This window comes from Lepus europaeus, chromosome 2 (assembly GCF_033115175.1).
Source record: "Lepus europaeus isolate LE1 chromosome 2, mLepTim1.pri, whole genome shotgun sequence".
NCBI lineage: Eukaryota > Metazoa > Chordata > Mammalia > Lagomorpha > Leporidae > Lepus > Lepus europaeus.
Window position 1 is genome coordinate 78,303,526 of NC_084828.1, and position 144,179 is coordinate 78,447,704.

The 144,179-nt window shown below is 45.9% G+C and overlaps 1 protein-coding gene and 1 non-coding gene across 3 annotated transcripts; one reads left to right on the forward strand and one right to left on the reverse strand.

Moving 5' to 3' along the window:
• The first annotated feature begins 370 nt into the window (after nucleotides 1–370).
• Nucleotides 371–72,051, forward strand: CD86 (CD86 molecule). 2 transcript variants are annotated; one of them, XM_062177049.1, is made up of 7 exons: nucleotides 371–461; nucleotides 40,632–40,681; nucleotides 54,884–55,219; nucleotides 57,954–58,256; nucleotides 61,280–61,426; nucleotides 69,094–69,139; nucleotides 70,441–72,051. In XM_062177049.1, exons 1-7 carry the CDS (start codon nucleotides 430–432, stop codon nucleotides 70,535–70,537), a joined length of 1,011 nt encoding a protein of 336 aa, XP_062033033.1. In that variant the 5' UTR covers nucleotides 371–429; the 3' UTR covers nucleotides 70,538–72,051. The 2 variants fall into 2 exon arrangements, with proteins under 2 accessions (XP_062033033.1, XP_062033041.1); XM_062177057.1 differs by having other exon boundaries at nucleotides 61,280–61,417; nucleotides 70,441–70,480.
• Nucleotides 72,052–108,026: 35,975 nt separating this feature from the next.
• LOC133752723 (U6 spliceosomal RNA) lies at nucleotides 108,027–108,135 on the reverse strand. Its single transcript, XR_009864970.1, has one exon. It is a non-coding gene; the product is annotated as a U6 spliceosomal RNA (small nuclear RNA).
• Between the last annotated feature and the right edge of the window lie 36,044 nt (nucleotides 108,136–144,179).

Below are 144,179 nucleotides of genomic sequence, written 5' to 3' on the forward strand. Positions count from 1 at the left end.
CAAAAATCCATAGATTGCCCTATTATTCTATGCTGCAGATGCAGAGTTGTTTTTGGTTTTTTTTTAAGTTAATTTATTTCCCAGGGTTTTTTCTTTTTTCTTTTCTTTTTGTTTTGAGAGAATTTCAGGAGTTGTGGTTTTAGTCAGTCTCATCTTACTATCATGTCTGGAACCCAAGTCCCTGAATGATCTAAGAAAAAAAAAAAAAACATATTTGGCCCTAGGTTAATGATTTCAACATGCAAGGCAAGGGTTAAATTTCTTCCTCAAGCGTGGGCAAAATCTGAAGAGAAAAGAGGAACAGCGTCTATTAAAGAAAGTTAACAGGGGACGCAGTCACTGCCCAGGGAGGCTCGCACAGGCGTGGGAGGCTCGCTCCTCTTTCTAGCTCAGACTGCCACCACTGGGGTCATTTCCAGACGCCAGGCCATGGCAGAAGCAGCCAAGATGGACGCCGGCTGGTGAGTGATCAGTGAGGGGCTGGCTGTGGCCTCAGCGGGAAGCTGAGCGGGAGGACGGGGGTCGGATGCCGTCCTTCTGCTTGACAGGGTTCATGTGCGGGGAGGGCTTGTCTCACCAGAGACCCAGAGCGCAAACACTTGGAAAGGGCGAAACCCTGCGGGAGGCTGGCGCCCTTCCGTGGAGTATCTGCTCTAGGCTCGCTGCGTGGCTCCTGGGCGAGGAAACTTTCTTTTTCTCCAGAAGAGCTTTGCCACAGGAAGGTGAGAACTATTCTGGGCGCCCAGAACAGTGTCTTAGTAGTGGTGGTGGTGGTTGTGTTAAGTGATTCATTTTGGCTTTGTAGATTTGTTTTTCAAATACTGAATGTTATAGTCCTTGATTTTCAATGAAGGGTCAGAGGATTTAAAATGTCTGTGTAAGTAGAACAAATGATAGGGAGTGATGTTTTGCCGGAGGGTAGGGGAGTGAGCTAGAGAAGGCAGAAGGAGAGTGCTAAGGAAAAGAGAGAGGAAGACGGAGATCAGCTCTCCCTAGCCCTGGGGTCCTGGCATTCGGAGCAATCGGGAGATGATTAATGTATACAGGAGGATGTGCTTGGGTTCTAGGTAAATATCACACTATGATATAAGGGACTGGAGTATCTGGGGAAACTTGGTGTCTTTTTTTAAAAATATTTATTTATGTGAGAGGCAGATTTACATAGAGAGAGCGGGAGAGACAGAAAGATCTTCCATCTGCTGGTTCACTCCCCAGATGGCTGTAATGGCCGGAGCTGGGCTGATCCAAAGCCAAGAGTCTGGAGCTTCTTCCAGGTCTCCCACGTGGGTGCAGGGGTCTAAGCACTTGGGCCATCCTCTACTGCTTCCCCAGGCCATAGCAGAGAAGTGGATCGGAAGTGAAGTAGCTGGGACCTGAACCCGTGTCCACTTGGGATGCTGGCAGTGCAGGCAGAGGCTTAGCCCACCACGCCACAGTGTCTCCCTGAAACTTGGTGTCTTTCGGTTGAGGGGGAACCAATCCCCCATGGATGTGGAGAAGCAACTGTTTGAGAAAGAAATGAGTCACGCTCCAGCCGTGAGAGCTTTTGGGCAGCGTGAGGTAATGGAAAGCGGCAGCGTGAAGTCACTGAACAGTTGTGTACCGAGCATGCGTGAACATACTGAGTATTTGCACTATTTCAACGAATTGTAATCTTCACAAGGCTGCCCACGATCACACTGCTCACAAGGGGTAGAGCTAACATCTTTCTTGCCCGCTTCGCTGTGCACCATAAGGAATCTTCATACTGTGGCAGGTCCCCATGACAGGGACTTCCTGGAAGGAGTCACATCCGTCGTCCTTATCTTGCGTGGTGGCTGCTAGGGTCTGTCACGATTTATTACTATTGTCCTCTGAAAATCTAAATAATCCTCATCTACTCAGTACTTAGTGATGTGGGAAACAGCTTTGCTGCTTTTATTTAAGAAGATTAGAATTTAATTTCCCTCTATCTCTCTTTTTTAAAAGATTTATTTGTTTATTTGAAAGTCAGAATTACAGAGAGGGAGGGACAGAGAGAGAGAGAGAGACCTACCATCCACTGGTTCACTGTCCCCTAAATGGGCACAACGCTGGAGGTGGGCCAATCAGAAGCCAGGAGCCAGGAGCTTTTTCCAGATCTTCCACATGGTTGCAGGAGCCCAAGAGCTTGGGCCATCTTCTGCTGCTTTCCCAGGTGCTCTAACAGGGAGCTGGATTGGAAGTGGAGCACCCAGAACTTGGACCAGCATCTACACGGGATGCCGGCACCACAGACAGTGGCCCAACCTGCCACACCATAACATTGGCCCCTAGAATTTCATTTCAAGATTCTTTTTCCCTCCAGTGGAATTTTGAAATGTCAAACATATAAAAATAATTTCAGAGTTTAAGAAATGCATGGCACTGCAGAGACAACTCCTCTTACTTCTGCTACACTGCCTGTGAGGTCTATGGAAACACAGGCCATTATCTATGATGCTCTTGATAAGACTCTCTTTGTTTCAGAGCTGCAAATTGGTCATAAACCAATAAATGGCCAATAAACAGTGCTTAGTCTCATTTTTTCCTCTATGCGAGTTACAAATATTAAATAAAAGAATGGCTGGTGTCGAGGCACCAGGGGTTAAGATAGAGCTTGCAACATTCATATCTCTTACTGAAGGGCTGGTTCAAGGCCTGGCTGCTCCATTTCCCATCCAGCTTTTAGCTAATGCTCCTGGAAAAGCAGCAGAAGATGGCCCAAGTGCTTGGGCCCCTGTAACCATGAGGGAGACCCAGACGGAGTTCCTGACTGTTGCTGGCATTTAGGGAGTTTCTCTCTCTCTCTCTCTCTCTCTCTCTTCCCCTCCTCTCTCTCCCCTCTCTCCCTGTCAAATAAATAAATGCATCTTTAAAAAATAAATAAGTAAGTAAAGGCAGCAAGACTCCACCATGTGTCAAAGGAAGGAAGACTATGCTTACTACCCACTGATGGAGAGGCAGTCTTTCTGAACAATCAGCTGAAGATCTATTTCAAAAGCCCTTACATTGTAAATGCCCTTTAACCAAGAGTTCACCTTTGAGGGATGTACTCTAAGGATATCATCATATATTTTTTAGGGTCTCAATAAAACAGATATTTTTCTTGCCACCGGTTTAAATGCAAATATCTTTGTAAGAACTTCAAAGTCTCACATTAGGCAACTGGTTAATTACAGAGCATCCATAATGAAATGCCATGCCATCATTAAAAACTGTGTTGTCGAACAACCTATGTTGTGTTTAGCTTAGGTGGCAAAAAGCAGAATGCACAGTGCTCCCACTTTTAGACACGACACGTGCGTACACACGTTAATTAGAAATATAGGTGATTTTTATTTTCAGCTGTGTGCTGTTGAACATCACATCTATGTGGCAGAAAATAAAAAAGAAGCCGGGAGTTGGCTTTCTTCAGAGAAGCACACACGTCACCTCCTGGTTTGTGAACACTCGGAATCTGCAGGCTTTCACCCTGGTGCTTCACTTCTCTGTCTGCTGACTCTCCTTTAACACACACTCAGTCCACCGCCGCTCATTAGATCCCAACTGTCGCTGCGGTAGCATGTTACGCTGTGTTTGGAGAGCCCAGGCACCCATTTCCTTATTTTATAGATGTTATTGCATAGCGAGGGGAATGACAGTGCAGTGAGTTAGTGGTCACACTTTGGAATCAGAATGCTGGGGGCAAACACCAGCTCCCCCAGTTCCCCACTTTCTGGCTTCCGGGTACAAGTTGCTTAACCCTTACAATCCTCAATCTCTTGACTGCAGAACGGGGATTATAATGATAGGTCATAGATGATTGTGAGATTTTAATGAGCTAAGCCATAGAAGATACTTAGAACTTTGTTTAGGTAGGTACTAAGTAATTATTATTCATAGCTGTTGTTTTTGTTACTATCACTGATGACTGTGAGGATGAAGAAAGGGAGGGGAAGTGGTTTGTCCTAATGACGTTACTAGGACTAGAAGGCAGGAAGAGATCTTTTCCCAGCGGAAGCGTTCCCTGCCCTCTGAGCCTGGCAAGACAGGCCCAGGCTGGGCTTCTGGTGGGCTTAACCCGAAGTGGGCAGTGCTCAAGGACAGACCAGTCTGCAGGGACTGACTCTGATTGCAGTGGGAAGCCAAATGCGGGAGAGGAGGGGATTCTAAGAGCAAAGTTAGGTGTGGGGATGAGGCCTGGAACAGAGATAGCTTAAGAGACAGGGGGTGACTCAGAGCCCTGTGGGGGCTTTTATAGGCCACCAGCTGTGGGCTTCATGGGAGGTTAGTGTGGTTTAAAGAGCCAAGGTCTGGCTGATTAACTAGACAAACGGGGTCGAAGGGCCTGGGGGAGTTCAGGTGTATCTGGGAAGGCGCCTAATAAAAGATGAAGTGGAATCGTACATTACACAGAGTAATAAAGAGTGAAAGTGGGAAGAGTACCCAAAAGGCACAGCCTAGTCTTTAAGATGCATAAAGAAGCTGGGATGTGATAAAATTTGCTTTAAAAATCTCATCTAGCAGCAGAGGCAAGGAGGAGGGGCAAGATTTGGGGCAAGGAGGAGGCATTCAAGAAGCTGTTGGAATCATAGCAGACGTGATGTGGGCATGAGAGCAGGCCAGCTAGATGGGACCAGAGAGGAGAGAATGCGTTTAAGGGACGTTACATACTGGAATGGATGGGATTTGGCTTTTAACTGATGTGGAGAGTGCGGAGAGGCTAAGATTGGAGTGCGTGGTGACAGCTTTCCCAAAATGGGGCATGAAGGAAGAAGGGGGAGTTTGGGCCAGGAGTAGAGAGAAGACAGATGTCAGTTCATTTTCCAACATGTTGAATGGGAGACTCCATGGAGCAGCTAGATGCTCCCACGGGCTGGGCTGGGGTGTACTTCCAGCGAAGGTCCAGTTGATAGTTGACGGTCTTTCATGTGGGAGAAATCACTAGGGAGAGGGGATGGTGGTTTGAGAGGAAGTCAAGGGTGGGCCTTAGAAGACTTAATATTTTTAAAAAGTTATTTATGTATTGGGAGAGGAGGAGGAGGTGGAGGAGGGGAGAGAGAGAGAGAGAGAGAGAGAGAAACTTGTAACCACTGGTTCACTCCCGAAGAGTCCACAATGGCCAGGGGCTGGGAACTCAATCCAGCTGTCCCACGTAGGTGGCAGGAACCCAACTACTTGAGCTATCACCACTGCCTCCCAAGGTAGGAAGCTGGAGTCAGGAGCCAGAGTTGGGCATTAAACCCAGATACTCAAATATGGGATACAGGTATCACAGCTGGTATCTTAATGACTGGGCTAAACACCCGCCCAACCTATCATTTAAGGAGGGAAATGAGGAAAAGAGCCTGCGATCCACACCAAGACAGAGAGACTGGAGTAAACCAGGAGAAAAGGGATGTCATAGAACCCAAGAGAGGACAGAGATGAGAGATGAGTCCACAGAAAGACACGGCATATTTACTGAAGTTCTGCACTGAGCATTTGAGAGACAGCATACAAACCCCCCAGGTGAATCCCACCAGCTCATAAGCCATACCTCAGCATGTAACTACAGCAAGAGATGGGGTCTTTTTTTTAAAGATTTTATTTGTTTACTTGAAAGAGTTACAGAGAGGCAGAGAGAGAGAGAGAGAGAGAGAGAGAGAGAGAGAGAGAAGTCTTCCATTTGCTGTTTCACTCCCCAGATGGCCACAATGGCTGAAGCTGCGCCAGTCCAAAACCAGGAGCCAGGAGCCAGAAGCCTCTTCCATGCCTTCCACACGGGTGCAGGGGCCCAAGGACTTGGGCCATCTTCTACTGCTTTCCCAGGCCATAGCAGAGAGCTGGATCAGAAGTGGAGCAGCTGGGACTCGATCCGGCACCCATATGGGATGCCAGTACTGCAGGCGGCGGCTTTACCCGCTATGCCACAGCGCTGGCCCCGAGAGATAGAGTCTCTACAGAAATCATCAAGTTAGACTGAGGTCATTAGAGTGGACCCTAATCCAATATGACCAGTGGCGTTATAAGAAGAGGGGATTTGGACACAGACACACACACACAGAGCCATGTATAAGACAGCGAGAGAGGCCTGCAGTGGATGCCTCCCCACAGTGCTCAGAAAGAACCAACACCTGCTAAAAGCCCTGCTTTTAGACTTCTAACCTCCAGAAAAAAAAAAAATCTGTTCTTTGAACTACTTTGCTGTCACAGGGCTCCGAGTCAGAGAGGCTTGAGGGGAAGGCGGACAGCCAGAGACGCTGGGAAGCAGAGCTTTGGAGAGGTGGGAGGGACGGGCTGAGAGCTGTCACCGTGTCACATTCTGCAGAAACACGAAGTAGGAGACTGAAAATGTCAGTCCGGGGGCCCTCGGTGACCTTTCCCGAGCATCCAGCTGAGCAGAGGCAGTGGGCTGGAGGGAGCTGAGAATGGGCGCAGGGCAGGGGTGGGCACGTGGGTGGCAGCCCCGATGGACCCCAGCTACAAAAAGACTGCTGAGGAAACCAGACCTGCTCACTGGAGCAAACTTGCCTCTGCTGTCCATCCAGAGCCACAGGCACCTAAGACAGAGTCAAGTCAGCCAGACCTGGAGTGTTCTCTGTGGCGTAGCTAAACGAACGAAGCAGAGAAAAGCCAGCACTTCTTTTTCCACTCAAAACTGGGTTGGGAAGGATTTCAGGAGGGAAAGAGTGTTTGCCGCTGTCATTTCAAGTGTTGGACTTTTTGGGTACTGTCAAGGGTTCTGTGCGTGTCGCTAAGTCGCGAGAAAGTTGCTGTCTGGGGCTTCTCAGTGAGGAGTGCTCTGGGCAGTGTGGTGATAAAAAGAAGAAAGCAAGCCCACGTGGAATTTCAAGGGTCACTTACTTACATCACTAAGCAGAAAAAAAAAAAAAGACACACACAGTTGAATTGGAATAGAGAAGTATGAAGGCATTTTCTTAGAAAGCTTTGAAACAAAATGAGTCTAAAATTTGCTTCCTCTAGTGTTAGAGTCAGGATAGATCAGAAAAGCCAGATGTCACAGCTCTAGGTTATTGGAGAGCAAATTAATCCTATCTAAAGCTGTACTAAAAGATCAAATGAAAATACAATGAAGAAACATTTACTTGAGTAAACTGTTGGCCAGTTCCAGCCAGAAACTGATAAAACTAGGTAAACCTGAAATAGAAAACTACCCAAAAGGCAAGCATAGATTATCACCCCCAACAACCATGTTCAAGCAACTTAATAATTCTATCAAGAACCTGACAGTTTTAAGGCACAGTGGAGAACAATGAAATAGCTGATAAGTGATGTTATTTTTACAGTCTAACTGAGAAGAGAAACCATCATGAAATCACAAAGGCAATTCAGTACAGTTAATCATCCAGTGACTTAAAAAAAGAAATAAAAGTGACAAAAAAAGTTATTCTCACTGATTCACTGAAATACTGATTCAAACACCCATGAGTTAGGAAAACAAGGGAAAGATATATAAAAAGACATTTTCCCAGAGAGGATATACAGATGGAAAATACACACATGAAAAGATAGTTGGCATTATTCGCCATCGTGGAAGTGAAAATTAAAACCACAGCAAAATTAAAATCATCACACACCTACTATTTTGGTTAAAATAACGATGAAAAATAGGGAGAACATCAAATGCTGGCAGAATGCGGAAAAACTAGATCACACACATAGTGTTTTGGGGAATGTAACATGGTACCAGCACCAAGGCAGATGGCTTCTTAGAAAATCAAACGCACCCCAAACATATGACCTGTAATTGCCTTCTCAGGCACATCTCCCAGAGAAAGGAAAGTCTGTTCACACACACACACACACACACACACACTGGATATGAACGTTCATACTGGCTTTATCCATAATAGAAAAAACTGGAAAAAATGTCCTTCAGTGAATGGACAGTTAAACAAATTGTAGCACATACATATCATGGAATAATATTCAGCTGGTAAAAAGGAAAGAGCTATTAATACGCAGAAAACCCTGGATGGGTCATCAGGGAATTGGGGCTGGCATTCTGGCATCCCCTAAGGGCACCTGTCCATATCCCGGTTGCTCTACTTCAGATCCAGCTCCCTGCTAATGGCCTAGGAAAAGCAGCAGAGACCTGTGGTGATGGAATAGTTCTATATCTTGATCAAAACAGTGATTACATGCATCTCTGTGTGATAAAACTACATAGAACTACATACACACGCATGTACACACTGAGTGGATGTGAATTATATCCGAGTCCATTTCCTGGAGCTGATACAATACAACAGTTATACAAGATGGCATCACCACGGGGGAAGCCTGGTGAAGGGTACACAAGACTTTCCTACACAGTTTTGTTTTTTTCAAGTGTCTTGCATCTGTGATTATTTCAAAGTAAAAATTTTTAGTTAGTACAAAAAAGCCAAAATTTTCATCCACTCAATATTAAAAAAAATGCCAGTTTGAACACCAGCAAGATATTTTCATTTATCAAATGAACATGTCATGCATTTCGTGGGGGTTGGTAGAGGTTACAATGGTACTGAGAGTACAGTGAGAGATACTTCTATCTACTGCTGATTGTGGGAGTGGGAGTGGGTATAACCTTCCTAGACACAATTCACGAATGTGTATCAAGAGTCTTAAAACTATTGAGCCTGTGCAAGCAGGCTCCCTTTCTGGACACCACCTGTTTCTCTATGTTCTTAGTTTTTTCAGTTTCATTTTGTTCTAGGCGCTGTGCTACATATTAGAAGCATACCCAAAATGAGTAAACATGATTTCTGTCTTCAGGAAGCTCAGTGTAGTGGTAACTGTCTCAAACATGGTGATTTTTGTATTATAAGGAAGTGTGTAAGTTTCCCCATGAGCACAGAGCACAGAGCACAGAGGTAGCTGGTTTCCATTTGTCTGTGTCTTAGACACATGCTGGGGTTTTGAGGCAGTTGGGCTGCTGCCAAATTATAAGTAGTTAATAAGTAGTTCTCTACTTATTCCAGTATTATTTATAATACTGGAATATTATTATAATAGTATATTATAATCTTATAATTATATAATATATAATATTATAATAATATAATCTTATAAATATATAATTATAATATAATATTATAATGTTGTATATAATATTATAATAATATTCCATATTATTATTCCAGTATCACTTTACAAAGAGATCCAACTCCCCACGCCTCAGCACCTTCCTCTGCAAACATGAGGCCATCAGCACCTCCCAGTGCTGCGAGCATGGCAAGAATTGAACAATGGATGCAAAGCCCCACCGAAACCAAACACTTCAGGACTCACATTCCTTCCTTTAAATCGTTTATTTCCTCTATTTTTAATTGTCCTAGATTTCTTTAGCTCTGCCTTTTCTGACTGAGTTCTAGCAAATGTATCTTACCTGTCACCTGGAAGTTGCCATGCTAGATCTCCTAACTACAGATAAGAGGAGGGCAGGCCAGATACAGAGAATAAGAGGGAAGACAAACAGCAAAGCCACCTAAAATCATTTTATGTAAAGTAGGATGTCAAAAGCGTTAAAATGGAATCCTATCCTATAGTTGGCAGATTAAGGGAGTTAGTGGAGAAAACCTTGCTTTTTAGCCTTTTGGACTTTAATTCTCTTATGTTTGCTTTTAACTTAAAAGACTTTTTTTTTTTTTTTTTTGCTTATCAGTCATCATGGGCAGCTAACAAATTTGCACATTTTAGAAGTTACACAAATTGCTGTTTTGCTTATCATAAAAGCACTTACATATTTTGCTCTAATAATTTCACCTCTAGGGATCTGGTCAATTAAACAATAAAAATTATAGAAACATGTTACTGAACAAAAATGTTTATTGCACAATTATTTTATTTTTTAAAGATTTATTTATTTATTTTAAAGACCAAGTTACACAGAAAGAGACAGAGAGGGAGAGGGAGAGGGAGAGAGACAGAGAGAGAGAGAGAGGAGAGAAAGGTCTTCCCTCCACTGATTCACTCCCCAGGTGGCCCCAACGGCTGGAGCTGCACTGATCCCAAGCAAGGAACCAGGAGCTTCTTCCTGGTCTCCCACACTGGTGCAGGGGCCCAAGGACTTGCTCCATCTTCTACTGTTTTCCCAGGCCATAGCAGAGAGCTGGATTGGAAGAGGAGCAGCTGGGACTCGAACCAGCACTCATGTGGGATGCTGGCCCTGCAGGTGGCAGCTTTACCTGCTACGCCACAGCACCGGCCCCACACAATTATTTTATATAATAAGAATCAAGCTAAACTTTAATTTGGATGGTTAAGTAAATTTAAACACGAAATTGATAATAATTCTTTAATGACAAGAGATAATAAAAAGCTGAGGAATTATAAAAAAAATAATGCATAGGAACAAGACAGCAAGTAAATGTGGCAAAGATAAGCCTAGTGGTTACCCCTAGATTTGCAAGACAGTGGGATTGGGGTTCTTTGACAGCAATTGCTCAGTGGACAGAGAATTTAGAGCACTCTAAGCAGAATGAAGTGCAGTTGAAAAGGAATCTAGTGGCGAGGCACAGCCTCAGAGGACCAAGTGATACAGGCCTGTGGTTTGTGCCTGGCCCAAGAACACACGAGCGGTGGAAGTTGCATGACCTTCAGACGTGACACTCTGGTCCTGGTCCAGGGCGTGCTCCTGTCACCACCTTGCCGTCCTGTGTTGGGCATGTGATCCAGGATCAGCAGCATCTTGGCTTTCAAGAGACCTGAGAAAGGTGACCTTGCCTGTGAAATCTCCTGACTTCTCCATCACGGCTCTGTGTCTGGAGGGGTCTGGCTGACCCAGGCCACCAGTTTTGCCTCTGACCTCTGTTGGCAAGCAGAGGCTCAGGGGAGAGTGAGATCATGATGAATGACGTGGTTTAGGAATATATTTAATCGGTGCCCAGGCTGTAGTGACTCAGAGCTAGAATGGAGAGGGTGGGGTGGGACTATCTGCTTATTAATTTGTGCAATAAAGTTTTGTTTAGTATTGGGAACATGAAGATGAGTCAGATAGAGATGCTGCTTAGAAACCAGCAGAGGGAAGAGGCCCACCGGAGCTAACGTTTCTCAGCACCCAGCAGAAATTGCGGCATACTACATTCTATACAAGGGCTCATCAAAAAGTTCATGGAAAATGTGTATTCTGAAAAAAATGTTGCATGAATTTCAAAACTTTTGCCCCCAAATGAACACTGTTTAATTTCGTTGTCTCCAAACTTTTTGAAGCCCCCTTCTACAACCCATTTAATCCTCAGAACTGCAGGGGACAGGGGCTGTTACTACTACCCCTGCTTTTCCGCATGTGAAAACCAAGTCTTGCCCTGCCGCACTGCTGGGAACAGGACCAGGATTCCAAACTCCGATGCGACTGCAGGCTCAAGCCCTGCACACACACACTCCCTACGGTGGGAGATCAGGGAGGGAAAGATCATTTCTAGCAGCAAGAAAGATAACGTGGATGGAAAGATTTGCGTTTGCAGAGAGCTGTACTGGGTCAGGCTCTAAAACAAATTCAGGCAACCAACTAAACAATACAGGCGAGAGCCAGGGAGCCCATCGGGGACAGAGGTTGAAAACTAAACTCTGCTGGACTAAACATTGCTCCTGGACAGAGCATAGTCAAAAATGGCACACTCATAATTAGTTGGGTTTCCAGCTCTTCTGGGTGTTTGCTAACAGGGAGCCAACTTTCCTACATGGGAACACCTGGCAAATTTGGCAGAGGCCACCCAGCTTAAAGCGGGGTAGCAGCTCTCCTCTCCCCATGGGGCCTGCTACACTGATTTATAGGACCTACTCGAACCCTGCAGCTGTTGGAGCCTGAGAGCCTTGATCCACAAAGCAAGGCAGCCGTAGCCGGGAAGGAGCAATCAACAGAGCAGGCAGGCAGAGCTGTGCATCAGAAGCAAATGTGGCCTGGAAGTCTGGACCCTGCCCATCCACCTCTGCCCAGGGGTTCAAAGGAAGGGGCCAGGGAGACAGGCAGGAGCTCGGGAACAAAGGAGAAGGTGAAAACTGGATGGAAATGGAGAGTTTAGAGAGCAAGAAGGAGAAACCGTCATGTGTCCTTCCGGGAGCTTACCCAAGATTCTGCTTCCAGAAGAATTCTTTGGCTTGTTACGAGTTAGTAGTTGCTGGGAGTTGGGGTGGGGTGGTGGGGTGGCATCTATTGGAAGGTTGAATAGTTGAATAGTCCCAAACTTTCAGAAAGTTAAAGGTCAAGTGGGCGAGTGATGGTCTATCAAGTCATGGCTCAGAGCAGGATGGAACAAGTGGTTACGGTGATGCCCAGGGACAGGGCTGTCTACTTTCTCTGGGTGTCGTCCATGGATCCTCATAGCAACCACACGGGTTAGGTATTGTTCTCTCTGTTGAAAAAATCAAGACACTGAGGTTCAGAAAGGGTTAGTAACTCACTCAAGTTTGCACGGTCAGAGTGGACAGACTCAGAAAATGCCAAACTATTCAACATTCAGCCCTAAAAGAGCACTCTGACTTCCGTCTGACAATCTAATCACAGCATTGTCGTCTACAATTTAAAACAGATTCAGCTCCATATCTGCTAACAACCCGATATCACTAGCTGTGTGAGCCTGGGCAAGTGGCCTAACCTCTCTGAAGCTCAATTTCCTCCAGCTGTAAAAGTTTTTACATTATTGTGAAGATTAAATAAACGAAGGGCTTCGAAGTCCTGAGAATGCCTTAGAGTGTTAGTAGACTGCCTAGCTGATAGCAATCAGTTAGCAGTTATTAGCTGTCATAAAGGGGGGTTTATTGAACCCCTATTCTGCATCTGTCACTACACTAAGGACCAGAAATGCGATGGGAGACTATGGAACAGAAGAATAAGCTATGTGATTTAGGAGTGGGGAAGACAGAGACCTGGTGAACAGGAGAGGGAAGAGCGGTGGGAGTGGTCTGCATCGCACAGGAAGGGGGCAGGGCAGGCCTTCCGGGCAGAGGGAACAGCTTGGGAAGACATAAGGGCTCTGGAGGCAGGGGAGCAGGGAAGCACAGACAGTTCAAGTATGACCATGGTATAAGCTGTGTGAGCTGTGAGACTGAAAAAGAAGAAGAAAATTGGATTCAGGTTGAAGAGGGCCTTGAGAGCCTTGCTAAGTGTGATCACTAGTTCATGAGGAAAGAGCAGTGGATCTTTAAATTATCAGGCTATTCGCAGTGGAAGACAGAGGCAGCACGTAGGATGCTTTCATAACAGTGCAGACACAAGGTGAGCACGCCACCCCAACCCCGGCTGCCCATGCCTGGGAAGTGCCTGGTAAGGGAGAAAGGGCAGTGACAGCGACATCAACACAAGTGGGTGACATCCCAGGTATGAAAATGGCCTGGGCCTTTCGTCCTGACCACAGTCATCCCAAGGGACCAAAACAACAACACAGAAAACCTCTTGTAAAAATAATCTCTTTTGTTTGTATGCAAATAGGCCATGCACAGTGAATATGCAACTCAAATACCAGCCTCTTATAGTGTCCAGATGCAATACTTTGTCTCCAGCCCATGATACAGAGAGAACAACCTGGTTTATAAATGGCTGTTCTTCAGAACGCCAGCTCGCAGGAAAACTATAGCCCACCAGTGCAGTGTCAGCAAAACTCAAATTAAGGCACTTTTGACAAGAAGCCATCTCTAACAGACCTCATTGAAGGGCAGCAGGAGAGAAACCTTGTTGTTCCAGAAAATTTGCTTCAAGTTGCAATGCCTCGGTGTGCTGGTGGAAATGTAGAATCTTTCAGACAAAGATGTGTGAAGGAAATAGTAGGAAGTTGCAAAAATGACACCTCCGGTTCTGCACCAGCAACTGGAGCCCTCAATCCAGCTGGCTAAATGACCATTTCAAGGGTTCACAGAAGTCTTAGGAGCAATGCTCTTGGTTGCAAAGATGTCACAGGGAGTCTTTGAGAGTACAATGACTTTTCTCACACCGTGTTGGGGAATGGAAGCTTTAAAAAAGTTCAGCATTTATTAGTTAACAAGCTTAGTTAGATGGGCTGTGTGCTATATGCCACAATCTATTTTATTTTGCTTTGCAGTGCACATCTTATGTATACTCTTATATAAATATTTTGCATAAAAAGGTGCTTTCACAGATCGACGAGCTTCCCTAAATCTGAACTATGCTGCCATTTGTTAAAATGTGTTAGTTTTGTTATGTATGACCTCCCTTCCTCTGCACGAATAGGGAAAAAGAAACATAAAACTCTTCAAGCAACTTGTAAATATAGAATGGTGCCTCATTTTATTTCTTCTAACCGCGGTTATAAAGGAAATGGCAAATGGCAGACACTTGGTGGAAGAAATGACAGTTTCTCAGAATATGTGTGCCCTCATGCAAATGGTCCGCTTGGGATTCAGTCTCGGTCTTCGGAATTTATGTTTCACATTCCCAGGTACCACTAAAGATTGAAAGGATAACACGCTTGGAATCAGATACTTCTTTGAGTTCTGAAAAGGGACATCATGGGTGCTGGTAATTGATTAGCATCCCTTTTAAAACATGTAGCTCTATGTACTTCATGTGTCTTGGAAAGAGTTTTATTCTTTGTTAAATAGTAGGTCTTCTTGTGTTCAAACCATCGGAAGAAGTCCTGGTATGGTAAGACTGCATTGTAAACCCCACCGAATGGCTAGCATATAGAATTATTAAATTGGAGGGAGAGCTAAAGACCGTTTAACCTACCCATCACCCAGTAGGTTCTCTGTTGTGCTGTTCACGAATAATGATTACACAGATGCTGTGACCATTTAAAATATGAAGTGAAGTCAGTATCTCCTGGAGAGGCTTAACCCTGAGACACAGGGCCTGGGGAGGTTTTTCTTTTCTTTTTTATTTTCCTTTCTTTTTTTTTAAAAAAAATTATTTATTTATCTAAAAGGCAGAGTTACAGAGAGACAGAGAGAGATAGAAAGGCCTTCCATCCACTGGTTCACCACCAGCCCCTGCAGCCTGTCCATTAGTGACGGCCCTCATGCCACGCACCTCCAAGAGACTCCTGACTTTGATGTCTACCCTTTTGACAACGTTTCCCCTCCATCTACTTGTTAATATGAGTGACTACAGTCTTTAATCCAAATAAGTGGATTTGCTGCTGCAGTTCAGGTATGTTTTACTAAGACAACATTTTGATTTTGAAAGCACAGGCAGAGTATTTTGCTATGTGCTTGACAGAATCCTGTAAATCCTGCCTTGAGGACATCAAGGCAGACATGTCTCTGGGTCTGGTTTCCACTTACAGATTTGATCGAACACAAGAAACAATATATGGGCCAGCGCTGTGGCGCAATGGGTTAAAGCCCTGGCCTGAAGCGCTGGCATCGCATATGGGCACCGGTTCTAGTCCCGGCTGCTCCTCTTTCAATCCAGCTCTCTGCTATGGCCTGGGAAAGCAGTAGAAGATGGCCCAAGTCCTAGGGCCCCTGCACCCATGTGGGAGACCCGGAAGAAGCTCCTGGCTCCTGGCTTCGGATCAGTGTAGCTCTGGCTGTTGCAGCCATCTGGGAAGTGAACCAGCGGATGGAAGACTTCTTTCTCTGTCTCTACGTCTCTCTGTAACTCCGTCTTTCAAATAAATAAAATAAATCTAAATATATATATATATATATATATATCACCCCTTTCTAATCACGCCTGAGTGATGAGGGTGAATTTGCATCATGAGAAAGTAAATAAAAGAAGATACCACAAGGTAGCTGGGAGACAGAAAGAGCCAGCCCGGGGAGAGAGTAGGGTATGTAGGTTGTGAGAATGAGGGTCCCTCTGACCTCAGTGACGTGGCAGCATGCAACATGAATACTGCGGCTAGAACATGTGGATTGCATCAAGAAAAGGCTCCATCTTATGTTTAATTTCATAAAATTTGCTTTTAAGATTATAGCCCCCAGCAAAGAGCGAGAAACCCAATACATTTCTAAGAATGTTCCCCCAGCAACTCGGAACTGAAAAAGTTTTTTTACAACTTGAGTTAGGCCTTAGAACGCAACTGGGGGGAAGGGTCCCATCATGTACCTAAGGAATTGCTGTAAAAATCTATGGTTCTGCACCAGAAAGATGCAGAAAATGTCAAAACAGAGAGCAGAAATACGAAACTGGAGATTGTTCTCAGTACCACCGTAGGTGTGGCGTTGGATTACAAGTGCGCACCAGGGGGAAGTGAACCTTGGGACTGTGAAATTCAGCCTGATTTACTTTCCCACAGTCTAGAAGCCCTCTAAAATGTCACATCATTAATTTAGTCACTTTGCCAGGAATCAGGGCATGTGGTTAGTATCTGTGTATTTGTTTTTTTGTTAATGAACTTTATTTTTAGAATAGTCTTAGATTTCCAAAAAACTTGAGCCGATGCTATGGAGAAGCCCCATCTACTCTCTACTCAGCAGTTCCCCCTGTTATAACCATCTTGCATCGGTGGGTTATATGTGTTACAATTAATGAATTACTATTGATATATTTTTATGAAATCCTACACTTTATATTGAGATCTCTTCTCTGTGTTGTAAAGTTTTGTGAGTTTTGTCAAATGTCTGATGTCACCTCCCCCAGTACTGGGGCAACCACTGATCGTTTTACTGTGTGCACCGTTCTGCCTTTTCCAGAAGGCCATATCATTGGAATCATACCGTATGTAGTCTTTCCACATTGGCTTCTTGGCACAACATGCATCTTGGTTTCCTCCATGTCTTTTCACGTTTTGATAACTCATTTCCTTTCCTCACTGAATGTCATTCTTTTATGTGGATGCACCACGACATGCTTGCCTGTTCACTTCTTGAAGAGCATCTTTGTTGCTTCAAGTTTTTGGTGATTATAAATACTGCTGCCGGGGCTGGTGTTCTGCCTGTGATGCCAGCGTCCCTTATCAGAGTGCAGATTTCAGTCCCAGCTACTTCCCATCCAGCTCCCCGCTATAGTGCTTGTGAAAGCAGCGGAAGATGGCCACATACTTGGACCCCTTGTCACACTTGGCAGACATGGATAGAGTTCCTGGCTCCTGGATGTAGCCTGGCCCAGACCTGGCTATTGTGGCCATTTGGGGAATGAACCAGAAGATAGAACATCTCTCTCTATCGCTTGCTCTCTCTGTCTTTCAAATAACAAACCTTTTTTTTTTTTTTAATGTACAACTATTATAAATACATGGGTTTTTTTTGAGTTTTCAACCAAATTGGATAAATATACACAGAAGGATGGTTGCCAGATTCTATAGTAAGAGTATGTTTAGTTTTGCAAGGAACTGCTAACCTCTCCTCCCAACTGGTTTTATCATTTTGCATTCTTACCAGCAAAGAATGAGAACTGCTGGTGCCCCACATGTGGTATAGGTTTTTGGGTTTTAACCATTCCAAGGGATGTATAGTGGTATCTCGTTGTTTTAGTTTACCATTCTCTGATGACAAATGAGGCTGGTCATTTTTTATTGTCATTTGCCACCTGTTCTCCTATGGTGATCTATATGTTTGGATCTTTTACCCCCTTTTAAAATCAGGTGTGTGTTTTCTTTGAGTTTTGAGTTCTTTGTATATTTTGGATACCAGTCCTTGGGTTTTTTTTTTTTAATTAATTTTTAAAAGATGTGTTTATTCATTTGAAAGGCAGAGTTACAGAGAGGGAGACATAGAGGCAGAGAAAGAAGTCTCCCATCCACTGGTTCACTTCCCAAATGGACGCAATGGCCAGGGCTGGGCCAGGCTGAGGCCAGGAGCCGTAACTTCATCCAGGTCTCTCATGTGGGTGCAGGGGCCCAAGGACTTGCTCCATCTTCCGCTGCTTTCCCAGGAGCATTAGCAGGGAGCTGGATTAGAAGTGAAGCAGCTGGGACTCAGACCAGCTTCTATAAGGGATGCTGGTACTGCACATGGTGGCTTAACCCGTTATATGACAATGCAGGCCCCGCTTCGTATGTTTTACAAATGTCTTCTTCTGGCCGGCGCCGCGGCTCAATAGGCTAATCCTCTGCCTGTGGCATCGGCACACTGGGTTCTAGCCCTGGTCAGGGCACCAGATTCTGTCCTGGTTGCCTTTCTTCCAGGCCAGCTCTCTGCTGTGGCCCGGGAGTACAGTGGAGGATGGCCCAAGTGCTTGGGCCCTGCACCCCATGGGAGACCAGGAGAAGCACCTGGCTCCTGCCATCGGATCGGCGTCCGCGGCGGCCATTGGAGGGTGAACCAACGGCAAAGGAAGACCTTTCTCTCTGTCTCTCTCTCTCTCTGTCCACTCTGCCTGTCAAAAAAAAAAAAAAAAAAAGTCTTCTTCCCAGCCTGCACTTTGTCTTTTCATTCTTTTCAACAGTGAGCGTGTGCTTATGCTTTAAGGAGGAAGCTACGGCTACCACAACAGTAGTGGGAGAAATTCATTGCAACTGTAGGACGCTCTTTCTCAGGTGGCATCAGGAACTGTGCACCTCGCAGGGCTCTGCTCAAAGGGGAGAGTCAGGCCCTGGGGACTGTGGCTTCAGACCCTGCTTCATTAGAAGTTGTGCAATGGGCCTTAGAATAAGAGGATGGCCCTGCCCTGAGCTGTGTCCTCCTGAACTCAGAAGAATCCTGCAGCTCGGTTTACAATCACATCGCGGTTCCCCTTGCATGGATTCTACTGTCTCGGGCCTGCATTTCTGGCCATGCAGCCCAGCATGTAAGAGAGCCCGCTTTCCTCATTTCCTTTGCGTTCATCCTAACCCTTACATGGAGCCTCTGTTCCATCTTGGTCATGCAGGGATCCCCTCCCTCTCCTGCAGCCCAGCCAGAAGTCAAGATGTCCACGTGGTGCCTGGTCAGTGAGGAAAGGGCCCCAAGTGCCTAGTCTGTCCTGGTTACCTGTGGCCCCCTCACTCTCTGACGCCAGGTCGTCTGGGAAGTGTGGCAGCTCCCTGTCCCCAGCCACAGTGAGGAATGAGAATGTCCACGGGTCCAGGCCCCAGAGCTGCAGGCACTGGCTCTCTAGGCCTGAGCCATCATTCCTGAGATTGTCTTCTCGCTGGGAGCAGGGAGGGAGGGGCGCCTGAATGCTCCCTGCTCAGAGGAGCCAGATACCTCTCTCCTGCCTCCCTTCTTACCTCACAAGTACTCTATGGCTCGCTTGCTCACTGCTCGCTCGCTCTCTTTCCCTTCACCTTCTAGGCCACCTGCACCCTTTCCTCCATGGGCTCACACAGAAGTCTAGAAAACTCTGACTTTGGATGCCGTCTGTGTTCTCCCTCTCTGTATCAAGAAAGTTCATTTAAAAAAAAAAAGAACACTAAATAGCATCTCAATAAAAAATGCTGCTGTACTTATCTGTGGAAGCTATAAGCCTCTATTAGAACCACCCACCACTACTGCCTAGAATTCTTTCAGACTGCGTCTCGGCCATTGGTCACGGAGACCATTTGTAGAGAGCAATGAACACATAGCTGAAAGTGGAGCATCCAGCCAAGTATTTGGATGTTTGCCTGTGCTTGCAGGTCTCTGGCTTTGCCATCCAGAATGGATCCCGACCACGCAGTCCTCAGGGGCACAATCTCTCAGGCAAAGGCGGGCGAGGGCATCCAGAAAGTACCTGCACCTCACCCCCACCCCTGACCCCCGCAACAGCCATCTATAGCCGCCGCTCTCTCTCCTGCGGCTTTTCCTTGTAGCCTTGGCCTGCTCAGATGAGAGAACATCCGGGAATGAGGCCCTGGAGGAAGCAGCCCCCCGCCAAAATCAGCTTTCTGAGGTTACCAGCAACTTCCTCCTCGCCAGGCACGAGGAACTGCTCGTCTTCGTGGTGCGCAGCCTCCTGTCAGCATTTCACCCCGCGCTCGCCATCACAGCGCGGCGTCTCCACCCTTGGCTTGATGAAAGGCTGAGGACTCTGGACTGGCTGGGCGCCGGCCCCAAATCCTGACACAGGAGCCAGCAGGGGGAAGGGGGCAGCGATCTGACGTGACATGCCAAAACAAAGTGGTGGTCAGTCAGCCTCTTGCAACTCTTTAAAGGCTAGTCTGAGCGCTGACTCATGAGCGGAAGTGATGTCACCGCCGCCGGTTCCGCTCTGATTGCGCCGCGAGCCCTCTCTGCTCTGTTCTGTTGACCGGCTCAGGGAGCAGGTGCTGGCGGGAGAGCTGACTGGGAGGCCTGGAGGGACAGCTGATGGCACTGATAATATTTAGCTGAGAGGAGAGACCGTAGGGGAATTTATAATATCTGCTTTCAGCTACTTGGAGGGTCTTACAGAAAGGGGTAAAAGAATATATTCCTGCAATTCAAGAAAGCAGGACCAGAACAGCTAGCTAGTACTTACGGAGCTGGGGAGTCAGGGATCAGTAGATTTGAGATGATTATTTTCAAAGACATTTTTTATAACTCTGAACAGGCAGTGAGTTTCCTAATAGGACAACTGAGAAAGCAGAGTTAAGACGTGAGTCTCAGAGAGATGACATCAAGGGGGTCCTTACTAGAGTGAGAGACCAGTATGGTGATGTGCGAGGCTCCTTATGCCTCACAACTCGAAGTCATGGACTAAGAGAACTCCATGACACTGAGTCACTCCTGGTCTCTGCTGCCGCCCCCCCCCCCCCCCACCATACTTTTGTGGTACAGCGCCGAACCAAGATGCTCTAGGCAGAGCTGAAATGAGGAGATAAGAGAAGGGGATATGGGAAAAGGAACACAATAACTCAATCTTTTTCAATAAAATTATCCTATTCCATGCCTGCCAGGATCTGTACCAGGAACATATATATATCTCACCCTATTTAATCTTCACGACAAGCCTATGCGCTATTCAGTGTAGTGTTAGTTTTGTAAGGAAACCGAAGTTCAAATAGATGAAGCAACTTCCCCAAGAACGCACATGTAGTAGTGGAGCCGTGGTTTGAATACAGGTCTCTGATTCCACAGCCCTGTGTGATGCGTTATTTTTACTCATCTTTTATTTATGGCAAATGATACTGCTTTCTCGAGTTTTTAGTATTGACACAAAGATTCCTTTTTAAAGAAATTTACTTAAACAAAGGGAAAAATCTTATATGAATAATAGCAAGAGAAAACTCCTATATAAATAATAGTACAGCCCTTACATGGATATGAAGGGGTCTTAATGGCTAGAATGAAGTTTGGGAAATATTACTCTGAATATTTTAATAGCAGGACTTTCAATTTAGCCTATCTTATATTTTGACTGCTGAGTACAAGGAAAAGAAGGAATCTTGAAAATTCAGTGAAATATAAATTCATTCCCTGTACTCTACTGGGTAGGTAGTTTCATATGCACAAATACAAAAATGTAGTAGACCTCTCAGATAAATATGTTGTTACAACTCATCATGTCTACTTTTTCCTTTAAAAATAAAAAGGATTTATTTATTTATTTGAAAAGCAGAGTTACAGAGAGGCAGAGAGAGAGGTCTTCCATCCGCTGGTTCATTCCCCAAATGGCTGCAACAGCCAGAGCTGGACTGATCCAAAGCCAGGGCCAGGAGCTTCTTCCAAGTCCCCCACATGGGTGCAAACACCCCAAGCGCTTGCGCCATCTTCTACTGCTTTCCCAGGCCGTAGCAGAGAGCTGGCTCAGAAGAGGAGCAGGGGCCGGCACCGTGGCACAGCAGATGAGGCCGCCGCCTGCAGTGCCGGCATCCCATGTGGGCGTTGGTTCAAGTCCTGGCTGCTCTACTTTGTTATATCCTAATGTTAACCGTCGCAAAGCACACCGGACACCGGAGTAAGGGAAAGGGTTTATTGGGGAACACCCTACAGACCGGAGTGAAGGGGCGGTGAAGGAAAAAGAGAAGACTGTAAGAGAGAGAGACAGAGAGGAGGGAGAAGAGAGACGAGAGGAGGAGAGAAGCCAAGAGAGGCCAAGAGAGCAGGGAACAGAGCCAAGAGAGCATGTGTTCAGGAACAGGCCCTTTTAAAACTTTGCCTGGCATCCTTTGCAATATATCTAAATTGAATAATGGTACCAGATAAAATTACAGATGGGAATGAAGCTGTGTATCGTCCATTATCATGTGTAATCAATAAACGATTTAATTCTCTTGAAAAAAAAAAAAAAAACTTTGCCTGAGGGCGGGCAGGGAAGTAGGAGCAGGGAATGCCATTAGGATGGGGGTGGAGCCTGGCTCAGGTAGCTGGGCTGTGCGGCCACCTGGCTAAAACTGCGCCAGTTTCCTAACACACTTTCCATCCAGATCTCTGCTGTGGCCTGGGAAAGCAGTGGAGGATGGCCCAAGTGCTTGGGCCCCTGCACCCGCAGGGGAGACCAGGAGGAAGCACCTGGCTCCTGGCTTCAGATTGGCACAGCTCCAACCATTGCGGCCAATTGGGGAGTGAAACAGCGGATGGAAGACCTCTCTCTCCCTCGCTCTGTCCCCTCTCTCTCTGCCTCTCCTTCTCTCTCTGTGTAACTCTTTAAAATAAATAAATAAATCTTTAACAAATAAAAAGAAGAAGAAGAGGAGGAGGAGAAGGAGCAGCCAGGACAGAAACGGGGATGGCGGCGCTCCAGGCGGAGGATTAACCTACTGCGCCACAGCACCGGCTCCGGGTGCACGCTTTCTAAATTTAAAAAAAAAAATGTGATTATAAAATCCAGAGGAAAACCCCAGGTGGGACCCCTCTGTGGGAAGGATGAGGTTTCCAAAATGTGCGAATAGAACAGCTACTGGGAAGGGCTGAGCTGTGTGTTAGGGCCCAAGACCCAGGCAGGAGCCCTAGGGGTTGAGGGACCCTGAATGGAAGGTGCAAGCGTTTACAGGTCGGTTTGGGAAGAACTAGAAGGAAGATCTTTGTGGATTTGCTCTAGGACCCCCAGTTCCAAACCCACTGCACCTGCTGGACCATATGCCTCCTCAATGCCCCATTCAGTCAAGAGCAATTTTAATTTGTCACTTTTAGTTGCTTCTATCCCTGCAGGACAGCTAGCCTCGAGGGAACAGAGGAGGCATGCCCAGTGGCGACTGCTTCTCTCCTTCTGAACGCAAATGCTACAGATTTCACAGGCACATAAATATCATTGACATGGAGGAGAGAGCTTTCAGTGCCTGAGCGGCTCAGAAGAGGGTGCTGTGTGCCTGGGGTGGGATTGTGTGAGTTTCTATGGGAAACTTGCCCTCGTGGAGCGCTAGCTTTGGTGAAATCTAGGGGGCATTCACATGCCTTTCCCACTTCTGCTGATGACTGGTTCCCAAACACAAGAGTTCCGCTCACTTCCAGGAATCCTGGCTCAAGGTAACAGGAACATTCCGGATCCCTACAGCCAGGATCAGATTAGGATAATCTGCAAATGGGGAAGGCCCTTGTTAATTGCCTCCTGGTAGCAATTCTCTACATGAAGAGGTGCTTCACGTAGGACTGGATCTCTCTGCTCTCCCTGGCTAAGGACTGCCTTCCTGCAGCCCTGCGTACCTTGGGACGTGGCTGCTCGATCAGACCGGCCGCACTGAGCTGAATCTGTAGCCTTGGCTTCGCAGGCTGCAGCCCTTGCTGTCTGTTAGGGAGGTGTCTTTGCCATGTGTGTGGATGGGGCTGTCTTTGGGGGTTTCCTTAGGGCTTTACAGCCGCTCGCTGTCCGAGGGTGCATTGGTAGTCATTCTCATCAGTGGAAATGCCCACCTGCCAGCAGAAGTTCGCAGGAACCAAGAACACTGCCCCTGTCTGTGGCAGTGCTTCTCTCTAGTCAGTTCCCCTTTCTGTAGTTGAGTTCCAGCCCAGTCCTGACAGTTTCTCTTTACTCGGCGCCTCTTGGCGCCTCAGGAGGCACAGGGAGCTGCCGCAGGCTCGCTGTAGCTGACTCTTAAGCCCTTGCTTCTGTGTTCCTTGGGAATGCTGCTGCGCCTCTGTGTCTGGTGTCCCGGAGCTGCAGTGGATGGGCGTCTGTGACAGGTACGTGTTCAGGAAGCTTCTCCACCTGGGGAGCCTGTGCGGCACAAAGCTGCATCTGGGGCAGATGGCCGAGGTGGGGGCTGATGGCTGCAAGGGAATGGGGAAGAAGGAGGCAGGGTAGGTGCTTAAAACCTTTGCCCAGCAGTGGGCGGTCAGCCTAGTCATTAAGATGCCTGCATGCCACAGCAGAGTGCCTGCGTTTGATTCCTGGCTGCAGCTCCAGACTCCAGCTTCCCACCAGTGCACACTTGGGAGGCTCTAGTGATGGCTCACGTAACTGGGTCCCTGCTCCCACACGGATTCTGTTTCTGAAACACAGGAACCTGGGTTGTGTTCCTGGCTCCCAACTTCTGCCTGACCCAGCTCTGGCCGTTGTGAGTATTTGGAGAGTGAATCAGCAATTGGGAGTTCTAGCTTTCTCTCTCTGCCTCACACATTTTTTTTTTTTTTTAAAGAAAAACAAATCTCTGCCCATGAGGCTCAATTCTCAGACTGACTGTGTTGGATGTGGAACATGACAAACGGTCTCTTCCAGCCAGATCCCTTTATCTGCTTCAGTGAGCTAAGAGGCAGAACAGGCAGGAAATAGAAGGGGTCACTTACCAAATAGCTGGCAGCTGCCCTTGGCTTGGGGGTCTCTGGGGGCTGCATGCAGCCCTGCTCTAGGAGAAACTGTCCAAGGCTGCTGGTCCTGCCTGAGCCCCCGTGCCAGTGGGAAACCCAGAGGATTGAGAAGAAACACACAGCCTCCTGGCCAGGTCTCTTTTCCTTTTCCTTCTCGCGTACCAAAACCTTCCCCCATGATTTCTTCCCATCCGAGTGCCCCATCCTAATGTTAGTCCCTTTTGGCACCAGAGACCAATTGCTCATTTGGAAAGAAATACTCTTAGGTCCAAAAAGAACCCCCGGCAGTGGGTTAACGTGTCCTGCACACTCTGAACATATTTGCATTTGCAAATAGGCTTAAAATATCGTCCCCACTAATAGTAACGTAAGCTTCTGGAGAGACAGGTGAAAAGAATTTTTGGCCCAGGGACCTTCCCAGTCCTCTCAGGTTATGATAACTAGGAGATGACCTGCTCCTCTTACAGAAAACCTCGGTCTTGGGGGCTCTGGCTGCAGACTACAATGAATCTTTTCAACTGCTCAAATTTACCATCCCAGATTATGTCTGCTGTGTGCTGCTGCAAGTATCATTAGTGTTGTTTATGTAAACGAGTCTATATAGAATGAAGCTTTTATGAGTCTGTCCACTCATGTATTCTGAACACATTCACTGAGTGCTTCCTATGTGGCACTGCTGGGTTTCTAACAGGGAACATGAAAGACACACAGGGAAGTCATCCTCTTGAAGCTTTTAGCCTAGAAGGAAAATCATGTCAGTTAAATAATCACATTAAAAAAGATTAGCAATAATTGAAGTGAAAGAAAAGGTTCGAGGCTAATCGATTAATTACTGTGTCTTTGTGCTTGTTGCCCCACTGTCCATGGATATTGGATGCCCCTTCCTGGATGGAGAACAGGATTGGATTTTGTGGATTGAGGCTGGGGGAGGGGAGAAAATGTGAAAGGTGAAATGGTAAGCCATGCCAGATTCTTCAGGAAAAAAATAGCATGTTTCTAAAATCAGATAGAGGTGGGAGTTGAGGTTGGGGGGTCTCTGGGCCAGGAGACTGAAGCTGTGAGGAGATAGGACCACAGGATAAAAACAAAAACCAGGTCTGGATGCAGCAAGGCAGACTCCTGGGCAATGTCCCAGAGTCCGGGCAGGGGCTGGCAATCTACCTTTCACAGCCAGGCCAGGAAGGGTATCTGGGGGTGGGAGTGGGAAGAGAGATAGGACCATTGTCTGGGCACACAACCCTTTACTGGACCCTTGCCCTCTTACCTAACCTCCTGTAGACACTTGATCCTGAGCTGTACACTGGAGTACGCCCAGGCTGAGGTTTGGGCACGCTACGCCATTTGGACTCCATGCAAAGGAAGACGAACTTGTCTTCAGCACACTGCACCTCCCCAGCAAGGCCCTGAGACCTCAACCCATTCCTAACCTGTCCACCTCATTAGGGGCTGTGATTCCTTTCCAGATTCCATTTCCTGTTTAAAGAAATTAACATGAACTTACCTCCTAATGGCTAAACACAACAACAAAAAACAGTTCTCCCTTGAAGCTAACATTTGCATTTTAACAGGGGCTTTCAAAAAAAAAAAAATGGCTTAACCCAAGGAATGAGTAATGTGGGAATTCCAAACACCAGCGTAGGGCCAGTGCATGAAATGGGGAGAAGGGGCTGTCCCTCAACTTGGGCCCTTGAAATACTGACTTTCCTCTCCTTGACCATGATTCTGGTTCTGAGAGAACAGGAACGGGGCTCACGACCAGGATGAGCGTGGCTGCCCTTTGGTGAGTTCTGTGGGCCTTGTTCCTGGCAGGCAGAGCCCTTGACCAGATGCGCATTGATTTGGAGAGGTACCTCTAAAATTTTGCACGAGGCTTACCTCTAGGTGCTTTTTGGCAAGGGGGCTGGGAGCGGGGAAGAGGTGGGGAGGTTTCCAAAACCATCAATCATTTACCAAAGGGGCTGGTCCTTGACTCAGAAAAGGCCTGGTTCTAGATTCGAGCGGAATGTTTGTGTACAAGAAATATACTGCTGGGGACTGGAAAAGCTAAGGGCTTTCACCAGGCCATCCTCCTTCTGGGCCAATGAGGGAACGAACTCTTAATTTTAGCAACTTTAGCTGCCTACATTGTCAGAGGGTGAATCACAGCAGCCTCCGCTATGAATCTGCACAGACATCGCTTCTTTGTACCTGCGCTGTGTTGATGTGGCTCCCCTTATTGTGTGTGGAGCACCATATACCTTCACATGTGCCTAAGTGTGTCTCAGGAATGTCGTTGCTTGGGCCTGCGTTTGTGGCACAGCTGGTTAAACTGCCATGTGTGATGCCAGCATCCTATATGGGTGCCAGTTCGAATCTCAGCTGCTCCACTTCTACTCCAGTTCCTTGCTCCTGAGAAAGCACTGGAGGTTGACCCAAGTATGTAGGCACCTGCTACCCGTGTGGGAGACACAGAGGGAGTTCTGGGCTCCTGGCTTTGGGGGCCAAGTCCAGGCTATGGTAGCCATCTGGACAGTGAACCAGTGAATGGAAGCTTTCTGTGTGTGTGTGTGTGTGTGTCTGACTCTCTCTCTAACTCTGCCTTTTAATGACATAAATAAAATATTCCAGAAAGTAAAGAATATGGCTGACTTATTTATCCAATTAAACGCAATCAGAGTTTAACAGTGGTTCCTCGGGAGGCACCAGCTTTGAGACACATTAAGCAGATGTCTAGGGTGCAGAGTTGTATGTTATTAGAAATCTGTGGCCGGCACCGTGGCTCACTTGGCTAATCCTCTGCCTGCGGCTCCTGCACACCGGGTTCTAGTCCCGGTTGGGGCGCCAGATTCTGTCCCGGTTGCTCCTCTTCCAGTCCAACTCTGCTGTGGCCTGGGAGTGCAGTGGAGGATGGCCCATGTCCTTGGGCACCCGCATGGGAGACCAGGAAGAAGCAGCTGGCTCCTGGCTTCGGATCGGCACAGTGCGCTGGCCGCAGCGGCCATTGCTGGGTGAACCAACAGAAAAAGGAAGACCTTTCTCTCTGTCTCTCTCTCTCTCACTGTCTAATTCTGCCTGTCAAAAAAATAAATAAATAAATCTGTTCACGACCTATCTTGGGAAAAACTGTAGAGGCAGGTGGCCATCTTCTAGGGGAAGATAGTAACTCTCTGAGGAAGACTTGAACAGTGCAGTGGCCCAGGCTGCCAACCCTCCTGAGTGGAAGTGTGAGTATGAGTGGGCCAAGCTGGAGGCAGTACTGGGTGAGCTGTCCGCTGCTCTACCAGAAATCCAACCCTAGAAGCCTGGCACACTTTATTTCTGCTACCAAGGTACAGGTCTGAGACCTGGTTTGATCCTGATCCCACTCCACCTTCTGGGCCACAGAGTACTTGCTGTTCTCCATGTCTTCTGAAGTTCTGGAGGGCTTGTGGTCAGTGCCCACGCCATGGCGCCTGTAATGCACCATGCTGTGGACTGCGCTAACAATGAGAGGGCTGGACTGGGCTGGCGGGGAGAGGGAGATGGAGTGTCCCGCTGCTCTCCTTTACCCCCCACCCTCACCCCTTCCGAGGAACACAGTGAGAATCCCAGGAAGGGACTTAAGTTGACGGAGTTTGGGGCGAGCTCTTGTCTAGTGGTTAAGATGCCGCTTAAGACCTGTGTTCCACATCAGGGGTCCTGGATTTGATTCTCAGTTCTGATTCCTGCTTCGTGCTCATGCAGACCCTGGGAGGATTCCTGCCACCTATGTGGGAGACCTGGATTCCCAAACTCAGCCCAGCCTAGCACTGGCCATTACAGGCATTTGAGCAGTGAACCAGTGAATTAGATCTGTATCTGTCTGTCTGTCTCTCTCTGCCTGTTAAAAAAAATAGTTTTGAAAAAAAAAAAAAGCAGCGAGGTTCAATCACCCGCCATGTAACAGTTCCTCCTAAGATATCTGTGTTATCACCCTCACTTTCACTTGAGTTATTCTGGTGACAAGGAGCTTGTTCCTTCACACGGAAGTCCACTTCTTGGTTGTAGCACTCTCTTAAATGTTCATCTTTTGCAGCTGAGCTCTGGTTCCCTGTAGCTTCCAGCTGTTGCAGCTGCTTTCCCTTCAGCAACAGTGTGCGTGTCCCGCCGTGGAAGGGCCTTTGCATATTTGCCATCATGCACTTGCCGTCCTCTCTTCTTCAGGTTCGTTGCCCCCAGTCCTTGAATTCTTCCTCATTTGACCTAATTTCATTATTCCCTAGTGAATCAAGGTGCCCTTTCACTTGATAAATTCTGATTTGTTGGCGTCATTCAACTATAACCGGCCTCATTGAACGTGACACCACAAGTGATGTGCTCTGATTAGCACAGGGTGCAGTCAACACATTGTGCACTAAGATTGAGTTAATTTTTGGTTAGCCATGCCACGCTAACGTTTGTGTGATGTTTAGAATAAGCTGTCTCTCGAGTGTCACCCATCCCACCCAGTCATTGTTTCAAACTTAAGTACAGGTCTTAGTGCTTGGCCCTCACGAGACGCATCATTTCAGTATTAGTCTCTCTTTTCAGGCTTTGTGAATATTAATTGAGCTGCCCAACTTTTTGCTCATTTTTGTGTCACCTGCACATTTGAAAACAGAAGTATGATTTCTATTGCTTTCATTTGTAGTTTTACTAAGTATGTAAATGTGAAAAATTAAACAAAATGGAGACTCCTATAGCACCCGCTGTGGTTATTAGCCTGCTACGCAAGAGTGATTCTTAACACTCAGTTGATGAATGAGTCAAGAGGTCGATTAATCAATGCTTTGTCCTCATACCCATATTTCATCCAGAGCCAGATCCTGCTGACTATAATCATAAATATTTCTTGATCTAGCCAGAGCCATCTTTTCAAAAAGGAAAAGCAGATTAGATTAGTCCTCTGCTTTAATCTTGTTGGTGGTTCATGGTGCTCTCAGAATAAAGATCAAAATGCTTAACTAACCCACAAGACAAATGTGGCTTGGCCCCTGCTGGCCTCTCTGCCCCTGTCTCCCATAACTCTTCGTCTTAGCCACGTTGACCTTCCCATACCTTCTCTCGTGCTTCTTCCTGCCTCAGTGCCTTTGCAAATGCTATTCCCTGAGCTAGAGTCTTTCCCAGCCACCCTCCCAACTTCACCTACTTAGCACCTATTCAATCTCCTCTGTTTAGCTATTGGTGCATTATAAACTGCCCCCACATTTAGCAGCTTAAAACAATGAATATCCTATTCTCTCAAGGTGTTGCCAGTGAAGAATATGAGCAGGCCTCAGAGTGATTCTTTTGTTCTTTGCTGCATCAATTGATACCACTTGATGGTACTAAGCTGTTGGAAGAGTTGGCCCAGACATGCACTGTACAGTTAAGTAGCCACTAGCCAGTCTCACGTGGCTACCGATCACTTGAAACGTCGCTAGACCTAATTAAGATGTGCTGTAATACTCCTAGGTGTTTTCAAAATTTGGTGCAGAAAAATAATGTATCCATTAATTTTTTATTGATTACATGTTGAAGTAATATTTGAAATATATTAGATTAAATAAAGAACATTTAAAAAAACTAATGTCGGCCAGCGCCGCGGCTCAATAGACTAATCCTCCGCCTGCGGCGCCGGCACACCAGGTTCTAGTCCCGGTCGGGGCGTCAGATTCTGTCCTGGTTGCCTTTCTTCCAGGCCAGCTCTCTGCTATGGCCAGGAGGGCAGTGGAGGATGGCCCAAGTGCTTGGGCCCTGCACCCCATGGGGGACCAGGTTAAGCACCTGGCTCCTGGCTTCGGATCAGCGCGGTGCGCCGGCTGCAGCGAGCTGGCCGCAGTGGCCATTGGGGAGTGAACCAACGGCAAAGGAAGACCTTTCTGTCTGTCTCTCTCTCTCACTGTCCACTCTGCCTGTCCAAACAAAACAAAACAAAACCAAAAAACCATAATGTCACCTATTTCTTTTTAAATTTTGTTTTATTGATTTGAAAGGTAGAGAGACAGGGATTTCCTATCCACTGGCTCACTCCCCAAATGCCCGCAAGAGCCAGGGCTGGGCCAAGCTGAAGCCAGGCACTGGGAACTCCAGTCAGGTTTCCCATAGGGTGGCAGGGACCCACTCACTTGACTCATCAGCACCTGCGGCCTCCCAGACTGTGCATTAGCAGGAGCTAGACATCCAAGGCAAAGCGGGACTTGAACCCAGACACTCCACCAAGGGATGCGCACCTCTGAAACAATGCCGTGGTTGCTGTGCCAAATGCCCACCCCTCCTCATCATTTTTTAATGTGGCTTTTAGACATTTTCAAATCCCACCGTGGCTTGCCTTGGATTCTTCTTGGACAGTGCTGATTTAGAACAGGAATCCAGCAACTTTATTTATTTATTTTTTTTAAAGATTTATCAGGGCCGGCACTGTGGTGCAGGGGGTTAAGGCCCTAGTCTAAAGCGCTGGCATCCCATATGGGTGTCAGTTCGAGTCCCGGTTGCTCCACTTCGCATCCAGCTCTCTGCTATGGCCTGGGAAAGCAGTAGAAGATGGCCCAAGTCCTTGGGCCCCTGCACCCACGTGGGAAACCTGGAAGAAGCTCCTGGCTCCTGGCTCCAGATCGGCGCAGCTCCAGCTGTCGCGGCCAATTGGGGAGTGAACCATCGGATGGAACACCCCTCTCCCTCTCCCTCTCCCTCTCCCTCTCCCTCTCCCTCTCCCTCTCCCTCTCCCTCTCCCTCTCTTAAAAAAAAGGGTACTTTGGGTCCTTTTAAAAAAAGATTTATTTATTTATTTGAAAGTCAGAGTTACATAGAGAGAGGAGAGGCATCTTCATTCTTTTTTTTAAAGATTCACTTATTGATTTTGAAAAGCAGAGTTACAGAGAGAGAGGGAGAGACAGAGGCAGAAAATTCCCATCTGCTGGTTCACTCCCCAAATGGTCACAGAGGCCAAGGATGGGCCAGGCTGAAGCCAGGAGCCAGGAGGTTCATTCAGGTCTTCCACTTGTGTGGTGACAGCCCGAAAACTTGGGCTATCTTCTGCTTTCCCAGGCCATTAGCAGGAAGTCGGATCAGAAGTGGAGTAGCCGGGACTCAAACCAGCTCTCATAAGGGATGCCTGCATCACACGTGATGGCTTTACCCGCTACACCACAATGCCAGCCCCCAAGCAATATCTTAACCATTGTACCAAATGCCTGCCCCCCCTCCCAAATAGCTTGTACTATAAAAGACCAGATAAAAATTGTTACCACCTTTGCAGATCCTGTGGTCTCTGCCACTGCTGCTCAACTCTGCCTTTGTGATGTGAAAGCAACAAAAGACAATAATTAAATAGACCTGCATTTCAATAATACTATTTATAAAAATAGATGGGAGCCAGATTTTGTCTGCAGGGTATAAGCTGCCGGCCCCTGTGGCTGCTGACTTGGCGGAGACGGCTGGAAGGCTGAGTTGAGCTGAAACAGTTGACCCCGACGCTTCTACTCAGCGTCAGCAGCCTGGTGACCTCAGGGTAGGGGATGTCTTACCTGTTGGCTCAGACCCACAGAAAACATGTTCCACAAGAACATGCTAGAACAAGGAAGAAGCCGCAAAGCTTCCTATGACCTAGTGTCAGAAGTCCCAGAACTTCCGTGTTACTGCATTTTAGGGGGCAAACAAGTTAGTAGGGCTAACCCAGACTCAAGGATAAGACTCCGCCTCTTTGGGGGAACAGTGGCGAAGAATATGTGTCCTTCATTCTTGATATCTCAGGGTAGACTGGTGCTACCACAGGCCCTCAAAGTGCCAGACACCTCTTTTGTAGTACTTATCATAGTTACGATTTCACATTTATTTGTATGATTATTTGATGGTTGTCTTGCTCCTCTACTAAGCTGTGAGCGAGCTCATGAAGAGGAGATGTTCTGGTTTTGCTCATCATTGTATTCCTAGCACCAAACACAATTACTGCCTCAGTAAATATGTATTGAATGAATGGAAATGAATAAGTGAACCAAATAACTGTACCAATATTGAGTCCACATTTCTCCATTTGCTCTCAAGCCTATCAAGAGATACTATCTGAAATCTTGTTAAAATTCAGCTGTACTCAATTTCCAGCAATGTTCTTTCTTTTTTTAAAAAAAATAATTTATTTTATTTATTTGAAATAGTTACAAAGAGAAAGGGAGAGACGGAGAAAGAGATCTTCCATTTGCTAGTTCATGTCCCAGATGGCCTGGCTGGGCCAGGCTGAAGCTAGGAGCATGGAACTCCATCCAGGTGTCCCATATGGGTGGCAGAGGCCCAGGTATCTTCTGCGGCTTTCCCAAGCACATGAACAGGGAGCTGGATTGGAAGTGGAGCAGCTGGGACTCCAGCGCTCACTCTGATGTGGGATGCTGGTGTCACAACCAGTAGTTTAACTCACTGTGCCACAGTCCTGTCCCCTCTCTCCCCAGCAACCTTCTTATTTTGTATATCATAAGAAATGAAGTAAGTTGGGGCTGGTGTTGTGGCATAGTGGGTAAGACTGCCACCTATGTGGGTGTTGGTTCAAGTCCCAACTGCTCCACTTCCCAGTCAGCTCCCTGCTAATGTGCCTGGGAAAGCAGTGGAAGGTGGCCTAAGTGTTTGGGCTCCTGCTACCCACACGGGAGACCCGGATGAAGCTCCTGTCTCCTGGCCTCCACCTGGCCCAGTGCTGGCCAATGCAGCCACCTAGGGAGTGAAACAGTAGATGCAAGATTTCTCTCTCTCTCTCTCTCTCTCTTTCTCTGAAACTCTGACTTTCAAAATAAATCCTTTTTTAAAAAAAGATTTCATTTATTTATTTGAGAGTAAGAGTTACAGAGAGCGGAAGAGACAGAGAGAAAGGTCTTTCATCTGCTGGTTCACTCCCCAGATGGCTACAACATCCAGAGCTAGGCCAATCTAAAGCCAAGAGCCAGGAGCTTCTTCCTGGTCTCCCACATGGGTGCAGGGGCCCAAGGACTTGAGCCATCTTCTGCTGCTTTCCCAAGCCATAGCAGAGAGCTGGATTAGAAGAGGAGCAGCTGGGACTTGAACCAGCACTGATATGGGTGCCACAGGCAGAGGCTTAGCCCACTACGCCGTAGAGCTGGCCCCAATAAGTAAGTCTTTAAAAAAATATAGGGAAGTCAATTACCCTATTCCTCCCAGTACTTCAAAGGTACTAATAGCTGCTGTAAAGACAGAGCTGCAGCTTCTGATGCTCTGAGAGTGGCTCAGGGCAGCATGTCACCCACAGGCACACCAAGACCCCAGGCAGCTGGCGCTTCTCCAGGATCTGCTCTCCCAGCTGCTGGGCCAGGCCAGCGAGTCTGGCTTGTCCAGCCACTGGATGCACCCTGAATGCTAGATGGAGGCAAATTCAATCCCTCCTCCATGGAGGTTGTAGCAGCTTTGCATCAAGGACTCACACATCCCTGGGAGAAGCTAAGTGTTGCTGCCTTCCACTGTGGTCCTGGAGCTTGGATTGGAACTCTTTGTGGACAGTCTTTCTTTTTAGTACTGTGTGAGGGAGAAGGCTTATACAGCTTTGCAACTCCCAAAGCCTTTAGAACCATGCTGATTTCCAGTAAACTCAGCAGTTGTTGGCCTGAAAAACTGTGTCAATCAATCACCTTCCTGGAACACCAGGAAAGGCCCAAGCATCACTGCTGGTACCCTGAGTACCACTAACATTCTAGACAAAGTAGTGAGATAGGAAATCTTGTTCTTTGATGCTCTCTGACTTCTACTTTGGAGCCTTTCTCTCACTTCCTGTTTTATTATCTCTGCACTCCACCATGCCATTCCATTCCATTTCTTTTCTTTCAAGATTTTATTTATTTATTTGAGAGTTAGAGTCCCAGGCAGAGGGAGAGACAGAGAGAAAGGTTTTCCATTCGCTGGTTCACTCCCCAAATGGCTGCAAGGGCTGGAGCTGTGCCGATCCAAGGCCAGGAGCCAGGAGCTTCTTCTGGGTCTCCCACACTGGTACAGGGGTCCAAGCACTTGGGCCCTCTTCCACTGCTTTCCCAGGCCATAGCAGAGAGCTGGATTGGAAGATGAGCAGCTGGGACTTGAGCTGGTGCCCATATGGGATGCTGACGCTGCAGGCAGAGGCTTAGCCCACTACACCACAGTGCCGGTCCCAATCCCAACTCCATTTCTGGCCCATGTCCCCTCATCCTGCTTTTGTCCTGCACTAGACCTCACAAGCTCCCCCAGGCCTGAGCTGTGAAAAATATTCCTTCCTTATGCCTCCCTTTTGCTGCCCAGATAACTCCTGTTTCCCCAGGGCACTTCCAGGTGTGCCTGCAGCCAACCCCATGCCAGGAAGTGGATTGCCTGTCAGGTTAAGCACAGCAGAGCCCTCTCTGTGCCTGACATGTAGTAGGTGCTCAGGCATCCCTGGGGAATGAATGGCTGCTCAGGACAGAAACTCCCCTGAGGCAGAGGGGTACTTTCAGCCCCTCTCCTCCATCTCAGCCTGTCTCTCTGAGTGTCCTACCTTTGGTCCAAGAACTGCCACTACACCTGGCCCTGGGATGTGTTCTCTCCCTGTTACAACTGAAGCTGGCTGGGAATGTTAAAGAAGGTACACCAGTGTTAAAGAGAATACAATAAGGCCACATGCGTTTATTTTTTTTTTTTTAAGATTTATTTATTTGAAAGTCAGAGTTACACAGAGAGATGGAGAGGCAGAGAGAGAGAGAGAGAGAGAGAGAGAGAGAGAGAGAGAGGTCTTCCATCTGCTTGTTCACTCTCCAGTTGGCCACAATGGCCGTAACTGTGCCGATCTGAAGCTGGAAGCCAGAAGCCTCTTCCAGGTCTTCTATATAGGTGCAGGGGCCCAAGGATTTGGGCCATCTTCCATTGCTTTCCCAGGCCACAGCAGAGAGCTGGATGGGAAGTGGAGCAGCCGGGACTCGAACCAGTGCCGGCCTCATGGCTACATGAGTTTAAATCTCACTCTTCTAATTACTAGTTGGGTGGCCTAGGGCAAGTGTCTTAGTCTCTCTGGAACTTGATTCCTGCATCTACTGTACAGGGATGAATAATCTCACCATATTGTACTGAGTAATAGTATGGTTAATCATTCACCCAACTCTTACTCCTGTTCTGTGATGGACCAGAACCATAAAGTGAGAGCGATATATGGCAGGTAATCTTCTTGTAAACATTTATTTGTTTGAGAGAGAGAGTGAGTGAGTGAGCATGCTCCCATCCACTGATTCACTGTCCCAAATGCCTGCAACAGCCAGGCCCAGTACCGGGAGCCAAGAACTCAGTCAGGTCTCCCACGTGGGTTCACCTTAGCAGGAAGCTGGAACCAGGAGCAGGTTCTGGGAATCCAACCCAAGTACTCCAATACTGGGATGCGAGTGTCTTAACCAGAGTCGCCATCCTCCTCCTCCTCCTCCTCCTCTTCCTCTTCTTCTTCTTCTTCTCCCTTCTTCTCCCTTCTTCTTTCTCTTCTTCCTCTTCTTCCTCTTCTTCCTCTTCTTCTTCTTCTTCTTCTTCCTCTTCTTCTTCTTCTTCTTGAAGCCTTTTATTTAATGAGTACAAATTTCATAGGTATAACTTTTGAATTATAGTGGTTCTTCCCCCCATATCCGCCTTCCCACCCCCAAACCATCTCACCTCCTGCTCCCTCTCCCATCCTATTCTTCATTAAGATTTGTTTTTAATTAACTTTATGTACAGAAGACCAACTCTATACCAAGTAAAGATTTCAACAATTTGCACACACACACACACATACACACAATATAAAGTACTGTTTGAGAATAAGTTTTACAGTTAATTCTCATAGTACAACTCATTGAGGACAGAGGTCCTGCATGGGGAGTAAGTACACAGTGATTCCTGTTGTTAATTTAACAATTAACAGTCTTTTGTATGACAGCAGTGATTACTTGATGCTCTCGACATGAGCTGCCAAGGCTATGGAAGCCTTCTTAGTTCACAATTTCTGTCAGTATTTAGACAAGGCCATAAGCAAAGTGGAAGTTTTCTCCTCCCTTCAGAGAAAATTCTTTGATGGCCCCTTCTTTCCCCTGGGGTCTCACTCACAGAGATCAGAGATCCTTCATGTAGGTTGTTTTTTTTGTTTGTTTTTTGCTTTTTGTTTTTTTGCCACGAGGTCTTGGCTTTCCATGCCTGAAATGCTCTTATGGGCTTTTCAGAATGCCTTAAGGGATGATTCTGAGGTCAGAGTGCTGTCTAGGGCATTTGTCATTCTATAATTAATCAGAATCTTAACTGCTGCCCATATCACCCACTCTCAGGGGCTCCTGGGAAGCTACTGGAGTGGGCCTCTAGTCACACGGACACTACTCGCGCTAGGTTTTTGAACAGTTCACTCACCTCACAGACCTTATTCTGCTCACAGCTTACAGAAGTCCCCTCTCTGAGAATCCTGCGGTAAATTCGGAAGTTCTTTCCTCTCCCATTCCCCTTCTCGCACTCTCCCTTCAAAAGCCAGAGGTTGCGCTCCACAGACCCTCCAGAGCCAAGCAGGACTCGTGGGTGAGGATGCGAATTCAGTCCTCGGGGAGCAGCGGGATTTCTGCACTTCTTCAGAGCCAGCACCACTGGAGGAACTGGGACCTGATCCAGTCCCCCATCCTCACGCACACATGTGCCATGGCTGGAGTTGACAGAAATCCTTACCCTGCTGCATTTAGCCTTTATGAAAGAGGATGGTGTTTGTTGAGAGGATGTTAGCACATTTCAATAGGATCACTGGCAAATTCAGTGTCCACAGGGTGTCCCAGGCTGGCGTGCTGTTTGCACCTTCACGTCCCCGAGGTTCACTGGAAGGACTGTCGCTCCTGGGCCAGCCTGGGATTGCGAGGTGGAATGTGACTGTTTGTAAGTCTTGGAAGGGCTTTGGCAGAACGCTGTGAGGCTTTCTTGGGAGAGTTGCAGAGGACAAAATCAGCAGCAAGGACAGCAAGCAAAGGAGACGAAGTTTCTAACCTAGGGGAAGAAAGTTTCCAAATAGAGAAGTCAAAAATGGCAGTGACTTCCTGGTCAGGGCCAGTGCTCCTCCCCACTGTGTGAATTACAGGGACCATTTGTCCAGGATTTCCCTTGGTCATACCGATTTCAAGTACTTGCTTGAATTAAAGGTGGTCTGCAAAATTTATAGCAAAATGCAATTTGATTTTGTGTTCCTGTTGAATATGTCACCCTAAGGGAAAAGAAAAATGCTGTTTTTGGTTTGGCCAAGCACACTGAGTTTTGGTTTGCAAATAATGAGAGGTGTCTAGATCAGATGGGAGTTCAGACCCAAGGGCTCACTGTCCGTGGCATCTAGGGTGAGTAAGATGTTGGGGATTTAGCGTGAGGAAATGTGCAGGATTCACATGGGGAACTCTGTTCTCGGGCTCTGTCCTTCAATGATGTCAGCTTTGGCCCCACAGATAATACCTAAACTCTGCAACCTATTACAGCCACGGGAAGGGAGGGAAAGAACAAATAGGAGCCAGTCATATAGTTCATAGACTGAACACCTACTGGGCACTTCAGCAACTGAATACATTTTCAACTAGTCACAAAGTGCTACTTTGCTATACTATAAAAAAATCGTTTAGAAAAGGCCAAAGACTCAAAATAAAAATAGATGGAAGAAATGCAGAGATAGTACGAGCAGCAGGAAAGACCACCTCTTATACATTTGAAAAGACGCTCATATTCATAGTGAGAGAAATTCATTTGTAAGTGACAGTGAGAACCCTCTCACATCCATTAGGATGACTATTGTTTAACAACCAAGACAGAAAATCCAAGTTTTGGCAAGAATGTGGAGAAGTTACAAGTGTTGTGCAGTGTTGATGAGAATGTAAAGTGGTGTCAGTGTAGAGAAAACAGCTAACACTTCTTCAAAAACCTAAAAATAGAATTTCCATATGATCCAGAAATTTCACTTCTGGGTATATGCCCAAAGGAAGTGAAAGCAGGGTCTCACAGGGGTATCTGTGAACGCATTTTCATTGCCGTGTTATTCACCAACAGCTCAAGTGTGGTTGCAGCTCAGGTAGCGATCAATAGATGAATGGATCAACAAAATGTGGAAGACTGTTCTCTTCAAATAAGTGACGTCCTGACACATGCTACAGCATGGATGAACCGTAAAGACATTATGCTGAGGGAACAAAGACAGATAGTCAACTTCATGGAGATATAAGGTAGAACAGTGGGTCCCAGGACCTGGGAGACGAGGAGAACAGGGAGTTGTTGTTTAACGAGCATAAAGTTTTCGTTGTCCAAGTTAAGGAGTTGTGCAGACAGATGGTGGTGATGGTTGCAAAAAGGATGTAGATGTATTTAATAAGACTGCTTTCTTAAAAAGGAAGAGAGAACAACTAAAAATAATTTTAATTACAATAAAACACATTTTAGCCTTTCCTATTTATAAACTTACTATGTTGGAAAAGGAGAAAAATAAGCACTCTCTTGCTGATAGAAGCATAAACACATAATCTCATGGAAGGACAATTTTTCAATATTGGTGAAAACTGAAATTGCAATTACTGCATTTCATGGAATCAACCTACATATCCTTTAAAAGGGACTGGAAAAATGAGCAGTGGCTATCCAATGGAATGGAATGAATAATTTGCAATGGCCAACTTGGGGATACTCATGCCTTAACACAGAATATTCTCCTCGTTGCACAGCATGCTCCCATTGGTGTTTAGGGATACAGCGAAAAACGATTATGGATTGGTGTTTTCATTTTTTTTGCATAAAATAACGGCAAACAGAAGCAAGAAATTGGTTAACAGGTAGCAAGGACCACTCGTTATGTTTATGGAGAAAACTAGGTTTGGGGGAGAGACTTGCGTTCTACAATTTACCGCTTTTACCTGTTAAATTTTGTGTGCCAGTAGGATCTATTTTAAAAATATACTTTCAAATAGAAGGGTTATGGTCTGGAAGGGAAGAAACACTTTTAGTCCAATGCCCCGTGTTGTGGGAGCAGAGAGGAAGGAAAAGAATGGCCTCTAGACAACCCCAGGTCCCCTCCACCCCTGACCTGTCCCAGGAAAGGGATTTCCGCTATTGGATAAAGAACAGTTGTGCATCTTCTCCTGAGCCTTGGTTTGTTTCTATCAATGGACCTGGGAATTAGTAGATAGGTTTGGGGATTAATCCATTGGTTAGGCTTTTCTTTTTCACACTGGCTGTTAAAATACTAGAAGCCAAACTCGTGCCCTGTCCAAGGCAAGGGAAGCATTAGCAGTAACCTTGTGCTTGGTTCTATTTTATATTCCTGTGTTTGGTTTTCTTTCTTTCTTTTTTTCCCATCTGTTTCTAGGTTGGTTGTCTTTCCTTATGTTGTGCTTCCCTGTAAGTCAGCCTATAGCATTTTTGGTCTAAATTGGGTTAAGAAGGAGGGTAAAGGAAGAGAAAAAAGGGAGATGAGGAAGTTGAGGACAGAGGTTACAAAGCCATGCATGTCATCTTCTGTGACTCCCTTGTGTGGATTAAGTGCAGTGGTTTTCCAAGTGGACCAACAGCGTTGTCCTCCCCTGTGAGTTTGCTGGCCATAAAAGTCAATGCACTTCACCCCAACCTACTCAGTCAGTCTATGGATGAGGCCCAGGAGGCTGCTCCACATGATCTCCCAGGTTTTTATGCACAGGAAAATGTAATGCCAACAGGGAAACCAAAGAAAGGTTGATTTTTAAACATAAATACTGTCCATGTGTCCCACGACACTAGAGTATCGATCAAAATTACTCATGCTACTGCAATAAACAATCTCCAAAGTTGCTTTTTGGCTAATGTCACTGTCCACTGTGAATCAGTGACTTGGTGGTGAGGGGTGGGGTGCTGTTTCACTCACTTACTCAGCAAATCAGCTCGCCTCCGTTGCGAGCCCTTTTCATCTTGTGAGCCCTTGGACTTCCCCGCTGCACCCCCTGCATCTGAAGAAGCAGAAGGGAAAGCAGAGAGAGAGGGGGCTTCAGCGTCCATGTCTGGAAGCAACACACATCTTTCCCGCCCTCAATCCATTGATCAGAACCTGGTCACGTGGCTGCTGAACCGTAGGGGAGGCTGGGAAATATGGCCTCTTTGTGGCACCGAGAGGAGAAGCAGATGGTTTCAGTGAGCACATAGCTTTGTCTCTGCCACACCCAGGCACCCGAGTGACTCCTGAACTGCATTTCTAGGTCACATTTTGGTGGACGTTGGTTTTCAGTTTCATTTTCTAATCAAGCTTTATCTTTTCTTTGTAACTCTAGCACAATGGGACTGAGTGTCACGGTCTTTGTGATGGCCCTCCTGCTCTCTGGTAAGAATCTTTGCACTTTATCAAATCCTAGATCCTTTTACTGTCTCCTGATGGGTCTACCCACCACCAGCCCAGGCCTGAGACCTGGCAGGTTTCGCTCACCTTTGACTTTGCACTGCACACTACCATAGCCAAAGAGCTCCTGCAGAAGAGGGAAGCGTCAGGCCTGAGAGGCAGGCCCAGCTGGCATGCAGCCCATGACGCTGCTCTTGTCCTCTGCTGCCCGCTCTCCCCCAGCAGATTGCATGCACAGAGCGGAGGGCAGGCTGGCCTGCCTGGGGAGCGGGGGAGGCTGCTGCGCCGGGGGACTGTGAAGTGATCCTTGTGCTCCACATGCACTCTCTCTGGTCTCCTCTGTTCCACATCTGTCATCATCAGGTTCCTGGAAAACAGCTAATGGGCTTCTCAAAGTCTCTTTACGTTACAGCACACCGATTTCCACATGTTGGGCCTTCCTTTTCCTGTCTCCCTTGCGCATCACCCAGCGCCCATGGACCACTGTTGTCACCATGTACTGATTTCTGGCAGCTGTGTGCCTTAAGCTAATTGCCTCAAGCAATTTAGTATGTAATTAATGAAGCGGAAACTTTAGGCTTCCCCACTCACCTTTTCTCCATCCCCAAGGCCTCAGGAGGGTCCCCAGCAGTGTGGTCACATCTTATACTTGGGTAACTGGGGTAAGCTATATTAACCACAGTAAGTTAAGACCACTGTAGCTTGTCCTGCCATCACACTCTCTTCCTGTCAGATGCTGTCATAGTGGCCATATGCATTTTGTATTTGGGTTCTGAAATCATTTATACATTCATTCATTCGAGAGAGAGAGAGAGAGAAAGAGAGAGAGAACCTATTTGATGGTTCACTCCCCAGATGCCTGCAACAGGTGGGTCTGGACTAGAGCTGAGAATTTAATCAAGGTCACCCTCATAGGTGGCAGGAACCAGTTGCCTGAGCCATTATTGCTGCCTCTCAGGTTCTGCATTAGCAAGAAGCTGTATTCAGGAACCACAGGTGGGGACCTGGGCACTCAGGTGGGAGAATGCAGGTTTCTTAACCAGCACCTTTATCTTTTTAAGATTTATTTATTTATTTGAAAGGTAGAATGTCAGTAGATAGGGAGAGAGAGAGAGAGGTCTTCCATCCACTGACTCACTCCCTAGATGGCCACAACAGCCAAGGCTGGGCCAGGTCAAAGCCAGGAGCCAGGAACTCCATCTGGGTCTCCTATGTGGGAGGCAGATTCCCAAGTACTTGAACAATCTTCTTTTGCTTTCCCAGGCACATTAGCAGGGATCTGGATTAGAAGCAAATGAGCCAGAATTGGCATTCTGATATGGGACCCTGGGGTCTCAGGCAGCCCAACCCACTGCACCACAAGGCTGGCCCCTTAACCAGCAACTTAACCACTAGGCTAAAACATCTGCCCCTTCAATCTTTCCTTATTGATGCCCCCAACAAAACATTTAGAAGCATCAGTCCTCTGAAAACTCAAGACATTCCCTGTTTCTTGCTCCTCTCTGTTTCAGTTCCTCTCTCTGTAAACTGGGCTTGGCTCAGGTCCTCGCCATGTATCTCATGTCTTTCAGTTTGTCCTGGTCCACTCCTTCCTGTTGCTCATTTTCAGTGGCCCCAAGAGGGAAGCCATTCCAGTTATGGTTTGAGACAGGCAAGGAAATGACCTGAACCCGCAGTTTGGCTACAACACCTGACAAACAGGCCCAGCCATGAGGTCACCTCCTTCAGATTGCCATACACCACGCCCTTGGCCATGATTGCCTTGCCTGCTATGGGGAATGAGAAATCGGGGTACTAGGCAGAGATACTCCCTTACATCTATGCTGGCGGGAATAGATCTTTTGTGATTTGTTTTTTGCTTAGCACCATCGATCTTGCTGAACTCATGGGTATGAAGTCTGTAGATATACTAAGTAATCATTCACTAGTTTAACTAATAACAGTAGCTTCCAACTCCCAGAGCCAGTGACCTGCTACCGAGGCTCCTGAGGAGGTGGAAGGTGTGTGTGTGTGTGTATGTGTGTGTAAGAATAAGAGAGAGTGAGGCGAGAAAGGGCATAAGATCCTTTCCTCATCCCACTTCTTGATTTACTTATTTGACACACATATGTATACACAATCTCACTTGCTTTGTGTCCAGTACTGTCTCAAGCATTTTATAAATAGCGATTCATTTAAGCATAACAATGATTTTCTTTCTTGTGTCTTGTTATTAGTCCCTACTTTAAGGTGTGGACACTAAAGCCTAGGGAGGATACATAATTTACCCAAGATCAACTTAGCTACTAAGTTGAGAACTTGGGTTCACACCTGCCAGTGTAGATTCAGCGTCTCTCCATTGGATCGTGGCATTATGTGAATTCTCTGTGCTCTTGCTGGTGAACCATCCATTGTGTTAAGATTTATTCCTTAAGGACAGCTTTCGTGGAAAATGTTGCTTCTGCCTCTCCTGTGAGCATGTCTTCCACCTTTCTTGTGACTGTCACCTCGGCTATCCCTAAGGCTTGGGCCCCTGGCCTTCTCACCTCAGTGACCAGTCCAGCTCTTACGACATGAAAGAGAAGGAAGAAAACTGCTCTGGAAATAAAATTTTCAAAAAGGTTGGCCAGAGACACCACTTCCCACTCCCCACCCCACAAAACCTTCTGACTGTTCTACATGCTGGAAGTGAGAAAGTAAAGCCAAGAAACCCTATCAAAACCAAGTCTGGGTGTCACTTTGCCCTGTCCTTGCCTTTGAAACTACTTCTTAGCCTTGAAAAGAATGACCTGCACTGAAACCTTAAAAACAACTCTTGCAAAAGGCAACTGTTTAAGCTTTGTAGTAGCCAGAGAATAAGTGATTATATTTCTGGCAGTGCAAATTTAAAGGGGATAGGAAAATAGTGACACCCAAAGAGAAGATGACATTGCCAATACCTCACGCACTACCAAAAACAACAGCAAAAAGAGATCCCATTCTTTAATAAAGAATGGAAAAAATCTGATGGAATTGTATCTTTCTATTCAGGACACATATCTGCTTATTGGGCTGGTGAACAGTGAGTAACCTGGCCACAGGGGCAGGCGTCCAAAGAGAGAAAGGACATGCAGTTGGCCCAGATAATCCACAGCCAAACTACAGGGCTGAATAATTCATCTGGCAACAGAAGTAAAACAGGCGGGTGAAATAATTGTGTCCCCAACACCCCCGCCACCACATTATCCATTGAGTCTCCCTTTGTCAGGGAAATGAGGCACCACAGTGGACACCCAGGCTCTTCAAGCTAAAACTGGATGAGCATTTAGGACTGAAAAGGGGCTAGAGGAGGCGCTCTGGCTTTGTAGACAGAGGTTGTGATTTGAACTTGGCATTTGCCAAGCTGGGGGACGTCTAAGTGCCATTGTCAGCTCTGTAGCACTTTTAGGCTCCAGCCAGAGTGGTTTGAAGAGAAGAAGTAGGTCCCACATCAGGAGGAATTATCTTTCCAGTCCGACTTTTGACCATTGTTCTCTTTCTCTCTGAGGGTTTCTGGGCCCCAGGGCTTCTCATTTCCTCTTGAATAACTCATTTGGTTCAATTTCTGTATCCAGAGTGGTAGCCTGAAGTCTTTCTTCATTTTAAAATTTATGTAAAATTGGCTCAAACTTTCATGCTATATCCTGTGGAAAAGTCCACTTTTTATTTTTTAAAGATTTATCTGGTTGAAAGGCAGAGTTGGGGTGGAGGGAGTGGGAGAGCTCCATCTTCCATCTACTCATTCACTCTCCAAAGGCACACCACAACCGTACTAGGCTGAAGCCAGGAGCCAGGAGCTTCATCTGGGTCTCCCACATGAGGAGCAGGGGCCCAAGCCGGTGGGCCGTCTTCTACTGCCTTCTCAACCTTCTGATCCAGCTTCCTGCTAGTGCGCATCCTGGGAGGCCTTAGCTGATGGGCGCAAGGACTTAGGCACCTGCCACCCACATGGGAGACCTAGATTTTTATTTCTGGCTCCTGGATGCGGCTTGGTCCAGCCCCAGTAGTTGCAGGCATTTGGGGAATGAACCAGCAGATGGAGGACTCTTGTTCTCGCTCTGTAGCTCTGCCTTTAAAACAATAAAATAAATAACAATTCAAAAAAACCCAGACTTGTAGCCCTTCCTTTATAGCCAAGATTTCACCTCTAGATCTGTTCCACATTTCCAGGCTATAAAGCCAGGTTCTAGGACCTCAAAATATACCTTCTAAAAACACTTATTTATGGTTTTCAATTTTACTCTTTCTTTCCTTCTCTCCAGACAGATAGATGTCTTTATTAAAAATATTCAACTCTTCCAACTATTTAAAAGTCACTTTTCTGATCTTTATCATAAAGGAACAAGTAGAAGAGTAAAAATGGTTATATACAATTGTGGTCACAATATATATGCAAATCTCTGAATATGTTTATTCAGTATGGTTCCTACATACTTCCTTAAGTTTCTAAACTTAAAAGTTTCATTTTTATACTTTGAAACTGTAATAATCCTTTGAGTTAAAATACTGTAATTTGTTTCCTTCTTCTTATTGTACGTCATTCATTTGGATATATTGGCCCTTTGTCTTTGTCTTATGATTACTGAGGGGCTTCCAGCTTAATGGTCTTTGTTTTGTAAAGACTTTTTCTTCATTCTTTAAAGAATGAAGAGTCAGGGTGGACATTTGGCCCAGCAGTCAAGACAAAGGTTAGGATGCCTGTGTCCCATACTGGAGTACCTGGGTTTGAGCCCTGACTGCAGTTCCTGAACCCAATTTCAATGCTGATGTGGATCCTGGAAGATAGCAGTGTTGGCTCAAGTATGTGGATTCCTGACACCCACATGGGAAACTTTAGATTGAGTTTCTGGCTCCCAGCTTCAGCCCTAGCCCAGCCCCAGCCTAGCCCCAGCCTGCGGGCGTTTGGGAATCTGTCTCTATCTCTGTCTCTGTCTCCATCTCTGGCTCTGACTCTGGCTCCCTCTGCCTCTCAAGTTAATAAATAAATAAAAATTTAAAAGATTAAAATAATCAATTTGATTCTTCTTTATAAGTATGGAAAAATGATATTTTATGTTGAGCAGTTTATCTTGCTACGTATTTAAAATGCACTTTTGATCTGAGGATACATATCTTCAGTTTTGGAGACTTGCAACTTCTCTTTCTTCAAATATTGATTTTATCTACCATTTCTTCCATTCTCTTCTAAAAAATATGAGAGCTTCTCAGCTTCTTACAATTCATCATTCTTTCTGTAACTGTGTCTACCCTAGACTTTATTCTACCTATTTGCTTTTTTTCACCTTAATCTATATTTTTAATTTCTAAATTGGCCAACACATTCACAAACTTACTGTTTTGTTGCATTTCCTCTATTTTTATGTTTCATAATCTTTTGTACTTTGTACTATTACTTCTTTTTGAGGATCCTAAGGATACTTATTTTTAAACCTCCTTTTCAGAGTAAATTAATTCATAAATTATTGATTTTATGTCTCTAGACATTGTGACCTATCAGTATTAAAGATGAGAAAAAAATGAATTAAAAGCTAGAAATAATCCCTCAGAAAATTTTTAATTGACACATTAAAAATGTGTACACATTTGTGATGTTTCAATACATGTACACACTGTATAAAGTTCAAATCGGCATAAGCACATATGTCTCCTCAAATATTGTAGTAAAAAACATCCAGTGCCCTTTATTCCAGCTTTTTTGAAATATACGGTATATTAGCATTGTCTATAGTCCACCTGCTATGCGGTAGAACAGTAGAACTTACTTGTCCTTGGGTAGGCGTCGGCCTCAGCAGTTAAAGCACCATTCGGAACACCTGTAGCCCATGTCGGAGTCCCTGGTTTGGGTCTGGTTCCTGTCCTCCCAATTCCAGGTCCTACTGATATACTGTGGGAGGCAGCAGGTGATGATTCGAGTCCTTGGGTTCCTGCCACGCACATGGGAAGCCTGTATTGCATTTTAGGCTCCTGGCTTCAGCCTGGACCAGCCCTGGATGTTGCAGGCATTTGGGGAGTGAAGTAGAGGATGGAAGACCTGTCTCTGTCTCTGTATCTTTGCCTTTCAATAAAAAGGGAGGCGGGAGGGGAGAAAAGGACTTTTTTTCTTGTGTCTAACTCTTAGTACTCATTGACCAAATGTTCTCCATCCCTCCTTCCCCTACTCTCTCCAACCTTGGTGAGCAGTAGTCTACTCTCAACTTCCATGAGATCAACTCTAAAAATGTGTAACTCTTGATGAATGTTTACATTGGGCCAGTATTAACTCAAATAAAAGCTTTACTATTACCACATTTAATCCTTGCAACACCAATGTGCTGCAGATACCATTATTGTACCTATTGTTTGCAAAAGGAAATTGAGATACAGAGGAATTAAGTAATTTGCCCACAGTGGCAAACAGATAGTCAGTGGTGGAGTTGAGACTGAATGCATGATGTCCAAAGTCCACATTGCTGACTTGTTCGAATGTATCATGATTCATAAAGCCGTTTAACTTATTTCTAGTGTGGTGTTCCCGTGAACGATGGGACAACATGCACATGCAATTTGGTGTCCATGTATCTTTCTATAGAATGAATTCCTAGAAACGGAATTTCTAAGTCAAGCTTTAAACCTATATGAATGTTATTACATCTTACCAATTGTCCTCCAAAAATATTGTACCAATTTAGAATTTCATCAGCAATGCGTAAGAGACCCATTTCCCCGTCCTCTCACGGGCACCAGGTAACTCCAGTATTTTGTTTATATCTGCTAATCAGACCGTCCAAAAGATGGCCTCCCTTTGGGATTTAAATTAAATCTCCTTGATTATCATCGAGATTCTGTCATTCATTTCTTCAATAAGTATTTACGGAGTGGCTTCCTATTTATGAGGGACAGTTGAAGGTACCCAACATGGCACAGTGGAGAAAAAAGCTAAAACCCTGTTGTCACCGCGCCGATTGTAATGGGAGACGCCAGGTGCTTGGCTGAGCCGGGAACATGCAGCCGAAGGGTGAGGTGTCACGTAGCTGATAACGGCCACAAGACGAGAGTGAGAGTGAAGCTTTTCATTTCTTATTGCGTGGCGTAAACAGGAGGCTAACGCGGGAGGAAGGGCCACCTTCCCCGGTTCCCGTGCCTCGGCGGAAAGGCACACCCGTCAGGGGCCGGGGGAATCCGCGCAGACACGTGGCCCGGCCCTCCGCTGACAGAGGAAGCCAAGAACAAAAGGACCCGAGAGGAAGGGGACCCAGAGTAGGGGAAGACTAGGAGAGGAAGATGAGGGAGCGGGAGGGGCGGCAGTGGGAAAGGCCTAGGTACTGAGTCTGAGTGAGGAAAGCCTCTTCCGGGTTGCCCCTGCTCCCCACAGACAGGCACCCAAAGAAGACCTCAGCCCTAAGCCCAGGAGGAAGAGCGCTAGGAGTGAAAGTGCCTGGGCTAGGAATGCAAATGTGTGAAACAGCATGACTGGCTGGGGTGACACCGTGACTGCAGCCCCCTCCAGAGACTGCCCACAGCGGCTGCGCACCAGGCCTGCGCGGGGGAGGCAGCTTCCCCCATGAGGCCTTTGTAATTGCCAATCGCCAGGCCTGAAAAAAGTCCCACGCAGGTTTTTACCCAGGAGCTAAGCTCCCCAAGACGGGAGGATAGCACTCAAACAGCCCGTATCACGTCAGGGCACTGTAACAGGTGGATGGTGAAAAGCGAGGCAGCGGACGATGCTGCCTTCGGTAGGACGGCCAGAAACGTCTCCCTGGGAGGATGCTTTGTGTGAGGAGCCTATGTGGCGTGGATGGAACGGCCCTCTCCTGGACAGAGGGCCTATTGTTCTCAGGGCAGTGGGAGTCATCGAGGCCTTTGGCATAGGAGAAATACAGGACCGGAGATAAACTTGGGAAGGAGCCTTTTGGCTTGAGGGTTTAGACTTGGGGAGGGGGGGCAAGGATGGAGGATGATACATCAGTTAGGAGGCAACTGCAGGATCCAATCAAGAAGTGATGTCCTGGCCTAGGATCGTATCTGTAGACACACTGAGAAGCGTTCCAATTCACAATGAACGAGGAGAGGGCGGAAAATTCCTGGGGTGGTGATAGTAGCAGGAATGAAAGGAAAAGAGCGGAGGTGGTCGTCTCAAGGTGAGGACGCTTCAAACTGAGACTGTTTGGGGGTTGTCATGGTAACAGCAGCGTCTGGGCTTTGATCCAGAAAGGAGATAGCTGGGGGAGAGAAGATGACCAAGAGAGGCCGCGGTCCTGTGTGCTTGAGGATGTGGAATGGCAAGCCAGGGCTCAGACCTTCAGTGAGGAAGGGGGCACCCAGAGCATGATGGGTAACAATGACAGCAAGGGGTAGCGTGGGACGGTCTAGGGTGTTTGCTTCATGGGGCTGGATTTCCAAGCACTTAATCACGTGTTCTGCATATGACATTATGCCGCATAGTTCAGCACATCATTTTTCATGCAACAGTTACGTTCTACATTTCACTAAATATGCACAGCAATTATGATCTATACTATGTAAATATATGTGATTATATACATTTGGGCACTTCAAAGTCTTCATGGTAACGCGCAATTAAAAGATAAGTTTATTTTGGTGCAAAAAAGTTTTTCCTGTTTTTAAATATTCATTTATTTATTTGAGAGGCAGAGTGACAGAGAGAGGGGAAGTGGCAGAGAACGATCTTCCATCCACAGGTTCACTCTCCAAATAGCTGCATCAGCCAGGAACTCCATCCAGGTCTCCCACATGGGTGGGGAGTACTTGGGCCATCCCAGGCACGTTAGCAAGCAACCAGATTGGAAGCAGAATAGCCAGCACCGAAACCAGCACTCTGATATGGATGCTGACATTGTAGTTGGTGGCTTAACCTGCTGTGCCACAACAGTGACCCCTGCAAAAGAAATCTTGAAATTCATTCAAGAAATTTTTTCACAATACTTATTTCCACGAACTTTTTGAAGACTCCTTATATAATGTATTTGTCTATATAAATAGAATGCATGTGAACATGAATCAAACCAAAGTTAGTCCTAACAGAAATAGCAATAGCTATGAGAACTTCTAGAACCATCCCTCCCCTTTAATAGAGACTCTCTCTGGTAGCCTAAAAGATAAAAGTGCCCATGGTCTCTGGATCCATACAAAATTCTTTTTGTCTGATTGGCCCTTCTTTTTGCTTCAAATGGAGTCCCCGCCCTTCTCTTAACATGCTCAGCTGTGGCTGTAGTAGTTCCAGCCCTCGGCTGCCACCCCTGGGTATTCCCCCACCGATGACTCAGAGGACTGCAGACGGCAGTGGGTGAGGAAGCATCCACTGAGATAGCAGAGGAGACTGGAGGGGAGGAAGACGGCACCTGCCACTGTGCAGATGCAGGCCTCCAGCAGGCGGGCGGATAGGGGGATCCGGAGCCCGAGCGAAAGTATGGGGGCAGTAGAAGCCGCTGTGACTTAATCGCTTCTAGTCAGCAGTTGAATCCATGGGCCAAAGAACAAAACAGGAGAGGGTGTGGGGAGTAAGAAGACCAAGGACAGGCATTTGGGGTTATCAGCATGTAAGGGAGTGATCAGAGGAGACTGGCCAGGAAGTCGGACACAGGGAAAGAACAGAAGAACGTTTCAGGGTGGAGAGATGCCAACAGCGTTAGATGTGGCTGAGCGGTCCAGGGAGCTGAGGTCTGACTGGAGTGCTGGGTTCTGCAGCGGTGGGACGTCCCTGACAGCCCTCTGGAGGGACAGTTTTGGTGGAGAAGTGGGGGTGGGCAGTGGGAGGGAGGGCAGCATCAGTTGCTGACTCTTTCAGGGAGTTTGACTGTAAAGGAAAGAGAAAGTTAAAGTGATGATGGGGGTGGGTGTGCAGTGACTGCTGCGAGGAGAGAGCAGGGTCGGGGGAAGGTGTGAGCAGCGCGGGTAGCAGAAAGGCCAGGGGAAGTGAGAGGACACTACACAGTCGGAATGTCATCAGTCCGTCTGCACAGTTGAACGCTTTCCTAGGGAGTGCTCAGCCGCTCAGTTCTAGGAAAAGATGTGAGGGTGCATCAAAAGTTCATGAAATTGAAAGAGAAGTTTATTTTGGCGGAAAAAAAATTGATATTTCAAAAATGTCATCGACAGTGTATAGTATGGAAAAACTGCATGAATTTAAAAATCTTTGCACCCAAATAAGCTTATCTTTTTATTTAATTTTCCATGAACTTTTTGAAGTATCCTCATACATAGATTGGAAGTAGAATGTCCCCAGGATGAATTCTAGAGGCACAGGGGCACACTGATTGAAGCTCCTGGCAAGGAATGATTAAGAAGACATGCTGTTGCCGTGTTGTCCAATATGATAGCCACGCTATGTGACCATTTACATTTCAATTAATTAAAAAATAAGATAAAAATTACATTTCTTTGTCACCCTAGCCATATATCAGATGCTCATAGCCACCTTGACTGAAGACACAGAACATTTCCATCATCACTGAGTTCTTTGGCGACCACTACACTATAGGGTCGCTCAAGTTGAGGTCTTAATCAAGTTGAAGAACAGCTGTCAATGCAGTAAGCAAGAGCAAAACCTGGAGGCATGGGAGGTTGTGGACAGGGATGAGCATACTGAGATTGAAATTCTGGGAACTGAGGTGTTCAGGCGCTGAGTGGAGGGTTATGTCACTGGAGGGAGGCAGCTGAAGTGGTCCGTGGATGAAAACCCCAGGGGCTGAAGACATCAAAGAACTCGGAGGCAAGGCGGCTGAAGGACTCACTTGAGATGAACTCACCCAAACTGATGCTAAGAATCGGTTAGAAAGAAGACCTCGTACTGAATGCCAGAATCCTCAGTGAGCCAGGGGGTAGAGGGCACTGATTAGCAGCTGAGAGTAACAGGAGAGGGGATACTTCCCGAGGGAGGAGTGCTGCTCAGGATCTCTGGGGATGAAAGCAGCCGTGGCTGAGGAGCAAGTGTCTTCCTTTGGGCTGGGCCAGAGTTCAGTAAAGAGCGACCTTGGGGGGAGCACTGAATGGAGACGCTGGGCCTAGGGGAGTGTATTACAGTGGGGTGAGGCTGCCAGAAGGCCTAGTGACGCTTTGGAGAAAGCCTGGTAGTGGCAGGACATCCCTGAGCACAGATGAGTGTGGTCACGTGAAGAAGAGGTAGATGGTCCTTGCATAGATGAGCTATGCATTTGGGGTGGTGGACCAGAAACACTGAAGTCCTCACGAGATCAGAGGCCTCACAAGGCCAGGTGTGTCGCAGGACTCTCGCGTGCTTAACCCCTGAGGTCATCGTACAATGGTGACTGCTAGACTGAGACCAACTCTCTCACCCACGTGCTGGGCAGGGGAGAGATTCTCCATGCTTCCCCATCACTGAGGTCTCAGGGAGACTGCTTGTTAGGTGCACTAAGGTCTGGGGAAGTGACAGGAGGAGAGAAGGTACCTGGGGAAAACAGGTCTTGCACTAAATCTTCCCCCACATAGTCAGAGAGGGTAATTAGCTGGATCTCCCCTGCCTGCCCTGAGTGATATCATGAAAGCCAGCGGTTGGGGAGGAGCTCCGGAGTGTAAGTTGTGAAATACTCTCAGTTCCACTCAGAATGGACTTCAGAGTGATTTCCACCCCGCCGGGGGTGGGGGTGGGGTGAGGTGGGGGGTGGGGGGAGGGCATTGGGGAAGGATAGTTGGAAACACATTTTCCTGTCATTTTCTCTGATCCACGCTGCGGATAGAGAAATGCAGCTTCTCAAACTGGAAGTGCTGGTTCCATGGGCCTCGGCTGGGGCAGATTCTGCATTCCCGGCCGGCCCCTCACTCAGCCCAGGCCGCTGGCCCGCACAGCACCCTTTGGGTTGGCAGGTGAGGAGGGGAGCAGTTAGACGGGTGGAAGAGGAACCCCTTGCAATTTTTGGGAATCAGATCAGGGAATTTAGACCAGTCTGTAGGTAGAGACAGTAGGTGGAAATGGGAGGGGGAAAAACCACATAAATCAAGAAGAGAGAAAAAAATAAGGGTAAAGTCATTTCCAACTTCAGAAGGTACAATGAAGGGCGGAGTAATAACATAATATTGGCCATTACTGGACAGAATTTTCTTTCATTCATTCTTTCTTTCTTTCTTTCTTTTTTTTTTTTCCCTACAGGCAGAGTTAGACAGTGAGAGAAAGAGAGAGAGAGAGAAAGAGAGCGAAAGGTGCCTCTCCTGGTCTCCCATGCGGGTGCAGGGCCCAAACACTTGGGCCATCCTCCACTGCACTCCCAGGCCACAGCAGAGAGCTGGACTGGGAGAGGAGCAATCGGGACAGAATCTGGTGCCCCAACCGGGACTAGAACCCGGGGTGCCGGCACCACAGGCGGAGGATTAGCCTAGTGAGCCACGGTGCCAGCCACCGGGCAGAATTTTCAACTGGTTTGCTTTCTCCAGTAGATGCCTTTCCCTATATCACAGAGTGTATTAGGCGCCAACCAGTGTTCTCCCAGAGCAGCGCGCCAAGTGTTTACAGCAGGTGGCACTGTTGTGTTGTCAATAAGTTTAGCAAAGGTGCAGCCGAAACCCCAGGTTTGCCTTGTGAGATAACTACCACATGCAGTGAATCTTCCTTGCAACCCCCTTTTTTGTTCTGGCTTCCCACATAGGGCTTTTCTCCTCCTTCCCATATAGACAGACATCCTATACAAACGATGGGTTTTGTGTTTCAAGTGCCTCACGAAGTTCTGGTGAGTGTAATGCACTATAATAGGCAGTGAGTCCAACTTGGGCCAACCCTCCCTGAAGCCTCTTCCCCTGGAGTTCAAGACCACCGCCAAGCCCCCTTGGTTGTGTGCTCTCATGGGTTCAGTTTTCTGAAGTTCACGTCACTGTTCCTTGCTCTCCTCTTCCTTCTTTGAAGAGGAACCCTTGATCAGATTGATTTCATTTCTCTCCCTTGCAGGACACTTCAAAAGAAGCGCTCTCATTCCTCCCCCCCAACCAGCCCCCCCCCCCCCCACCGGTTCCTCCTTCAAGACAACAGCCCTTTGCTTGAAATCCTGAATCATGAAACTTTGTTTAGAACCTACTCCAATTTCCTCCCCAAGGCGATATCTAACTTCAAATTAACTAAGGCACTCCTGCCTCCCTACCCTGCACTTCTCACACACCACTACTTACTTTTTTGATCAAGTCTCATGTGGTTCTGTGACCCGGAAAAGGCCCCCAAAATCCCAAAATAGGTGATCAATCACATTTAAGGAAGTGGGTGACCCAAACCCCACCCCCACAATCCTCAGTAAGCTGTCGGGACCAAAGCCTTTCTCTGAACTCTTCCAGCATGTTCTCTAGGGATTGGAAAAGTTCCCAAGGGCTATGCATCCTGGGAGAAGCAAGTTTGTGGTGCCTGTGGCTTCCCCAGTCTTCCCAGGCACATCCTCACCTTCCTGTCTATGACTCACTGCCAGCATTTCATTCATGCGTCTTAAGTGGCCTCTGACTACCACAGTCCCAAGACAACCTTTCTGTTTGCCCAGTTCTCTTTCTGATCCCTGAAAGAGCTTAGAGAGGCCATCAAGAACAGCGGCCGTGGTGGCCTCTTCAAGTCATTTCCAAACTGTTTCATGTCCGTGAGGGAGCTGGGAAAGGAGGCTTTTAGGGAGAAGTATTTGGATTTCAAAGATACTACCCTCTGTGACCACCAACCAATGAGGCATAATAAAAAGGATGGCATCGAATGTATTGCTGTAATTGTTAGCAATCTTTTCACCATAGCAGACCAAGAAATAAGGGGGTAAGGAGGTAAAGGGAGAGCTTTGGGTGATGGTATACAAGTTAGAGAGTTGGAACAAGTGCTGCAGGGAGAATCAAGATCCGGGTTATAGACAACAGTGGCTGAATGGGTTTCTAATTCTGCTGGTTTTCCCTTTCCTAAGATTTCAATTTGTAGAACCATAGTACTAGAAAGACCCTTTGAACAGTTAATCCACACTTTCATTAAACACATGAGCAAGCTGAGGCTTGTAACGATTGTGGTGTTCGCAAGTCTACACATTTAGTTAACCGTGAACTTGAACTTCAGCCCTACCCTCCAGGTGCCCAGCATCTATGGCACACTTCCAGAGCTTCATCTCTACTTCTTCACTGCCATAACTGACAAGATGGCATCTGGGGGTGGGTAGAAAGAGAAATGGAATTTTGCTTTTTATGTTTTTTTTCCCTCTTGTTCCTCGTTCTCTAATCCCCATCTTTCTTTCTTAGGTGCTGCTTCCCTTAGGATACAGGCTTATTTCAACAAGACTGCAGACCTGCCATGCCAGTTTACAAACTCTCAAAGCAGAAGCCTAAGTGAGCTGGTAGTATTTTGGCAGGACCACGAGAGGTTGGTTCTGTATGAGCTCTTCTTAGGCAGAGAGAAACCTGACAATGTGGATCCTAAGTACATTGGCCGCACAAGCTTTGACCAGAACAGTTGGAACCTACAACTTCACAACGTTCAGATCAAGGACAAGGGCGTGTATCAATGTTTTGTCCATCACAGAGGGGCCAAAGGGCTGGTTCCCATCTACCAGATGAATTCTGAGCTGTCAGTGCTTGGTATGTGGTGTGTTCAGACCCTTGACCTTCTCAGATGAGATTACAAGTGGGTAGTGAAATGGAGGGGGGGGGGCGTAAGGGACGAGGGGAGGGGGACAAGCGAGAGCAGGCAGAGGACAACCACTTCTGGGAAGTGCATTTGACAGGAATTCAGGGGGTATGGGAGTAGGGAACTGAAAGTCCTCACACTTTTGATCGTTTGCTTCTGAAGGATCCATAAGAATCTACTCTGGGGACAAAATAGAGCTGATTGAACAAAGGTAATGTGGTTAAGTGAAAACCATGGGTATTTTGGTCATAGCCAAGTTTATGTAACCACAGAGGCCTCAAATCTTTTACATTCATTTTCTGCTATGGTCCAAGATTTCTCACCCACTAAATCTTTGCCTAGAGCACCTAGCAAGGGAGACAGCTGACTGATCTGGGTTTTCCCCTTCAGCCTCCTAGAGGTTACCTATGAGTGGTTTGCTGATGAGCCCACTAGACAGCAGGGAAATGACCCGACAAACAACCCATGAGCTGACCAACCAGCTCCTCTGCTCACCAGGTCTTCACAAGCCTAATCGTCACTATAAATTACTATTATTTGAAAGGCAGAGAGATGGTGAGAGAGGGAGAGAGACAGAGACAGACAGAGACAGATTCCCCTATACATTGGTCATTCCCCAATGTTTGTAAAAGTCAGGGTTGGGCTAGGCCAAAGCTAGGAACCAGAACTCCATCCAGTTCTCCTATATGGGTGGCAGGGACTCAACCACTTGAGCCCCATCCTTTGCTGCTTTCCAAGGTATGTATTAGCAGGAAGCTGGGATCAGGAGTGGAGCTTGGATTTGAACCTATGCACTCCGATATGGGAAGCAGGTGTCCCAAGTAGCAGCTTCACTGTGCCAAATGCTAGGCTCCAGATTTTTTGTTGCTGTTGTTATCATCATACAGTAGAATTAGTATTTTAGTTTTAATGTAAAGTTCACTCATTTTATAGATTATATGTAGATTTATCTAACCACCACCATAAAGAGAATACAGAACATCCCACTACCCTAAAATATTCCCTCTTGTTATCCCTTTATAAAATCATATTCTCTCTGCAGGCATAGCTCTTCTTTTGCATCCTATAGTTTTGAGAATGTCAGGTAATTGGAACCATAGAGTATGTAACCTTCTGAGGACTGCTTCTTTCATTCAAACACCTTTGAGTTTCACCCAAGCTGTTACATGTATCAGAAGTTTGTTCTTTTTTTTTATTGCCAAGTAGCATTCTATTGTCTCTCCCTTCAACCCGTTGAAAGACAATGGGGTTGCTTCCAGTTTGGGGATATTAGGCATAGAGTCACGGTAAGCATTCACGTACAGGTTTGTGTATGAACTTCAGTCCTCATATCTCTAGGGCGGCTACTCAGATGCGGTATTACTGAATCCAGATTAACTTTTCATAGAACCCGGTAAGACAGGTCAATACCTATTGCAAAACCACAGAGTAAAGCAGAAGCAAAAGTAGAAACAGACTGGAGGGCTGCCCCCACCGTGTTATTCAAACTGGGATACAGGGCTTTCCAGACATTTAACCCACTGCTAATCAGTGCTTTCCAGTGTGGCCAGGTACCTTTTGTTCCTGGAAGAACACACTGTGAACATATTGTGCAACATAAACAAGCAGGTTTTTTTTTCAAAATTTTCTATTTCTTTTTAATGTGTATTAGAAAAACTATAAATAATTTATCCAAACTGATTTCACCGATATTGCTAGTAAGTCTAAATAATCCACTTCTACTTCCATATGAAGTCTAAACGGAGTGCTCAGTGGAATATTGATACAGGAGAACTTGGAAAGATGACAAGCAAACGACTAACATGTTAGGAACAGTCTACCAAATTATAAATGAATATGTAGAGCCTGAAAACTATTTAGTAACTACAGAAGAAGAGCAAGGATTTGACTGACAAGGGCTATGTGGTTACTTCAAAATGTTCACAGGATTAAAAGATAAGTTTATGTTAGTACAAAAGATTTTTGAAACCATGTGTGTTTTCTCCATGGCATACATCTTCCATGGGCTTTTTGAAGCACCCTCATGATAGGCATTAGATGCCAGTTATAGCCACAAAAATATGATTGGCAAACAGGCACTGAGCTTTTCAAAATCAGTTTGTTCCCTAAAAATAGCTGAATTTGGCTTTCTTCTTACATAGAATGTGGTGAAAACACCTAGACAGTCATGCCCCAAACAGGATTTTGAACTTCCAAATCCAAAATCCCTACCCACCCACTCAGCACCATCCTGCTTGGGTTTCTGAAAGATAAGACCCGGAGCGTTCCACGACTATGAACTGCGCTCCTGGTGGGACTTCAGCTCCGTTCCCCTCTGCTCTGGTGAGCTGGAAGTTTTCCCACAGTATACTTGGATCCCAGACTTGGATCACTTCTTCCAGTGGCTCCCTAGTCTGGAATAGTGGCTTCATTGTACGTCTTTGATAACTTCATTCCAGCACCCTCTTAACTTTGATCAGCAGGAAGTGAGCATAACTCAAAACTCCATTCCTGGAAAAATAAATGTGGAGTCATTATTACGTGGCTCTCACTGTGGGCTGAAGCCCATGATTCAGAAACCATGAGGCTCCCAGGTGTACCGCAATGAGTTCCCAGTTCAGGTACTTGGTTACTCTCTGTTCTAAACAGATCTGAATTTAGACTGAGTTCTGTTTTGTTTTGTCTTGATCTCTATTCTGCTTTCAGCTAATTTCACTCAACCGGAAATAACATTAATTTCTAATATAACAAGAAATTCTGCCATAAATTTGACCTGCTCGTCTGTACAAGGCTACCCAGAACCTAAGAAGATGTTCTTTGTGCTAAAAACTGAGAATGCAACCACTGAGTACGATGGCGTCATGCAGAAGTCTCAAGATAATGTCACAGGACTGTACAGCATTTCCATCAGCGGATCTATCGCGTTCTCAGATGATATAAGAAACGCAACCATTTACTGTGTCCTGCAAACTGAGTCCACAGAGACACACTCCCAGCATTTCACTATAGGTAAAGCTGCTTCCCAAGCTGGTTTCTTTTTACCAGGTGTCACACCAAATGCTTAAGGCAGATCATGCAGTGTGTCCTGCTTAGTAGGAAGTCTCTACCTGGGCCATTTGGTGATGCTGTAAGGCAATACCCAGACCAAGGGCACCTAATGCATCCGAATCACACGGGCAGGAGGCTAAGAAGCTCTGCACCTGAAGAAACAAGCGTTTAGCCCTGAAACTGACTCAGTCTTTTGGGTTACCTTTGGATGAAGTATTCTGAAGCTTTGGTCAACAACTGCAGGTTTCCTCTAGGCTACAGTGCTTCCATTGATTAACGTACCCACCCACATGCACCATGCATGCATATGTACATACAGATGGGTAGTACTTTTATGAATACAGAACCATCCTAGGAAGTTGTTGGTTTGGGGATGAAAACTAAAAGGTAAAAGACATCTCCACTGCCCTAGAAGACCTTCTGGTAGAATGAGAACTCTGTGACGCATGCACATGGAGATTAGTTTTCAAAAAATCTAAATTCTTTTCCTTGGAATATGGGACTAAATTTCAAACTGAAGTGGTTGATAGCTTTATTTATTTAATTAATTAATTTACTTAAGAAGGAGAGAGAGAGAGTGAGAGAGAGAGAGAGAGAGAGACAGAGGCCTCCCGTCTACTAGTTTTCACGCCCTAAAGTGTCTTCAATGGCTGGGCTTGGGCCAAGCCAAAGCTAGGAGCTGGGAACTCAATGGGAGCATGTGGGTAGCAGGAAACCAAATAGTTGAGCCATCATGCTGCCTTCCAGGGTTCTTCATTAGCAGGAAACTGGAGTCAGGAGCTGGAGTCAGGTATGAAACCCAGTCACTCCAATGTGGGTTCCAGGCGATCCAACTGCTAGGCTCACCACCACTCTTGATAGTTAGTTTCATGGGTGTTCAGAAGCAAGCAAGATCTTGAAGGTTAGAGAAGGCTTCCTAAAGGTAGTGGGAGCCCTGTCACAGCATGAAAGAAATTATTTGGCTTAATAAGTGTGGTGAATAGAGGAAGGGCATTCTGCGTGACAGGTTCTGTAGTGACTTGCTGAATGGAAAAGTTGGGATGTTGTAAAGACTCAGCTGGTGAGGGAACCACAGCGGATGGGCCACATCGGACCCCAGTGCAAGGAGTGTGTCACAGTCAGAGGCCGACAGGCCTGTGGCGGGTTCACAAGGGGCTACAGTCCAGCTGGAGGAAAGGGTTGAGACGAAGGGCACACATCTTCACAATGGACCTTTTAAAAGTTCATGAAACTGTGTATTATGCAAAAAGTACACACGAATTTCAAAAATTGCTGGTACTAAAATAAATTTATCCTTTAATTCTATTTTTTTCATGGAGTTTTTGAGATAGTTAGTTTTGAAGGAGCAGTACCTGCAGGATTCCCTCCTGGAGTATCCTCTGTGCCCACACTGCCCATCCCCTCCTGTTGCCCCCGACTCAACTGCTTTGTGCTTTCCCTGGCCCCTTCTCCAGCTCTGGTTCTTTGTTTTACCCTCTCCTGGGACATCCATCCAATCCTTTGCCCCAGCCTGGTCTTGTTGCTTTCCTACTACTGCCGTCTCATTGTTCACACTTCACTTGGCCTTTGGGTGTACTCCTAGGAACAGGCCCTGGGCCAGTTCTTGCCAACCAGTTTTACACCTGGGCCAATCCCCTCCCCTGGTACTGATTTCCTTCCCACCCAGACACTTCAGCCTCTGAGAGTCAGGTATATGATGGAGTCACCTAGCCTGTCCTGGCTGTTCTGCTGCGGCCTCTCCTGGTCCGGATAGAAGCCTCTCCAAGCTACAGCTGAAGTTCAGTGCCTTCTTGTAGCCACCAGCATCGCTACATCACTACACATGACACGCGCTGGGGCCCTCCGTTTGACTGCAGTGACGGACAGTTGCACGGGGGCCTGCCAAGACTCTGGCCTCATCAAAGCTCTCCTTTCTCCTACTCCTCCACTGCTGCTGGCAAACCTCCCCAGGCGCCACCACCTTCAGAAATGTTTCTGTTCTAACTACCTCGGAGAGATGGGGCTTGCCTATGTGTGTCCCTGCTCTGTGGCCTGATCAGAGATAAGTTAGACTCTCAGTTGACGCCCCTTGTTGGATGTCAAGGGTACCAGTCTCCATGTAACCAGCATAACCTCCCTTTATAGGCAAAACAGGCTCAAGAGGGAGCCCCCACTGGTATTAAATATGGTCTACAATGCCAACAACTCCTTTTCTTAAAGTCCTAGGTACAGGGTGTGTGGCCACAAATTGTAGCTAAGCTGACAGGAGGTCAGTAGGTCCTATTTGTCCTGAAATTTGGGACCTGTCCCCAAGGATGTCTGTAAAGTGGGTCACTCAGTTCTAAGTTTTCCCCACAAAGGCCGATTTTCAACTTCCCAGAAGCTTAGGACTTCCCATGCATGGAAGTGATCTTGATACCTAAGGGCCTGAAGAAACATCAAAGCAGTTCTCATAGGTGAGACATGGTGAAAGCAATGCTGAGGAAGCTGGTAGCGACCTCAGTGACAAACAGCAACAGTAACCAAACAAGCAAACAAAACCTGGACATGGGAGCTTCCAAGGAGGCTGTTCCCTGTATCTGGAGCCTGATCTGGAGGTGAGGGTGGATGGAGGCATCCGGGCCTGGAGACCGACTGACTACACATGGGGCAGGATTAGTGGGGCATCGTCCTGGTGACTGTTCATTGAAAGCCCCAGCACAGACACCTGCCCCAGATCCCAGAGCTGCAGGCCAGGCTGACTGTCTTCTTCCAAGTCATGGTCAGTGTCATTTCCCCTGGGGGGGACAGCTCAGGGCAGGCATTTGGCCAGAGGCACTGGCTTCGTTCTTAGCTGCCGAGGCCCTGAGATGGAGACTTTCTGTGACCTCGTATTGTGGATTTCAGTTTCTTCTGGCCCCAGAGCTCCAGGGCTGGGCTGGGGGTGGGAGTTGGGGTTGGGGTCGGGTGGTGCGGGTAGGGGAAAAGTCCTCTTGGGCTGATTGAAGCCTTGTGGTCATTTCTAGTGCCTGCGGACCCCATGCCAGTGGAAAAACCAAGGCTCTGGATTGCAGCTGTGGCTCTCACCCTGATCGTTGTGTGTGCGATTGTGTTGTTTCTAACACTGTGGAAGAGGAAGAAGGAACAGCAGCCCGGTGTCGCCTGTGAGTGTGGTGAGTCAGGCTTTGTGCTCTCTGCACACTGTCCCTTTCAGCTGCTCCTCCATCGGCTGCGTTCGGGGTCCTTTGCCTGAACCCAGGCTGGCAAGAAGTCAGCAGGTTGCTGGAGAAAAGGGTTTCCCTCAGGGTTGGGGGCCTCTGCAGACAGCACCCAGCAGGTGTTCTTCTGGACTTCTAAGCAAGGCAGCCTTTCAGACCCAGGGTTTACAGACAGACTTCCGGTTTCCAGGCTGAGCTGACCCCTTCCTTGCTGTGCCGACCTCACTTCCTGAGGTTCCTGTGACAACTGGGTTAAGGGAAACGTGAAGACACTTCTAAATGTTAGCCATTACGGACCTGGAAGTGTCTGGGCAGGATTGCTTGCGGAGGACCACCAAGTTCACCTTCTCATCCCTAGCGTTTCCTGTGAAGTGAGTTAGATGTATTGTTCCCTATTGGCTTACAGAAACACGACACTAACTCTCACTGGTTACCAAGTACCATTTATCCATTATCAAATATACCAAAAATAAAAATCACCTAGTACAAGCACCACAATTATGCAGACAATATTTTTGGTGTATCTCTTCCAGATTTTTCTATGTACAAAGCTATGTTATTTTTCCATAATTTGGATAATAGTACAAGGTTTATTTATTTATTTTTTTTAAAATCTTTTTATTTATTTATTTTTTTTTAATTTTATTTATTTTTTTGACAGGCAGAGTGGACAGTGAGAGAGAGACAGAGAGAAAGGTCTTCCTTTTGCCGTTGGTTCACCCTCCAATGGCCGCCGCGGTAGGCGCGCTGCGGCCGGCGCACCGCGCTGATCCGATGGCAGGAGCCAGGTGCTTCTCCTGGTCTCCCATGGGGTTCAGGGCCCAAGCACTTGGGCCATCCTCCACTGCACTCCCTGGCCACAGCAGAGAGCTGGCCTGGAAGAGGGGCAACCGGGACAGGATCGGTGCCCCGACCGGGACTAGAACCCGGTGTGCCGGCGCCGCAAGGCGGAGGATTAGCCTACTGAGCCGCGGTGCCGGCTACAAGGTTTATTTTTCACGACTTGGAGAATTATGTGAGCTGGCCTCTAACTTTGTTATTTATACTAAACATAGCAGGACAATTTTCAATTTCATAAATGTCAATCAGCAGCATCATGTTAAATGTCCACAAGACATTGCATTAGGTGAACACACCTTGGTTGATTGATTGATTTAACCAACCCTAGTGTTGGGCGCTTGGTCCTGATGGTTTTGCTGTTACACACAGCATTGCATTGAACAGACTGTCTGTTGACTTCTGTTGTAAAGGTGTGTGATTAGGACAAAGTAGTTCCTAACTTTATAATAATCCCATGCTTATCTGTGGCTTGGGCTAATTTGGGTAAAGTTCTAAGATCAGATTGCCCCCAGCAGGGGTGAGTTTGGTTGGTGTGAATAATTAAGGTCATGTTCTCAGTCGTTTGTGGAATGAGTAACAGTTTCGGTCAGAGCTCCTCTAAGACTGCACTGGATTCACTTTAGGAGCTACTTAGGAAATCAGGGGATAATACTAGCAGTCACTCTTCATCATGCTATATTTTAAAAACAGGACATTGGAGAACTACTAACAAATTTCAATAAATTGTTTCAAAAACCAAAACATGACAGAGTCATTTGAGCTGCTGACGTCTGGAGTAAGCAGAGGGACTTCTAGGATGTAAAAGCACAGACATTCAGAGCGCAGGTTCAGATGTGGAGACGCTTCCTCAGGGCAGGCGTTCTGAGCTTCTCTTTCTTTTAATCCCTCTGCCATTTGACATGAGTCAGGTTTGCAGAAGTAGCTTTCAACTTGGACATCAACTGTTTCCTGAATTTGCTTTCATATGAGAAGGATCAGTTTATAATTGAAACAAAGAAAAAAAAAGATCCGGAAAAGGAGTAAGAATGTTTCTTCTCCCACAAGGCAATCAGAAAAAAAATTGGGATTTTAGTTGAGTGAACTAAAGGTGTTGTGTCTGAGAGAAGTTGAAAGGGAAATAAAGAAGCTATGTTTGTACGTGTACATGAGGTGGTCAGATGAAGCTATAAGTGTGAGAAGTCAGAAGACAACAAGAAAATAGCACATAAGAGATTACTTCAAAACATTTATGGAGAAATGGAATCAAAAGATAAGTTTATTTAGCTACAAGGAAATTTTGAAACCATGTCTAGTTTTACATTTTTATTTATTTACTTATTTTCACTTTATTTGAAAGGCAGAGAGACAGACACAGAGAGATCTTCCATTTACTGGTTCACTCCCCAAATGCTCCCAACTGCAGAGCTTGGCCAGGCCAAAGCCAGGAGTCTGACGCTCAGTCCAGGTCTCCTGTGTGAGTGGCAGGGCCCCATGAACTCGATGCATTGTCCACTGCTTCGCAGGGTGCACATTAGCAGGAAGCTGGATCAGGAATGGAGTAGCCAAGACTCAAACCAGGCACTCCAGTGTGAGATGTGGGCATCCCAAGCAGTGTCTGAACTGCTGAAGCAAATGCCTACCCTGTGTAGTATTTTTATAACATGCGTTTTCCTCGAACTTCTTGAACACTCCACGCATCCCATGAGCTGGACGAAGTAGGAGATACCTAGAGCTTGAAAGAGGCTGGGTCCGTCTTGGCTGGCTTTGGAGAAGGAGGAGGGAGGCCATGAGCCGAGACGAGCAGGCAGCCTCAGAAGCTGGGGATGGCACTCCACTGACAACCACCCCGCCGCCCGGCCGGGAGCTGGGATCTCAGTACCACAACCACCAGCACTGAATTCTGCCAACAGACAGACGTGGAAGCAGTCACAATCCATCCACAGAGACGCAAGCTTGCCGATAAGCACTTGGAATTTCCCCCAAACTAGAACTTCCTCCTAATCCAACATTACCCTTTTTCTCAGAGGAGCTAGCCCTCAAACGAACTAATTGACACCAATAATCCTGCCCAGTGTTTGCTCGTTAATTATAGTTTTTCTTTTTTTATGTCTCAACTCTTCCTAAACAGATTTGCCTTAATTAGGCTTTTTAAATTTTTAAATGAAGAACAATGTCATGGTTATTCTAGATGGTTTCTAATTTCTCTTCTCTCTCTTTTTTTTTTTTTGTAATCAAATAGGGCAGATAAGGCATAAGAAATCATAACTATGAATTGCTTGCTTTGGTCCAATCAGAAGGTACCCCATTAGTTTACCCACTGGGGAGAAAGACTAAAATAGCTCCTTCTAAAATTTTATTTCCCCATTTGGTCCATGTGTGACTAAAATCTGAACTTTTTTTTTTTAAAAAAAGATTTATTTATTTATGTTTTTATAAGGCAGAATTACAGAGACAGAAGGAGAGACAAAGAGACTTTCCATCTACTGGTTCACTCCACAAATGGTTGCCAACAACCAGAGCTGCTCCAGGCAAAAGCCAGGAGCTGGGAACTCCATCCAAGTCCTCCACATGAGTGGCAGGGGCCATCATCCACTGCTTCCCAGGCTCCACTGCTTTCCCAGGCATACTAGCAGGGAGCTGGATCTGAAGTGGAACAATTGGGATTCAAACCAGTGTTTATATGGGATGCTGCTCTCACAGGTTGCTGGCATAGCAACCAGCATTTTTTACAAGTTGCCTCCCTAGAGCAAGCCTGGAAGAGTCTCAGCTCTTTCAGATATGACTTCTTTTCCAATACAAATCTCATTAGATCAACATTTAAACAGAAAATTTCCTGGGGTTTAAAAACTGAAACTTGGTGACTTCACCACATTTTCCCTTTAAAATGCTAAATTTGGAACCAAACCCAAACATTTAGAATCTGCTTTCATTTTTAAATAGAAAGTTTTTTTAATAGTGGTAATTTTGTCATGCTTATAGAAGATAATTTCATTATTCTGTGTTGGTTAAAGATATCTGTAATATTGAATCCAGTTCTAAGTGCTATCATTTTTAGAAAAAAATTTGACAAAAATGAAACCTAACCAGATTTATAAAGTGTCAGGGAGCTCAGACAAAAAGAAATGACTCTAGGATCTTAATCTGTTTTGTGTTGCTCTAATAAAATATCTGAGAATGGGTACTTTTGAAGGAAAAGACATTTATTTTGGCTCAAGTTTTGGAGACTGAAAAGTCTAAGCTCAGGTGGCCAACTCTGGTAAGGGCCTCATGCTGCACCATAGCATGCCAGATAGCAGCACGTGTCAGAAGGATGCCATCAATGGCATTACATGTTGGAAGGATGGCACTACATGTCACAAAGATGGCATCATGGGTCAGAAGGATGGCATGGCATGTCAGAAGGGTGATACATATGTCAGAAGAATGGCATCATGGGTTGGAAGGATAGCGTCTCATGGTGGCAACACACACGAGTGCTTCTGTATGTGAAAGAGAGAGACTGAGGAGAGGTTTCAGGCTATATAACAACTCGCTCTTGTGGTGATCAATCCAGTCCTGGAAGACCTAACCCACCCCCTTTCTGAAGGTGGTGCCCCATAGCCTAATTACCATGCATACCATAAAATTGTGTGGAAGCAATCGACTTGTGCTTCCTCCCACGGAGGATTAACTGCTACGGGAATATCTCTTTTACCATGAACAACTAGAAACTGACAAAATACATGATACAAACCTTTCCTGACCCTGAATATCAAGCATGAAAAATCTTGGTCCCTGACAGAAGCGGGGAAAATGAGGTGAGCAATACGATTGTCCCTAAATCAGTGTCTGGAGTCAGTGTCCAGGCTACTGGAAGGTAGAAGGAGCTCTGATACCAAAATTAGAGAAAGACATTACAAGAAAACGACAAATGTCCTTGGGTGAACAGAGATGCAAAATCCTTAACAAAATTAACCACTGAAAATGGAGACACTTAAAATGTTTAATACATCTGATCAAGTAGGACTTACTCCAGGAACATGGATAAATCCAATATTCAAACAAGCATAAAATTCACCATATTAACAACTAAAAAGAATACCATAGGATCATGTCCAAAAAAATTTCATGAAAGTAGGAATACAGGGAGCTGTCCTTAGCCTGTTAAAGGACAGCTACCAAGACTCTTTTGTTAGCATGATATTTAATGATGAAAGATCACTTTCCCCCAGGTTGGGAATAAAGCGAGATGTCCGTTCTCATTGCTTTTGCTTAGTGTTTTACTGCAGGCCCCAGCCAATGCAACAAGAAGAGAAAAAGAAATAAACGGTAGACAAATTGGAAAGGAAGAAGTAAAACTTTTTTTTTTTTTTCACAGTTAAGAAAACTTTGGGAACCAATAAGTGAATGTAACAAAATCACAGGACACAGGTCAAAACACACAATGAAGATCAATTGTATTTCTATATACTAACAACAAGAAATTAGACAATGAAAATATGTTTAAACACCATTTACAGTAGCATCAAAGAACACTGGAGCCTTATGAATAAATTTAACAAAATGAGACCTGAATACTGAAAACTACCTAATATTACTACTGACAGAAATTAAAGTAGACTTAAATAAATAGATATATATAAATATGCCATGTTCATGGGTCAGATGACAAGATACTGTGAAGATGTTAATTCTCCCCAAATTTGCCTGTGAATTTAAAGCAATCTCAGTCAAAATCTAGCAGGATCATTAATAGAAATTTAAAAATTAATTCTTAAAGTTATGTGGAAAAGCAAAGAACTTACAATTGCAGAGAAATTCTGAAAAATAACAGTAAAAATGAAAGACTGACATTACCCAACTCTGTGATTTACTTTACACTTAGAGTAACCAAGACTGGGATATTGGTGAAGGGACAGATACACCAGTGAAAGCAACTCACATGAGTAACTGACTTTGGAAAAGGCACCAAGGTCATTCTATACAGAAAGGATAGTTTTTTTCAACAAATGGTAAAAGTCAGATATTTGCAATTAGATATCCTCAAGGAAAAACATGAACCTACACACAGAAAAAAAAATTAGTTAAAGTGGGTTCTAGATCTATTACTAGCTTTTCTGAAGAAAAGATAGTAGAAGATCTTTATGACTTTAGATTGGGCAAATTTTTGAGGACACAGGAAGCATAAACCATTTTCTAAAAAGATAATGGTGTATTTACATTTCAGTAAGAAAATGATGTCAAGCCACAGACTTGAAGAAAATGCTTTCAAAAGTTTTTATATAAGATAATGGACATGTATCCAGAATATATAATTATTAATGTAACACTACTTATTAATAAGAATTCAATCCATTTAACAAAAGGCAGGAAGCAAAAGACTTGCACAGATGGTTCTCAAAAAAAAGGTATATAAATGGCCAGTAAGCACAGTCATAACACCATTAGTCATTAGGGAAGTACAAATTAAAACTATATTGAGATCCCTCTGCACACCCACTAGAATAGCCAAAATCGAAAGTGCTGGAGAAGATGTAATGCAACTGAAACTCTTAGGCATTAAGACACAACTCAGCGATCCCAGACGTTTACCCGGGAGAAATAAAGCCATGTGTTTACATACAGACAGACATACAAATGTTAATAGCAACTTTCTTCCTAATAATAAAAACGTGGCATACTAGATTTTCACCAGCTAACAGATAGATGAACAAATGGAGGTATAGTTTATACAACAAAATACTGCTAAGCCGTAGAAAGAAAAGGGTCACATGCAACCCAGAAGAATTTCAGGAACATTATTCTAAGTGAAAGAAGCCAGGCACCAGACTACTCATTATATGATCTCATTTATGTGAAAATTGAGTGAAAGCAAAACTGTCATAACATTAAGCAGATGGTTAGGAAATGGGGTGGGGGAAAGGGGTTGATTGAAAGAAGGCAAGGGGAAATTTGGAGGCTTATATAAATTTTCTGTCTTGACTGTGGTGTTGTTTTAACAAATGTATCCATTTGTTAAAGTTATCAAACTAAACTGAAAGTGATTGAATTTTATTATTTGTTAATTATATCTCCATAAAGCTGATTGTTTTTAAATATAACACATTCATAAAAGAGAACCATCATTGATAACAAGAGTTCAAGAAGACTTTATTTAGTAAGGATTGAATCACAAAACCATTAAGGGGGTGTCGTTGAGGGTGCCTGTTGTCCCTAAATTCCTCCATGGACACCCAGGTTAAAACCCCCATGGAAGTTCCGAGACAATAACACAAACACAACAGTTAACCTAAAGGAACTTATACCCCACATATCAGTCATAAACCAATGCTAATAGCAACTCAGGGTTTGGGAGGTCTAGCTGGCTAGAGATTTCCCACTTGGGGCATACCTGCAGCAGTGGGTAGTATTTGGTAACACTATCTAGCTAACCCATTTAGGCATTTGAATCTTTAAGATTTCCTTTCCTCCTCCTCCTCAACTATGCTTCCAAAAACTCTTTTTCAATCACTAAATAATTGTTGAAACTAAATACGTTATATCTCCCAGTTGTATTTTTATTTTAACAAGGATAGAGCCATAAGTGAAAAATCTATTTATAACATTGGAACTTAAGGCACATTAACCAAGACATGGCTTTACATTTGGATGTAAGGAACTCCCTCCACATCACCCTGAAATCCCACTGAAGTAACCATCTCTTCCATATATAAGGTCACGACAGTTTCTCCCTGAGTCCTAGGACTTTAGACTCTCTTCAAACTTTCCCTCCTTTAGTGTCAATGGGGTGTACATTCTCTGAGGTTGCTTTTGGTCTCTTTCAGAAACCATCAAAATGGATAAGGCAGAGAATGAGCCTGTGGAGGAAAGGTGAGTCCAGCCCCTGGGACATTTTGAGAGGTTTGATGTCCCCGAGTGTCTAGAAGTTGAATAGGCTGGAGCTGGAGGAACGCTGAGATCTCAGCAAACATCAGCTAATAGGGAGGGAAAGGAAAGTGAGACCAGATAGGGTCTGGAGGGAAAAGGGCTGTCCATAAATGGGTGGCAGAATAGCCAATGCATGATACCCAGAGGCCACGGTTAAGCTAAGTCATGGTCAAGTAAACACCGATACTGAAGGGTTCTGATATGGTGAGCGTGGGCTGCACCTTATTCACCGTCATTGCTCCAGTACCTGGCACAGTGTGCATCCTACATGTGTGGGCAGCCTATATGTGTAGAATGAATAAATCAAAGGAGGAAGAATGGTGATGTGTTCCCTTCAGTCCTGGTATCTTTTGCTTGAAATATTCTTCTGCCTCTTCCTCACCTCACTCCGCAAATCTCACCTCAACTAGAGCTTTCTTTAAAATGCTTTCCCAAACTTGATCTTGCCTTCTTGGTTCAGTGTCAAATCATCCCTGGACTTTTGCTCCATAACAGTAGACTACACTTGATATTTGTGTAGTTACCTTATTAAATTCTATTAACTAGTCTAAATTAAGCTGCATGGAAGGCGGTTAGGCTCATCATTGTGCTTCTAGCACAAAGCATGGTGCCTGACCTGTGGTTGGCATCCTGTAAATATTTGTTGAAAGAGTGAATGTATGCATAAAGATACACAAAAGGCTCCTGAGGCTCAGTCCTTTCATAATGTGATACAACCAGATTGTCTGTGCCTCCATCTCTTCTGAGAATCTAGATTTACAAGAATATCAAGGCTCTGAACACATAGTCTTGGGATCAAAGCAATCCTTAGTCAGAAACCTGGTCACAGAGACAGAGTGACAACCCCAGGGTACACGGGCAATCAGTCTCCTGCACTTATCTGAAGACACCAGCTACTGTGACTAATTCAGAAGTTCTGCTTGGTGAGCCAGGATGGTAACATCCTAGCCATTCTGTGAGATTCAGCTCTGAAATGACCTGGAAGAATCTGCAGAGGGAAGGCTGCTGGGAATCAGCACAGCACTGGGGCAAGACCAGACAAAACCAAGGATGCCTGTGTGGGTGACAGTGTAGACCAAAATTCTTTTATCCTACCTTCTCCATCTCTCTCAATGGTTGGTTTTTCTTCCTTCCTATTACAATGGCCTTCTGTATTCTGCTATATCACTGAAATCTAGGAAAAGAAAGTGGCTGTTCTCTGAAATCTGACACAATCCTTTGTTTTTTTGTTTTTTAATTTTCAGAGTAAAAATCCACGAACCTGAAAAATTCGGCAAAGCAGCCAAGTGTGTTCATCGTTTGAAGACACCCTCAAGTGACAAAAGTGCTGCACATTTTTAATTAAAGAGTAAAATCTATATTCATATCCACTTTTTATACACTTTCTTCTGCAAGTTTTTGGTCAGCCTTTTATATTTCTCCCAGAAGGCAAGAAAATATTACCATTGGTGGTAGTGGGAGCTCCAGGACTCTAAGTGAAACAGCCTCATTACAGTGCTAGCTCTGTTCCTTATGCCAGGAGCAGATCTTACTTCTCTAACTGCTTCTTATAATTTCTGAGCACACTGTGGGCCAAGCTCCCCTAGGTCAGTCCTGGTCTTGGGAAAATGGTTAGGACCAATGCCTTCTGCTTCATATTGGATTCCTCTCTTAATTGTATGTCATGTTTTCATAGAGAACTCCCAGTCCCTAGAATTCTGGCTTTTGTCTACTTTGAATTCTAAGGTGGTGCCTCATTTCATCTTGTCTGCCTGAGACTGAGCAACTACCTCTTCAGTCAGGGGGGAGTTATATACTATGACTTTATAGTGTTAGTATTAATATTTTGATATAATATAATCATCTGATTACTATGCTCTAGAAGTCTGCTCCTGTTATGGAGTACTTGTCCCTCTGTTTCAAGGTCAGTAAGGGAAATAGTAGCCTTCTATACAGGCAAGAATGAGCAGCCAACCATAATTGTGGGAAATTAGGAACCTTGGCGATGGAACCAACCTGGATCCTAGAACCACTCCCATCTGGGCTGTTGCTAATATTGAGGAAAATCCACCTGCCCATTAAGCTCTGAATAAGCCTTAGCAGAGAGCACTGAATACAGCAGGAGAGTGCTGGACTGTGTCAGGGGAGCCCCCAGTCTATTCTTGAAAAACTGACTCAGATGATGAGTCAAATACTCAGAGGGAAAAAAAGAAAGATCTCAACCAACAGACACACATGCAATGTCTGGTCTGTCTGGTCCTTCTATAAGCCTTGGAACAAGCAATGGAGACCATCTGCCCAAATGGACTTAGATAGCAGTTTCGCTGGTGACTGGTGAAGGGTTTTGATGAGACCCAAGCTTCATGATGATGTTTCATCTGGCTGGAAGCACAGCTGTGGAGGCACAGCTGTCATTTTGACAATGGGATGACCTGAAGAAGGCTGAGGATCCTTACCACTCCCAGTTGAGAGAAAGAGCTGGATTACAAGAGCAGGACACTAATCACCCCGAAGCTTTCTTGGCATGCAGATGTCCCAAGCGGATATGGAATGGTCCAGAATAAGGTCAGTGCACTTGAGTTTGAGACTGTGTATGTTCAAGACAATGACACAGAAACCGTATACAAGAGAGGAATAGTCTGGTAGAGACAAATTAGCAACCTTAACTCCAAGGTGGCATCAGCAAAAGATGGAACAGCCTCATTCCAAACCTAAAGAAAACTTTGGGAGGCCCGGGCCACAGAATTAGTTCTTTATATTTTACATAAAGGACCTCTGAGGGTTGTAGACAGCTGTGCTAGTCGTGTGCATCCGTGTAAAATCACTGTTGTGCTCCCTGCCCCTGCCTTCATTGGACTCCTAGCACCTGGCTGGTTTCTAACTTGCTCTGTACATAGATGTTCTCAATAAATTTTTAGGAAATGTGTTTAATAGCTTGTACTTTCTTTTTCAGCAATACTTATTATTATTATTAATAATACTTATTGTTGACTCCTGCAGTCTGATGTCCTCCTGGCCCCATCCCCTTCATGCACACCCTTTCTCTAGACATCTCTGAGGCTGGAAGCCTCTGATTTGTCCCACATCTTCTCATTCTCCCTTTTCCCTCATCATTGTGTAAGGCTGGGAAGCTTAGATGTCTTCCATATATTTATCTCAGTAGTGAGACATTAAACAAATCAAGGAAGGGGCCTGCTTTTTAGGTGGTGACACTTTATGCTGTGTAATTTTAAGTTATATGCTAATATGTATATTCAACAAAGGTGTAATACACAAATATTCCTTGAAGATACTTTGATTATAAAATAGATGCATGCATACATCTATACATACAGTAGAAGATTCAGAAAAATTCTAGAAAAGAGAAAAGTAGACTGTGTGAGGGCAGTGATGAGTCTAACTTCTTCACCGGTAGATCCCAGGCACCCAGGACAATGTCTCAAAATGCATTTGTTGGAAGATTGAATGACACATGAACATGCCCTCTGGTGAAAACATCTCTCTTTGGTCTATTAAGTTGTCTGTCCCTCTATATGCCAAGTCTAGGGGCAGGAAAATGAAGAAAAACAGGCAAAAAAAAAAAAAAAGAGGTCACAAGGCATAGTAATAGTACTAGCTAACATTACTCTTCTAAGCCTTTAAACTCATTATGCCTTGTAATCCTCACAATGACCGGTGATGTGGGTAATGGAGTTTTACAACCGTTTTGCTGATGAGACGATATGAGCAAAGAGATGTCAAAATAATTTACTCAATAGTGTTCACTTTGGAGGTGGCAGTGTTGGGGAACGCATTGCAAAGCATCACCCGCTCCGTCCCTTTGCTCCCCAGCCTCATGCTTTCTGGCTGTAGCACAGACACATGTTGGCTGGTTGCTGGTTGAGTGCTCATACCACATCTTGCACTACACTATATCATCCCTTTGCCTCCCCCCCTCAAGGTGACTCCAAGGACTCGTTGTTGAATTTTCCTTAGCCATCCCATCATCTCAAAAGATCAGAAGCTGTGGGTAGCAAGGCACATGATAGAACAGTGCAGCTGTGGTTTGAGTCAAAGGGGAAGCAAAACATATTTGCTGCCTCCAGCCCGTCAACCTCTGCTCTGATTGTGCATTGTTCTTTTGCAGACCTATGCCATGATGGAACCAGTTTCCGTTTCATCCATTAAATGTCTTCCCTTTTACTAATGCAGGCTTAACAGCAAAAAGTCCTTTCTGACAACTGCCCTCCCATCTTCCCCCCATCACCCACTCTCCTGACACAGTTAGTCATCACCAGGCAGAACAAGTATTCTTTTTTGTTTATTTTAAGATTTATTTATTTGAAAGGCAGAGTTACAGAGAGGCAGAGGCAGAGAGAGAGAAAGAGAGAGAGAGGATCTTCCATTCCATCCACTGGTTCACTCCCCAAATGGCTGCAAAGACTGGAGCTGGGGCAATCTGAAACCAGGAGCCAGGAGCCTCCTCTGGGTCTCCCACCTGGGCACAGGGAGCCAAGGATTTGAGCCATTCTCTACTGCTTTCCCAGGTCATAGCAGAGAGCCAGATCAGAAATGGAGCAGCAGGGACACAAATTGGCACCCATGTGGGATGCTGGCATTGCAGGCGGCGGCTTTACCTGCTACAACACAGCACCAGCTCCAATTAGTATTCTTGCAGCTCTAGCTCACACCCCTTCTTTTCTCATTCAGATCCTAATTTATTCATTCCCAGAACATGACAGCGAATACCCAATGGATACAGATCTCCTGTGTCTTTTATCCTACATTCGACCCCAAACCCCAATAGGAGCAAGAAGTACAAAGAAGGTCTCCCCACTTTCCTTTATCTCGGTCATGCAGCCCTGATCTCCAGTTTCCTATGTAACTTTCTACAGATGGGCTATGCCTACATAAAAGTGTGTGCACCACACATTATTAGAATATTTCATGAAGTTTGTGGAAAATGGAATTAAAAGATAATGATAATGTGCATTTTCCATGAACTCTTTGAAGATCACTTGTGCATGGTGCACACTTGTATGTGTGTGCATAATAGTATATATATATGTATGTGTGTATATGTATATATACATGCATATGTATATACGTATATGTATATATATGAATATATACATATATATATATATATATATATATATATTCCCCTTTTTCAGGTTGGCTTGGTTTTATTCTAAACCACAGTGTAAGGAGATTAGCAGACTGTTGCAAAGATTGTAGTCCTTTATATTAAAAACATATGTCTTGGGGCCAGTGCTGTGGCATAGCGGGTAAAGCTGCCGCCTGCAGTGCCAGCATCCCATGTGGGTGCCGATTTGTGTCCCTGCTGCTCCAATTCTGATCTGGCTCTCTGCTATGGCCTGGGAAAGCAGTAGAAGATGGCTCAAGTCCTTGGGCCCCTGCACCTGCGTGGGAGACCCAGAAGAAGCTCCTGGCTCCTGGCTTCGGATCAGCCTAGCTCTGGCCATTGTGGCCACTTCAGTGATGGAAGACTTCTCTCTCTCTCTCTCTGTTTCTGCCTCTCTGTAACTCTGTCTTTCAAATAAATAAATAAATCATTTAAAAAATATGTCTTCATCACATTAGTCTTCAGTCTCACCCCTTCACTGTATCCTTATTATGGATCTTACAATAAAAGTAAAGTTCCACTGGCTTTCATTTGGTCTACAGGTTTACTCCAGAAGGAAAGAGATTTACAGATATGGAGTCCTCCCGTGTCTTGAGACACACGTTTTTGAATCTGCTCCAATCTGAACAAGACACTAGGTGTGGTGATCAGCAGCCATCCTCCTATCTCCTGTGCTCCACGGGTGTTGCTTCTTTAATTTGTTGTACCTGAGTGAGTGCAAATGGAGGAGCACCACACATTGATAAAATTGGATGGTCCTTTATTGCAGCGGTGGAGAACAGGCTCATGCCCTAAAGAACTCTCGACCCCAAAACTCAAAGCAACAGGGTTTATAAAGGCAAAAACTACAAGGAGGGGAGAGGGAATACATGATTGCTAGGATCAGGAGTTACTGGGGCAAGCTGAACTAAGGTCTATGTAAAACTAATAGCAATTATAATCTTTTTTTTTTTTTTTTTTTTTGACAGGCAGAGTGGACAGAGAGAGAGAGACAGAGAGAAAGGTCTTCCTTTTTTTTTTTTGCCGTTGGTTCACCCTCCAATGGCCACCGCGGCTGGCGCAGCGCGCTGATCCAATGGCAGGAGCCAGGTGCTTCTCCTGGTCTCCTATGGGGTGCAGGGCCCAAGGACTTGGGCCATCCTCCCCTGCACTCCCGGGCCACAGCAGAGAGCTGGTCTGGAAGAGAGGCAACCGGGACAGAATCCAGCTCCCCGACCGGGACTAGAACCCGGTGTGCCGGCGCCCCAGGCGGAGGATTAGCCTAATGAGCCGCGGCGATGGCGCAATTATAATCTTGACAATAGACAAATTACAATCGTAACATTAATCCAGGTGCAGCCTACCTGTTTTAAGCGTGAATGATCACGCTAGGGAGTTTCTGTGCTCTGCCAAATGGGATGCAGTCGACTGTTAATGTATGAGTGCTGTTATTGGCTGAGTTTTAGATCATCGTTTCAGAATCTCACGGTGGTGGTACATGTCTTCCACCTAGAACTCAAAGTCGTCAACAACGTGACTCCAAACTTACTCAACTATTTCTGAACCTTATATTTATCCCTTTTATGACATTGGAAAAGCATGACCTTGGCAGATTTAGCTAGTAATCACTCCCGACATGTAACTGATAGTAGCTGAGTTTTCTGTATGTATGCTATTCAGCGTCTCCGCACTATTTCTCTCCCTCACTGTTAATTGGAAACATGCTCATCTTTAAAGCACAGCTCCTACATCTGCGCTCATTGGAGCACATACCTCACCACTCCCCAGACTGCTGACTGTTGACATCAGACCCTTGCACCACAGACAGACTATCCTTCCTAAAGAATGAGTAGTTTCTGTCACAACACTTTTCTTCCCTACCTAGCACCATGACCTTGACCACTGGTCAATAGCGAGCTGAGCTTCAGTTTCCCCAGGGGGAACTTGAAGAAACCATTGAACAAGCAAGATTTCTCGTGTAATGCACAGACTTAGTCCCAAGTCTCTTGGTCAGTAGAGTTATGTGTTCTGCACACCAACTACCCACAACTATTCCAGCTTTTGACCACACCGAATGGCCACCTGTCCTTGCTGTACCACTTAAATCTGATAATCAGCCTCTCCTCCCAAGTTAGGACCTTTGGGTTCTCTCTTAAGTATGACTTTGGTTTATTCCTGCCGCTGGCCACCCAGGGTAACAATTCCCTCCCCCATCCCAGCATCGAGGAGCACTCACACCATACCAGCTCCTCCAGTCAACAGGAAGCAGGATTACAGCGTGCACGGCCCTCTAGACAGGAGGTAAAGGTGTATGGTGCTTCTACCCCTCAATTTTAGTAGACATCCTTATTAACTAAAGCAAACCCTCTCATTTCAGAGTATCATATATTTTAGGGCTTAAAAGAAGTCCTGAAAGATGAGAACTGGGTACTGCAGGAATTTGGACATAGGGTCTAGAGAAATGGGAAACGCAAAACAAAGACTCACTCAGAGGTGGGCATGCACAATGAAGTGGGGACTGTTGGCATGGTTAACACAGAACACAAAAGGAAAAACATCCCTTCACGGAGAATTTTCCAACCTTGCTACACATTAAGTTTGCCTGCATGTAGCAAAATGCTTCTCATCATATAGACAGTTATTTCTGTCTATTGCTTACACAGTGTTCAAGAAAACATTGGCTGGCGCTGCGACTCAATAGGCTAATCCTCCGCCTGTGGCACCGGCACACAGGGTTCTAGTCCCAGTCGGGGCACCAGATTCTGTCTTGGTTGCCCCCTCTTCCAGGCCAGCTCTCTGCTATGGCCCGGGAGTGCAGTGGAAGATGGCCCAGGTCCTTGGGCCCTGCACCCCATGGGAGACCAGGAGAAGCACCTGGCTCCTGGCTTCGGATCAGCGCGGTGTGCTGGCCGTAGTGCGCCGGCCGCGGCAGCCATTGGAAGGTGAACCAACGGCAAAAGGAAGACCTTTCTCTCTGTCTCTCTCTCTCACTGTCCACTCTGCCTGTCAAAAAAAAAAAAAAAAAAAAAAAAAAAAAAGAAGAAGAAGAAAACGTTTTCCTGCAAACAGTGCAGGAAGAAGCCTTAAGGCCAAAAGGCACGGATTATGAAGGGACAGAAAAGAAGTCAGAATCCGTTCTTTTCACATAAGATATCCTACGGCTCAAGTTGTATCCTATTAATGTACACTCAATTATAGTCATTCATAAATACTCTTTAGTGGCTGAAGAAAGGGAAACATAGCTCAGTATTTGTAGGACTCTATATATGTAGGGGTTAAATCAGAATCACAGATACTGACTACTACTGATAGTTTCAAAGAAAACCAACTACTTTTGTCTTCCTCATCCTAGTACCCCTTATGCTGTTCCTTAATCATATATATATATATATATATATATACCCTCAGTAAAATATTTTTATAAGCAAATATAATGACAAATATTAGGGGGCTCATACTTCTCAAATGTTTCTATTTGAGAAACATTGAAGAGATGCCCTATTTTTAAATATATACAGGGGCAAATGTTTGGACCGGCAGTTAAGATCTGTGACCCAAGGCTGGCATTGTGGTGTAGAAGGTAAAGCTGCCACCTGTGATGCCAGCATCCCATACGGATGCTTGTTCAAGTCCCAGCTGCCTCACTTTTGATCCAGCTCTCTGCTAATGGCCTAGGAAAGCAGCATAAGATGGCCAAAGAGCTTGGGCCCCTGCCACCCACCTGAGAGACCCAGTTGAAGCTCCTGGCTCCTGGCTTTGGCCTGGCTCAGTCCTGGCCATTGTGGCCATCTGGGGAGTGAACCAGTGGAGGGAAGATCAATCTCCACCCCCCAACTCTATCAAATAAACCAATAAATAAATCATTTTTAAAAAAGATCTGGGGGCAGTGCTGTGGTGCAGTAGGTTAATCCTCCTCCTGCAGAGCTGACATCCCATATGGGTGCCAGTTCTAGTCCCAGCTGCTGCACTTCCGATCCAGCTCTCTGCTGTGGCCTGGGAAAGCAGTGGAAGATGGCCCAAGTTCTTGGGCCCCTGTACCCACGTGGGAGACCTGGAAGAAGCTCCTGGCTCCTGGCTTCATATCAGCACAGCTGTTGCGGTCATTTGGGGAGTGAACCAGCGGATGGAAGACCTTTCTCTAGGTCTCTTCCCTCTCCCAATGTCTGTCCCCTCTCCCAATGAACCTTTGAAATATGTATACATGAAGTTATTTCAGAATGTGGCTCTCCACCCTGGAAGTAGGGCCATCTCAACGCAGCTTGTCGTGTGTGGCAAAGTGATTTCTCTTCTCACGGGCTGATTATATATCATTGATTCTAAGATCAAACACGGTAAACTCATGGGTTTCCTAAATATACAGATTACAGAGTAAAAGTCAGTAAATTGTCCTAACAGTCCACTAGAAATGAAAGGAATGTTGGAAGCACCCTGGAGAACCCTTCCCTTGCTCCCCACCCCCCTTTTTGGAAGATGAGGGCAGCAAGAAGAGTGATTCAGTAAATACCAAATTAACACATCAGTTGGGACAACCAAATCCCACATCAAATCCCACATATGCAAGTCCAGATGCTGCTCCCTAGTCCAGCGTTCTGCTAATGCAGACCTTGGGCAGTGGCAGGTGATGGCTCAAGTAGCTGAATCCCTGACACACATGTGGGAGACTTACTGAGTTCCTGGCTCCCGGGTGTTCGGGAGTAAACCAGCAGAAAGGACCTCTCTCTCTCTCTCTCTTTCTCTCTCTCTCTCTCTCTCTCTCTCTCTGCCATTCAAATAAATACAAGAGCTAAACTTTTTTTTTAAAAAAAAAGAGAGGAACCCCAAACCAAGAGTTGAGCCCCGCATCTTCAGTTCGGGGTGTTTGCACATGTCTCTATTCCTCCACATTTCCTTTTAGCTGGGAGAGCTGTAAAATGATCATCAAGAGAGAACCATGCACAAAGAGCATGGACTTGGGGTCAGCTAGACCTGATACTGCTATGCTTGGCTCTGCAACCTTGGGCAAATTATTCATCTCTCTGATTCTCAGCTTCCTTATTTGTAAAATAGGATTAATCATACTAACCTATTTTATGAGACCCAAAAGGTGGGAGGATTGTACAGCTTTTTTTTCTAAAAGAAAAGAGAGTACTAGTCAACTAGCAATTGGGTAGCTGGTTCCTGCGGAGGAAGGTGGGATGAGGAAGCGCTAGTGGCAGGAGAATGGAAATGGGGATTCTTCCATACATGAAAGAGTGCTATAGCATCCGCCGGAAGTGCCTCCCACACTGCTGAGACAGAAATGCTTCCTGTATCTGCCTCACGTGAAGTCCTCTCACACCATCTCACCCCGGGGACTCAGATGATTCATGCCCTCACCCTCTGTTCCTTCTGTTAAGATTATCTGCAGACATTCAGTAATAGCTCATCTCCATCAAGGTGGCGGGAAGCTCCATCCTTACTCTACAGCACATGAAATTCTGAACAATCACGCAGAAGGAGCAAGAGACTTTCTGAAAAGCCAGGGGCCATCAGCCAGGACTTTGGCAGAGTGATGTTTGGGGGAGGGGATTTGCAACTTGGAGGCTGGGAATCTGGTACAACGGATCCCAACAAATCTGACATTTCTAAGGATCTGAACTAGAAAAAGCCTCTGGAAGTTTCTAGATTGGATCCTGGTACCCAAGTTTATTGACCAGGAGCAGGCTAGGTGGACTCCAAGATCAATGCAGACCCAAATGAGAGGGAAACAGAAACTTAGAGGAGCAGCATTAGGGGGGATGGTCCACAGGGGCTTTTGCACTCACTCTGGGAAGAAGAAATCCTAGTACACGACTCTGGCAAAGCTAGATAATCCAGGCACAGCCAGCAGATTGGAAATGGTATTAGAAATCCCAGCAACTGACTATCACCAAGGAAAAGAGCTTTCTCTCTATCATAGCCCCAGCATAGGGTTAGGACAGGAGTTAATCTCGGGCCTCAGAGCGACCTCACAGAGGCACCCAGCTCAGAGCAGGAAGCAGAGGTGAGTGCTTCCCGATCATTGGCTGCCAAATAATTAAAACTCTCTCTTAAATTCATATTTTGCAGCTCAGAGCATATACCCAATGCTTATTAAAAGAACACGTTAGGCTGTAGTTACCACACTAACTGGGAATGCAAACTAGTTACATGCTGTTTCCACCAGTCCACCTGCCACTTTTCAACTGTACACATCAAGCATTTGCCCTTGGGCTGCAGGCCTGGCAAGCTCTGCAAGAAAAGCTGAGCTGTGTCTTCTTGATGGGAAAATGTCAGGTCCATTCTAGTACCAAAAATAAGCCAACTCCAAAAGCCACATGAACTCTTTCATACTTTTTCACCAGTTAGCTAATTTTTCTTTCAATTTTCTATGTATATATGGAACTTGTAATCACAACCTTGGCATTGTATTTGAGACCCCTGTTATCAATTGGAAAAGAAAAGGGAAGGAGGAAATACTTCTTTTAATGTTCAAAATAAATTCCGTTCCTGTGTCCAAGCCAGTCATGCATAGGAACGTATGAGTGCCCTTAGGGTACAGAGTCCTGGCTGGGAAAAATGGTGTTTTCTCAAGACTTAAAGAAACAAGATGGGGACTGGTGCTATGGCAGCTGCTAAAGCCGCTGCCTGCACTGCTGGCATCCCACTGGGTCACCAGTGTGAATCCTGGCTGCTCTACTTCCGATCCAGCTCCCTGCTAGCAGATGGAAGATCTCTCTCTTTCTCTGTCCCTTCCTCTTCCTCTCTCTGTAACTCTAACTTTCAAGTAAATAAATAAATCTTTTTAAAAATTCCACTATTTACTCTTATTAAAAACAAACAAACAAACACGGGGGTCGGCGCCGTGGCACAGTGGGTTAACTCCCTGGTGAAGCGCTGGCATCCCATATGGGCGTCAGTTCTAGTCCCGGCTGCTCCACTTCCAACCTAGCTCTCTGCTATGGCCTGGGAAAGCAGTAGAAGATGGCCTAACTCCTTGGGCCCCTGCACCCACGTGGGAGAACCAGAAGAAGCTCCTGGCTCCTGGCTTCGGATCGGCGCAGCTCCGGCAGTTGTGATCAATTGGGGAGTGAACCATCGGATGGAAGACCTCTCTCTCACTCTCTCTCTCTCTCTCTCTCTCTCTCTGCCTCTCCTCTCTGTGTATCTCTGACTTTCAAATAAATAAATAAATCTTAAAAAATAAAAAAATTGAAAGCAAGATGGCAGATCAATGATAAATTTAAGAATTTTCCTTCTCCCTTAACTTACTAGAAATGATTTCTTTTCAGCAGGAAATATACATAATATATAGGAAAGACTTAGTCATTGGAAGTTAAGCATTGGGAAAAATGGTCAAATCTTGGCAAACCTGCATAAGGGAGTGGAGCTGCACCATTATTACCACCGCCATCATTGTCACCATCATCCACTGTGCTATTTAATAAACACCACATGTGGTGGGTGGGCACTGTGTTAAACTAGCATACGTCATCTCACAAAGAAAGAAGGTTCATCATTTACAGCAGTTTAAGAAGTTTTTTTCTTTTTTTAAGATTTATTTATTTATTTGAAAGGCAGAGTAATAGAGAGAGAGGTAGAGACAGTGTGAAAGAAGTCTTCCATCCACTGGTTCACTCTCCAAATGGCAGCAAAAGCTAGAGCTGAACCTATCCGCAGCCAGGAACTTCTTCTGGGTTTCCCATATGGGTGCAGGGGCACAAGCACTTTGGCCATCCTCTACTGCTTTTCCAAGCATGTTAGCAGGGAGCTGGATTGGAAGTGGAGCAGCTGGGTCTTGAACCTGCACTAATAAGGAGTGCTGGCATTGCAAGCGGAGGCTTAACCAGCCTCTAAGAAATTATTTTAGGAAGAGAAGCAAAAGGAAGTAAGTGAAGTAAGATATTAGCAGAATTCAGAGGGGGAAAAAATGAGAGCAGGAGGACCACAAGTGCTATACCAGGGTAGGATGGAAATACAGTGTGTGGTCGAGTTTTCCCACACTAAGACTCAGATCAAGAGGATACAGTAGTGTTGAAAAAACAAGGGTACTCAGGGGTAATTCATCCTAAAGAAAGAATCCAAGCCTGGTGTTTGACTCAGGACTCTTGGAAACATTGTTGCAACTGGGTAAGTAGATGCTGAAGAATTCAGAATGTCTGTCACTCGGCTTATTTTCTCATTCATGTTTGACACGAAGAAGGAGCTAGTCCTAAGCGAGGAGAGTCCGGAGATGGATCATGATGACGTCACACAGAACCTGCCTGCAGCCACACCTGCAACAAACCTCCTCCCAGCTTCTCAGGGACGGAGCCAATCAGTCGCATTCTCTCGCTCGCCTTCTCCTCTGTCCGAATGCCCTTTCTACTCTTCAAGTTTATTTTATTCCTCAAGTCAGGCCTCCCGTTCCATGCAGTCCTACAGGATACACTATAGAACAGAAGGCAGCTGAATTCAAGGCATAGCCAGCCGTCCCAGGCCGTTCTCTTTCTCTCTCTGGTCTCATTGTGGCTCAGGTTTTCCTTCCGTGTTGACCTCCTCCTCTCTCTGACCGGCCGATTCCTCCATGCAGCTGGGGAGGCGGCTGTAGGCAGCGCCTGCAGAGGTGGTCTGGTCCGGAGCATCTGTTCTGTTAGCTCCCTCAGAAATAGCCGTGAGAGGCTGCTGGCTCTTGGTTATTGCCACATTTTAAAATTTTTGCCAGTCTTGTGAGTGCATGACATTTCATTTGTGATTTTAATTTGTATTTCCCTGATTGCATCCTAAAAGCTTATTGGCTAATTAGACTTCCTCCGTTATGAAGTTCCTATCAAGTCTTTGGCCTGTTTTCAAATTGGATTCTTTTTTTTGACTCACAGTTGTTCTTCATGTATTCTGATTACTAATTTTTGTCAGGAATACATGTTACAAATGTTCTCCCTTACTCTACAGCTTGTCTTCTCATTTTTATTACATTTTTGAAAACAGAACTTCATTTTAATATGGTAAAAAAAAAAAGTCAATGTTTTCTCTTGTGATCAATGCTTTTCATGCTTTGTTTAAGAAATGAATCCCTTGGGGCCAACATTGTGGCTGCAGCAGGTAAAGCTGCCACCTGCAACACTGGCATCCCATTTGGGCAAGAGATAGAGTCCTGGCTGCTCCACTTCTGGTCCAGCTCCCTGCTGGTGTGCTTGGAAAGCAGCAGAGGATGGCCCAGTTCTTGGGCCCCTGCATCCACACAGGAAACCCGGATGAAGCTCCTGGCTCCTGGCTTCAGCCTGGCCTAGCCCTGGCCATGGTGGCCATTTGGGGAGTGAAACATCATATGGAAGATTTCTCTCTCTGTCTCTCTCTGTTCACCTGTCTCTCTCTCTCTGTAACTCTGCCTTTCAAATAAATAAATCTTAAAAAAAGTGAATCCCTTCATTCAAAGTCATAAAGATATTTTTCTCTGAAACATCTTGTTTTTTCTTTCACATTTAAGTATTAATGAAAATTTATTTTTTAAAAAATTTATTTATTTATTTATTTGAAAGTCAGAGTTAGACACAGAGAGAAGGAGAGGCGCATGCGGGGGTGGGTATCTTCCATCCACTGGTTCACTCCCCAATTGGCTGCAATGGCCAGAGCTATGCTGATCTGAAGCCAGGAGCCAGGAGCTTCTTTTGGGTCTCCCATGCGGGTGCGGAGGCCCAAGCACTTGGGCCATCTTCTCCTTTCCCAGGCCACAGCAGAGAGCTGGATCAGAAGTGGAGCAGCCAGGTCTTGAACCGGCACCCATATGGGATGTGGTACTGAAGGTGGCGGCTTTACCCAATACGCCACAGCACCAGCGAAAACTTATTTTTGTATATGATGTGATGTAGATGTCCCAACTACCCTTTTTGCCTATATGGATTCCTAATTTTCCAAGCACCATTTACTAAAAAGTCCATCCTTTCCACATTGCCTCTATAAACTGACTCTGTCATAAGCCATATATGTCCATGTATATGGACGTATGCACGGATCTGTTTGGGGCCTCTCTGTTTTGGCTGTTTGTTTATTTTCGTTCCTGACATCAATACTACATTGTCTGCTTAGGGCTTGCTAAAAATCCTTAAAAGTCTGGTTTAACAAGTTCTCCCCCTTTATATCTTGACTCTTCTCAATCTTTAGTACTTTCATATATATTTTAGAATTGGATGATTAAATCCTCAAAGAGAACTATTTAAAGTTTGACTTCTGTTGTGTTAAATCCATAATCAATTTTAAAGAATTGGAATTTTTACAATATTATGTCTTCCACCCTATGAATATAGAACTTTCCAAGCATTTATGTCTTCTTTAATGCCTCTCAATGAAGTGAGAAAATTTTCCTCATGTGGCCCAGGTTCACCTGCTCATCTTTTGATAGATTTAATCCTTGGCACTTGGGGTCAATGTTGTACTGTGGCGGGTAAAGCTTTCACCTGCAACGCTGGCATCCCATATGGGTGCAGGTTTGAGTCCCTGTTGCTCCACTTCTGATCCATCACCCTGCTAATGACCTGGGAAAAACAGCAGAAGATGGCCCAAGTACTTGGGCCTCTGCACCCCTGTGGGAGACCTGGAAGAAGCTCCTGACTCCTGGCTTTGGCATTGTCTAGCACTGGCCATTGTAGCCACTTGAGGAGTGAACCAGCAGATGGAAAACCTCTCCCTGTGTCTCTGTAAGTCTGACTTTCAAATAAATAAAAAGTCTTTCATCTTTGCACTTGACATGATATTTCTAGTTTCATTTCATACCTAATAATTCATTGCTGTTATCTAGAACTACAAGTTATTTTTGTGCATTAATTTTTATCCAGTAAAATGCCTAGACTCTCATTAATTTCATTAATTTATCTGTTGATCCTTTCATATTTTCTACCTAAATAACCATGTCATTGAACATAGTAATAGTTTTATTTCTTGCTTTCCAATTCTTGTGCCATTTATTTTGTTTCCTTGCCTTATTACATTTGCTAGGACTCCCACTGCTATGCTGATTAGAAATGAGAGGAGGAGCCAGTGCTATGGCTGCTGCGGCATAGTGGGTAAAGCCGCCACCTGCAGTGCTGGCATCCAAAGACAGTTTGAGTCTCGGCTGCTCCACTTCCTATCCAGCTCTCTGCTATGGCCTGGGAAACAGTAGAAGATGGCCCAAGTCCTTGGGCTCCTGCACCTATATGGGAGACCCGGAAGAAGCTCCTGGCTCCTGGCTTCGGATCAGCTCAGCTCTGGCCGTTGCAGCCAATTGGGGAGTGAACCATCAGATGGAAGACCTCTCTCTCTCTGTCTCTCCTCTCTCTATGTAACTCTGCCTTTCAAACAAATAAATAATTCTTTAAAAAAAAAAAACTACTTTAACTGTATTCCAAAAGTATGCTATGAAGCATTTTCTTTTTTAAAATATTTGTTTATGAAACAAGCAGAGAAAGAAAGAGAAAGAGAGATATCAGAGAGAGAGAGAGAGAGACCCCTTTTACTAGATTATTCACCAACCAGTTGCAAGACAGCCAGGGTTCAGTTGGGGCAGAAACTGGTAGTTCAGAACTCTATCCAGATTTCCCGTATGGGTGGCAGGAACCCAGTGACTTGAACCATTGCCACTGCCTCCAAGATCTGTATTAGCAGGAAGCTAGAGGCTGGAGCCAGGTATTAAACCCAGTCACATCCATGTGACTTACAGGCATCCTGAGCAGTGTCAGAACTCTCCGAATGATCAGGCTAAATGCCTGCCCCATAGGCAGCACTTTCATTATTGAATACTTTGAAATACTTTTTAAATTTCACTATGGTTTATTTTTTTTTCTTTTTTTGTTTGTTATATAGTTATTATTATTTTTTTATTTAATAAATGTGAATTTACAAAGTGCAACTTTTGTATTGTTGTGGCTTCCCCCCCCCCCCCAACCTCCCTCCCTCCCGTGGCCCTCCCCTCTCCCTCTCCCATCCCACCCTTCATCAAGTTTCATTTTCAATTACCTTCATATACTGAAGATCAACTTAGTATATACTAAGCAAGGATTTCAACAGGCTGCCTTCACACAACCACACAAGGTATAGGGTATTGTTCGACTAGTAGTGTTGTTTTTAAGTTTCATAGTAAAACACATTAAGGACAGAGATCCCACGTGGGGAGCATGTACCCAGTGACTCCCGTTGTTGATTTAACAATTGGCACTCTTATTTATGACGTCAGCAATCACCCGAGACTCTTGCTATGAGCTGTCTAGGCTATGGAAGCCCCTTAAGTTCACCGACTCTGAACTTGTTTAGTCAAGGCCGTGTCACAGTGGAGGTTCCTTCCTCCCTACAGAGAAAGGCGCCTCTCTCCTTGATGGCCTGTTCCTTCCGCTGGGGTCTTGTTCACCAGGATCTTTCATTTAGATTGTTTTTTGCCACCGTGTCATGGCTTTCCATGCCTGTGAGACTCTCATGGACCTTTTAGCCAGATCCGAATGTCCCAAGGGTTGATTCTGAGGCAGGAGTGCTGTTTTGGGCGTTTGCCATTCTATGAGTCTGCTGTGTGTCCTGCTTCCCCTGCAGGATCATTCTCTCCCTTTCAATTCTATCCTTCATTATTTGCTTACACTGGTCTTATTTGTGAAATCTCTTCGACACATACCCTATCTTTTTGATCGATTGTGTATTTATACTTATCACTTCACCAAGTGTGCTGGCATTGGTACCTGCCTCCTTGGTAAGATTGATTTGAAATCCCCTGGCACATTTCTAGTTCCACCGTTGGAGGTAAGTCCGAGAGAGCATGTGCCGACCTATATATCTCTTCCCTCTCTTATTCCCACTCCTATGTTTAACAGAGATCACTTTTCTGTTAATTTTAAATGCCTAAGAATGATTGTGCATTGATTACAGAGTTCAACCAGTGGTCTTATGTAGAACAAACAGAGCAACAACAACAACAACAAGAATACTAAAAGGAATAAAATAGTAAGTTGTTCCTCAACAGTCTAGACAAGGGCTGATCATGTCATTGTCTCTCATTCACTATGGTTTCTAATAGGACCTGTGGATAATTGGTACTTGTTTATTATTATTATTATTATCATAATCATCTAAATATTTAGGGATTTCCTACTTGTTATTTTATTTTGCTTTACCGATTTCTAACTTATCTACAGCATAATCAGAGAACATAATCTACATGATTTCCGGCCTCTGATTTCATTGTAATTACTTTTTTAAAATATTTACTTATTTATTTGAAAGTAAGAGTTATACAGAGAGAGAAGGAGAGGCAGAAAAAGAGAGAGCTCTTCCATCCTCTATTTCACTCCCCAGATGGCCACAATGGCCAGAGCTGCACCAATCCAAAGCCAGGAGCCAAGAGCTCCTTCCAGGTCTCTCCCACGTGGGTGAAGGGACCCAAGGACTTGGGCCATCTTCTACTGCTTTCCCAGGCCACAACAGAGAGCTGGATAGGAAGTGGAGCAGCAGGGGCTTGAACCGGCGCCCATATAGGATGTTGGCACTGCAGGCGATGGTTCTACCTGCTACACCACAGCACCAGCCCCTCATTGTGATTTCTTTATAGCTAAATGTGTGTTCAAATTTTTTACATGTTCCTTATAGGCTGGAAAAGAAAAGCATGGGTAATAGTGTTCTAAATATAGCAATCCCATTATTTTAAATCTGTTAATCATGTAGGTTGTCATTTGTATCTTTACCTTTTTAGTATGTGTATTCTATTAATTACTGAGAGAAAATTTTAATATCCACCACTATTGTTGTGAACATTTCTCCTTGTAATGTCAATTTTCACTTTGTATATTTTGAGATTATGCAATTAGGTGCATTGTAAATTTTGAATTATAACATCTTCCTGGTGAATTGACCCTTTATTGTTATACAGTGATCTTCATTGAATATTTAAAATTTTTAAGTTTACTTTTTGTCATATTGGTTAACCGTACAAGCTTTTTTTAAAATAAAGATTTATTTATTTACTTGAAAGTCAGAGTTACTTAGAGAGAGAAGGAGAGGCAGAGAGAGAGAGAGAGAGAGGTCTTCCATCTGATGGTTCACTCCCCAATTGGCTGCAGTGGCCAGAGCTATGCTGATCTGAAGCCAGGAGCCAGGAGCCTCCTCCAGGTCTCCCACGTGGGTGCAGGGGCCCAAGGACTTGGGCCATCTTCTACTGTTTCCCAGGCCACAGCAGAGAGCTGGATCAAAAGTGGAGCAGCAAGGACTCAAACTGTGCCCATATGGGTTGCTGGCACTGTAGGCAGCGGCTTTAGCTGCTCTGCCACAGCGTCGGCCCCCCTTTTGACACTTTTACAGCCTCACATGTATCTCCACTCTCACATGGTCCTAACTGTTGTAAGGGCAGCACTTTTTTTTTTTTAAGATTTATTTTATTTATTTGAAAGACAGAGTTACAGAGAGAGACAGAGACAGAGAGAGGGAGGTCTTCCATCTGCTGATTTTCTCCCCAGATGGCCGCAATGGCCAGAGCTGTGCCAATCCGAAGCCAAGAGCCAGGAGCGTCTTCTGGGTCTCCCACATGGGTGCAGGGACCCAAGGACTTCTTCTACTGCTTTCCCAGGCCATAGCAGAGAGCTAGATCGGTAGTGGAGCTGCCAGGACTAGAACCGGCGCCCATATGGGATGCTGGCACTGCAGGCTGCAGCTTTACTCACTACACCACAGCGCTGACCGCCACACTAGCTTTTGTTGACTAGTACCTGCTGGCTATCTTTTTTGTCTTTTTACTTTTAAGCCATAGGTATCTTTATATCTTAGACAACTCTGCACATTTACTGTTAGTTTTTCTAAATCTAGATCTATTATTATTATTTCAAGACTCTGGCTTTGGCCTGGCACAAACCCAGCTGCTGCAGCCATTCTGGGAGTGAACCAGCAGTTCTGGGAGCATTCACTCACTCTGTCTCTCTCTCTGTCTCTGTCTCTCCCTCTTTCTCTTCATCTTTCAGACAAATAAACATCTTTTAAAAAATAGAAAATGAAACCGTGAGATCTGTGAAGTTTGATCATAGCCAAAAGATCATAGCAGTTTCTATTCATATTGCTCTTTTGTCCAACAGCAATAAGCCAACATTCTAAATGATTTTACAATTCCAATAAGAGATAGATTTTAATAGATAAATTCCAATAAAATTGATTTTAAAAATTCATTCTTGACGTTTTTAAAAACACAAAAAGATTTGAAGCTGCTTATAAAAATGCATCTTTAAAATTTTTTACAAAATCTTTGACTGTAAGTGAGGAAACAAGGTTAAAAGAAAATCAAAGCAGGCAAAATAAAATGAAACGAGGCCGGCACTGTGGTTTAACAGGCTAATCCTCCTGCACACCGGGTTCTAGTCCCGGTTGGGGCGCTGGATTCTGTCCCGGTTGCCCCTCTTCCAGGCCAGCTCTCTGCTGTGGCCCGGGAGTGCAGTGGAGGATGGCCCAAGTGCTTGGGCCCTGCACTCACATGGGAGACCAGGAGAAGCACCTGGCTCCTGGCTTCGGATCAGCGCGATGCGCCGACCGCAGCGGCCATTGAAGGGTGAACCAATGGCAAAAAGGAAGACCTTTCTCTCTGTCTCTCTCTCTCTCATTATCCATTCTGCCTGTCAAAATAAATAAATTAATTAATTAAATTAAATAAAATGAAAGGTAAGAAAAATTCACGAAGTGCAGACAGGTAAGAATGGACCTGGGGGCTTTGGGAAGGCTGAAAGGTGAACCTGAGCTTCACAGCTAATGGCGTCAAGACAAGCCACAGCCAGATACACGCTTTGTCCCTAAGTACCAAGGAGCTCACTGTTTCAGGGGAGAGAGCATAATCTGATTCCAGTATTGAGTCACGAAAACATTTTCTCCAAGGTTTTAAAAAGGCACTACAGTGAGGCCTTTTGGGTAGCATCTTCAATAACACCCACGTAGTAGATATAATCGTGAACTTTGTGACCTCAATAGAGAAGAACAAGGACATAAAATGTAGTCATTTCAAATAGGCAAAAACAGGGGGATCCAGGAAGTGAGTGTTCTGATGGCCAAGCTAGAACTGGAGATAAAAGATAAACCAGCTGGGGAGTTGGCTTGCCTAGCATCTATACAGTGTTCTGCGAATTCTCTCTCAAAATTGAATTTTGAATCGCTAATAGAAAGGTTTTATTTATTTATTTATTTCACAAGAACTTGGATTGTACTTCAGTGTTCCTTCAAAGAAGGTAAAGTTGCCATCCTCTTAAGACTGCAAGGAATCTGGTGAAAATCTCTGCTTTAATGAAAGGCTGTCCTACTCCACATGCATGTGGGCCAGTGCGATGCTTGTGGCAGAGAAGCACTTAAAAAAAAAATCACTTAATACCATAAGAATGCATAAAAATGTTCTTGCAAAAGCTGAAACCTTATAGAGAATTCAAAAGTTCCATTTGACCTCCATCCTCAACCCTAATTCCCTCCTCACCTCCAAACATGATTCCAGTTAGCAATTTGGTATCTTCTTTCAGTATTTCTTTGCATTTGGTTAAATTTATGTATGCAAAATATGTAATTTATATAAAGGTATATATAACATTGTTTTACACAAACTGTTCTTACACAAAAACTACACAGTTTTCTATTTGCCACTTCCCCCCTGCCCCCGCCCCCCCGCCATGTATACTCAACCGTGTATTTTGGATTTCTAGCCATGTCCATAGCCATGGATCTACTTCCTTCAGTCCCCTACTGATGACCATGTAGGTTGTTTACCAACTCAGACATTGTTAACTCTCCTTGTGTGCGCCCCCTTGGCACGTGAGCAAGTATTTCTCTACTGTTTGGCTTAGAGAAGCAGATTTACCAAATGGAAGCCTTAACTTTTTAACTTTTCAATTTTCTTGTGTTTATTTGAGAGACAGAGAGATAGAGAAAAGGGTTGAGAGAGAGGGAAGGGGGGGAAGAGAGAAAGAGAATCTTTCACCTGCTGCTTCACTCCCCAGTTGCCTACAACACCTGGGGTTGGGCCAGGCAAAAGCTAGAAGCTGGAAACACAGTCTGGTTCTCCCACGTGGGTGGCAGGGACCAACTACAAGAGCCGTGGAGTGCACTGGCAGGAGGCTAGAATCAGGAACAGAGCCGGCACTCAAGCCCAGTCACACTGGTATCGGATGTGGTCATACCAAGCAACTTCTTAGCTGCTGTGCCCAATGTCTGCCCCCTTTAATTTTTTAATGGGTACTGCCAGCTGCTCTCCACAGTGCTTGCAGTCCATGCAGGACGAAGGATCTTCCAAAAGTTCATGGAAAATGAGTATTGTGAAAAAAACAATGCACGGATTTCAAACAATTTTTAAGGTTTATTTTATTTATTTGAAAGGCAGAGTTAGAGAGAGAGACAAAGCATGAGATCTTCCATCTGCTGGTTCACTCCCCAAATGGTAGCAACGGCTGGGACTGGGCCAGGCTGAAGCTAGGAGCCAGAAGCTTCTTTAGGGTCTCTCACGTGGGTACAGGGGCCCAAGCACTTGGGCCATCTTTATGAGGTACTTTAGCAGGGAGCTGGATTGGAAGCAGAGCAGCTGGGATTCGAACCAGCACCCCAATGGCATGCCGGCATTGCAGGTGGTATCTTGACCCATTGTGCCACAGTGCTGGCCCCTCAAAACTTTGGTGCCCAAATAAACTGATCTTTCAATTCTATTTGCCCACAATGTATGGAAGCACCCTGGAATATGGCACTACCTGTTCTGCATCCCTCAGCAATGCTGGACATTAGCAACCTCTGAACTTTTTTCAACCCAGAGTATGAGAAGGCTACCTTGTTCCAATTGGCAGTTCTTGATTATTATGAAGCGGAGCTTCTCAGGGACCACTGATGTTCTCTCCCGCTCAATGTTCTAGTGAGTTGTTGATCTTTTATTTGCTCTAAGAATTATTCCTGTAAGAATTATTTTATACCCATATTTGATAGGAATCATTTGCATACTGTATGTTGTAATTGTTTTCTTTCAATTTGTTATATCTTTTAACTTTATGACACCATGTAATGTATCAAACTTTTTCATTCTGTGTAGTTAAATTTATCAATCTTTTCCTTTATTTCCCTCTAGTTGGAAAAGCCTGTCTTTAATTAGTGTAAATTAATGGCACAGAAATTAGAAACCACCTGTGACTTCCGTTGCCTATAAATCCCCTCCTGATTCTCTCTCCTCTCCTGATGCTCGTCTGCTCACCTCCCCCGACCTCACAGTGTGCAGCACGGCTCCTGTGAGACGCAATCTGCAGTCCTTCACGGGATGAATGGTGGCCGCTCATTCATTCAGTTGTTCACTGATGATTTCATGAGTACTCACCCCAGGCTAAGCACAGTGGTGAACGAAGCAGACATGGCTCCTTTCCTCGTGCAGTCCATGAACTCCAGTGGAAAGAACAAATTCTATCCCAGTAATTGGTCATGCACACTCACTGAAAATGATGATAAGTAGGATGAGAGAAAGAACAGGGTGCTATGTGAGAGAATGCTGTTGGAACGTTCACTGTGCCTAGCTTACATCCTCAATAGTTCTCATCAAGCTATGTGAGAGTACTTCAGAAAGCTCATGGAGGGACAAGCACTGTGGTACAGCAGGTTAAGCCTCTGTCTGTGGTGCCAACATCCCACATGGGCTGGCTCAAGTCCCAGCTGCTCCACTTCTGATCCAGTTCTCTGCTAATGCGCCTGGGAAAGTAGTGAAGATGGCCCAAGTGCTAGGGCCCCTGCACCCACAGGGGAGACTCAGATAAAACTCCTGGCTTCTGGCTTTGGCATGGCTCAGCCCTGACTGTTGCAGTCATTTGGGAAGTGAACCAGCAGATGGCAGATCCTCCTCTCTGCCTCTGCCTCTCTCATTGTAACCCTGAGTTTCAAATAAATAAATAAATCATTTTAAAAGGTGATAGAAAACATGGAATTATGAGTTTTTTTGGTGGAAAATGTCTTGAAATTCATGTGTGTTTTCCATAATATACATTTTCCATGAACTTCTTGAAGACCCCTGTTATGTGGATGCTCTGATCCCTCTGGCTTCTACGGCTTGGCCACCAAGGCGTTGTCTGTCTGCCACCATTGCCCTCCTGCAGGGGCAGACTCCGGATTTGACTGCACTGCCGTCTCTCCAGGCTGCTCTGCTGACTTGGCATGGTGTGAGTCACTCCTGCTCTGAGAAACAAAGTTCTGAGAAAACCGAGCCAACACACAGGTGACAGAAAAATAAAACCCCTAGCGTAAGGGATTTGGAGCTTGTAGGGGTGGAAAAATCACTCTGGAGTTGTCAGATGAACCTGATCCAGATAAAATACTCTGTGCTTAGATGCACAGACGGATAGTGAAGTCAATACAAGTACATTCTGAGTACTGGATGGAACAGTGACCCATAGACACCTCCCAGATCTTGCAAGCTGCCCTATGATAATAGAGATCTTGTCACAAAACCAAGCCTACGTATTTGGACCATGAGAAAAACAGGAGGCCGAGCATGGAGTCCATGAATCCACATTTTCCCAACCACCATTGTCTGGAAACCAGGCCATCACACCTCTAGGGTTTCTGGATCTGAAACAGTAAGAAAGAGTCTCCCACCAGCTTCCTCCTCCCTGCAGCCCCGGGCTCTGTTCTGCTCCACCAGCTGCACGGTCTGGGGCACACCGCTCCATTCCTCGGGTGCAAATGTGAATAACAACAGGCCTGCTACTGTCTTTTTCGAATGCTTAACGCATGAGAGGCGTTATAGTTTTACAATTTACAGCGTCTTTTGGCATGCAACTCAGTGCTTAGCAAAAATGGTGTTGCTTGGCCAGTGCTTTATTGTTTGACTGGCTGAGCTTTCATTTCCGGGGACTCAGGTAGATAGTGAGGATGCCGTTCCAAGCGCAATGGGGGAGGGGGCTCTCTGGTCCCACGGGGACCTTCAGAGCCTGATGATGCTTTGCAACTGGCACCCCGGGACTTAGAGGCCCCCCAGCTAGGCCTCCAAGTACAGAAAGGAGAGCGTTTCCTCCATTTACCTGGGCTATTTAATATCTGCCTTCCTAGGCGGCAATAATTTACATATCTTTTATTTTAAAAACAATTTAAAAGTACTGGGTGATGCTTTTGAATACTTCTGAGTTCAACTTAGCTAAAAGGAAAACCCAAGCTGGCCGTGAATGCTTCCCCTACCAAGGGTTCAACACATTTGCTTAGACCAGCAGCACAGCAACCTGTGCCAGGCCCCCACACTCACCCCAGAGCTCTCTTTCCTGACCAGAGAGCTCCATCGGCCACCCCGCTGGTCTTGAGACAGCAGGAACAGCAGCAAGGATCACCTCTGTTCCGTCATCGGCTTCACTTCTCCCAGCCACCAGATGTCAAATGGGGACCGGTCTGCAGGTGCTACCGCCTCTGGCTACTTCCTGGGGTGTTCAAACTCTGCTGTGGGGGCCTGGCACCTGGGGCAGAGGGGGCTCGCTCGGAGTGGCACTCAGCCGACACCAGGCTGTGACACGGAATAAGCGTGGCATCTGCAGGTTGCACTACCTGAAAAGATGCATCCTAGAAAAGACTGTACAATGTGATGCACTCAATCAGCCAATCACCTGAAATCTGAGCTTTGCTCTCTAATACAAAGTCAAACAAGGCCAGAATTTTTCTTGTCCAAAGTGCCTGATGCACTATTTGGAAGGGAAGTTTGATATTTATAGTTATGATTGTCTTAGTAATCAGCCAGCAATAACTTGAAACATCCAGAATTGAGACAGAAATAAGCACTCGGATATGAGCTTGGCACATCACAGTTAAGGTCAATACTGCTGCAGTAAAATGGTTAATCCTGGGCTCACAGCTGCAGGGCAAAATGAAAAAAAAGAGTTTATATCCTGACAGCTAAAGACTAGACTCTCCCTCCAATCCCAGATCTCATTACCCTGATAAATAAGGAAGTTGTGCTTTTCAACAGGTGCTTAATAAGATTGTCCCTTTAAATACCCGGAAGACACTGGCCAGTTTCTTCTCCAGCAGCAAACCATGGTGGACAGCTCAGGGTCACTTCCTGGCCTGTCCTTGACTCCCAGCCACAGCCTGTGGACGTGGCTGACCAGGGCATGGAGCCCCAGGAGTCATCCTTCTTCCAGACGTGGCTATGAAGGGCAGCTCCATTTCACAGGAAAGCAAGATTGTGGCTTATTTGGTCCAGTGTGGTTCTAGGGCAGCACAGGCTACGGCTGGAGAATTTGATTTCCTCTCTTGCCTGTGGACGTGGGCTCAGCACACAGCCCTGGTGAATCACAGAATGCTCACAGTGACCAAACATGGCCTTTCCTGGGCCCTCCCCCCAGGGCCAGCAGAGAGAACGAATCCCTTTCACCCAGCCTGGACCCAACCTCAGAGCTCTTGGCAGCTGTGCCACCCACAGTGGGCATGAGTGATTCAAACCATCACCTATTTCCTCAGTTCAGAGAGGCATATGGTCTTTTTCACTGGAAGAGGAAAAAAAATAGAGTACTCTTCCGTGAGCACCAGAGGTCCATTAAAGGACAAGAATGGCTAGTTGTACCAACAGCAATGTGCACTCATTGTGATGTGCCTTTCAGTGTTCACTCTCAACCCTCCACACTCACCCCCACTGCCTCCCCAGCGCTACATGCTCAGTAAGAGGCTAGTGCCATCATTCATCACTTAACAACAGGGGTATGTACTGAGAAATGAGCCAACAGGTGATTTCATTGTTGTGCGAATGAATGGGCGACACTTAGCACAAACCTAGATGGTGCAGCCTACTGCACACATAGGCTCTCTATAGAGCACAGCTCATTGCTTCTAGGCTACAAACCCGTACAACACCTTACTGGGCTGAACACTGCAGGCAGTTGTAACATGATGGCAAGTCCAAGGGGCCTTCAAAACTTTCATAGAAAATGGAATTAAGACATCATGTACATTTTCCATGAACGTTTAAAGCCTCACATTTGGAAATTCAAACATGGAAAAGGAACAGTAAAATTACGAGGTGACAGAAACTTTTCAGCTCCACTGTTATGTTGCAGAACCACCATCCTCTATTATGCCATCTGTCCTTGGCTGAAGCAGTATTCTGCACGCACGATTCTATCTACAGCCACTTTGTGTGCTTGAACCCTGGAGAATGAAGGCGAGGGATGGTGCCAGGGTGGGCAGGAGAGCAGTTGCAGATGTTGGGGGAAATGGAAGAAGCCAGAAAACAGTTGAGAGGCTACAGCCTGCAGCCTGGGCAAGTGCAGAGAGAGGGACACAGGAGAAACGTTGCCGACCAGAGCACAGGGAACGGGTAAGTAGGCTCCTGTGAGTTGCTGTTGTTTCGAGGAAAGGCTGATATGTGAGTTCAATGAGCGTTTGCCTAACACATCTGCGTTGGTAGTTTGTGTGTGATATAATACTCTGAAGTGTTGCAAAATCTAATCTCTGAAGTACGCCAGTTTTTCTTAGTAATCATTGTACACATGTAGGGCTACAGTGTGACATGTATTCACTAAGCATAATGATTTTAATGTCCCTCTATGCTGTAGAAGGTTATTAGAACTTCACTCCTTTTAAATGGTCAAATGATATACCACTGTGTGGCTATGCAACACGTTGTTTATCCTTTTTTTAGTTAATAAGGATTGGCGTTGTCTCCACTTTTTGGTCATTATGAATCACTACTATGAATATTTGTGTATAAGTTGTTGTCAGATGTACATTTCAATTCTCTTGGGTGTACATATATGTATATTCTTATACCTATTCCTGTATATACCTGTACTTACTGGGTCATACAAGTCTATAACAGTTTACATTTCTACCATCAATGTACGAGGCTGTCAATTCCTCCACATGTTATTATTTAATTACAACCATCTTAGTGAGCATGAAGTTGTGTCTCATTGTGGTTTTGATCCACTTTCCCCAAGTGACTAATGATGTGGAGCAACTTCTCAAGTGCTTGCTGACTGCTTACTCCTAGGCTTTCTTTATAGTTTTAGCTCTTATATTTACATCTATGACCTATGTTAATTTTTGCATAGCATGTGAGGTAGGAATTCACCATCATTCTTTTGCATGTGGTCAACATGTCTTTCCATAAACATTCTTTGAAAAGATTGTTCTTTCCCCCATTGAATAGTCTTGGCACCCTGTTGGAAATCAGTTGACCACAGACACGAGGGTTTATTTCTGCACTCTCTATTCTATTCCACTCATCCATATTTCTGTCCTTAAGCCAGTACTACATAATCTTAGTGACAATAGCTTTGTAGTAAGTTTTGAAATCAAGATATGAGCCCTCAATTTTGTTTTTCAAGATTAGTCAGCCGATACTCGGATTGGATTGCATTTAATCTGTAGACCAGTTTGGGGACTACTGTCATTTTTAATATTAACTTCTGACTCATGAACAAGAAATGTCTTTCCACATAGTTTTCTTCAACTTCTTTCAACTGTATTTTGTCATTTTCAGGGTAGAAGTCTTGTATTTGTTTTGTTAAATGTATTGTTAGGTAATTTATCAAATATTATTGTAAATGAATTCTTTATTTAATTTTCAGATTGTTCATTGTTTGTGATAGAAATACATACAATTTTTGCATATAGTGTATTCTGCAATCTTGCATATTCAATAACTTGTTCTAATCTTTTTTGTGGATTTCCTAGGATAGTCTATCATGAAGATACTTTGACTTATTTTCATTATAATCAGAGTATTTTTATTTCTTTTTCTTTCCTAACTATTCTTTCTAGACCTCCAGAAAAATATTAGATAAAAGTGGTGAGAGGAAACAAACTTACCTTTTTTATTATCCAAGGGAGAAAGCATCATGTAAGAATAATGATATACATCACATAAGTATAATGTCAGCTTGTAGTTTCCACAGACGCCTTTAATAAGTTTGAGGAAGGTTGCTTCTATTTCCACCTTGTTCAGTGTTTTTCACCTTAAAAAGGTGCTGAATTTTATCAATTGCTCTTTTTTCATCTACTAGGATGAGTATGTGTGTTTTGTACTTTATTAATACAGCATAGTATAATTGATTTTCAAATATTAAACTAACCTTGCCTTGCTAAAATAAATACTACTTGACGGTTGCATATAATCCTTTCTATATGTTTCTGGGCTGGAAGGTGTCCGGGCATAACAAATCTTTCCAGGCAGATGAATCAATTAATTCACAAGATTCTATTGGGATTCTGCTCCCCGGCGAGGTTCATAGGTCCCAACAGAGTGGGACCGGGGGAAGTCGCGCGTCAGAGGTTGGGAGGGCTCCTTTTATAGATACAGGGCATGGGAGTTAAAAGTTGAGGCAGGTCTGATCCTCATTGGTTGACCTTTAGGCACCCGTGCGGACCTTGACAAGGACTTTTCGTCCCTGGAAGTGCGGGTAGGGACTCTGCATTCCCAGAAGTATAGGCCTTCTCTCCTTGTGGATCCCAAAGCTACCATGGGCCTTTTTCCTTAGTACTGAGATAAGGATTTTGTTCCTATATTCTTAAGAGATGTTGGTCTGTAGTTTTCTTTTCTTGGGATATCTTTGAACAGTTTGGTTATCAGAGTAATATTGGCTTTCTAGATTAAGTTGGGAAGCATCCTCTCCCCTTATATATTTGGGAAGATTTGTGAGAAATTCATGTTTGAGATAATTTATCTGTGAAGGGATCTGTACTAGACATTTCTTTGCAGGAAGTTTTAAATTTTTTATCCATTCTCTGCTTATTATAGATCTATTTCAGTTTTCTAGCTCTTCACAAACCAGTTTTGGTAGTTTCTGTTTTCCTAGCAATATATTATATTCATCAAGGTTTCCTAATTTGTTGACATACAATTTTTCATAGTATTCCGTTATATTCCTTTTTATTTCTGTAAAGTCGGTAGTGATGTCACCTCTTTTATTCTTATCTAATAATTTGTTTCTTTTTTTTTCCTAGTCAATCTAGCCCCAAATTTGCTAATTTTCTTGATCTTTTCAAATAACCAGGGTTTTTTGTTTTATTGCTTTTCTATTTTTTACTTTACTTATTTGCAATCAGCTCTGTTTTCATTCTTCTTGCTTGCTCTGGGTTTAATTGATCCTGCTGTTTTCCAGTTTCTTATAGCAGAAATTTAGATTATAGATCTGAGATCTTTCTTCCTTTCTATATAGATGTTTATAGTTATAAATAAAAACTATGGGTACATTTACACCCTCTTGTATTTACATATGTGTTTACCTTCGCCAGCATTCTTTATTTCTTCATGTGAATTTGAGTTATTGCCTAATAACCTCCCATTTTAGTCTGAAGGACTACATTTAGTAGCCTTGTAGGGGCAATCTCTCCATTTCTACTTATCTGGGAATGGCATAATTTCCTTTGTTTTTAAAGTATAATTTTGCTGTACATAGAATTCTTAGTTGACAATTTTTTTCTTTCAGCCTTGTGTATGTCTTCACACTGCTATACGATGCCCATGGTTTCTGGGAATTCTGTCAGCTATTGATCTTATTGAGGGTCAGGTTGTGATAAATTCCTTTTCTCGTGCTCCTTTCATCTGTGGTCACTTTTGAACAGTTTGATTAGGATGTGTCTAGGTATGGGATGATCCGAATGTAACCTACTTGGAGGTCACTGGATTCTTGAATGTGCAGATTAATGTGTGTGTGTGTGTGTGTGTATGTGTTAAACAAATTTGAGATGTTTTCCATGATTCTTTTTTAACATAGTCTTTTCTACCCATTCTCTCTCTCCACTCCGTCTGGAATTCCCAATGTGTGTATATTGGTATTCCTGATGCTAACCCATGAGTCTGTGAGGTTTTATTCATGTTTACTTTTTTATTCTTTCCTCCTCGGACTGGATAATCTCAATTAACTCATATTCAGGTTTGGTGATTCTGTCTTTTTTACTAGTTTAAATCTTCTGTTGAGTCCCTCTAGCAAAATCTTCATTTCAGCTACTTTACCTTTAAATTCTAGAACTTTAGTTTCTTTTTCTAATTTTTATTTATTGATTTTGAACTTAATGAGATTTTTTTCATACTGCAATTCTTTAGACATGGGTTCCTTCTGTTCTTTTAGCATCTATTAAATAGCTAATTTAAAGTCTTTGTCTTGGGGGGTGGCATTGTGGCACAGTGAGTAAAGCCACTTTCTGAAACACTGGCATCCCATATGGATACCAGTTTGAGTACTGCCTGCTCCACTTCCAATCCAGCTCCCTGCTAATATTCCTTGAAGAGCAGAGGAATATGGCTCCAGTGCTTGGGCCTCTGACACCCATGTAGGAGACCCAGAAAAAGTTCCTGGCTTCTGGCTTTAGCTTTTGCAGCCATTTGGGGAGTGAACCAATGAATGGAAGATCCACTTCTCTCTCTCTCTCTCTCTCTCTCTCTCTCTCTCTCTCTCTCTGCAACTCTTTCAAATAATTAAATAAATCTTAACAAAAAAGAATAAAGCCTTTGTCTAAGAAGGCCAATGCTTGGGTTTCCTCAGAAACAGTTTCTAGTAACTGCTCCTGTGTATGGATCATGCATTCCTGTTTCTTTGAATGTTTGATAACTTTCTTGGTTGAAAACATTTTACATAGGGGCTGGCGCTACGGTGTAGCAGGTAAAGCTGCTGCCTGTGGTGCCAGCATCCCATATGGGGCTAGTTTGAGTCCTGGCTTCTCCACTTCCGATCCAGCTCTCTGCTATGGCCTGGGAAAGCAGCAGCAGATGGCCCAAGTCCTTGGGCCCCTGCACCCACGTGGGAGACCCAGAAGAAGCTCCTGGCTCCTGGCTTCAGATGGGCGCAGTTCTGGCTGTTGTGGCCAATTGGGGAGTAAACCAGCGAATGGAAGACTCTCTCTCTCTCTCTCTCTCTCTCTCTCTGCCTCTCCTTCTCTCTGTGTGTAACTCTGACTTTCAAATAAATAAACCTTTAAAAAAAGAGAGAGCATTTTACATAATATAATGTGTCAACTTTAAGAAATGTGATCCTCCTCCCTGCAAAGGAGGGTACTGTTGTTATTATTGTTTGTTGTTGTTTGGAGACAGCAACAAATTCTAATTCTATGAAGTCAGCAATCTTGGTTGTGTGTGGCCAGTGAAATCTCTGCTCAGTCACCGTAGTGGCCAGCTAACGCCTGGATGGTGTACTAGTCCACTTGCACTGTGATAGCACAGTAAGGTAGGGTGGCTTAAACCACAGACAGTTACTTCTCAGCTTTTGAGATTGTAAAGTCTTGAGATCTGAGTCCGGATTTGCCAATAGTTGCCTTCTTGCTGCATTCTTATAAAGAGAGAGGGAGTAAGGGAGGGAGAGAGAGAAAGAGTCTGTAGCATACAGAGATCTCCTGAAATATCCGAAGCCAATAAGACTCCCAGCCTCTGCTGAAGGGCTCTGTGTTGAAACATGCTTTCAATGCTCCTGTGTGCAGTTATAACTGTTTTGGCCTTCATTTACTGCTTGGGTGGAGCCCCAAGGCCAAGAATGAAAAGCTGGAGCCTCCTTTGGTCTCCTAATCATATGCACAGCTCTGTGCATGCGCATGGCCGTCTAGTTTCCCAGAAATATGTCAGAACTCAGAAAAGCCCCTATGAAGTCCTATTCCACATGTTTTTCTTCTAAGCTGCTTTTTTTAAAAGATTATTTTATTGGGCCGGCGCCGTGGCTCACTTGATTAATCCTCTGCCTGCGGCACCGGCATCCCATATGGCCGCCGGGTTTTAGTCCCAGCTGGCTCCTCTTCCAGTCCAGCTCTCTGCTATGGCCCAGGAAGGCAGTGAAGGATGGCCCAAGTGCTTGGGCCCTGCACCTACATGGGAGACCAGGAAGAAGCACCTGGCTCCTGGCTTCGGATCAGCATAGCGCCGGCCATAGTGGCCATTTGGGGAGTGAACCAACGGAAGGAAGACCTTTCTCTCTGTTTCTCTCTCTCACTGTCTATAACTCTACCTGTCAAATAAATAAATAAATAATAAAAATAAAAAAAGATTATTTTATTTATTTGAAAGGCAGAGTTACAAAAAGGGGAAGAAATAGAGAGATCTTCCATCTGCTGTTTCACTCCCCAAATGGCCACAGCAGAAGCCAGGAGTTTCATTCAGGTCTCCCACGCGGGTGCAGGGGCCCAAGGACTTGGGCCATCTTTCACTGCTTTCCCAGGCCATTAGCAGGGAGCTGAATCAGAAGTGGAGCAGCTAGGTCTTCAAGTGGCACCCATATGGGATGCTGGCATCACAGGCTTAACCTGCCACGCCAAAGTGCCAGCCCTTGCTAAGCTTTTTTTTTTTTTTTTTTTTCCTTTGACAGGTAGAGTGGACAGTGAGAGAGAGAGACAGAGAGAAAGGTCTTCCTTTTCCGTTGGTTCACGCCTCAATGGCAGCTGTGGCTGGCGTGCTGTGGCCGGCGTGCTGCGGCCAGCACACCACGCTGATCCAAAGGCAGGAACCAGGTGCTTCTCCTGGTCTCCCATGGGGTGCAGGGCCCAAACACTTGGGCCATCCTTCACTACACTCCCGGGCCACAGCAGAGAGCTAGACTGGAAGAGGAGCAACCAGGACAGAATCTGGTGCCCTGACCAGGACTAGAACCCGGTGTGCTGGCACCACAGGTGGAGGATTAGCCTGTTGAGCCGCGGCGCCGGCCCCCGCTGAGCTTTTTATCATCAACTTCTTGTTAGCCTTAACTGGTAATGTCAACCCAGGCTGCTATGAAGACAACAAACTGAAGGTAGGACAATTTGCACTGATGAGCTCTGAATCAGGTTAGATAAGGAAAGCTGTAACACTGGACAGTGATAAGGGGTTTCCATGCAGTTAAAATTGTGATTATTCTCTGCAGATGGAACTTTGGAGAACTCCACCCTTTCTGTCCCCTCCAGTGGTTTCCAAGTCTGCTGATTTTCACCGTTACCGTAATTGCATGACTGCTGGATCTCACGGATTTCACAGTTACCGTAATTGCATGACTGCTGTTTCTCATGGATTTCACAGACCTGGGAAGATGAAGAAAATATCAAAGCAAGTTAAAACACCACAAGACCTGCTATTCACACTGGAATTTCCAGGATTCTGGGAAAAAAAAAAACCTGGTTTTGTCAATGTTTCCTAGTATTCTACTCATTTTTATGGAGAAAAATTATTTTTTTAAAAATAGTTATTTTCCTATTTGAAGTCAGAGTTACAGAGAGAGAGAAAGAGATCTCCCATCCGCTACTTCACTCCCCAAGTGGCTACAATACCCAGGGCTGAGTGCCTGAAACCAGAAGCCAGGAGCTTAATCCAGTTCTCCCACATGGGTGGGAGGGGCCCAAGCATTTGAGGCCATCTTTCACTGCTTTTTCCAGGACATTAGTAGGAAGCTGGATGGGAAGTGGAGCAGCTAGAAGTCAAACCAATGCCCATAAGGGAAGCTGCTAAACCACAGGGCCAGTCTTGAAGAATTACTTTTAGTGCAGAAGTCTTTACTCTGCCATTCCAAAAGTTGAAGTCTTGATTATATTTGGATTATCTATATTTTCTTATTTGATCTTATTTATTTATTTATTTTGACAGGCAGAGTGGACAGTGAGAGAGAGAGACAGAGAGAAAGGTCTTCCTTTACCATTGGTTCACCCTCCAATGCCCGCCGCAGCCAGTGCGCTGCGGCCAACGCACCGCACAGATCCAAAGCCAGGAGCCAGGTGCTTCTCCTGGTCTCCCACGCGGGTGCAGGGCCCAAGAACTTGGGCCATCCTCCACTGCACTCCCAGGCCACAGCAGAGAGCTGGCCCGGAAGAGGGGCAACCAGGACAGAATCCGGCGCCCCGACTGGGACTAGAACCCAGAGTGCCAGCGCCGCAGGCAGAGGATTAGCCTAGTGAGCCGTGGTGCCGGCCTGATCTTATTCACATCATCAACTATACAACCTATACTATATTGTCTCCCCTCTATCATTCTAATTGGTGTTCTCTTGGTTTCAAATGACACTTTTGAGTTTTGCACTTGGCAATTTTATTTATTTTTTTATTTTATTGGGTTTCTCAGAAAATAGTGCCAGATTTAATTGAAGTACTGGATTTTTTTCATGTTTGTATTTCATTAATTTTGTCTTTTATTTCTATTAATATCTGTCTTCTACATTTTCAGGCTTATATATTGACCTTTTGTGAACTTTAGTGTTTATTTTATGTTTCATAATTTTTCCAAGGAGTAAATTTAAGAGTGAAAACTTTTCTCTGAATGCTATTTTGCCTAAATTCAACAGGTGTTAATACAGATAAATGGCTAAATAATCAATAATGTCAAGTTTATTTTTTCTTTAACCTAAGGATTATTTGGAATACTTTTTTGTATTATGCAAGTGTACAGAGTTTCATTCATTTTGTTTTTAAGAAGAGGAAACATGATTTTTATGAAGTCTTCTTTAAAGAATTTCTTAAAATCTCCCTTATGATCTAACATATGATATCAGTTCTCAAAATGCATTCTAGAGGTGATCAAAAAGAATGAATATTCTCTGTTAAATACAGTTCTATCTGTGTGTGTGCTCACCCTATCTGAATTGTACTGATCACATATTGCATCACCTTACTCTTTATCTATACTCTCTGTTCATTCATTTAAAAAGGTATTCTAATTCTCCATCAATTTAACAAGTATCTCTATACTGCCAATACACATTTTTAAAGATTTATTTATTTATTTGAAAGTCAGAGTTACACAGAGAGAAGGAGAGGCAGAGAGAGAGAGAGAGAGGTCTTCCATCTGCTGGTTCACTCCCCAATTGGCCGCAACGGCCAGAGCTGCGCCGATCCGAAGACAGGATCCAGGAGCTTCTTTGGGGTCTCCCACGCTGGTGCAGGGCCATCTTCTACTGCTTTCCCAAGCCATAGCAGAGAGCTGGATTGGAAGAGGAGCAGCTGGGACTAGAACCGGTGCCCGTACGGGATGCCAGAACTTCAGGCCAGGGCATTAACCGGTTGTGCCACAGTGCCAGTCCCATGCCAATACATTTTCTTGCATATATTCCACGGTAACTTTTGGTATATGAGCTGTATGTTTTGTGCTTCTGGTAATATCTTTCTCCCCAATAGTTCTTCCTCTGTTCAAACTGGACTAAGAGAATGCAAATTTAATCTGATTTTGGTATTTGGAGATGGGGCTCTCGGGAGATCATTAAGGTTAAATGAGGTCATATTAACAGGGCCCTCATCCAATGGCTCTGTGGCTTTATGAGAAGTGCAGGAGAGAACTGAGTTGCCATGCCCAGCCCCTCTCCCCATGGGATGCCCTGAGCCAGCGCGAGACTCCTCAGAGAGCTTTCAACAAGAAGGATCTTACCATAGGCAGCTGTTCAACCCTGGACTTCCCAGTCTTCACAACGATGAGCCAAATAAACCTCTTTTCTTTATAAGGTGCCCAGCCATGGGTACCTTGTAATACCAACACAAAATGGACCAAGGCAGAAAATGGGTAGCAAGAGTGGGGTTGATGCTAGACTGAAGCCTGAGAATGTGGACACGGTTTTAGAAACAGGCAATGGACAGAGGATGGAAGAGTTTGAAGACGCAAGCTAGGAAAAGCCTAGAATGCCGTCAGTTGGGCATTACAGGCAGTTCTGGAGAGGGCTCAGAAGACAAAAAGACCAAGGACAGTTCGGAGCTTCTAACAGATTGGCCAAGAGGTTGTGATCAGCATGCTGATAGCATGTGAACAGTCAAGGCCATGGCAATGAGGTCCCAGATGGAAACGGGAATATCTTGTTGGAAATGACAGGGAAGGCCATCCCTGCCACACCATCGCAAAGAACTGGGCTGTGCTGTCTCCCTGCCTAGGGATTTAAGAGCGATGAGCTAGGTTACCAGGCAGAAGAAACTTCTGAATAGAAAAGCATTTAAGCAGCTGCGTGGTGACTTTTAACTGCATACAGCAAAACGTGGGAGCAAAGGGATGGCTTAAACGCAGAGTTCACAACTAAGAGGGAAGCAGAACGTGCAATAGCAGCAAGGTGACAGGCAGGCATGTGAAGACTGAAAAACCTCACTAGGCAAAGAACGCTGAGTGCGTGGCCAATTGTTCAAGAAACCAGCATGCCAAGAAGACGTCAGGTGCTAATCATCAAGACAATGAGGAAAAGGCCACGAGGGCCTTTCAGAGATCCTCAAGGCCCCTTCCCCCCACAGGTCCAGAGACTGAGAGGTTTATGAAACCTGGGTTGGGGTACTCACCCCAGACTCACAGCCGAGGGCTGCCCTGGAGCTCCGTTCCCTGGGGCAGTGCTTGGCTGCCCCAGTGGGCGCCAATGGGCCCAGCTACAGCTGGTGTCACTGCTTCTGAGGGCATAGGCTGTAAGCCTTGGTGGTGTCCACATCCACATGGCCCCAATTCTGAGGAGCACAGAATGTGTGCACTGTGGTGGCCACTACTGAAATCTCAAAGGATGCATTGAATTGCCTGGGGAAGTTCACAGGGACAGAGCAGAGACAACATTGGGACAATGGCTAGTCGAGCCTTCCAAGCGGGTAGGCTCTTGAAACCACAGAACTACAGAGGCATCAGCAGAGTGCTATGGCAGCCTGGGAAAGCTGCAGGCGCTAGTTTGCAACCCAAGATGGCTATAGTATGGTCTACACCCAGCAAAGCCACGTAAGGCAAGGCTGCCCAAGTCCTTGGCTCTTCCCTCTTTGCCCCAGTCTGCACAGGATTCAGAACCCAGAGTCTTGAGACTCAATGTCTGTTCTGTTCAGTTTGGGACTTGCTTGGGGCCTTAATCTTCCTCCTTTTGGAATGAGACTATGTGCCCAGAGTCGGTCTCAATATTGTATATTGGAAGTAGATAACTTGCTCTGGTTTCACAGGCTCACAGCTGTATGTAGGCCCCAACTTGAGTTCATTAGAGTAACTTGAAAGGAGTTGTGATTATAGGGGAGAGTGAGGAAACCCTACAGGAACGATATAGAAAACTGGGAACCCAGGAAGAAAGATAGACAATGAGAAGTTCAAATAGCTGGATTCCCTACGTGGTTTTAAAGGGAGAGTATTTAATACTGGTTTTTAGTTGTGTTTTTTTTTTTGTGTGTGTGTGTTATAATTTTCTCTAACCTTTCTGTGACCCCATCACCACCCCAACACAACTTCATTGCACTCAAACCACTTGTGTTAGATCATTTTCTGTTGCTGAAACAGAACACCTGACACTGGCTAAGTTAAAAACAAAAGAAATGCATTTAGCTCATAGTTCTGGGGGCTGGAAGTCCAAGATCTCATTTCTGGATCACGCTGCCCCCCACACATGGCAGGAAAGCAGAAAGTCCAGCAGGTGCACACAGAGACAAGCATGTGTGATGAGAGGGAGGAGAGGTGCCAGGCTCACTTTGTAAAACTCACTCTCACAGTAGCCAATCCAGTCCCAAGGCACCAAGAACTCCATGGAGACTGCATTAATCTACTCATAAGGGCAGAGCCTCCGTGACTTACTCACTTCTTAAAGGTTCCACCTCCCAAAACAACTATGCTAGGAATAAAATTTTAGTAAGGGTTTTGGTAGGGACAACCACACCCAAATCATAAACCCATCAGTGAAGTTTACAACACCCTAAAACAATAGCAAAGGAGGTAAGGAAATAGGAGAGGAGTCGGGGGAAGGAGGAGCTGTGTCATTCAAGGATAGGCATCCCAGGTGAGCGCCTCTCTGAAGAGGCAGCACTTGAATAGAGAGCAAAGGAAGAGAGGGAGAAAAGCACTCCAGGCAGAGAAGGAAATGCAGACTTCAAGGCAGGATGAATCAGGTGCATTCGAAGACTAGCAGGAAGCCAGTATGTGGAGCCAGGCAAGAATACAGGAAATTTATTTTATTTTATTTTATTTGAAATATGGAATGCTTCATGAATTTGCATGTCATCGTTGCACAGGGACCATGCTAAACTTCTCTGTATCGTTCCAAATTTTTAGTATATGTGCTGCCGAAGCAAGCACAAGAATACAGGATATTTAAAAAACAAACAAGAAAACCAGGCATGGGCTATGCAGACTTTAATGGGCCATGGATATTACTCTGAGTGAGAAAGGAAGTACTTTCTAGTCCAAGAGCTGCCAGTTGGACAAGCTTCCCCTTGATGCAATTATTCCAGTGAAATCAATCTATCCTTCTATGAGGCTGTCTCAATATTCTTCTCCCTCTAACTTAGCTATCAAATAAGCTCCTCGGGGTATTCTGTTCTTAGCAATTAAGGGCCCGATGATCTCTCAGATACCTCATGCAATTAGACCATGATTCTGTGTATAATGGATATTTGAGATTCTACAATTCCAAAGTAAATTTCCACACCAAAAGTATTTTTAAAAATTTATTATTTTAAATTTTTATGAAAGGCAGAGAGAGAGAGAGAGAAAGAGAAAGAAAGATAAAGACCTCTATCTGCTGGGTCACTGTCCAAATGCCTGCAACAACCAGGAACTCAACCCAAGTCTTGCACCTGGGTGGCAGGAACCCAAGCACTTGAGTCAGCATCTGCTGCCTCCCAAGGTGCTCATTGGCAGGGAACTGGAATTGGGAACAGAGCCAGGACTCGAACCCAGGTCTCTGATGTGGGCATCCCAAGTGGCATCTTAATCATGCAACCAAATGCCAGCCTCCCCAGAGGTAGTTTTAACTGCTGGAGACTTGGTGTACCTCTTTAACCATATGTGTTTTTACACTGGTCCAAATGGGTTTAAGTGAACAGTAGGGGCAGCTGCCTTGGGGAAATCAGCTTGGAGATAGGAACTATGGGCCTGGAAAGAGGGGGGAGCCCCATGCTCTTACCCTTGGGAATTGATGCAGACCAAGTCTATACCAGAAGAATGTGTGGTTAGGGAGCAAAGACTAAATTGTGAACAAACACCCAGCACCGTTAAATCTCCCAGAACGTTGTCTCTCTTAGACCAGTTACCTTAGGGAGAATCTGCTAGTGCCCTGTTCACTGGTACAAGTGTCACAGTGGTGCTTCTGGTGCTCAAGGCTTGCTTGGGGCTCTCCCCTGGGATTTACCCTGAAAGGGAGTTGATGTAACTTACATCAAAATCTGTCTTTCCGGAAGTCAGGTCTCTGGGAAGGCATGGTACCAAGTCTCAGATTCCTGGCTAGTAGGAAGTCACACATTGTAGTGCATGCAGTGTCTGGGCTCCTGTGGCTTCATTTCTGACAAGCAGGCATCCGCCACTGCTTCTTGCCCTGGAGTGATGGGAGGGTGGCGATCGTCCCCGCCCCTCCCTGCTCCTCCCAGGCAGCCCTTCAGCATCCTCTAGACCACGCTGATCGTTGGAAAGTTCTCATTCATTTTGGACTGAAATCTGCTCCACCCTATCATCCATGCTCTGATCAGAATAGAGCATAGGGCAGAAAGAACCTTCTAACCCAAAGAGCTGCCCATTGAACAAGCGTCCTCTTGATGCAATTATTCCAGTGGAAGCACTTTGTCCTTCCATGGGGCTTTCGGAATATTCGTCTCCCTCTAGCATAGCTATCAAATAAGCTCCTAGGGGAATTCTGTTGTTAGCAGTTAGGGGCTCAGATGATCTCTCAGGTACATCATGCAATTAGACCATGGTTCTCTACGTCATGAATGTTTAGATTATGCAATCCCAAGGTAAATTCCCTACACCAAAAGTATTGGTGCTCTTGGTTCCTTTCAAATTGCCCATTTTTCTTGTTTAAGTACATTTGCCTTCAGTGCAAACTATACCACCTTGTAAGCGGAAAACCTATTATCACTTAGATATTAACTGCATAAAGGATAATAGCAGATGGAAGAGAAAGTGATGATATTAAATTCTACTTAGCAGCTGTTGCCTAGCAAAGGTTCGGGGGGGTGGGGCAAGCTCTCTTTTAAAACAGATTAGCCGGTGTTAGAGAGATGTGAAGACAAATATCACAAAAATGGCATTTCTTCCTTGACATAATCCATAGGAATAAGAGAATAAAAAAAAAAGCATAAGATTTTCCACCTTATGATCCACTGTTATTTACTGTTCTTGTCTGTTTACCACTGCAAACCATGTGTAGGGGGAAGAGACGCACTCTGGGCAACACTGGCAAAGCCATCAGGTACCTGCTGGAGATGATCAAGTTCAGGTCTGGGTGCTATTGCCTCCTGGCTGCCCAGTCCTAGCTACTGTAGCACTGTAAGCAGCAGTCTCTTCAGCTTTGAAATGGCCGCAGTACTACTAGTTCAAAGTCATAATTTCTTGAAGTCAGTACCCAGAGGTGAGCACCACGCCCAGGTGCGAGCTGACCATTAAGGAGCAAGACAGCCATGTCATTCAGCTTTTGGGTTGAATGATTCAATTCCCCCTTTGGTCACAGACAAGGAGATTCTGGGAGCCAACTAAAATCTCTAAGATATTTTGCTGCATACCCCTATCACAAACTTGTATGGCGGGTGTTTGGGCTCGAGGCAGGCCCTTGGCACTTGTTCTTGGTAACCAGATTCCCGCCTTGACTGCACGCAGGTGTTGAACAGGTGCTGAGCTCCTTCTCCCTCCCCCACCCTTCATCTGAAGGAAGAGAAGCCCATGGGCAGACGTGGACCCCAGGATTTGGCACCCTGGCTGCCGGGCTGTGTTCCTGTAAAGGCACAACATGAAAATGTTTTGCTCAACTATTTATCAGAACCTTTTCTTGAATCGCCCATTTAAAAGGTAGGGTTACAGAGGAGAAATCTGCATTTGCATTTAATTATCTAATTAAATAATCATTTCTATTAACATTAATTTATTAACTAATTTAATAATTATTATAAATTAATTATTAAGCATGGTATCTATGCAATTTAAAAATTTTTCACTTAGCATTATTTGTAAATATTATTTGTAAATACTGTGTTAGTTCACATTGCCCTTTTGAAATCTGTAAATAAATGCTCTCTCCTTATTCTAAAAAGAACTTAAGGCACTTTCGTCTTGGTGTTTATCATTTTGATGGCTGTATAATATCTTATTAGGTCACCCTACCACAATTTATTTAACCAGTTTCCTATTGGCCTTACTTGCATTTTGTGTTTTTTACAGTTGTTATCTTCTGCCACAAGTATCCTGTTAGGAACATCTGTACGTGCGTCTGATTTTGTTCTGGAAATTTCCCCCAGTGTGGAATTCCTACATTAAAGGGAGTATTTTTGTGGGGAGGACCGGCGCATTGTTACAGAGACTAGAAAACTGCCCATCCAAAAGAGTAGGCTTCATTTGAGGGCGAAAAGCAAAAACCGGTCCTGTACAAAACAAATTAACTTCCCACTTATTCAGAAAATACTGGAGCATGGTGATGGGTGCTAGGCGCCGTGCCAGAGACAGGACAGGGCGAGGGCGGGTGCCGGCCCTGCGGGAGCCAAAGTGGTGTCCGCTGGAGGAGCCGTGGCGCAGCGGGCGAAGGGAGCACCATGCGCGCTTTGGCACCCGAGCGTCCGCGAGGAGCTGTTTGCAGCACAGACAGGGTCGCGGCGTGGGCGCGCACTTGACCTGAGCCCTGCAGAATGAGTAAGAGCTCTGGTAACGAGATTCATATTTCTTTCGTTGTGAATCGGTGGACCTTTCTAAAAAAAAAAAGTCCCATCCTTGGCGCAGAAAAGTCATCGTCGTAAGCCCTCAAGAAACTAAGCCGCTTTCCATCTCCAAGGAAGCAGGGGGAAGGGGACCTTCCCGACGGCAGCAGCAGGACCCAAGGCTGGGGACCGGCGACGGTAGAGGACCTGGGCGTCCCCCGGGCGCCGGACCCGACGCGCAGACCTGGAGAGAGGGAACACGCGCCCTCGGTGTCCGGCTTCGGGGAGCCCGCTCCGTTCAGTCTGGGCTGGAGAGACGGTAGGGGAGCCGGGATAGAGAGCAGAGGGAGCCCCCAGGTGGGCTCGGAGCCGAGCTGGATTCGTCTGGGACCCCTAGGGGCAGGCGGGCGGGGAACAGGAGAGGGGCGGAGCTCCCAGGTCGGGGCCGCCGCGGCCGCCCAGAGGGTCTGCGGGGGCTGCTGAGGCCGGACCCGAGGGCTGGCGCTGGGAGCACCAGGAAGCGGCGCGCCCCTGCCAGATCGTGACCTTGCCATTGCGAGCGGGGCCCGCGCGTGCCGTTCTGAGTTCAACCCCAAGCCCATCCTCGTGGAGACGCACAGCCGCCGGGCTGCAGCTGCCCCGTGCGAGGGAACCCAGGCCGGGGCGCCAGGTAAGACCCAGGGGACGCGCGGAGAGCAGGTGAACGGGGGTCTGGGAGCCACTGGCTCCGCGGCCGAACGAGGGGCGCCAGTCTGGGCAGCTTGGACCTTTACGCCTTGGTCGCGGAGCGTGGAAGAATCAGAACCCAGGCTGGGGACCCGACTGCTGAGTGACAGCCCAGAGGGGCTGTGGGTCGCTGTTGGGGATAGACAGAGGGCGCACTGAGACGCAGGCTGGGGGGGTGCTGCCTTGTGCCTCTGCCTGTGACACGGTCAGAAAGCTGAACTTTCCTTGTGTTGAGACGGGGACAGGTGGCGTTCTAGCGTGTACCTGTGTGGTGGGGAGGGCCACAGCGTCAGTACCCGGCCTGCTGGGCCCCGAGCCCTCCCTCAGCATTCCTGGTCCAGGCCACCAGCTGCCTTGCCTCGGGGGCACCACACGAAGCTGTTAGTCCCCACTTGCCTGATCGCCAAGAGGCTGATGGTTAATCTTTCATTAGTTTAAGATTCTAGTTTTCAACAGGTAAGACACGCACGTGATTTAAAAAAACCAAACAATAATACAAATGTTCGCCTGGACTAGCACCGTTCCTACTGCCCACCTTTGTTGACCCGCATCCTCGCCTGCTGTGCTCGTCCTGTGGCCTCTTCTTGGCACTTTATTCCGCTCCTGCATTTTGAATCTACCAGCAGGAAATGACGTCACCACCACTGCCCGCAGCCTTCAAGTCCAGCGTTCTCGCTTGGAGCACCTCAGCTTTCCTCTCAAGGGGGTCTTCAGGGTAGGGGGCCCACTGAGGAGAAGACAGCTCGTTTGCTTAACTCAGCTCTGCCAGCCCTTGGAGATGAAGAAAGGCCATTGGGGAAGAGCCCACGAGTCTGTGCTGACCTCTCCTCTCCAGGACACGGGGCCTTGCAAGTGCACTGGCTCGGTCTGGTACTGAGGGGAGCGAGTGAAGGGTGTTTCCTGCAGTGCACTAGGTTTCCGGGATGGAAGGCGACACTAGCGGCTCTTCCTTAAAGCAGAACTTGGCCAGTTCCACCTTGCCCTGTCTCTCCTGCCTCCAGCCCACGTCTCCCAGGGTGACGTGCCTCTGTAGGTACTTTAGAAGGAGGGTGCCTTCTGCCTGCCTCTGTGAAGGGGCTCCAGGGCCAAAAGCTCTGTGGAGTTGGGGAGATGTGGAAGAGGGAGTTGGGGAGATGTGGAAGAGGGAGTTGGAGGAGAACAGGGAAGCAAGAAAGGAGGGGCAGTCCGAGACCCTTAGGTGCAGAAGAATCCTGGCACCCAGGGCCCTGCCATCTCCCAACGGCCCCTGGATCATTTTGCTGAGAGATCACACAGGTGGCTTCCTCCGTGCTAACAACAGGCACACTCAGTTCTTTTCCAAGACTTTTTCTAGGCTAGGCCAAAGTGTATTGAGAAATAAAAAAAAAAAAAATCAGCAAACCACCCCCATTTTTGTTTATATGATAGAATGGAGTAGTTGAAATTGTTTCTACTGAATTAACAGGTACTTAAGGAGCTGGGTGAATTGTTTAAAACACCTAATAGCTCCTCCAGCCACCTTTTCTCCCTTTCTCGATGTTGTGTGACCTTGAGCTGAACCCACACCTGTCAGAAAGTTTGAGTTGGTTAGATGCTACCACTTCTCAGGTTCATTGACTGTGAGGTGGGGGTAGGGGAGGAAGGAGAGGATTGGGACTGATCCTTGGGGGGGTGCAGGACAGTGACCAAGAAGGATAGGGTGAGTGCGAGTACAGATTGGCAAGGAGCTGCTTGTCATCTTTAAGGGAGCAGGCCAGTGAGTGGGTAGGAAGTGAAAGAAATCACTCATTCATTGACAGTGCTCATAGTGGCCCTATCAATATACTGCCCACTGGGAATAAAACTAGGCAAGGTCATTGCTTTGCCGGAGCTTACAGATGCTTGGGGCAGGCAGCTGCTGGTAAAATAGCTGAGTATTGACTATGCGATTGCAAACGAAGATAAGCTCCCTAAAGGAAAGAGGCAAAGTTCCTTGAAGCTGTATACAGACTGACCTGTAAGACCCAGGCAGACTTTCTCCAGGAGCTCTCCAAGGAGCTGAGACCCAAGGGTGGATGGAAAGGTTGGCGATCTCCTTGGTTTTGAGGTAGGACTGGAGTGCATCAGTTAGGAACTACACTTGGCTGCTGGTTCGTCAGGGAGACTGGCTGTCCCGTCGCTTCCGCCATACCACCTGTGCACAGGTGCAGCGGTGAGCTTTCTGGCACAGCATCCATGTGCTGTCTTGAGTTGGTCATGATTTTCCATGACTGTGGTCTTGCTTTTAAATTAAATGCTTAGATTAACTTTGGTCTTATCAGTTTTATTTTATTGTGTACATATTGCAGTTCAAACGTGAATCATCCATACTCTGATAAGAAAAAAAGTATATAAGCCTAATATCAAATTTGGCTTTTACAATGACAGTTCACTGTTACCACTGAATAGCTTCCCAGGTGGCAGGTGGACGTAATATCATTGCTGGACCCGTAACCACTGCTCTAATGGGGAGGGTGTCAAGTTTTAGTTATCCTTAAGCTGCATATGCCTTTACAAAGCTTCATATGCAGTTCTTTAGCAAAGAAGAAATATAGTTTACCAATTTTATTGATGTTGTAAGCAAAAGTAGTATAAATCACACAATATAGTGCATGGGGTGTTCTAACCAAGCAATGTGTTTCATATTCCAAAAAACATCTTCACTCATCCAGTACATTTGCAGTAAATTTCTGTGGGCTCACCACTGTGCTAGATCGGTAAGTCACAGCCGCAGCCCTTCAGGAATCCACGGATGTGTCAGAGGGAGGTCCGACTCATCCATGTAAAGGGAGTCCGTACTGTGCTCGCTGTAGTGGAAGCATAATCAAGAACAGCGATGTGCAAGGCGGGGAGCCCTCAATTCCAAGGGGAAGAGGGGTCAGGATGTTTGCTGGAGGAGAAAACACTTGGATTGAGTCTTGGAAGATGAGACATTCCACCAAATAAACCAAGGGGAGAAGGCATCCTGGGAGAGGGATTCATGCAAAAGCAAACAACCAACCACCATCACAACAACAGAAAACAGAGGCACAAAGCAGTATGTCAAGGTGTAGGACTTGCAGGTGCTTCAGTGTCCTGAAGCCCAAGACACAGAGAGAGCTCACTGAGCCATGAGGCCAGAGAGGCGGGCAGGCTAGCAAGGTGGCTGACGGATGACCCCACAGGCCCAGGAGTGAGTCAGGGTTCTGCCACTTGCTAGCTGTAGGACCTCCATCGAGTAACTGAGCCCTGGAAATTAATGGTGACAAAGGTCGTACTCCCTCATGGGATTGGTGTGAAGATTAAAATAAGATAGGCAGTACCTGGCACAGACCAAGCACCCAGTAATTGTTGGCTCTTACTGTTGTTGTTTCTCTGAGGGCAAAGGAGGATGTGGGAGGATTCTACATGGAAGGGTGTCTTAGAGAGATTTTGGTTCAGCGCCCAGTCATCCTGACCGCATGTGGATGCTAGGTTTGAAGGGAGCAGAGTGACCACTTAGAGATGTTGCGACTATTCACACATGGTGAAATGCCCGGAGCATAGTGGTTACAGCAGTGGCCATGGAGAAGGAGAGCTAAATGCTTGAGATATCCCCAAGGGAGACGCCACCACAGACCTCAGTCATCAGATGTGCTGTGCAGAGAGAGAAGGTGGAGATGCGATATCTAAGACTCGAGTCTGCGGTCCTTTGGCTCTGTGTCACCCACGTGTTCTTGGGGTAAATCAGAGGGAACTGGGTCTCACACAGGGCTGGAGATTAGGAACCTGGGAGGGGCTTATGTGCAGAAGACTCCATGATTGGTACCAAAAATGTTGACTTTCCGAGTCAGAGGACTCCTGGACGACTTCTGGGTTGTAACACAAAACACATCAGGACGGTCTAGGTGATCCCGGACAGATGTAATCCTGTCTCTTCCTGTGTCTCCCTTGTGGGAGGCTTAGTTCAGGGCAAATGAACTTTAGACTTCAGCCGTTTGTCGTCGCTGCGGAGGGCACATAAAACCTTCCCTCCTGCCTGCTAGTTTGGATGGCCTGTAATCTGACAGCAGCCTGATTGATTTTTTTTTTTTTTTTTTTTTTGCCTCTGCTTTTCTCAAGTGTCCTCCCACAATCCAGCAAGCACTGATTGAGGTGCCCACACAAAGTGATTAAAGTCGGTGAGAGTGAGGGGGCTTGGGTGGTGACTGTTTCCTAATGCAGTCTTGGTAACCACCTCATCTATTTGTAAGGCAGAAGACAGCCCAGACGTGTGTGATAGCATTTGTTGAACAGTGCCCAGGGGTGATGTGTCTGTTTCCACCAACAGTGGATGCAAGGAAGTGTTCATTAAGTGTGTACTGTTAGCTTCAGTTGCTTGAACAGCTGTGTTATTACTTGAAGCCACAGCAATGAGCAGACAGCATAATTAAGCAGCGCCAAGTGAGTGAGGTGGTCAAATGTGGAATGAGGGAAAATAAGATTAGCCTCAGTTCTGGACAGTCTTTGGTTAAAAGTGGACTTTGTGGGGCTGGCGCTGTGGCATAATCGGCTAAGCCTCCACCTGTGGCATCCCATATGGGCGCCAGTTCTGGTCCCGGCTGCTCCTCTTCCAAAGAAGCTCCTGTCTCCTGGCTTCTGATCAGCTCAGCTCCGGCTGTTGTGGCCATTTGGGGAGTGAACCAGCAGATGGAAGACCTTTCTCTCTGTCTCTCCCTCTCTGTGTCTATAACCCTACCTCTCAAATAAATTCTAAAAAAAATTTTTAAAAGTGGTTTGGGAACCAGAGTTGTGGTACAATGTGTAAAACCACCACCTGAGACACCAGTGTCACATATCAGAATGCTGGTTCACGTCCTAGCTACTCTGCTTCCAATCCAGCTTCCTGCTAATGTGCCTGGGAAGGCAACGGAAAATGGCCCAATACTTGGGCCCTGCCACCCATGTGGGAGACCAGAATGGAGTTCCTGGCTCCTGGCTTCAGCCTGGCCCAGCCCTGGCTGTTGAAGCCATTTGGAGAGTGAACTGGCAGATGGAAGATATGGAAAATCTCTCTCTCTCTCTCTCTCTCTCTCTCTCTCTCTTTCAAATCAATCTTTAAAAATTATTGACTTTCTATTCTCTGTGACCTTGGGCAAGACATTAACCTAGCTGAACCTCAATCTTGACTGGTGGGCATTTCATTGACTCCTGTAAAACTAAAGTGTAACAAAGGCAGGGGTTGGGTGGGTTGTGAGGCTTAAATGAGTTATCGTTTGACAGTGCTTAACACAACGCTTGGCTCAGTAAGTGCTCCATGGCCCATATCCTTTGGCTCACCTATCCCCTGAGGTCTCTGCTCACACTGAAATAGCAGGAAGAGTAAAGGTTTCTTAGGTTAAGCAGGCTGGATTAATTTGCTTTTATGTGTTTCTCATCCATAATTGATTTCCATCCCCACCCTAGGGACCAGGGTGGAACTGTGGTTTTCCCCACCCTCAGTGAACGCTTATCAGTGATGATGTGGGCACAGGTAATGCAACACCTAGAGAGAGGAAGCTAATTTTAGCCATTCTTCTTTCAACACCCACACCAGCAAAATTACTAACAAATAGGAAAAGAGAGCAATTTGACTTCTTTCACCCCTATTTTCTGTTGCTTCCCCACAGACACTTTTCTTACTGATTTGTTGTTTTTCACGTAGAAAGAAATAAGTTCAAAGGTTTGTAATTGCTCCCCGCAGTCATCGTGAACTGTTCATCCCTAGGAAAAATGTTTCATGTTCTTCTCCCCTTATTTTTGAAAAGTGAAATGACAGAGAGAGGGAGAGTCAGAGATCGTCCATCCACTGGTTCACACCCCCAAATACTGGGCCAGGTCAGAGTCAGGAGCCAGGAACTCCATGCAGGTCTCCATGTGGGTGGTGGGAACCCAAGTACTTGAGCCATCATCCACTGTCATATCAGGCTGTGCATTAGCAGGGAGCTGGAAGGGAGGCAGAGGCGGGACAGCGTCCCAGGCACTCTGCTGTGAGATGTGGACACCCCAGGTGGTGGCTTAACTCACTGCACCACAACACCCGTCCCTGTTTCCTTCCTCTTAATAGAAGTGGATGCTTGAAAGAATTACCATGGCCATCATACAGTCTTTCTAAATACTCTGCAATTGGACACAAGCCTTTCATTTAGTTTAATCAGTTGGGCTCTAGCTGCATGTCCGATGGGGAGTGGGTCCTGTGCACTCACAGATGCCAGTGTGATGTACGGATCTCTAGTCTGGTAGCCCTGTGGAAGAGGGGAGGAGGGTGGGAAAAGGAGTGAGGTAGGTGCCAACTGATCTGAGCCAGTTGGAGTGGCACAGGGCAGGGAAGACCTGCAGGCCAAGGTTCTCCATCACAGCATCGGGCCCTAAGGCCATCATATCCTGAGCCCTCAGGTCAGCATCTAGGTCTGCCCATACCTGTGCCCAAAGCCCCTACCCGTGAGAACCTTTTTGTGCTATGTTAATTGATCAAGATATCAAAAGGCAGTAAGGAGACCAAGTGCTGTTCTTTTTCTACACTCAAAATATATCAACTAAAGACTTCTCTCTATGGAATTGTCAACCAATTTTCACCTTCACCTTTTAAAAGACAGTGGAGTAGAGTGGTTAAGAGCTTGGTCTCTGCAGTTTGACAGCTTGGGCTTGTATTCCAGCTCCACAATTACTGGCTGTGTGGCCTTGCACAAGCTGCTTAACGTCTCTGGGCCTTGTTTCTTTTTTGTATAAGCCGGAGTTATTAATATTCCCTGCCTTGTTGGTTGCTAAAAGACCTAGCTGGCCTATTACACATTGTTTAAGTCCATCAAGCACAGACAGCATGTCTTAGGCAGAAACCCAGGAGCCAGCAAAGGGCCTGGTACATCAGAGGAGCTAAGGGATCAATCAATCAATGAACAAATCTCAATATGTAAAGTAGGCTAGCAGCCAGCATTTGACAGAGTGTTCTTTGGTTAACTCACTTGCTCCTCAGAACATCTCAGAAAATAAATAAGGGAGCGGGGCAGAAGTACTGCCGTCTTCATTTTACGAGCTAGGAACCCCGGGCACGGGAAGCGGAGTGGCTCGTCAGCAAAGCACCCATGCTCGTCACAGCTGAGGTCACTGCTGCTCCGTGTCCTCCCGTCCGTCTGTCGGGCGCTCTGTCTGGCTGCCTCTCTATCCAACACAGTTTTCACAGATGCAAAGGACAACCTTTGGCAAAAAAGTGACCACACATGGCTTCTTTAGCTCTCTGAGAAAACGAACTTCTTCCTGTTAAATGTCCCCGTTCGGGTTGCAGCTTCAAGCTGAAATGTGACGTTTGGAAAGTGTCTACATTTTGGAGGAGGATGGCACAGTGGACATTTTATAGGAATGAGGAAGTTCTAAGTATGAAAATAGCAGAGAATTATGAAAGACACTATTGATAGATTTTTTTTTTAAAGATTTATTTATTTATTTGAAAGGTAGAGTTACAGAGAGAGAGAAGGAGAGACAAAGAGAGAGATTCTCCATCTGCTGGTTTACTCCCTAAATGGCCACAACAGCCAGGACTGGGCCAGGCTGAAGCCAGGAGCCAGCAGCTTCTTCAGGGTCTCCCACTTGGGTACAGGGCCATTTTCCACTGATTTCCCATAACAGGGAGCTGGATTGGAAGCGGAGCAGCCAGGACTCGAACTGGGCCCATATGGGATGCTGGTGCTCTGTGCCATGGCTTTAACCCGATGTGCCACAGTGCCAGACCTGATAGATTTTATGACATTTTTTTCTTTTTTTTTGACAGGCAGAGTTAGACAGCGAGAGAGAAAGACAGAGAGAAAATTCTTCCTTCCGTTGGTGCACCCCCCAAATGGCCGCTACGGCCGGCACACTGCATGATCTGAAGCCAGGAGCCAGGTGCTTCCTCCTGGTCTCCCATGCGGGTGCAGGGGCCCAAGCACTTGGTCCATCCTCCACTGCCCTCCCAGGCCACAGCAGAGAGCTGGCCTGGAAGAGGAGCAACTAGGACTAGAACCCGTCGCCCCAGCTGGGACTAGAACCCGGGGTGCCAGTGCCGCAGGTGGAGGATTAGCCAAGTGAGCCAGCGCCATGGCCTATGACAAACATTTTAAACACATAAATAACAAGTCATACTTAAGTTAAAAGGAAAACAAATTCAAATATTCCAAAATGTTAAAAGTTTCCATATATAAAGAATTGATAGGAAGAATGTTAAAATTATGATTTTTTAAAAGTAGGCAAAAGATGTAACTTTTCAAGTGAAGAAAAGCACATGGATGGTGAAGCACTGAAAAATATTTTCTCTCCACTAGAATAAAAGAAGTAAACATTTAAAAAAATTTTTTTTAATTTTTTTATTTGAAAGGTAGAGTTGTAGACAGAGAGAGAGACAGAGAGAGAGAGAGAGAGAGGTCTTCCTTCTGTTGGTTCACTCCCCAAATGGCCACTACGGCCGACACTGCGCCGATCTGAAGCCAGGAGCCAGGTGCTTCTCCTGGTCTCCCATGCGGGTGCAGGGGCCCAAGCACTTGGGCCATCCTTCACTGCACTCCCAGGCCACAGCAGAGAGCTGGCCTGGAAGAGGGGCAACCGGGACAGAATCCGGCGCCCCGACCGGGACTAGAACCCGGTGTGCCGGCGCTGCAAGGCGGAGGATTAGCCTAGTGAGCCATGGCGCCGGCCTAGCATTTTTAAAATAGTATACTAGTGAGGCTGGCGCTGAGGCCAGGAGGGTAAAGCCTCTGCCTTCAGTGCTGGTATCTAATAGTGGCACTGGTTCAAGTCCCAGCTGCTCCACTTCTAGTCCAGCTCTCTGCTATGGCCTGGGAAAGCAGTAGAGCAGTAGAAGATGGCCCAAGTCTTGGGCCCCTGCAACACCAGGGGAAACGGGAAGAAGCTCCTGGTTCCTGGCTTCTGACTGGCATAGCTCTGGATGTTGTGGCCAACTGGGGAGTGAACCAGTGGATGGAAGATCTCTCTCTCTCTCTCTCTCTGTAACTCTGCCTTTCAAATAAATAAATAAATAAATCTTTTAAAAATGGTATACAAGTTTTCTCATCAAAAATATTGAGACGTTAAAGATAATGCTGGTGAAATGGGATAATTGATTATCCTAAAACCAATTATTTAAAAAACGTTGCCATACAACTAGTCACAGCTTTTGACCAAGGAATTTTATTTCTGAGACTCTATCATAAAGAACTAATAAAAACATAGTTAAAGACTTAAAGACTTATGCCTGAAGCTACTTGAAACAGAAACACCAGAAATAACCTAGGTATCCAACAACAAGGGAGCGGTTAAATAGCTTATGGTGAGTGTGAAGCAACATAGACATCAGCCCTGTAACCTTAGAAACCTCTTGAGGCCCTGGTTTTGCCTCATCTATGCAATGGGAATATTACCAGGCAGGATTGTTATGTGGATTCAATCAATATTGGCCTACAATTCCAAAATCCCCAAAGCTCTAGAAATCTGAAGGCTTTTTCTGTATGACTTAATTGGCACCAAAAATAAATAAATAAATAATTGAACTGACACAAATCTGCTTGTTTCATTTATGTGACTAGAGGCAACAGCTATAATCAAGCTTAATCCTTTTCCACAGCTCTACGTTCCCTGCAGACTCTCCAACATTCTCTTTAGACACTAATAACTCTCTTGCATGTGTGACAATGTTAATTTTGAGGTCAAAGCTAACTGGAGAGCAGTTGTGCCTGTTTTTCCTATTTTCCTATTTTTCCTCCCTGGCCATTTATTGTATATGTTTGCTTTGTTCTTTAAAAAAAAATATTTATTTTGTTTACTTATCTGAAAGGCAGAGTGACAGGGATAAGGGGATGAGGAGAGAGAAAGAATAAGAGAATCTTCCACCTGTTGTTTCACTCCCCAAATGACCCCAACAGCCAGGTCTGAGCTAAGCTGAAGCCGGGAGCCAGGAATTCCATTCTGATCTCCCATATGGGTGGCAGGGGTCCAATGTGCATGGCCATCTTCCAGTGCTTTCCCAGGCACATTGGCAGGAAGCCGGATGGGAAGCAGAGTGGCAGGATTTGAACCAGCACTGCAATATGAAATGCTGGCATGACAGGCAACTTAACCTGCTGCACCACAACATTGGCCCCATATGCTTTTTAATAGCAAGATACTTTGTCTTCCTAACTTTATTTGGATCTGCTTGAAGGCAGGGCCCATCTCACGCATCTCTGGGTCCTCCCTTGCAATAGCCACAGTGGGCACTGCCAGCCTCCTGCACCTCTCCCTCCTGCTCTTCTCCCTTCCTTTCTCCTGAACCCCACCACTAGTCCCTTCCTGCATAGGCAGAATCAAGCCACACCAATAGGAAAGCAAACCGCAGTCAGGGTTAGCACCCTGAGCGTCCGTGCCTGCGCCCCAGCTGTGTGTGGTTCATTAGCGTCTGCCTCACTGTTCTTCAGCCGGCCTTGCACCTGGCAGAGGGGTCCAACCATATGGTGTAGCCCTCAGTTCCTTTTGAGGCTTTCCAGAGCCCCGTGCTCCCTTCCCCGTTACCCACCTTCCATTTCCGTTCTTATGTTGCCCAGTTTCACTCGACATCCTTGCCATCATCCAAGGACATGCCAAGAGCTCCCATCTGCTGATTGGAGCTCCTGCCTGTGGAGCCACTTCCCTCCTCCCGAGGGCTCTCGGCGCAGCACGGTGGGCACGTTTATCTGCGCTGTACCTTTCGGTTCTTCTCTTCCCTTCCCTCCCACCTTCTCCTCCTCTCTTCTGTCCTTTCTCTCTACCTCCCCCTTCCTTCATTTCTCCCTTATCCCCTCTTCTTGAGGTCCTTAGCCCTGTGGTTGCTACTAGTGATAGTCTCAACCCACTGTGACAGCAGTCAGCTGACATGGCCGAAGGTTTGTAATCTTCCTTTTGTCAGGGTCCCAAAGCATGTCACATTTTCTTGTAACAGGTCTACGGAGCAGCTGGGCCTCTGCACAAAAAGGTGGGATTTCCTCTCGTGCCTTCATCTCCACTGGCCCTGGGTGTCTACACTGCTCCGTGGACTCTACACTAGCGCACACTTCCACATCCCACTGGTTTTCCAGCTCACAGGGCATTTTCTATTCAGGAAGCAGCCTGTGTTGGTCTGAAGGCTTTCCTTCTACGTGTCCCATGATCTCCATGCTACTGGTAGCTTTTATAACAACCTTAGGGGAAAAAATATCCTAAGGAATACCACTTACTGTTTGTTCAGTGTTGTCAATGTGTCAAGCATTCTGGTAAGCATTTTTGTGCACCGTCTAGGGACTTTAGGTAAATATTTTCCTGACACACATGGGGAAATTGAGGTTTGGTGAGGTTATGTGACTTGTCGAAGGTCTCATAAGAGTAACCCTCATTTCAGGTTCAATTCATATAATTCTAAAGTCCACGGTCAAATTTAGTGTCTAGGATTTTCTTTCCTTCAAAAGATGTGATGAGTTTTGCAGCAGCTCTCTCATGCACTGCTGTGAGAATACAGTATAAATGGATGTATTTGTTTGGGAGGGCGATTCAACAATACATGTGCAGAGCTTTTGAAATGTTCTTAACCTTTAGTCCAACAATTCCCACGCCTGAGTGTATGTTAGGAAAATTAGTATTCTATGTGCAACTATTTTCCCCTAAGGAAGTTCAAGGCAGCAATATTCATAATATGAAAAGTTTTAAACAAGTCCCATGACCAACAGAAAGAATCTGCTAAAGTATGATGCACAGGCTCAGTGAAATACCAAGCACTTACTATAAATCATGCAGAAACAGAATATGCAGTGACATAGAAAGGTGTTTGTGATACAGTAAGTAAAATATCGTAGGATTTTAGACTAATTTTTGCAAAAACAGACACCAAGTAAGATTCAAAGGGAAATGATATAGATATTGATAATATCTATCTATAATATCTCTATGATATATCTATGATATAGCTACAATATATCTATAATTTCGATAGATAATGATATTGAAGCATGTGGGGCTGGTGTTCTGGCACAGTGGGGTTAAGCCACTGCTTATGACACCAGCATCCCACATTTGGGTCCTAGCTGCTCTGCTTCCAATCCAGCCCCTGCTAATGTGCCTGGAAAGGCTGAGGAAGATGGCCCAAACGCTTTGGTCCCTGTCACCCAAGTGGAGACCAGAGTGCAACTCTGGGCTTCTGGATTCAGCTCCTCCCAGCTCTGGCTATTGAAGCCATCTGGGGAGAGAATGGAAATGAATGGGAGTGAGTGAACCAGTGAATGGAAGGTCTCCCTCTCTCTCTCTCTGTTTCTCTCTCTGTCACTCTGCCTTTCGAATAAATGAATAAATCTTTAAAAGAAAAAAAGAAAGATGCAAGGAGTTGTATGATTAACTTGTTAGAACGAAGACTTTTTTTCTTTTATCTTTTTACTCTAACATAGTGACTTTTTAATTGACATTTAGTTTTTTGTTTGTTTGTTTGTTTTTGACAGGCAGAGTGGATAGTGAGAGAGAGAGACAGAGAGAAAGGTCTTCCTTTTTGCCGTTGGTTCACCCTCCAATGGCCGCTGCGGCCGGCGCATCATGCTGATCCGAAGCCAGGAGCCAGGTGCTTCTCCTGGTCTCCCATGCGGGTGCAGGGCCCAATTGGGCCATCCTCCACTGCCTTCCCGGGCCATAGCAGAGAGCTGGCCTGGAAGAGGGGCAACCGGGATAGAATCCGGTGCCCCAACCAGGACTAGAACCCGGTGTGCCGGTGCCGCAAGGCGGAAGATTAGCCTGTTAAGCCACAGCGCCGGCCGACATTTAGTTTTTTAAACACTTTTTAGTTATTTTTTTCAAGTCAGAAGAAAGTCTCCATGTTGTTCCCCCCCCCCCAGTTTATTAAGATGTAATTGACAAAAGTTGTGTAAGTTGAAGATATGCAACATGATGAGTTATATATACATCTACATTGTGAAATGATTGCACAATCAAGTTAGTTAATATGGCTGTCACCTAACCTAGGATTTTTGGTGTGGTGAGAACATTAAAAATCTGCTCTGGCAGCAGACTTGAAGTGCACAACACAGCCTTGTGAACTGGTCCCTGTGCGTACGGTAGATCCTCAGAAGGTACTCGTCTGGGAACAGAAAGCTTGCCCCCCACCCCAGCGTCTCCCCGCTTAGATGCAGTTTTTGGAGCTGTATCTGGGACTTTTCTTAGGCTGCTGTTCTGATGCTGACAGCTCCTCCAGCTGTTCTTTCTGTCTCCCTGCTGCTGGGCTGAGCCGAGGAGCTAACCATCCATGCTGGAAGTATGCGCACAAAACTGAGCTCCTGTCTGGCAGCGTGCATCCAGTGTGGCTCAGGTGGGAAAGCTGTAGCCTGTTTGATGAAAATCCTTTCCCTGTTCTAAACTCGATGCCCTCTACCTCCCTCCCAACCTAGCTTTGTGAGGCCCAGCAACCCTTATTTTATTTTTCCTCCACAGTGATAGCTACCATGCTTTACCCTCACTCAGCGTGCTGGAAATTCCACACTTGGTTTTTAATTAGCAGATCAATGACCATTGTTCATAGTTATCAGTACTTAATTTTATTTTTATAATTTCCCCCACTGGGACTGGAGCTGTGGTGTATCTGGTAAAGCCACCGCCTGCAGTGCCAGCATCCCATATGGGCGCCGGTTCGAGTCCCAGCTGCTCCACTTCCAATCCAGCACTATGGCCTGGGAAAGCAGTGGAAGATGGCCCAAGTCCTTGGGCCCCTGCATGCATAGAGGAGACCTGGAGGAAGCTCTGGCTTCTGCCTTCCGGTGGGCGTAGCTCCAGCCATTGAGGCCAATTGGGCAGTGAACCAGCAGATGGAAGACCTCTCTCTCTCTCTGCCTCTCTTTCTCTCTGTGTAACTCTGACTTTCAAATAAGTAAATAAATCTTTAAAAAAAAAAAAAACATAAGTAATTTCCCCCATAGCCAAAGTCACATCTTTAGAGACACAGCTCTAGCTCCTCAGTTCTTTAGTAACTTCTTTCCTTAGTGCAGGTGAGCGTTCGTGTTTCTGTTTGCTCGTCTGCTCCCTTTGCTCCAGGGTGCTCTGATTTGCCTGACCAGGTCACCTGTCAAGTGCCTTATGCTGTGACCTCCTCTCGGTCTCTGTTCTTCGCCTCACCCCCCACTCCCCCAGGCTTCACGGTGCCTTTGAAAAGCACCTCCAGCCTGCCTTCAGTCCCCTGTTCCGCTCGCACGGCTTTCATCGTGCCTCTGCCGGCTCCCCTGTGGACCACTTTCATTTTGTTTCTGGGCAGTCCAGTTCTCCTTCTCTCATCTATTTATATTCTTCATCAGCTGCATCAACTGGTGCCTTAGTCTAATCATTCATGCCTTTGATCCGGGCCTTCCTTGACGTGTGTTTTCAGATCTTTTCAAAACAATTCTCACTCTGGCTCCTGCCAGCCCGGCAAAGCTTTTCTGACTCATGCCTTTTGCTTTAGGATGGAATCGATGATAAGAAGGAACAGCTTAACCTCAGGAGAGACACAAAACATCCATTAGCATTCCTTCTACAAAAAACATAAAATATTGGGTAGAGAAAAACAAGTGGTCTTTATAAGGTGCAAATCAGCCCTGACCAACTCCAGCTCCCCAAGCCCACAGTATTGCGACACAGTATTTCCACTTCTTGCAATGGATCCTAAGGAGACAACTGGACAAATATGAAACAGCTACCTGAAGATAGGTCAATTCACATGAGTGTTGTGTGCCACCAAGGAACGGCAGCCGGCTGCAGTGGGCTGTGGATTTCTGAACACGAAGTTCAACGACTGCAAGTTCTTCCTCTTTGCTCACTGGCACTTGCTACAGTGTTCTGTCCCGAGGCGGCTGCCTCAACCCTGCTCCTGAACAGTTGCCTTTCTCTTCTCTAGATGACGAATTCATACATTTGCAGCAGTATTTACAGGTGAGGAATGTAATGTGCCTTATAATTATCCCAATGTTTTTATTACGGAGCGAGGAAGAGAAAGAGAGTACGTTTTCATTTGCTGTTGCAGTTCCCAGATGCCCACAGTAGCTGGTACCGGGCTGGGCTGTGAGAACTCAGTTCTGGTCCCCACTCAGGTGACAGGAATCCGGTGACTTGAGCCATCACCGCTGCCTCCCAGGGTCCACATTAGCTTGAAGCTGGTCTCAAGATCAGGAGCCAGAAATGGAACTCAGGCATTTTGATGTGGGACACAGGCATCCCAACCAGTGTCTTAACCTCTAGGCCTAACACCTAGGATTTTTGTTGGTTTTATTAATATTCCTGTTACAAAATTACATGGAATTTTTCCTGTCTTCTACAGAGCTTAATCCATTATCTCTATTACTTTTAATTCATTTAATTTTTGCCAATGAAGTGCTTTTTTAATTTTTATTTATTTGTTTATTTTTATTTATTTGGAAGGCAGAGAGACTGAGAGACAAAAACAGATAAAGACCTTCATCCACTAGTTCACTTTCCAAATGCCCACAACATCTAGGGCTGGGCCATGCTGGAGCCAGGAGCCCAGAACTCAGTCATGGGCTCTTACAGGGGTATCAGCCGTCACCTGCTGTTCCCCAGAGTGCACGTGAGTAGGGAACTGGAATTGGAAGCAGAGCCGGGACTTGAACCCAGGCACTCTGATATAGGATGCAGATGTCCCAAAAGGCATTTTAACTATTTTAACCACTGTGCCAAATACCTGCCCCTTTTCTTAAAATGCATGTATTACATCTTTTTTAAAAAGATTTATTTATTTATTTACTTGAAAGTCAGAGTTAAACACAGAGAGGAGAGGCAGAGAGAGAGAGAGAGAGAGAGAGAGGTCTTCCATCTGCTGGTTCACTCCACAATTGGCCGCAACATCTGGTGGTGGGCCAATCTGAAGCTGGGAGCCAGGAGCTTCCTCTGGGTCTCCCACACAGGTGCAGGGGTCCAAGGACTTGGGCAATCTTCTGCTTTCCCAGGCCATAGCAGAGAGCTGGATCAGAAGTGGAGCAACCGGCCGGCGCCGCGGCTCAGTAGGCTAATCCTCCGCCTTGCGGCGCCGGCACACCGGGTTCTAGTCCCGGTCGGGGCACCGATCCTGTCCCGCTTGCCCCTCTTCCAGGCCAGCTCTCTGCTGTGGCCAGGGAGTGCAGTGGAGGATGGCCCAAGTGCTTGGGCCCTGCACCCCATGGGAGACCAGGAGAAGCACCTGGCTCCTGCCATCGGATCAGCGCAGTGCGCTGGCCGCAGCGCGCTACCGCGGCGGCCATTGGAGGGTGAACCAACGGCAAAAGGAAGACCTTTCTCTCTGTCTCTCTCTCACTGTCCACTCTGCCTGTCAAAAAAAAAAAAATTAAAAAACAAAAGAAGTGGAGCAGCCAGGTCTTGAACTGGCGCCCATATAGGATGGCGGCACTGCAGGCAGTGGCTTAACCCACTAGCCACAGCACCAGCCCCCCATGTATTACATCATTACATCTTACCTGAATCCCTAGACAATATGCCTAATGTTACAGTGTTTTTGAATTTTGTGCAAATGGAATTAAGTGTTTTTCTCAATGTTCTCTTGAAACATATGTATCAGGGGCAGGCTTGGGACACCTGCATCCCATACTGGAGTGCTGGTTCAAGTGGAGTGCTGCTCCACTTTGTATCCTGCTTCCTGCTAATGTATCCTGGGAGGCAACAGATGATGGTTCAAGTGCCTGTGCCCCTGCCACCCACATGGGAGACCCCAAATGGAGTTCCAGGCTCCTGACTTTAGCCTGGGCCAGCCATGGCTGTTGTGGGCATTTGGGGAATGAACTAGCAGATTTAAGATCTCTCTCATTATGTTTCTCTGCCTTTTAAGGAAATGGAAATAAAATTTATGTATTTATATATATATGGGAATATATATATGTGTACATACTCATATATCACAATAATACATGTTAATGGTTCTAGTTATTGGTCATTCATTTTCTCTGCTATAATTAATTTAATCATATAAGTGCATCAAAATATATATTCTGTCAATGGATTCGTTGGCATTTGCAGCTTCCTGTTGTGATAAACAATGCTGTGAACATGTTTACACTTGACTGCTTGGCACATGTGTAAGAATATCTAGGAGTTATTCTTAGGATAAAGTAGGGAATTAGACAATGAAAAATGGATTTCCAAAATTATTTTACCAGTTTAAACTTTCTCTACTAGTAAAAGACAATGTTTGGAGCAGGTGTTGTGGTATAATGAGTAAAGCCGCCGCCTACAGCACTGGCATCCCATATGGCCCTGGTTCCTGTTCTGGCTGCTCCATTTCCCATCCTGCTTTCTGCTCATGGCCTGGGAAGGCAGCGAAAGATGACCCATGTGCTTGGGCCTCTGCTGCCCATGTGGGAGACCCTGATGATGCTCCTGGCTCCTGGCTTCAGCCTGGCCCTGTCCTGGCTGTTGTGGCCACTTCAGAAGTGAACCAGCGGATGGAAGATCTCTGTCTCTCTGTCTCTCCTTCCTCTCTCCATAATCTGACTTTCAAATAAATAAAATCACAATGTAAAGAACTTGACATATAAAACGAAAATGTTCATTTAAGCGCTGCCCAGTTGTTTTGGTTTTCCTTTGATTGCTAATAAGTATGTGCTGCTGCTTTGTTGATTTATATTTTGTTCTCTGTAGACGCCTATTGATGTCTGTTGCCCGCTGGTTTTCCAGTGGGAGGTTTCTAGCTGTCTTCCAGCCAGGATGCTGGGTGTCCTCAAGACTTGTCTTTCGCAGCTACATTGCTGCAGCTGTCCCCTCGGGCTGTGGCTGGTCTGTGCACTTCCTAGAACTTTTCTATGAAGAGTAGTTCATAGTCTAGTGTAATTGAATTTATCATATTTTCTTTTGTCATTTGTGGCTTTTTACTTATTGGTTTGTTTATGAAATCTTTCCATATCTGAGAGTATAAGAGACATTCTTTCATATTTTCTTCTATTTTTTTAAAAAGATTTTGCCTACCGTGTTTAAATCTTTAAGCTAGTTCCAGTTAATTTTTGTGCCTGACCTGAGTACAAGTCTAAATTCATTTCTTACGCATGGGCAAGCATGTCCCAATACTAGTATTGAATAGTTTTCCCTTTCTCCTGCCAACACACAGTACCATCTGGCGATACCAACACTCCGTGAATGCGTGAGCCTGTCTTGGGGCTCTGTAACACTGTTTATCCTCTGCCATTATCAACTGCCTCCATTATTCCTGCCTCATAGTGAGTTTTGGTGCCAGGTGCAGTGAGCCTGCCTTCCGTGTTTTCTCTTTAGAATATAGAGTATTCTCAACACTTTACTTGTTTATTCAACCTTTAAGAATCCATTAGTCAAGTTGTACACATGCAACGTGCACACACACTTAGGCGTACATGTGCCCACACCCCTGTTGATATTTTTTATTAGACTTGCAGTGAATTTTGGAGCTGATATCCTAACAATGTTGAGTCTTTTCATCCATGAGCATAGGAAAGCTTTCCATTTACAGATATTTAGATGTTCTTTTTAAAAAATATTTATTTATTTGAAAGTCAGAGTTACATAGAGAGAGAAGGAGAGGCAGAGAGAGAGAGAGAGAGGAAGAGAGAGGTCTTCTATCTGCTGGTTCACTCCCCAAATGGCCGCAACGGCTGGAGCTGTGCCAATCCAAAGCCAGGAGCCAGGAGCTTCTTCCAGGTCTCCCATGCGGGTGCAGCGGCCCAAGGACCTGGGCCATCTTCTACTGCTTTCCCAAGCCATAGTAGAGAGCAGGATTGGAAATGGCGTAGCCGGGTCTCGAACCAGCACCCATATGGGATGCCAGCACTGTAGGCAGTGGCTTTACCCACTACACCACAGCACCGGCCCCTAGATGTTCTTAGATGTTTTTCAACATTTGAAATTTCTCCATAACATTTTTAGTTTCTTTTATTCCTGCGAAACTTTTGGTTGCTATTATAAGTAGCATCTGTTTACGAAGCATCTATTTCTTATTGATGATGTACAGAATTGCAAATGACTTTTATATACATACATCTGGCAACTTTTCTAAATTCTCTTATTAATCCTAATTGTGTACAGATCCTGAGATCATGTTTCATATCTTTGCTATGTCAGTAAACTGGTCAAAACCCCTGGGAAAATGTGAGAGAGAAGTGACCATGTGGCATCCTTGTCTTATTCCTGATCTTAAACGGAAAGCTGTCAGCATTTGATCATTAACTGTGGTGTCTGGCGTAGATTGTTTCCTAGTCACCCTTCATGCATTAATGAGGCTCCCTTTTACGCCCAGCTAGCTAAGTCTTACCGAGATGGATGTTGAATTTTATGCAGTACTTTTCTCCCTGCTGGCCTAGGCATCTGGAACTCTAGAAGCTGGGCAGGAGTGGAAGCTCATTGTGCTTCTCCCCTCAGGGCTAATTCCTGGCTTATTTTGGAGCCCGCCTTTCTTTTATTTGGGAGGAGAAAAGCCGGAGTTTAGCCTTGGAGCCAGGGAGGACGAGGTGTGTGTTACATGCAGGCTCTTTAGGCGGGTGTGGTGGACTCAGCAGCCCTCCCTGAGGTCCTCCCCCAGCTCTGTCCCAGAGCTGGACATTGAAGCTCCAGGCTCCAGCTCACGTTTTCCCCTGACACTGGAAGGGCAGGATCGCGGTCGTTCTGAGCTCCCAGCCAAAAACCACCTCCTGATGCTGTGGTTCTCAAATTCTGGCAGGAATCAGGTCCACCCGAACTGGGCCCTGCCCTGGAAGTTTCTGACTCAGGAGGCCTAAAGAGATTTGCATTTCTTTTTTTTTTTTTTTTTTTTTTTTTTTTTTTTTGACAGGCAGAGTGGACAGTGAGAGAGAGACAGAGAGAAAAGTCTTCCTTTTGCCGTTGGTTCACCCTCCAATGGCCGCCGGGGTAGCGCGCTGTGGCCGGCGCACCGCGCTGATCCAGTGGCAGGAGCCAGGTGCTTCTCCTGGTCTCCCATGGGGTGCAGGGCCCAAGCACTTGGGCCATCCTCCACTGCACTCCCTGGCCACAGCAGAGAGCTGGCCTGGAAGAGGGGCAAGCGGGACAGGATCGGTTCCCCGACCGGGACTAGAACCCGGTGTGCCAGCACCGCAAGGCGGAGGATTAGCCTAGTGAGCCACGGAGCCGGCTGAGATTTGCATTTCTAAGAAGTTCCCAGAGGCTGCTGGTCCTGAGGCCACCCAGGGGAAAACACTGTCCTCCAGCTGTCTCCTTAAAATTGTCCTCCAGGGGGCGGTTCAGAGACCTGGACAGAAAATGATCCAAGTGTCTGAGAAGAGAAGAGTGAGTGCAGCCGGAGGCTGACTGGTGCTCACCTCTCAACTTGGGAGAAGGGAGGAGAAGGACAGAGGCAGAGACAGGAGGTGGGGGATAGAACACGGAAGGAACCCATGGGAAAATACGGAGGTGGGGCGGGGCAGAACCCAGCAAAGACGTCCCAGGGGGCCGAACACTCAGTCTGCAACCCACAAAGGTGTCCCACGGGGAGCTGGGCCCAGCCAACTAAGACAGTGAGTGCTGGACACACGGAGAGGAAGAGGCTTAATGCGAGCTTCCTGTCAAAGCAGACACCCTGGATTTCTTCAAGTAGAGACCAAGGGGAAGTCCTGTAGGCAGATGGGACTTAAAGCCACGGACGCTGTGACTAAGGCCCAGGGCCTGTCACGTGGCCAGGGTGGGTCAGGGAGGACGACACAGGGAAAGAGACATTGGGGCCATCATTGTTTCCCTGGTAGACGGGAAGCAATGCCAGACGGGCTGGGGACAGCCAACTGCCAGCTCTGCGTTTGGGACTAGAATCGTTTGCTGGACCTTATATATCTGTTTTCCACTCACCAACAGAGTGACTCAGCAACTGACCAAAAAAAAAAAAAAAAGAAAGAAAAGAAAAGAAATTAGGACGGGCACAAGTTCTCCACTCCCGTTCCATACTGCTGCCAGCCCCCTCCCCATCAGGAGCTGGTGCACTGGCTGGACCGTCCCTGGGAAAGCTGCCTGTGGCCATGGCAATTAGAGGACAGCATTGGCGCGGGAAGGACTGTGGTCCCTAGCAGGTCCACCTGAGAAGTGCATGCGTTTACTTTACGTCGCCCATTTTCCATTAGGATCCGCTTGATTGGATTGATAGACTCACAGTCAAACATGTAAACCTGTATCCCCAGATTTGCTCTGTATAATCTGAAAGGCTTATTTTGGGCTTTTATAATATCTTGCCTCTGGATAACTCGAGTAGGTTCGTTAATATCAATGTCCAGAAACCAATGAGGATTCTATCCACAGGTACAATTTTGATCACAAATTTTCTACAATTTTTAAGCAAAGTACTTATTGTTCTTTGGTTCACTGATTCTTGTGAGACGAGGGTAAATATACTATTAAATTTCTGGAAATGAAGATGAAAGTTCAAGATAATCCTTTAAAAAAAAAGACTGATTTATTTATTTGAAAGTCAGAGTTACACAGAGAGAAAAGGAGAGGCAGAGGAGAGAGAGAGAGAGAGAGAGAGAGAGAGAGAGAGAAAGAGAGAGAGAGGTCTTCCATCTGCTAGTTCACTCCCCAGATGGCTGCAACGGCTGGAGCTGCACCTATCTGAAGCCAGGAGCCAGGAGCTTCTTCTGGGTCTCTCCCACGTGGGTGCAGCAGCCCAAGGACTTGGGCCATCTTTTACTGCTTTCCCAGGCCATGGCAGAGAGCTGGATTGGAAGCGGAGAGTCAGGCCTCGAAACGGCACCCACATGGGATGCTGGCACTGCAGGCGGTGGCTTTACCTGCTACACCACAGCGCCTGCACCAAGATAGTCCCTTTTTAAAAGATGTATTTATGTATTTGAAAGAGTTTCAGAGAAGTAAGGAGGGAAGGAGAGAGAGATTGATTTTCCATTTGCTGCTTCACTCCCCACTAGCAGGAAGCTGGATAGGAAGCGGAGCAGCCAGGACACGAACCAGTGCTTCTATGGGATGCCAGGGCTGCAGGTGGTGGCTTAACCTGCTGCTGCACAGCGCTGCCCTCAGAACTGCAGATTCTTCTAGTGAGACCTGAATGCAGATTACAGCACATACCAAGGCCTGATGCCCTCAGCCTCCCTCCCACTTGACTGCCCGACCTCCTTTTTTTTTTTTTTTTTTTTTTTTTAAGATTTAGTTTATTTACTAAAAAGATAGAGTTATGGGACAGGGCCGGGGTGGGAGGCGGGAGAGAGTGAGAGGTCTTCCATCTGCTGATTCACTCCCCAAATGGCAATCAGGGCAAGGTCAGGTCAAAGCCAGAAGCCTGGAGCTTCATCTGGGTCTCCCATGTAGGTGCAGGGGGCCAAGCACTTGCATTATCCTCTGCTGCTTTGCTTTCCCAGGCACATTAGCAGGGAGAGGGATGGGGAGCAGAGCAGCCAGGACTCAAACTGTGCCCATATGGGATGCTGGTATTGTAGGCAGCGGCTTTAGCTGCTCTGCCACAGCGCCGGCCCCCCTTTTGACACTTTTACAGCCTCACATGTATCTCCACTCTCACATGGTCCTAACTGTTGTAAGGGCAGCACTTTTTTTTTTTTAAGATTTATTTTATTTATTTGAAAGAGTTACAGAGAGAGGTAGAGACAGAGAGAAAGGTCTTCCATCCGCTGGTTCACTCCCCAGATGGCTGCAGTGGCCGGAGCTGCGCCAATCCGAAGCCAGGAGCCAGGAGCTTCTTCTGGGTCTCCCACATGGGTGCAGGGGCCCAAGGACTTCTACTGCTTTCCCAGGCCATAGCAAAGAGCCAGATTGGTAGAGGAGCAGCCGAGACTAGAACCGGTGCCCATGTGGGATGCCGGCACTTCAGGCCAGGGCTTTAACCCACTGCGCCACAGCGCCAGCCCCAAGGAAGCCCTTTTTCTTTTGCTGTGATGGAAACCTAGAGCCTTCATGGACAGTTCTGAGGGTTAAAAAAAAAATTGTTCCTTGCACCAAAATCTGCCTCCTTTGCATTTCTGCCTGTCAGTCAGCCGTATGATCCATATCCACCTAGGAAAAAACTAAGACCCTTTCATAATTCAGAATACCCTGTGTCCCACGTTGGGGTTTTTCCTCCAGGAAAACTCTCAAGGGTAGTCCTTGTAGTTATTTCCTCCTTGCAGTGTCATTCCCGAGCTTCCATTGTCCTGCTGCCGTCTCAGGATATAGGCCAACTCATCTGGGTCCCCTCTCTAAGATATAAATGCACATCCTTGGTGTCTTGCCCCAGTATGATGTCTGGACCAAGGCTGAGCATGGTAGGAGTCTTGGTCCTGCTGGTGCTTGTGAACATCCTACTTCTTTTGCTTTTGAAGATTTAGTTATTGCTTTGAAACAGTTTCAGAGAAGGAGAGGTAGAGGCAGAGAGAGAGAGAGAGAGAGAGAGAGAGAGGGCTGGGCCAGGCTGAAGCCAGGGAGCTGGATGGGAAGTGGAGCAACCAGGACTCAAACCAGTGCCCATATGGGATTGGGGCCACCATTATGGCACGGCAGGTTCAGCCACTGCCTAATGTGCCAGCATCCCATTTTGGAGGGTCAGTTTGAGTCCCAGTTGCTCCACTTCCAATCCAGCTCCCTGCTAATGCACCCTGGAAGGCAGCAGATGATGGCCCAAGGACTCAGGCCCTTTGGCCTGGCCCAGCCCTGACCAGTATAGCCATTTGGGGAGTGAACCAGTGGATGGAAAAATCAGTCTCTCTCTCTCTCTCTCTCTCTCTTCTCTCTCCCCTCTCCCTGTCACTCTGCTTTGCAAATAAACAAATTTTAAAAATAAATAAATAATTCCTGAAATCAACACTCAGTTTTATCTGGCGGTCCAGCAACCTCAGCAAAGAGAGCACAAGGATAATCTGGGAAGACGTTCACAAACTGGTTCCTGACTGTTCCCCCGGTGGCTCCTTGCATCCTCTAGATCCTCCCCAAACGCCTACAACAGCCAGGGTTGAGCCAAGCTGAAGTCAGGAGCCTGTAATTCAATCCATGTCTCCCATGTGGATGGCAGGGGCAAGTACTGGAGCCATCACTGCCGCCTCCAGGGATACACATTAGCAGGAGGCTGGATCACAAATAGAGCCAGGACTCAAGTCCTGCACTCCAGTCTGGGATGTGAGCATCCCAAGTGGTGCCTTAGCCACTCTGCCAAATGTCCACCTCCCATTTGAAGATTCTTTAATGAAAATATCCGTTCTTCTCTTTGCAGTCTTTGGCTTGTGCTATCTTCTTCAAAATATCTTTCTTCAGAACTTCTTTTAAAATATGCCACGGTGGTTTCATGACGTCATCAGTTGGGGGGAGGTGTGGACAAGCAATTGCAGAGCTGGAAGACAACCCATTTCCCCTGAACCCAGTCCTGAGCCACTGCACTAAGTCTGTGTAACCTCGCAGCATCTGGCTCAGACCAGAGGATGAAGATACTGTATTGCCCTTGCCTCTGGGGTGCAAGTATTCTTGAACCTGAGGGGGCTGGTGAGGCAGGCGACGGGAGGTGGGTGCAGATCATGGAGATCATCCAAGGCCCTATGCCGAATGCATCTGAGTCCCAACTCCAGCCCAACCAGGAGAGGTGAATGACTGTTCAGGAAAATTCCTGTGTCATGCATTCTGCACTTGGACTGTACAGGAACACCTTACCTCTAGAGTTTGGCTGGAATTTAGCCAAATAAAATCTTTCTTGGCCCAAAGAGTCCTTGGAATGAACGTGACTAGGCCTGTGAGCCCTATGGGCCTGTGGGAAGCCATGGTGAAGCAGATTCCTAGTTATCATAGCACCGTAATGTTTCTTGGACCAAACCAAGGGTCACACAAAAGCTCCTGATAAACCATGTGCGTTTCTTCAGAGTCATTGATTAACCTCAGGAGTATGGACTACATCCCTGAGAGACTAGAAATCTGTGTCTCACAGTCGGGGGACAGAAACCCGAGCTGTCTGGACCATGAGGGGAGGGTGGAAACAAGAAGGCAGCAGCTTTACCCTTGCCTTGGCTACTGTCCCAAATGGTGCCTCCAGCACCTTGACCAACGATGGAGAAAGTGTCTGTGCCTGCGCCTGTGACAAAGTGGACCCTACTGGGATGACGTCACCGTGTCCACGGGAGCAAACCAAGGGCACAGTGAAGGAGGCACACTACAACTCACTGCTGATTCGGGGGCTGTGTTCAGCCAAGTGAGTGTGGTGCCCTTTTAAGAGAAGCCCCTTGAAAAGCATTTTCACATACTCCATGATGTTGCCCAAAAAGATTGTTAGGGAGTTTAGTGAAGGAACAATGAAAAAGAAAATGACACCATCTCTATCCACAGTTCATCATTAGCTACTGTTAATATTTTGCCATATTTGCATCCAGCACTTTTATTTAAGAAACTTTTTTATTGTCTCTTATTAAAATGAAATATGGCTTATTAGAGAGATTTCAGATAATGCAGGAAAGGACAAAACTTAAGAGTTTTTTTTTAAATTAAATCACCCATAAGCCCATCATTAATATATGGTGAACACTATTGAGGACATTTTTCTATATTGCCCATTCTTTTGCCTATCATTTATTTTGGCAAAGTTTCTACCTATGAGAGAGGATTTGCTTTTTTAAAAATAGGCCAGAGTTGCCAGGAGCTATTTAAGGCTGCTGAATAAACAGCTGATTAAGCCGGGTGGGAAGATTTTGGTGCCACGTCAGGTAAAATGGGTTTTCTTGGACAGCTCAGAAACTGTCCTGAGAGAGCCCATGTGGGAAGCGACCTGCACACGCTGTCCTCCGAGAGCCTCGCTGGAGGACGCACATATGGGGCTGCAGAAGCCCTGGGGACCATGCCCTCTGGAACTGAGCCTAGTCGGTGTCTCATGAGGGAGGGGGCCACGGTCCCGTCCTTACCCTGATGGAGCCTCTGTTTGCTCATCTTTAATGGGATGTTCATAATGGCCACTTTTCACAAGCTGTTATGAGAATCAAATTAGGTCAGGGACACAAAAGCTCTTTGGCAAACTGTCAAGCCCTGTACAAATGTTAGGCCTTATTATTTATGTTTATTTGTCAAACTAATCTCGCTTCTTGGTGGGCATCCTCCTCTGAACACAGACCACCTGCAGGCCCAGGTCACCAAAGCAGGGCTGAGAGGGGCTGGTCTTGCCCCTCTGCTTTCCTGGGACTTCAGGTTTGTCCCTTCAAGGCTGCCCTGCCCTTAGTGGTCATTTTACCTGGCTCTCCTGAGACTCGAGTGTGGGCAAAGAAACTCAGGGAAAGCTGGAAGGACACAGTTGGAGCCACTACCATCATTTCTGGCTTCCTGAAGCCTGTGTGCTTAACGGTGTTAGTCTGTTTTGGAATTTTAGAAGGATCTGGTCAGTTTCCTGATTACTTCAAAGTTCTTCTGAGGTTTGAAACTCATAAAAACATCTTTCACACAACAGGGGGCTCTCCGATCTGGAAGCTTTCACAGGAGTTCCCATAATGCACATTAAAGGGAAGAAAGAGTTAAAAGTATAGCTAGCACTTTTGTAAAAATGGAGGGAAAGCCCATACCATCCTAACAGCAGCTGCGAAGACTGCAGCTCAGGTATTTAATGCAGCCCTGCATATAGCAAATTGCTCAGTAAAAGCCAGCTGCTAGTTTTGGTGTTTTTATTAATACAAGGACTGGAACTTACAGACTCTGTAATTTAGAAAGATGCCAGTGTCTGTGCCATGAAAGAGAGCCTCATCAACCGTGGGCTACTCCTACACAGGGGTAATGTCAGTGTGTGGCCACTTGGAACATCTGTCTTTGCATTCATTCAACCTACACTTACTGAGTACTTAGGATGGATCTGTGAAAAGTTCATGGAAAATATGAGTTATCAAAAAACGACATATGGATTTCAAAAGAAGTTTATAGCAAAATACACCACCCATTTAATTCCATTTTCCACAAACTTTTTGAAGTGCCCTCATGCTACACGCCAAGCAGATGCCATGCACTGAGGAATACAGCAGTGAGCCAAACAAGACACAGCCTGCACCCCCGTGGCGTTCGCTCTCCAGTGAAGAAAGGCAATAAACAAACAACTGCAGAAACGAATAATCAGCTAGAACGCGTTGCAGGTGCAGTGAAGGGAGAGAGCAGCCGAGGAGTCATCCAGTCTTGTGTGGACGGGTCGGGAGGAGGCCGGGAGGAGTCCAGGAAGGTGCCCTTACGTGAGTGACACATGAGTTCAGATCCAAAGAATGAGTAGGAGTAAAGTAGCAAAGTGAGGAGAAGCAGATTCCTGGGAGAAGGACCAACACCTGCACAGGCCTTGAGGCCGGGCGAACCAGGACACAGCTGCAACTGGCGTAAACAGGGTGGAACAGAAAACGAGGTTGGGGGCTGTGGCTGCTGAACCAGGCAGGGACTTGGCAGAGATGTGGTTTTCTCTAGAGATAAGAAGCGAACATTTGGCTTAGCAGCTGAGATACCGGTGTCCCATAACAGAGTCTGGATTTAGGTCCCAGCTTCCTGCTAACGTAGGTCCTGGGAGGCGCTGGTGATGACCATGATAACTGGGTTCCTGTCACCCATGTGGGAGTCCTGGATTAGGTTCCAGGCTCCTGGCTTTGGCCTCAGAGAGGGGCCATTGCAGGTATTTGGGGAATGAACAGGTGGATGGGAGATCTCTCTTCCCCCCACCCCTTCCCTCTCTTCCTCTCAAATACATAAATAAATAAATAGGTAATTGAGTTCCTGCCACTCATGCAAGACACCTGGATCAATTTACCAGCTCACAGCTTCGGCCTGGCCTAGTCCCAGCGATGGGAACTGTCTCTCTTCATCTCTCTCTCAAATAAATTAAAGTTCAACAACAGCAACGAAAGAATAAGCAAACCCAGTGCAGTTAGCAGTTGGTAGAGTGGTTTGCTGGGAAGGGACATGAGCCAGCCTTCGGGGATGCTTGAGATGGTCCACGCCTTGATCCATGTGCTGATTCCATGGGTGCTGTGCATACATAAGCATTCATCAAGATGCACTTTTCTGAACTGTGAGCTTCACTGTAGAGAAGGTACACCTAACAGTTGTTTTTTTTTGTTTTGTTTTGTTTTTTTTGTTGTTTTTTTTTTTTTTTTTTTTGAAATAGAAGAGACACCTGGCCCAAGACAGGACAAAGGTTGCCCATTCTGGTGTCAGTCCCAAAAGACATCAATGCGCCTCCTCCTGCAACTTGTCTGTATCTGGTCACTCCTTGCTGCTTTTCCTCCTGTCTCTAATCTCCAGCCAATGCTGAATTCTACAGAGAAACATCTAGAAGAGGTTGGCAATGTATGAAACTAAGCCAGGAGCCAGAGAGGGGTCATATAGTACTAATTATTTTCAAATACCATGGATTCAGTGAGCCACTGAGTGAGAATTCCTAGAGGGAAACAGTACAGCATCCCTGCTGTCCCGGGTGCTCATGCTAACCATGAGTGGGTTAACTAAATCATAGCACTCTAAGAACATATAGCACTTTGTGAGACCCAGAAGAAGAGAAGAATAAGAAAATTAACGATACAATACTATCTTTGCTTTCTTCTTAACTCCCTATTTGCTTGACCTTCTTGGCCATTCTACAAGGCATATTAGATTACTAAAGGGTCCCACAAACCCTTTAATAAACACACATGTTCAGTTTGATGTAACCCAGTGTTTCCATGTGCATTTGTCCAAGCTTTACACTCCAGGGAATATTTGTCATGAGTAATTTGTTACTCGTTTTCTTTTCCCCTACCCTCTTTCTTGGAGAACCATCAGTCCTCACGGTTCTGGTTCCCTCTTGGGGCTACTACAGTCGCTCTTATCTCTGCTCGTCCCCACTACAAGCCCAGCTCTAGGACCTCTCCACCTGTGACAGACCTTGACCTTGGTGGTCCACGGTGGGCACAGTTGCACATACAGACATTCATGAGCAGTTCTGAGTCACTCATCAATCCTTCATGCAACAAATGTGAAGCATGACCTAGATGGGATGGAAAAGGCTCTATTTCTGCAGCTTTTACTAAGCTGCCTTGAGAGTTGAACCCCAAACTCAATGACTCTCTGCTAAAGCTGTAAAGAATCTTCAACGATCTGGGAAATACAGCAACAATGAACATTAACAACAACGATCTCCAGTAAGCCAGTGAAATCTCCTGTAAACCATGCGGTCTAGACTTAAATTCTCTCTCAATCATGCATTGCAGTGGGAGCTGCTCAGAGGCCATTGTGTGAGTGGGATGGTATCTGTGGAGGTTGTTGGGATGATATAATGAACAGGGATGGCAAATATAGCTTTCTCCTACCGCCTAGCTCCCTCTTATTTGTCCATTTATCTCCCACAATCGCCTACTTCCGTTTTTACCCACTGAGTGAACACAGTCTTCACACTGACATCCACTTCTAAGCAAACCCTTCCTTCTCACCACAGCGCATGAACTGCCACCTCTACCCGAAAGGCAGAACTGGCTGCTCACTCCCTTCCAGGATGAGGGCAGAGTTGGTCCTTTCTGCAGTAGCCTCTACGAGACAGAAGCATCATTTCAGAGTTGAGTCTGCAAAGCGAGCTCATGGGGACTGGAAGAAGCTCATTGCCCTCAAGAGGCTGAAAGCATAGATAATTGGTTCTGACCCTTGATCTTCTCATCTGCCAGCTAATTTCCGAGGCACCCACCAGCTCTAATGGATAAGCACACAGGTTGTGTGCAGAAAGCGCCTGGCACCTTGCCCATCCCACTTTTCTCACCAAAGATTCAGGGAGGCAGGGAGATGTCTGTTGAGGACACTGCATCATTTCTCAAAGCCAGAAGCAAAACAACAAACAATCCCTCTGTTTTTTTAAGGGCATCTAATCGATCCTCACAGCAGTATGGTTACTTCAGAATAGCACATCTTCCTGAAATGTATTGGCCCACTGGGAACACCAGCATTTCAGGGAGGAATGGATTAGCGGTATGGGAATGGTTCAGCGGTAGGACATGGAATTGGGACTCTGAAAACTGGTTCTGAGGCTTTGCCAGTTATCCCTTATTTAATTCTGGACGAGTCAATCACCCCAAGTGTGTGTAAGTTTGCTGTTGCCATTGTTTATTTTCAGCATCGTGGGACTAAAACTAGTAATCGCTCTTTGGTCTAGCTTGCAGGGGTGTAAATAATGCCCCATATTTTCTACCTAAAACTATTCATATCTTTTAAAGATTTATTATTTATTCATTTGAAAGGCAGGGTGTCAGAGAGAGGGGTAGAGACAGAGAGAAATCTTTCATCCACTGGTTCACTCCCCCCAAATGCCTGTAACAACCAGGGCTGGGCCAGGCAGAAGCCAGGAGCCAGGAACTCCATCCAGGTCTCCCACATGGGTGGCAGGAACCCAAGCATTTGAGCCAACATCTGCTGTCTCCCAGGATGTATTGGCAGGAAGCTGGGTTGGAAGCGGAGGTCCTGCGATTTAACAGCAGGCTTTCTATTGGCGATGCAGGTGTCCCAAGCCATGGCTCAAACTGCTGGCCCACAATGCCCGCCCTCTGTTCATGTTTGTAACACAGATTGGTTTCACTGGTCAGGCTGTTCTCTAAGTTCCTTTCTGTAGGCATATCATGAGCATTATCCCATGTCTTTAGGTAGTTTTATGCCATGTTAATGACTGCACAATATTCTATCCTGACTGCATCGTCTGCGTTCCAAGCTCTCTTCCTGGGCGTGGAGTTCCAGTATTTGCTGATAGAAAGTGCTGCCAGAGTCCTGGACAGGAGCGTGGCCTCCTCAGATTGTGACCACGTTTCTTGTGTTCTCTGTATGTAGACTCATCTGTCTCTGGCTGGAACTGGGGTCTTCGCAAAGAGCGGCACTGAGGGGACTGGTCACTAGGAGGAGCAGAGGGGGTGACAGCACAGATTTGCCAGGGACTGATATACCAGACATCGTCACACCTGAATGGAAGGCTTGGCCCTGTCGCTTTTGCTGCACAGGCTGACCTGAGTGCATGCTCTAGACACTACTGCCCCAGGCTCCTAAGCGTCGCCTTGTCTAGCCTCCACCCTTACCCCTCCCCTTTGCCCATGCACACCCCCCCCCCACTCTCCGCACCCCACCCTTCGCAAATCCACCCCACAGGCAGCCTCTTATTCTAAATGACCGGGTGCCCTTAAGTGCCTTCAAGATGGCAAAAGCCTCTGAGTTGCAACTTAAATGACCCCCACAACACAGATGCTGCGAGTGTGGAGTTTATCCCGAAGTCTCAGCTTTTCCCTCTCCATTTGTAAAGTCTGCTAAAACACTCTTACCAGCCTCTGACCTCTCCCTGCCCACCCCAAAATCAGGACACACAAGCAGCCGCCTTCCAGCTTTGCCAGGGGTGCGCATTCACGTGCATTTCCAGGAAGGTGGGGTTCTTGGTTTAATCACGGGGATGGCTGTGGGCAGGACCTGCAGGAGTCCACCCGATGCAGGCGCCCACGGCATGCAGCTGTACCTAGGGCTCCTAATGCCTTTTTTAAATCTAGAACTCTGCATCCTTCGGCAACCTTAACGATGCGGTAGGTCGGATCTTTCCACCGCGGTTTACTTTCTATTGTGGAGTTTGCGCGCTACAAATGAAAAACAAGAAGCGTCACCAAGTAAACCACAAAACGAGAGCGTGCACATTCACATCGTGCCCCTAACACTGCTAGAGTCTGGCCTTGTGACCCTGGCAAGCCGCGGCCCTTCTCTCAGCCTCAGTTTACCTGTTCGTAAAATGGGAGCTTTTTACTGAACCTACTTGGCGATGCCTTCTGGCCCTGGCATTACTAACGACGCACTCCTTCCGCCCAGAAGTGTCTGTCTAAAGTTATCGTAACCGCTGGTGGCCCAGGACGTCAGAACTGGATCCTCAGAGGCCAGCTGAGGGGCCCTGGCGCGGAGGCCCGCGGGCACCTGTCA

Coding starts and splice junctions, on each gene's coding strand:
- CD86 (XM_062177049.1), top strand. CDS start 430: ATGGCAGAAGCAGCCAAGATGGACGCCGGCTG. Junction 462..40,631: donor GCCAAGATGGACGCCGGCTG/GTGAGTGATCAG, acceptor TTGTAACTCTAG/CACAATGGGACTGAGTGTCA. Junction 69,140..70,440: donor AATGAGCCTGTGGAGGAAAG/GTGAGTCCAGCC, acceptor TTTAATTTTCAG/AGTAAAAATCCACGAACCTG.